The sequence below is a fragment of the Pezoporus occidentalis genome, unplaced genomic scaffold, assembly GCF_034315485.1.
Source record: "Pezoporus occidentalis ecotype Australia unplaced genomic scaffold, CSIRO_AGI_Poc_V1 ctg215, whole genome shotgun sequence".
NCBI lineage: Eukaryota > Metazoa > Chordata > Aves > Psittaciformes > Psittacidae > Pezoporus > Pezoporus occidentalis.
The window spans coordinates 362,102-506,280 of record NW_026914018.1 but is presented as its reverse complement, the minus strand read 5'-3'; the positions used below and the strand labels follow the sequence as shown (position 1 = coordinate 506,280).

The following is a 144,179-nucleotide window of genomic DNA, read 5'->3' as shown; positions in this document are numbered from 1 at the left end:
TTTGGCTTGGTCTCCTTCCTAAAGTAAATGATCTCAGTCTTTTCTGCTGCTTTTCGTATTACAGTTCTTCCACATCCTTGATCATTCCTGTCACCTTTCTCTTAACTGTCACTGGTGCCAGTTCTTCCTCCATACATACAGAAAAAAATCTGGTGCTGTTTCAGTAAATTGAAATTTAATACATTTTTCTCCCGTTGAGGTTCCTCCTGCAGGTTCTCTGTCTGTTTCTGCTGCCCCTGTGTCAAAACAGCCTTCATTGCTATCTGAGGGGACTCTGGTCCTGGCCACCCATCTCTTCCATGTCTCCTGGCCCTGTCCTGCCCTCATTTGCCTTCTGTGTTGGCTCAGGAACTTGCCTTAATATTCACAACTGCAGATGGGAGTGCAAAGGTGTTGCTTGACAAACAATTATTAATAGTGAAAGCCTTGCCATTAGCATTGTTCTTAACCTGCCCAGACCCTTTTCTCTCTAAGCAGATTTTGATGTGTAATCCCATTACTGCATGCAGAAAAATGCCCCTTTATCAGTGAGGAGGGCTGTTGTTTCAGTTTGTATTATCCTTTCATTGTCACTGGCTGTGAAAGCGCTCCCATGTACTGCTGGGCCCGGGGCCCCAAGATGTGTGCCCTTGAGCAGCCAGGGGTGTTTGAATGTGCTGTTGTGCACCCTAATAAGCCAGGACCATTTTTTTAACTTCTGAGCTGGGGAAAAGGGAGAAAAAAAAAAAAAAAGGAAAGAAAAAGAAAATGGTCACTTTGGTCACTTTTGAAAAACTGATTTCACAACTCATTTGTCAAGCCCTATAGCAAACCATTTATTTTAGCTCCTTTTTGCTCCATCAAGAGCTGTATGTTAAAAGGGAGAGGTGAATTTTGAGAGGCTGGGAACTGAAGGCAGGCTGCAGTGCCACCCACCCTCACTGGCACTTTCCCGGGAGGCCTCCAGCCACAGTTCAGGGGTAGGAGCTGTTATTTTCCCTGAATTGACTCTGCTTTCAAAATCAAATTATTTCTTTTGTCAAGTCCCATAAACATTGAACACCACAGACTTCGTTTCACTACAGATATGAATGAGTGGCTCTGTATAGTACTTTCCATTGACATGAAATATATATGTATGTATATGTATATGTAATGGGGAGTGTAATTATTGCTCTACTTAAAGGTGACATTCCATTTCAGTGTAACTTTCAAGTGCAGCTTTTAAGAGAAACCTTGACTTAAAGAGAAGCTGGAAGAGTTTAGAGGTATGTGTTTTAATAAGCTTTAATGAGGTTTAATAAGCTTGGAGTTAGGGCTGCAGGTTCTAAGACAAAAAGAACCCAAGGTGATTTTCCCATCACTTTCCCAGATCAGACCCTGTAAGAGTTTAACCTGGAAGTCACTGCTTGAGCACTGGTAGTTCTTAAGGGTATTTGGATGCTGCATGGTACTGTGTGTCTGTCCCCAGACACCAGTCTTTATTCAGTACATGTACTTGACCAGAAGGTGAAAGACACAACTTTGTCTTGCTCCAAGACCCTGATGGTCTTCTTTTTTCTTTTGATTTGTGCTAATTGAGTTTATTGGGTGATCCTAGTAGGGCACACTCCACCTGCCCAGCCTCAGAGCTTCCTTTCCAACAGCATACCTTCTTCTCATTTGTTTACTTGGGTATACTGGACCACTGTGAAGCAATTACACAAGCAATAACACGGGTGTTGCATTTTCCTGTCATTGCCTTTTGTAAGACATAACACACCACTGACATTGAAAAAGGGTACAAGACTCAGAAGCTGCATTACTGTTTTCTAGCAATATAACCAATGTACCGTGCTTCTACAGGGGACCTGTCCTCACTCCTCAAAGCAGCTGGCTGTCTTGGGCCCAATTTAATTCACAAGGCCAGATTATAAACAATGTTGGATCCCTTTACCAACACTCCATCAATCTTGCTTCCATCATTTTTTGTGCTTTTGCGTAGTTTCAAGCTAGAAGAAAGTTTAAAGAAATGTGCTAACACTCTCATATAGGGTGAGTAAATATCCCATTTATTTCACAAAAATTACAACAAAATGAGGGGACTTACTCTATCTTGTACAGAATTAATAAGTAGTTACTTTGGACATATTAAAAACTTATTAAGAACAGCCTGGAGTGAAGTTTCCACAGTCAAACTGTTCTCTGTTTTTCATTTAAAAATCAACAAATACTGACGTATGTTTTGCCACCTTCTGGTAGAAGTGACCTGAAACTGAACTGTGAATCCTCCTGAATAGGAGTTTTACTGAAGCAAATGGAAATGTTACCAGAATGTCCCATGTTAGATCACCCACTTCTGGGCAGAGAGGAAACGTAAGGTTGTGCACAAGAGAAACTCCTATTGTGAATGGTTTTAAAGTCCTTCAGATCTCCTATCTACTTCCAAATGTTGCGAATGGGAAGGATCAGAAGCCTTCCCATAAACCCTGTGCATTTTGTGTGTTGAAGTCCCTGGCTTGAATTCAGGTCTCCAGCTGCATGTAAATGTTAATATTCAAGTAGAACAAAAACATTAGAAGCAATTACAGCATGAACATCTCTTCTTGTTTATGTATAGTAGCTGATAGCAGAGTCTGTAATAATAATCTGTGTTTATACATGTGCTGTTCAATGTAACAGTTGGGTACAAAATACTTTTTAACTGTCACAAGAAAGTAACTGGATTGATGTCACTTTTTGCTTGTATGAATATAATTATTTGCTTTGCAGGGACCAGTTCCACTTTTGTCATGTTATTTATGATTTTTAAATACATTTGTGATAAATTAGGCTCTTTTCTAAGGTAAATAATACTGGAGCCAAGCAGCTCTCTGTCCATGTGCATGTTATCACAGCTGATATCAAATCCAAGTCAGACTCCTTGTCTTGCTTGGAGCTTTCCTTAACCTTTCTGGCTTATTCAGGGAAATGCAGACCAGTCTATTTTCTTATTTAAAATACAGCATTTTGAAAAGCTGAACTTATTTTTTAAATCCTTTCTTTTTACAATTACTGATTCAGAAAGACTGTAACAATTGTATTTTTCTAAACTGCCAATTGCTTGTGTTGGGAAATTATGTATAGATATATATTTTATTTACAGATTTCTGTGTAGTTTTGAAACTCTGTTTTCATATATATCCTCCTGTTTGCTGAATTTATCTCAAAAAGCTGTAAGCTTCTGTGTACTGATCTATGAAAATGTGTAAAAATGTAGCTGCATAAAAAGACTGACTTTTTTTTTTACTTAAATTGTTAGAGCTAAGTTATCCTTAGTGTTACACCATGCAAGATGTACTGGAAGAAATCAGGTCATTGTTTCAAAATGCTGGACAGTGTTACATGACACTTCCTAAAATGCCTGTGGACTGAAAGGTAGGAGAATTTACCCTAGAAATGGTGCCATTTCAGGGCGTGATTCTACAGTTTATTCACACTGTTTAGGCCCTTATTTCAAAATTACTTCCATGAAATTTCATGGGAAATATTAAAAAATAAGAGTCTATGATTTGTGAATAGCAGTGATAGAATAAAGGTCTTTTCTAATGAAGAATGGGTCCTTTTAACCAGTTAAAAGGCTGTATTTTGAGTACTTTAGGGCAACTTCTTGTGTTCTTTTCTGCACTGTGGACTCCTGCTGTGTATTCTGGATTTATTCCATAGCTGAAATGCTAGATTAAATCCATCTAAGCCTCATGCACAGATGAACTTAATGGAAAGCCGCAGTGAAATGTTGCAGAAAATGGCCTGATCTCATTCTTCAGAACAATAGTTAAAGTAACTCACAGCCTTGGCTTCTGTGCACCTGTGAAGCAGAGGCCCTTGCTTTGTACCTTGGCTGTGGTGTAACATGTAAGGATTTCTGCTCTCTGCCTGGGAAATACTGTCAATTCCTCAACCTTGTTAGAAGCGTAATATTTTCTCAAGTAAAAAAATCTGATTCTGTAAGACACATTGGGGAGTTAAAGGGCAGTTGGGACCTGCAATCAGGCTGCATTATTCCAAAATTTTATCCCTCAGTGGAAAAAGAATAAAAAATGATGTGGCTTTTCTGTTTGCAAGTAGGACAAAGAGACTGGAAATTCATTACCCCAAGCCCTAGCCTTGTGACTGTTCTGTGGTGCTCCACTGTTACCAATGAACTATGTTGAATCAGATTATAAAATCAGAGTATTTTATTGCATGTGTCCTTTTTTGTAATGAAATATAGTTGTATCTGATGTTGCAGTTATAATGCAGTAAATAAACACACATGTGTTTCTTTTTAAGGACTTTTAAATTATTCTGGGGGGGTGGTTTCACATTTTTGCTGTGCTTATTTCTTACTGTCTGAGTATTTGGGCTGACCTAGAAATACCCAGAACAAGTGAAGCAAGGATAAAATTTGCTGCTGCCTGTCTTGTCTGCCCATGTACTACTGAAAGAAGATTGTGCTGAATGGTACCTACTTCATTCTAGCCCTTTAATCGAAAATACCAGTTTTTCTATGAGACTGTGCAGTTGTTTGAATAGAATTGCCCCCACAAAATTAATTTGCTAACTCACATTGCAACTCAGTATGATTTCTTCTGGTGCTGGCCTCTGATGCTCTCTGTGGGGTTCCCCAAGATAAAGGGAAATTTTTTGAGAACCTCAGATTTAAAGTCAAAGCCAATCGCGTGTGGCGAGCAAGCAGTGTATGAGTTTAACCACTGTTGATTTGTCTGGAAAGTAATCACTGCAGCATGTATGTGGGGATGCACAACTCTCATTAGTATCCAGGTAATTGCTGGTTTCTTTCCTGAATCTTTATGAGTTAAAGTCTGCCAGGATCTCTGCCATCAAAGGGCTCCACAGGCAGTTACTTCTGGGGGAGTGGAAAACCACCACAAGTTTTGGTGAACCTGTAGCCTAGGTTCCCCGTTGCTTTTATGAATATGCTGAGCATTATCCAAGGCTTTGACTTCTCTCAGGTATTTGGACCATGTACTCCTGTGCCTTCCTGTAAGCTATCTTCTGCTAAGCCCCCAAATGTACTAATGCAAACACTTCCCCTGATTATAACTGAGTCAAGATCAGAGCAGCAGCTCGAATCCCTCCCAGAAGAGAGTAAAATTCCAGGGCTGTAGGAGCAACAGACTGTCATGGTGGGACAGTTACATTCCCATAAGGGATACAATGAGTGCACAAAAGAAATTTCTGTTGGATTTGCTTGGGGTTTTTTTGTTTTTCTCCTTTGCAATGCATTTTTTTCATCTTGCAGTTTGGTTTTTTTTTTTTTGGAGCCAGAAAGTAGGCTTCTTTGTGCATATCGGGCCTGCTCTTCTGGAACCAGCGAAGAAACCTGGGACTTGATTTTGTCCCAGACACAGTACATAGACCAGGAAAGACTGATGTCCAGTAGGGGCAAAAAGTGGCTAAGAATAGCTAAAACAGCTCATGCTTGTATAGTGAATGAATATTTGTTGCCCAGGTTCAGGCTGCAAGCAACTAGAGCTGATTGGTGGGAGTTGAGACCATCACGAGAATTATTGTAAACACTGTTAGAGGACAGTGCAATAGTCCAGGCAGTTATAAATCTCTTAAGTCATATATTACTGGAGAAACACCTGATTTAGATAGCAACCCTGCTGCTAGAGGATGGAAGTATCTGTTTAGGTTGTAGCAGCAAAAGGTGGCAAGTTCAATAAATAAAAGTAATAAGGTAAGACCCTCAAGTGGAGTAAATCAGTGTAGGTTCATTGGAGCTGTTGGAACTGAGTCAATTTGTGGCAGTAAGAATCTGGCTTGTAGTCAACGGGGAATTTACAGAATGCTTAAAACTTCTCCACTTAGTGAGTTCTCCTCTGCCTTATGCCTGTGCACTAAATTGCATCCACACAAAAGTCCTTGCCAGTATAATGAGGTCATTTCGGATGTGAGCATTCATTATACGCTTAGGTAAATTAAGGAGAAAAAAATATGTCATTAGCAAAGTCTTAAATAAAGGATGGAGCAAGGTTAGCGAGTGAGAACTATGTAAATAAAATCTATCTCAGTCCTGGAGAATTAAAGGGGAGTGGTTTTCCTTGGAAAAGGGCTGATGGTGTGTTGATGCTGCACGTAGAAGCTGAGCCCTACAGCCATAAGAGATTAGAAGGGGTGGTGAGGTTTTTTCTGCATTAATATTTCAAGCTTTCTAATTGCATTCTGTGACATACCATCGATGCAGCCTTGGTTTCCAACTGCAGCAAAAGATAAACACATATTGCTGGAGCAAATGAAACTGAAGGCTCATCCGGTTTTACTGTAGCAGTCGTGGTATTAAGAGGGATTGTAATATAATCCTCTTCAATGAATAACCCTAACAGATGTTATCAGGGTTGCTCTGTACGAGCGGTGGACCTCTTGCTAGAACTCCCTCTGTGGAAGTCTAGTTCATAAATTGTCCTAATGGGCTGCCTGCCTCGTCTCGCTGCTCCAGCAGCATGAAAAGGAGGTGGTTATCGGTGGCCTTGAAAGCTGGCATTATTCCCATCTGGTTTGCATTACAATACTGCTAAATATTTCATGCTTTTTGTTTTACAAACAAATAAGAGCAGAACTAATTTTTTTGCTTAGTGTTCTTTTTTGTTTAATGTTCTTTGATTGGCAGCTCAGCCAGGAAAAGAAGTTTGGGGTTTGTTTTGATTTTTTTTCCCCCTCTTCAGATCTTAGCGTGGCTCTGCAAAAGCTTTTAGTGGAAGATAGAGCAGATTTCTGTCGACTTTTCTGGTGGGCTTTTTATGGCACCATTGATACAGGAAAAGATACAGGCAAAATCCAGATGATGAATGTGCTGTTCAATCAGCTGGGATTTCTTTGCTTGAGAGGAGATAACTCGATGAAGTGCAAACGGAGACAGGGAGCAGACGCTGACTGCTTGTCAGCTATATACAGAACTATCTCTGGCTGGGGCTGCTGGAAAACACAGCAGCTATTAGTACCCCTTTGCCCTTTCACAGCGCCCTGTCAGAGGGTCCCCAAGCACTGCAGCAAGAGCCATCTATTAAACCACAGAGGAAAGAGTCTGTTTAATCACTGCTGCTTTACGAGGAGGGGAGCTGCAGCCCCAAGAGGATTCAGCCAGTATATTAACCTCCTGGTTCCCTGACCTCCTGCCATCCCAGGTGGATGAGCAAAGGCACTCCCACCAGCGCTGCATGTCCCTGGCAGTGGATGCCACCTCTTTCCCCATGGGATGTGGGTGACCCATATCCACACAGGGACTTTCATCCACAGGGCAGAGATTGCAGGGTATCAGGACTCTCCATGGGATGCACAGTCAGCCCTCAGGCATCCACCTGGGAAAATGCCTACTGAAGGCTTTGGGCAGTTTACTTCCAACCCAAAGAAAGCCCTGGCACAGAGCAGGGCCTCTCAGCCAGCATCTTCAGCAGGGTAACCATTAGCCTGCCTTAGCAGTGAGGGCCAATTGCTGGGTGGAATGAAAGGCATGAAATGTCACTCAGAGAGGGCTCAATATTGAGCAAAGATAAATATTCACTCAGCCTGTTGCAGCTTGGCCATGCACAGGGTGATGGTGTGTCAGTATGTATAATTAAATCACTGTACTACATTTGACCATTAGCAATATTTTTTTATGTCATTACATAAACAGAATCAAGTTTGTCCAATTCACTCTTGAGACAAATTCCCTGCACCTATTGCAGGATGACTTTTCCCCTGATGACATATCAGTCATCCCACCCCTTCCTCCCGCGATGGCTGCCCTGAATTTAGAGGCAAAAGTGAGTCTTGGGGACTAACCCTCATGCTTGCTTGCAAATAGGCTTTATGACTTACCCTGAGCAAGACACCCAAGCAGTAAAATGATATACTGCTTTCCATATTATGTTTCTTATTTTTCTAGCATTTCCTCCTGAGGAACTCAGGGCCTACTGCAAGGTTTAACTAATTCTCAACAGTCATCTGTGAATGAAGATCTTTTTGCTAATTACAGGTTGCAGCTCTTGAGCATCTCTCTTCAATAGCACATGATAGTTTCACTCAGGATTGTAAAAATAAATTGTAACTTGTAACTGCCACAGTTCCTTGCATTCAATCATTTTCATTGTGGATTTTGACTTTCCACTTAAAAAAAATTCAAATTCAGGAACAGTAAATGCCAAGTCATAAAAGCTTAGGAAATGGGTTGAATCCACAAAGCAAAGCAGCATTACAGTGTCTGATCTGCTGTCGCTGATAATACCCTCACAAGACAAGGGTCTCTCTTTTTTTTTTTCTTTTTTCATTCCTGAACAAATGAATTGCAGCGTGTATGAAATCTCCAGAGGCCATCTGTGACTGTTATTCATTTACCCACCATATTATGGAACAGATTTTCGACTGAGTTCAAAACTCAGGAAAAGGGGGAAGGGAATAGTACAATGCAAAGGATCTGTGATCCATATCTGCAAATAAAAATATTATTCAATTGTCATATTTGATGGATAAAGTGTCTAACACACCAGGCGAAGCCATAGCAACTAGATAAATATGTTTAAAGCATTTAATTTTGATATATTAAGAATGAGTTGGAGCAGGGGCTTATTGACACTGAAATTAAGCAGACATTTCTAAGTTCCTAAAAGCCTCTGATTTTGTTTAGCTTGGAAGAAATTTTGCTGTACATAACTTGGAAGTGTAAGGGGAAGTTGGACTTGGTGCACCAAGGAGCAGCTCTGACAGGTCAGGACTAGCAATTACCTTTCTTCATGTTCTTTTCCAAGCACCAGCAGCCCCTACCTGATTAGCGTTAGACCACACGAGGCCCCTCGGCAAACTTACTTACAGACCCTTGGCTTCTGCTTTCAGATTGAAATTACTATGTTCACTTATGACCCTAGCTGCTACAAAAATATTTTCATAGAATCATAGAACAGTTAGGGTTGGAAAGGACCTTAAGATCATCTAGTTCCAGCCCCCCTGCCATGGGCAGGGACACCTCATACTAAACCATATCACCCAAGGCCTTGTCCAACCTGGTCTTGAACACTGCCAGGGATGGAGCATTCACAACCTCCCTGGACAACCCATTCCAGTGCCTCACCACCCTTACAGTAAAGAACTTCTTCCTTATATCCAATCTAAACTTCCCCTGTTTAAGTTTTAACCCGTTACCCCTTGTCCTGTCACTACAGTCCCTAATGAAGAGTCCCTCCCCAGCATCCCTGTAGTTCCCCTTCAGATACTGAAAGGCTGCTGTGAGGTCTCCACGCAGCCTTCTCTTCTCCAGGCTGAACAGCCCCAACTTCCTCAGCCTGTCTTCATACGGGAGGTGCTCCAGTCCACTCATCATCCTCGTGGCCCTTCTCTGGACTTGTTCCAACAGTTTCATGTCCTTTTTATGTTGAGGACACCAGAACTGCACACAATACTCCAGGTGAGGTCTCATTTTGTATGTGTACATTTTTGTATGTAAGTTGCTCTCAATACTTCAGCACTACTGCTGTTAACATTCAATAATTGTAATTAGTGACACACCGTCATGAGCAGCCAATTGCTAATGTGGCTGTAAGCATTGTATTTCCTCACAGAGTAATTCCAAGGATGCACCAAAGGTATGTCAGGAATGAATCCAGACCACAGTGGCTGGCAGGGTTAGTGTTTATACTGTGTGTCATGTTGGTACCAGCTGAAGGGTTGTATGTTCTGCCAGGTCCTGTGTTTCTTCATCGAGTGATACCGTGCAGAAGAGGGAGACTGAAAACTTCTTTCTGTAGACATTTGCCCAAGAGTTATGGCTGAAGGAGGAGAATGTTCATTTCCATGCAGTAATTAAGGGGATGTGTCAGAGCAGAGAGGGGTGGAAAGAAGGCAAGAGAAGGAGCAACATCCAGGAAGAGCAATTTAGCTTGCTATCAGACTGAAAACAATGGCGTGCCCACAGCCCCTGGCACTTGCAAGCACCAGCATCAACTTTTTCCTCCTGCCACATCAGGCTTTGAAGTACCTTTTTATGCGCTGGTGCAGAACTGAAGAAGACGCACACAGCTGCTTGGTTTGTTCTCCTCCTCTTCACAGGACTGCTGAAGCACTCATCCCACCTGGCTGACATGGGTGCTGTGGGGCACAGGCTGAGAAGGGGCTCAGGTCCATCTGAGTGTTAACAGCCCAGCTTTCAGGCTCTGGAGAAGGACCCACACCTCTTCAGTTGTGCAAAGCAGGCCAAGCGGGCTTGCTTGGGGGGCTGAATGTAGCCTAACACTGCTAATACTGCTACATTACTGCTTTCAGCATGACCACCACAGCCCATTAAGGATGAAATAGCTGGAGATCGTATTTCTTTCTTGCTCACACCTTCACATGTATAGCAGATAAAATTCTTCACAGAATCAGTACTGCTGAGTGTGCCTTTTTGCCTGGAACATTACAATACTGGCAAAATAGTAAGTGAGAGGACATGGTTTACACCAGTAAAACTGTGTCTTTTTAACAACATTGCTTTTTTTTTTTTCCAGTGGAGAACTAAGACACATTGGCAGAAATATGCTTTTAGTGGTACAACTATGTCATGCAACAGGCTTTTTTTACATGCCTATATATCTATACCATGACACTCCTGATCAGCAATATTTGTAGTGTCAGGCTTGTCTTAGTGAATGCAGACACTAGGCAAGATATTGGTGAGTAAAAGCGGTTTAGGCTCCTCTGCGTCTCAGCTCTGCTTGTTCCTCTCAAATATGGGAAGATGATGAGAAATGTGGCCACTTTGGCATTACTGCTTAATTGACACAGGGTGGCATCTTGGTCCCAGAAAAGTAAAATCACATTCAAAGAAAACCAAAAATCATTCAACTCCCAAAATGTCCAAGGCAAAACCAAGGAAATAAAAATAAAGGAAAGATGCAACAGCAAGGTTTAAAAATATAAAAGAATAATAGCATTTATATACAGAAAATAAAAAGGGTAAATGACAAATGAAGTGACAGCTTTCTAACAAAGGGAAGAGGAAAGTGAGGTGAGCTGCAGAGGGAAATGCTGCACCTGGGAGAAGAGGAACAACCCAGCACAGAGTGGGCAGGAAGGAGAGGGCTACCCACGATGTCAAGTGCAGGGCTGGCCCAGTGGGAGGGTGACACAAAGGTGGCAGCTTAATGCCAGAGCGGGACTTCTGTGGAGGCACCGGATGGGGCTGAGATCTCTGCTCTGCCTCTGGCTGGGTCACAGGTGTCCTTTGGTCTCTGGGGAAACCGGGCTCAAATCCTGCTGCCTCCAGGGTATCATTGCCAAAACTGCCCTTGGGTTTCATTGGTGTTGCAGTGCAATGGTGATTTCACATTTTGGGAATCTGGCTCATATAAGTGAAGAGGAACTGGGGGTGGCTCAATGTTTTCCATGACCAGCTATGGGTACCTGACTTGCAGGAGACCCACAGGAGGGAGTACTCCGGGTTGGAGCAAAGGCACAGTCTTAGGGTTGGAGCGAAGGCATAGTCTCAGGCACAGTGATGTACCCTGGGTATGGGAGCCTCATTCTGCTGCTTCTAGGGGATGCCAGTGCCACCTCCCTTCCACCCTGGATAGCCAAGGTGCAGGGAGACCTCCAGGAGCCGATCTGGAAAAAAAGGGATAAACAGGGCTCCACAGTGCTTCCTATGGGTCTGATGAAATCCAGGTCCCTGATACATGCCCTGAAGCAGTGCTGGGTTTCCCAAGGGGGAGGAGGCAGCAGAGCAGCATCCTGGGCAGTCAGGCTCCAGCATGGGAATAGCCATCAGCCTGGAGAAGCACCGCCACACTGTGGATCAACCTGTTTCCTCAGAGATGAGCAGTAAAACAAATTGCCCTCTGCTAACAATCATGTCTAGGGGTACTTTTTAACAACATCTCCTGTCAGAAATCCCATCGCTTGTGGTGAGGAATTCCAAACTGATCTTCTTCCATGTTGTCACTGTCTTGCTGTGTCTGGCTCTCCAGTCTTCTTTTGGCAGCTAGCAGGGAAAGAGTGCTCCTGGCACAGGGGGATCCCCATCCTCTGTGGAAGAGCCAGAGGCTGCACAGCAGCTCCAGCCTGCCAGGCAGGGAACCTCGGGGCTGGTGTCCAGCAGATGTTTGGTAGAACTCACTCAGGATGTTATAACCAGCAGTGATTTAATGGCTCCAGTTTCCCTCCAAAACCAGATCGCCAGTGTTGTACTGCAAGTCTGAGGCCAACAGAAATCAGCTTCTGTCCATGCTTCTTGGCACACAGCACCCACATGCCGTGTCTGTGCCTCCTGGGCTATCTCCATCTGCCTTGGCCTTCTTTCAGCCCCTGCAGTGGGGTGCTGGTGGGGGGCAGCATGGCTGCATGCCAGCATCACAGTCCTCTCCAGAGGGCAGCCAGCAAATTCTGAGGAAAGCTAGAGGGGAAAGTGTGTTAGAGAGCAAGGTTAAATTCCTGCATGAGCGCAGTCAGCCCTTGCTAGTGCCAGCCTGCAGAATGGTGGCCAGTGAGTCTGGGTATTTCCTTTTGCTTCAGAGCAATACCAAAATATGAGCTTTCATCCCAGGATGAGCAAGCTTGGGCTCTCTTGCCTTCCTGGGATGGAAGTTTTGAGAAGAGCTCTTGTACACAGTGCCCTTTCTTGCAGTGATGAATGGTTTGTATTTGTCCTTGATAGAAGCCTGGCCTTGTCTGAGTAATTTTTACACTATTTATTTTAGGCACTAGCCATCCACCTTTGTTTTGCTGTGGGAAGAGCTAAATGCAGCAGTTAGATAGAAGTGGTAGGGAGCCACAATATTTCATGGTGTATTTTGTAGCCCTGTCCCCTACCCCTCCTGATGTGGTTGAGTGCATTACCCTGTGAGTTGGCAAGGGTCACACAGATGGGGATGGCCAATACATGCATTGCTGGGTGATTCCTCCAAGACAGCAAAAAGGTGTTCAATTTCTTATGACAGAAAACAGGTTCAAGAGAAGAAGACTTTTGTTAAGGAGGAGGAGAAATGTAAGCATATTCTTTGGTGCCACTTTCTTCCCAGCCTCTGAAAATGGAAGTCAACATCCTGGAGAGCTTTGTTGGACCAAGCTGGTAATCCAAGGTAGCAGATGCTACTGTGAGCATGGGTTTCATGCTGTCAGTACCTGAAGCTGGATGTCACACTGCTCTGGACATCTTTGCCTATACTTGGGGCAAAACTTGGGTTCAATAAAAACTGACACTAGTTGTATCAGGGCACAGGCAGTTCTTGCTTGCACTTGTGCAAATCTGTTGACGCTGGAGAGGGACAAAAGCCAGAAAATTTCTACTGGCACCTAACAAGTATCTAACAAAAAACACACCCACGTGTGCATGCCATGCTGCTCTCTCACTCTCTCCTCAGATGAGCAGTGGTAGAAGTGTCAGCAGCTGGCAGAAATAGGACCACTTCTATTGTTAAACCCATTCATGTTAGTTTCTTACCTGAATTGCCCAGTATCCAGGGTCTTCACAGAGAGGCATATTGCCATAGTGCTGGACATTCACTCAATAGAAAAGTGACACATGAGAGGGGCTGGGACAGGACTATGATCTGCAGAATGAGAAATATTCTGATTTTTCAGTGGTTTGTGGTTTTTTTTGGATTACATGGCTGATAGGACCCTTCTTGGAGAGCACATATGCTGACTTTGGAGCACTTACGTTCCCAGTTTATATCTCCAATTTGCACTGCTGCTATGAGAAGATTTTCTGAGGGCACATGAGCGTGCATGCACACATGAAGCTGTGCATGCTTCTCAAGGAAAGGTGGCAGGCTCCATTTCCTCTGCTTCTTTCATACCATGGCCTGAAACATTTGTGTTTAAATTCCGTCACATCATGTAAAACCTCTGTTTCAACTGGCCAAAGCCAGCTGCTATTTCTTCTTTTGTTGGAAACAGCAAAGCAAAACGGTGTTTACTTTAATTCTTGAGAGTGTCACAGATAATCTGTGGGATGGAGTCCTCATTTTCCATGCACTCTGAAACCACTGAGCATCACGCACAGCTGTCGGTAGTACATAAAATGAAATCAAGTTGCTCAGCTCAGACAAAAGCAGATTAAAGTTCTGTATGTGTTTTCCTACAATAAAAAGGGAGGAAGGGATGAGAAGAATCTTAATATAAAAGAAATGTGAGGATTTTAGACACTCACCAGAGGATAAAAGAATCTGAAATCTGCCAGTAAAGAGGGATCTGTTGCTTTCGTGAAGCTGGGGATCTAATTACTCTTCCCCTCCCTTCATTATAAAGCAACTATTGCAGAACATAAATGACCTTGTAGACTCACTAGATATTCCTGCCAAAAAGCTTATCCATTATCAAGTAATACATTTTCTGCTCGTGTAGTTCCAGTGTGCTCTTTTGAAAAGCAGCAAGTTCTCTTCTGACTCCCTTATCACATTTCAGGATGCCTTTAGTCATGGGACTCTGCTTATTCAGTAGTTCATGTCAAATTTACTTCTCTAAGCAAAACCTAGAGTTCTTTGAGAATTGCTTGCCTGCTCCCCAGTGAGGGAGGTGTTGGGCTTGCACCTTTTCTCACTAAAACATGTTTGAGGTTTGCTATTGATTTCATAGAGGACACAAAGGCACAAAACAATCCTTCTCAAGACCAAATCTCTCTGGAGCTATGCTAATTCACACCATCTGAAATGTCTTTTTGCAAGAAACCAGCAGCAAAAAGAAAACCAGCATTTGGGAGCAGCAGTTCAGAAAGTTAGTAAGTAATTTTAATTTACTGCAGAGTTCAAATCATCCTGGCTGGCTGTATGGCTACCCAACTTGCATATCATGAAACCTGGGTCTCTGGTAGGAAATAACTTTAGAATGACCATTCTGTGATTCTGTGTGGTCAGAGAACAGTAATCCTTGATAAACAGTAAAACCCCCAGTACTAGAAGCAATCTGAAATGGTGCAGCTGCACCTCAGTGCCTTCGGGTGACAGTCATGGCCAGCCCTCCCTCCTGAGCTGTTCTCAGCAGCAGCTCAGGACTGTGCTAGTTAGCATCAGCTGCAACCACATCACAGGCTATCCCAACAGATTAACCACACCATAGCTGACCAAAGAGTGGAAACGGTCAGTGTGAAAAGAAGTACTATAAATGTATTTTAGATTCCCATGTTGAGGTAAATATGTTGGCCTCTGATGCCAAAACCTCTATTTGAGTACTTTGCTTCATGAGACATTAAATGCCACAATAATTAGAGATTATGGCTTTGTTAAGTGAAAAAATATTCACTATTTTTGGCTTAGAGAGGAAGCATTTTGTTTGCTCAAAGCAGCTCCTAAATGGGATTTGTGCCCTTAAGAATATAGCTAATTGCTTTCATCTAAGAAAAATTAAAATTGTTATTTTTATTGTGTCCCACATTTTATTCAGCGATAATTGTACTTGGGTTTTTATTGTTATTGTAAAATATTCAGGCATTTGAGTCCCATGGGGGGATGAAACACCAACCGTCTGTGTGTGATGCATTGTCTATTTGCAGGTTTGCAACAAAAGAAGAGAAGAAAGAAGGGTTAGCAGCAAAAGCTTCCCAGAAATGCAGAAAAATGTTCTGATTTTTTTTTTGTTCCTTGTTAGGATCTGTCGGTTATGACAGCCTCCCCAGCTTGCTGAAATACTGAGTGTCCCACATTCACACCAGGGTCCTTAATGGCTGTCTCATGTGCTCTGTGCACCCAGAGGAAGGCATCGTATCTCTGTTGTTTTGTGGTTTCCCTGAATTTTGACACAGAGAAAGATGGACTTTCTCTGTTCTGCATTAGATATTTCAGGCTTTTATTGGCCTAAGAAGTCCAGTGTCACCACAAGGCTGAGATTCATAGCTCTTCCTGCTTCCAGTCTTGCCTCCCACCCATCCTCTTGACACATGGGAAAAGGGCAACATCCAAGCGTGCTTTAGTAGAAGTCCAAGACGTTGCTCAACAGGCTACATAAAAGAAGGTTGATGTGGATGAATAGTCCACTTCAGCAGCAAATACTTTGGTTTTGGCATTATTAAGGTTACTCTTTATTTCTCATTGCAGATGGGGCCAGAAAGTTCTTCTGCAGGATTTGGAATGACCAATACCTAGCCCATTATGTTGAGGAAATAATAACAAATACTTGAAAGAAGATCCCCTTCAAGATTAGTGCCATTGTCGCCACTTGCAGATGTACAGGGAGGGAACATAGTATGCCTTGCACAGGGTTTCCTGGCAGAACAAGGGCTTCAGGATGACAAGGCTGGTGTGACAGTCCTTCATAAGAAGTCCAGTTTTGGGGGTGGGGAGCTTTTCTTGAGCCGAGCATCCCTCTTGAGCCAATGTCACCCCAGTGGCTCTAGGGAGAGAGATGCCTGGGATGGCACCTAACTGCTCAATCTCCCCACATGCTGTGCTGTACCACAGTCTGCATGTGACCCAGCCATGGACAAAATGAACCTGGTTTATGGTTTGCTGGAAGGAAACAAGCAACAACCCCCATTGATTCTGCAGGAATGGGGCTTCTGGCAAAACGTTCAAGAACCACTCATATATTGGACCAAGCACTCCCTAACAGCTCGTCACAAAGTTCTCCATGTTGGTTTGAACAGAATGAATAAAAAGTAAGGATTTACAGCTTCTGTTTTAATTTCTATTGATCAGTTAATTTCTTTCTTCTTGTTTGCAAATTAGGCAGATAATATTTGGTTTTTAAACCAGCCTTTTCCCCACTGATAGTGTCCCAAAAAAACTATTGATATTTTTGAGACTACTAATAAAATAAATGACATAGAATAGCTTTATAACTAGCTCTAAGCTAACATCCACATTATCAGCATCAAAAGAAGCAGATCCTACTTTCAGGTGAATTTGCAACTTGTAGTGGATTTTTGGTTTTTAATCTGGGTCAGGCTAAAGCTGCAGCATGTGTTTGTGAGGGGAGAGAGGACTTTATGAGTGCCCTTAGTACCAGAAAAAGCTCAATCGGTATTACCTTTTATTACACACAGGATATGTTCTTCATCTGGGAAAGACAACTTAAATGATGGGTGGATTTTTATGTCTAATAAAGCATTAACTGTGATCTGAACTTTGCCTGCAGTTGAAGTATTTAGAATGTCTCTTTCCTGTGTGGGTTCTCTGATGTCTCTCTCCTCTACCTGGCTGCTTATTTAATATAGAAATTGCAGGAGCATCTTATATTTGTGTCTTCTTCTTCTTGGACACATCTGGTTGAAACTGGTCCATGAGTTCAAAAGTTATGGGAAGGGCAGACAGAGAAGCACAAGCACACACGCATGCAGAGTGTGATCACATTAAGCCCTTTTATCCAAGCTAAAAATAGAAAACCAATGAAATACCCCAAAATTACTTGAAAAGATGAAGCTTAGGCTGGAGACAGACCTTTTTTCATCTCCTGTATTAACCATCGGTGGTTTTCTGTCTGCCTATGAGGTGCAGGGCAATCCACTGGCCCTGCAGTGGTTTCTGTGGTGTGAACACTGGGCAATTGTACCTCAGCCTCATTACATGATGTTAGTACATGGGTGCAATTGTCACATTTGGGGAGGAAAAGCTGCTGGTCATACCCTGTACAGCTAGGCTGCCAGATCATCCCTTCTGCAGAAGCCTCTCCAGAGCATGACACAGTCCCCCAACTTACATATTTGGACATCACAAATAGCCATAGAAGAGGGATTAAGCCAAGACTCAGATGAGATTTTCTGTTGAAATCTGAATCAAAATCCTCACAGCATGACCCTGTGGGCACTGGGAGCATCCAGCATCAGTTTCTTGCTGATGTGCCTGTGATGGGTACACCACTCTTTTGTCGTAGGACCTTCCCCAGGACAACAAACCCACTAACCCAAAAGACACCAAGTCCATCTCTTTAAATGAAGATGAAGTACCCTGATGCACCCGAGTGGGGCGCGGCTTACCCAAGCAAAAGCCATTGGGTCAGTTTATCAAAGAGTAGCTTTTTACAGACATTCAACCTGCTTTGCTTTGTCTATCAAAAGCCCAGGATTTCTTGGTTTTGTAGAGAACTCTTTGCATTTCACCTGCTGCCAGCCACAAAGGTGTATTTGTGCTGCCATGCGAAACAGAGGTGGCTGCAGAAAAGCTCCCAGACCGCCCCCACAAAAGGCCCTAAATGTGAGGAAAACTTAAAAAAAAAAAACAAACAAAAACCAGGAGGTGTAGCTCAGCCAATACAAACATGTACAAAACTGCAAGGGTTCAGAAGAGAAACCAGACTGCTGCTGAAATAGCTGGTTAACATTTTTGTCTGGAAGCACAGCTTCAATAAAATAGGTAAGGAAACCAGCTAAGGACCCCCAATGGCAAACATATTTATTGAGAATCCAATAAAAGTCTCAGAACAAATAGCCTGAAGGACCTGTAGACACAGCCTCTGCTGTAATAAAAATGCAATACAAGGCATGAGGGAAATGGTAAGGGAAAAGGGCTCCTCCATGAGAAAACCAAACAAGAATCCCAGAGCACAAGGCCTGGAGACACAGGCTGGGATGTAATAAAATATCTGCCATTGGGGAAAAACAAAGGAAAACAAAACATCTAACAACAGCACAAAGAAGCCCCAGATACCCCAGCTAGTCTAGAAAATCACAAGTTGCCATAAAAACACATGGGAAAATAGGAAAAGAATAATGGCTGCAAAGTGATCAACTCCTGCAGGTACCTAAATGCAGCACGTAGGCAAAAGTCCACAGGAAGCCATGCCAGCTGCAGTAAACTCTGAGGGTGCCTAGGAGACAAAACTGTAAAAGGTGACAAAACAGTGGCCTCAGAGAGGCTAAATCTCTGCCGTGGAGTGAGCTTTACATTAAATGAAAATGCCTCCATTGCACAGAGCTGCAGCTCTTGTGTTGTTAATTTTGGCCAGCAAAACATTTCAGTAGGCACAAAAAGATGCTGGAGAATTTCTGTTATAAGTGCACAGGAAAAAATGTTTTTAGAGACATCTGTTGGCTCAAAGGGTTCAGTCTGTACCTGCTTATTATGACTTTTCATGTACCATAAAAGCAGCCAGAAAAATGGGCACTTATCGGCAAAGTCATTGCCATGCTAAGTGCTGTTAACAAAAATGGCATAAAATACAGGTTTGTAGGAATAAGCAAGATTTTTTATTAAGGCAAATGTGTAAATTGAGAAAGAGGGTGATTTTCATTTCCTGGCTTCAGTCGCACACTGCAGGTCATGGCCATAAACGTGCAGTGCCTGTTGCAAGGCAAGAACCAGCATTCTCAAGCTCTGCTGCTGCTGCCTGGACCCCTGCCCTGTGAATGGAAAGTGTGTGTGGACAACACAGGTCTAGGCTGGCATGTCAGCAGCACATCCACCTGCCTGATGGCAATTCAGCATGCCTCACTGCAGAGAGATGTTTCATTATAGGTAGGTCTGCCACAGATGTTCCTCATCACTGGCCCTTGTTTTATCATCAGTTCTGACTGGGTTTGGGTGAGGATGCCCTCAGGACAACCCAAGGTGCAGATGTCAGGTGATTTTCTCCAAATAAACGCCTTGGAGGAGCTGTGGCACACACTCATGCCATGGATAACACAGCTCTGCATCTGGGATTTTTGAGTCTCATGCCCAGAGATTTTGATTTTCTTTTTTTTTTGTTGTTAGATCCATATACTTCTCCTGGAACAACAGCAGAGTTAATTTGTTTAGAAATGCGCTAGAAGTTGGCAGTAACAAAGTATAGTTTTGTTTACAAGCCTCTGAACCAGGAAACCGAACACTGACAGTGCTAGGTTAGACCCATGAGTCCACTTGTCAGGTTCTACTTGCTGCCAAAGAAGTATGTGCTTTTCCAACAGTTGCTCTTTCACCTGTTTGTCAGCTCTGTTCCTTGCACCAATCCCTCTCAACAATTTATATTCCTGCAGTTGTACTTCCTGAACTGGACTTCCTGGGCTGCAGTGGCCCTAGGGCTTACTAGACACATGGTTTAATAGTATAGGATCGTACCTTTCAGATTTCTGAACAACTCTTCGGCTGAGCAGGCAGAGGGTGTTCCTCACAGCCTAGATCTCCCCAGCTCCCATTGACACCTTGGGGTAGGTTTTGCTCTCCTTGGGTTATTTCAGGTTACAGCCACTTCTTCCAGTTGTCAGCTCTCCTGACATGCATTTATCCATCATTACCCAAGTAGTTTCCTGCTACACCACAAATTGCCATGAGGACACAGCGGTGTCTGCAGTTCACAAAGCCATACGTGCAGAGGTGCTCTCATCACATGCAGGGCTGGAAGGAAGAAAACCCACAAACACCACTTACAGCAGAAAGGCTAAGCTGTTACGTCTGTGGTCCAAAAGAGTGGCGAGCTGAGCTCATTCCGCCAAGTCTCTTGCTACTCTGGTGCTCTCATGGGCGTGAAATATTATCAGCTGTTAGAGTTATTAACCAGTGTTAACCAGGTAGTGCGTGCACCAAGCTGTGTTTAAGGTTAACTGTGCCATTAAGGGCTTACAAACTCAATTAAAGATTTTTAGTGCTCAACAGTTAATAGTTAATTTCTGCAGATGTCCTGTTTTCAATTACTATCCATATATAATGTAAGCAGCATGGCATCACACTTCAACTCAGGCAGGCCAATTTGTTTTTAAATACATTTTATACCAGCAGAAGGTTTCATTTAATTGTGTAATACCCAATATTTAGTATTCCTGGAGTGTCTTTGAAATCCCTCTTAAACCCCAAGTATTTTCACCTTTCTTTTTCTATTACCATCACTGCTCCTCTCCTCATTTGTTCTTATCTGACCCCAAAGGCGGATGGAGGTGTTCTCTGTGTTGTGCCATGACCCTGCTCCTCGATGGAGAGGAAAGTGTGCTCAGAAATGGTCCTCCTGGTCCCCACATCCACAGAGAGAGAATTGGAGACTTTCTTTCTTCCCATCTCATTTGAAATGATGTGGAAGCTCACAGCCGCCAAAGTGACCTGAGGAGCTCAAATGCAGATTTAAAAACTTACATTTCAGCCCTCTGAGTCTGGAAAATTTTAAACAACAAAAACCCTCTCGTAAGGCTGACTCTGATAAGGGAATAATTGACTAAATCTGCAGATGGAGTTAACTGAGTCCTGGAGTTCTACCCAGGTGAAAAGAAACCTGTTACTGTCGGTAAAGAGAAAGAGTGACTAAATCAGCTTTCAACTAATGAGACAAATAAATTCATAACTTGAATCACCTTTTAGGAAAAATCAATTCCTTTCTATACACACAATTGTGATATTCCTCCTGAGAAATACTCTTATTTCAGGGAAGAACATGAATGCAAGGACCTAACTGCACATGCAAATAAATCTAAGCTTATAATTAAATTTAAGTTAAGACTATAATTAAATTGAAATTAAATATCAAATGACTTAAGAATTACTCATGAGCTTGACATTCAGCCATTTAAATGCAATGTTGAACTGAGGCCTCTGGGATGCAATGTTGAACTGAGGCCCCTGGGAGGAAAGGACCTGGGGAGATGCACACTGTGCTAGGCTTGCAAAACCCTATGGGACAGTTTCACAAGCATTTTCAGCCATCCAATGATTGCACTGCTATTAAAAAGGCATGTCCTGCCTCTTTTCCCTGCCATGCTTCCCCAGTACAGCAACCAATGGGGTGTTTGGACAACAGCCTCATCAAACTGATCTGGACAAAAAGCAATCCTGCAAAACCTTCAGCCATTTTCATATAGGTGTGTTCTCTGATTCATCTAATCGCATGGCCATGCCACTGCAGGTGCTGGGGATGGGGTGATCTCACCCTTTTGGGTGGCTGCAGAGTCTTCAGAAGGTCAGGTTGATAAGGAAACCTTTTGTGCTCTGAGGGCCTGTTACTGCTACAAAGTTCACATAACTTGGGAAGTCTCTGCAGCCACTTCTGATCTATTCTGTTGCTTGTGACATTGTGGCTCTTTGAGTCATTTGTCCAGGTACAGGAGCTTTTTGGAGGATATCTAAGGAGATGCTGTTCTTTTAGATTTACAAATATGCAGCTTCAGTGCCTCCTGTGCCTCTGTGGTCTCTGCAGAAAAGGTGTGAGCCACTCAATGGTATTTACTTTCTTCTAAAAGAAACATCAACAGGAGTCATTAACTCCAGTGGCATAATTGTGCTCAGCCATTGTAAACTGGGAAACACCCCTGGCAGTGTTCCAGGCCAGGCTGGACAGGGCCTTGAGTGACATGGTTTAGTGTGAGGTGTCCCTGTCCATGGCAGTTGGGTTGGAACTGGATGATCTTAATGTCCTTTCCAACCCTAACTATTCTATGATTCTATGATCTGAACATGAGGTTAACAGAAGAAAGGTACAACTTCAGCTATTAAATACTGTCCTGGGTTCAGCAGTAGCAGTCATTTTTCTCCTCCTTGGTAGCTAGTGCAGCGCTGTGTTTTGACTTTCAGCTCAGGAACAGAGCTGGTAACAATGATGTTTTGGTTTGGCCAAGGACTTTGTGAGCCTCATGCTCTGCCAGGGAGGAGGGGAAGCCAGGAGGAAGCAGAGACAGGACACCTGACCCAAACTGACCAAAGAGGTATTCCATACCACAGCACGTCATGCCCAGGATGTGACTGGGAGTTAGCTGGAAGGGCTGGGAGACTGCAGGGTTGGAGGAAGTATCAGTTGGTGCTTGGTCGGTAGTAGGGGGAGGGCAAGAAGAAGGGGGGCAGTGAGTGAGGGAGCTCTGCCTGGTTTTAAACCACGACAAATACAAAAGAGGCAATGCTAAGTTCCTGTGGTGGCTTATCTAAAAATTATCATATATGGAGACAAGACGGTTGGGGCTCAGAATTGCCTAGATGTCTCTGAAGTTCTGGGGGGAGACCCATCTTTATGAGATGTACACAGAAGTTTTACAGTGTGGGTAGAGCTGCCCTGGGCAGAAGTCTGCACTCCAGAAGCTGTGGCAGAAATCAAGCAGGATGGTAACACCCATCCTTATACTCAGTGTTCTTGCTCCAAATGTTAGAGGCACTTTTCAACCTTGGCATCTCCCACAGAAATACAGACTATTGGGCACCTCTGAATGTCTGATTTAGTTCCCAGATGGAAGAGACCAGCCCACACAAGCCTGTAAATGGAGAGCAGGTGAAGGGAAGAATGAAGCACATACTTCCAACCCTAACTTTTCTATGATTCTGTAATTCTATGACAGATATTCAGCACGTTCTTCAAGGCATCCCTGGATGAGGTTAACTTGGGCCATGTGAGTATAAGCAGTGCAGAACAGATACAAAACCATAGGATTTATCTATTAAAAGACAATATGTAGCTGACTTTTGACTTCATGTAAGCTAGTGAAAATGAAGGAACAGACAATCCTGCTTAAGGGCCTGTTTCCACTTAGTGAAGAGCACTTCGCTATGACATCTGTTTTTATCAGGCATTTATTTTACAATAGTGGTGGCACCTCTAACCAAGACCAGGCCACCAGAGCAGAGAATAACCCAGCTCCCTACAAAGAGACAAAATCAACTGGCAACTTGAAACGGTTTCTCAGGCCTCATAGGATTTTTCTTTGCTTTTTTTCTTTCTCAGTGGAGACTCAGAAAAACACTCAGGTGGATGGCAAAGTGTCTCACGAGTACGTTGTATAATCTGGCAACCACCATGTTCCACATCTAATTTCATTACAGCATGTTGAATGTTTTGGGTTTTTTTACAATGGTTTTTGCACCTTTAACAACATGTTGATTATTGCATTCTGAAATAACTCACTTCTTTAAGAACAGCTTAAGTGAAAATTTCATTTAGAATTGCAACACCTGGAGAAAATCAACATCATGTGACATGTAGGCACTTCTAAACAGGAAATACTCCATTTATTTTTTTAGCTGTGTTTGTGTAATAAAGTCTAGCATCCAAGTGTGAGCAACACATTTTCTTGTTTTATTAAACAGCATGAAAGGATTTATTGCTTCTCCACTGAATGCACTTCTGGCACCAAATGGAGCTGGACAATAATTGTCAGGCACTGAGTTTAACATTACAAGAAAACACCTTTGGTGGAGTTCAGAGTTTACAGTGTAATGAAAAATACACCTAGATGGTGAGGCTTCCTTTGAGAATTTGCTTGGTGAGTGTAATCACAGGTACTGCTGCTTAATAAATTGGATATTTTGAAACAGAAATTAAAGCATTGAAATAGTATCTAGGAAGGATATTTTTCTTTTCCTCCTCCACTGTGTGAAGTTCCTTGAGAAGGAAAATAAAAATAGAGGGAATGGAGAACATTCCTTTTACCACTCAGCAGGTTAGGGCTGTAAGATGCTCTTGAGAGTGTGTACCCTGCCTGGGACTTTTCTCCCCCTCTTCTCTGATCTTCCCTGACTGCAACTGCTGCTCCTGTTCTTGTGGTCCCATCCCTGGCTGGAGCCAGTCATAAAGGACTTTCCTCTCTAAGTTTTATTTCCTGAATTCCAAGAGAAAGGTGCCCCAGGCAGGGCAGGAGCCTTGAAGATGGGCTTGGTTGGAGAGAAGTCATCATGGGTGTCTTGCAGATGTGCAGCATTCTTGTACCCTCAGGAGTTCCCCGGAAATGAGAAAAGAGAGAGATGTGGTTAAAATCAAAGTCCTGTTCTTCAGAGGACGAGCAGAGGGGACTGATCCACAGTGCTCTGCTCACAAGTACCTTGCACCTTGTACAGGCAAAGGTGCCCATTCAAGGTTCTTGGAAACCATGGGCAGCAGAGCTTTATCCTCTCTTGACACTGTCACAAATGACTGCTCGGGGTTGAAGTAAGAAGATGACCCTATCTATGGACCTGGACTGACAAATCCTCCCCAGGGTCTTAATGGAGCGTTGCAACACTCAGTGCATTCCCCGCAAGACTGGGGAAAACAGTACATGTGTTGGGGGTTTTGGGTTAACTACAGGAATGGGAAAATGCTTTACACAATCCCCAAATTAGGGGTCCTAACAAATGAAAAAGCTCTCCCACTAACTGCTGCCCTGTTGGACAGCAGGATCCGGGGACCACAGCACATCCCACCCAGCTGCCCTGGTGGGGAAGGCAGGAAGATGGGGAGGGGAGCATAAGTGGGCCTGGTCCCCCTAATGCAGGGAAACACTGAAAAGCTTCTTTCTGAGAATTACCAGAATCTTTTAACACACAGCTCCTTTAGTGATCTGTAGATGAGTAAGTTGGGTTCTAACCAGGAAATCTCTTTTTTTTTTTCTGCATTGCACCTGATGTATCCCTATGGTGTACTTTTGTTGTGGTTTAAACCCAGACAGCAATTAAATATCATACAGCCACCCCTTCACTTCTCCCTTCCCCAGTGGGATGGGGAGCAGACTCAGAAAAAATGATGAAACTATGGGTTGAGATAAGAACAGTTTAATAATTAAAATAGGTCATAATCTAATACTAATACTGCAAACAAAAATAGCAAAGAGATATTTAAAACAAACAAACAAACAAACAGAACCAAAACCAAACAGCAGTGATGCACAGTACACAGTTGTTCACCACCCGCTGACAGATAGCCAGCCCAACTGGAGCAGTGATGGGTGGCTTCCAGCCAGTTTATATAGTGGGCATGATGTGCTGCGGTGTGGAATACCCTCTGGGTAGTTTGGGTCAGGTGTCCTGTCTCTGCTTCCTCCCGACTTCCCATGGCCCTCCTCAATGTCAGAGCATGAGAGAGTGAGAAGTCCTTGATCAGGGTAAGCACTACTTGGCAACAACTAAAACACTGGTGTGTTATCAGCATTGTTCTCAGATGAAAGCCAAAACACAGAGCTGCACCAGCTACTGGAAGAAAATTAACTCTATTCCAGCTGAAACCGGGACAGCTCTAACACCCGCAGCGCCAAGCGCCCCACGCCGCAGGCAGCAAGGGCCCCCCGAAGCAAGCCGAGATGCAGGCAGGCGCCAGCAGAGGGCAGCGGTGCCCGGGGCTGGCAGGTGGCGGCCGCTCCCCCGAGCTGCTGCCCCCGGAGCCTGCTCTCAGATCTGTCCATAGGTAAATAACACTAAAAAATGCATTCCTTAGCTCTAAACAAAGGAAATCAGAAGCAATGTTAAACATAGCGTGTCAGCTTTTATACCACTCTCTGTTTAAGGAACCAGGAAGGCTTCTAACACAGAACAGACCAATTCATGTCTGCTTAGTAAGAGCTTCTTGGCTTGCAGCTTTTGATTCTGCCCGTGCTAGTAACAATTCCAGAAGACAACGTAGGACAAAATGCCCCTCCTGACAGACCCCAGCTGACCAACCCTGTGATCCCATTTTCCATGCTAGGTATGTTTTCTTGCACTGGCAAACTGGTAACAACTGATGAGGAGAAGGCTGAGGTATTCAACAACTTCTTTGCTTCAGTCTTCACTGGTAATCTCTCGTCCCACACCTCTTGAGTGGACAGACCGCAAGAGACTGGAGAAGCAAAGTTCCTCATACTGTGAGAGAGGATCAGGTTTGTGACCATCTGAAGAGCTTAAACACAGATAAGTCTACAGGACCTGATGAGATTCCTTAGGGAAATGGGGGATGTGGTTGCCAAGCCACTCTCCATGGTATGTGATAACTCATGGCAGTCAGGTGAAGTCCCTGGTGGCTGGAATAAGGGAAACTTTGCACCCATTTGTTAAAAGGGTACAGTACCATGGGAATGACCAACCTTTCAGCCTCACCTCTGTGCCTGAGAAGATCATGGAACAGATCCCCCTAGGAGCTGTGCTAAGGCATGTGGATGAGAGGGGAGGTGATCTGAGGCAGCCAGTATGTCTTCACCAAGGGCATTCAAATGATCCTTTTCAGTTGGGTGTACTACAGATCTCATTGGCCATTCAAGAGAACCACAAGAGAAACAAACTGGAAACAAAAGAAAAACCTGCCTATTAATATCTGCTTCTTGTACTTACTGAAGGAAATACAGAAAATCACAGCTGCTAAATAAAGTTAAAAGATAAATGTCCAAAATTGCTTACACTTTTACACACTAATATCTTGATGCAGAAAACAGTTATGCATCTAATTAATTTTACTACCATGATAACCCCAGTATGGCACATTTGCTGTAGTATTTGCATTTTTATAGAAACAGAAGCCATGATAAAATCTTTCAGTTCTACCTCAGTTATTGTGGGATATTACATCCTTATGATCATGTGGGTAAGTGACATTTTGAGGAAAATTATGATAATTAATAGATCTTATAGAATCAAGACCTGATTATAAATAACAAGGTCATTGCTAAATTGGGGATATTTTCCTACCAGTTTTAAAATTTGTCTGGCAAAAAAAAAGTCAGGCCACCCTACATGGTATTTGCAATATGCTTCCAGGCAATTCTGAAATCAGTTTGGAGGAATATGTTTAAAACTTATATGAGATATATCATATAAATTACAACCTTGGGGAACTCAGATCATATTTGTGTGATTCCACTCTGATCATGAAATTGTTGTTTCAAAAATCAGAATAATACCTGAAACTAGGAAGTCAAATGTGAGAGAGAGGTAGTCAGAAAATGTCCTGAGAACAGTTTTTCTCCTATAGTATAGGTATGTATGGGAAATGAATAGCAAACTTCCCATGGAGTTCATAGGGCTATCCTCATTACCTTCATAACCCTGCCTCTTCACAGATCATAGATGTCTCCTTGTAATCAGACCCTGGAGTCACTTATCCAGGACATCAAGCCTTCCTTTGGCTGGAAAATTACTCCTTCTGAGTATTGAAGTTACATACACACAAAGGCACACACTGCATGAAGGCTTGTTCCTATGGAAAAATGCAGCTGGGATTCAAGCCGTTGCTTATATTTATACTTGCTCTGTTTTTTCATAAGAGGTCTATCCTGTGTGATACTGGTGATAATTCTTGGGTGACTAGACAGCTCTGTGCCTGGAGACCTTTTCCACAGGCAGAAAACACTAGCCTGATAACTCATATTGGTGACACTGAAGTCTGGTAGGAATAAAAATAATTACAAGTATTTTTAAAAATGTCTCTACTTCCAAGTTTCTACACAAAAATCTAGAGCTGGCAACACTTGTTATGTTTTAACAGACTGGACATTGCTGCTGTCTGACAGTTCAGCAAAGCAGCTAGCATGTCCTGAGATATGAATGACCGCAGGAATGGAGGGAGGGAGAAAAACATGATCAAAGGTAGCAGTTCTTCCTAGGTGGGCCTGGAGCCTGGACGTATCTTGGTCTGAAGAGGTGGTCATTAGAAAAGAGGTAATTACATCACTGTTAACCAGAAAATGTTACCTCTCAAAAGAAAGAATCAGGAAGATGCACATGGCATTGTCTAAATGTATAATGATCTAAATCCAAGCCAATAAATACATAGCCAGTCTCCAAGTCAAGTCCTCTCCAGGATCATCCCCACAAAACACAGGCACATGGCAATAATTCCATCATCTCAGTGTCTGGGACCTGTGCAGGAAGAGGTTAATTCCCTCTAAGCCTTTATGGCACAAAGTAAAAGCTTTTGTTATTTTTGTTTTGTTGGTTTGTTGGGTTTTTTTAAATTGTGTGGAGAAAAAGGCAGGCTTTAAATATTTGTGTAGGCTGCTTGGCAACAAATTGCATGTGATCTTCATAAAAACAAGAAGTTCTCATAGAATTTACATTGTGTTTGAACTGGGTGCTAGTGGCTCCTCACCAATGCTCAATGGCTGGTTTGTGGGAAGAAACAGCAAGAGACTGTTATATTGTGCATTGTGTGCTGCTACTCCAGCTCTGAGAAAGACAGAGCTGCCAGAAGTGGAGGACCAGGGTGGGAATAAAGCTGTGGCTTTTACAGTACATAAAATGCATTAGGTGTGACCAGACAGTGGTTGTGGTTGTGTACTTAAGGCCATGGCTGTAGGGGGTAATCTGCTCACATGACATGGTGCTCCCAAATATAACTGATGCCTGCAGGCCTGTCTCCATCCTCAACAAATTAGCTGCCTACCCCATATTTTTCCTTCAGAAATTGTATCTACTTGTCTGTGGTAAAGACACTCTTAAACAGATTGCAATCCTTCCCCTATCAACTGAGAACAGATTGAAACTGTTAGCCATGCAGGAAATGCAGAGCATAGCTGCACTTGCATTGCTCAAAGATCCTTGAAATCAGCTCAGAGTAGCTCAGAAGGGTAGAGGGGTTAATCATGTGCAGCACCAATTGGGGTTGTTCTGAAAGAGTATGTAAAAGGAGTTGAACATAGGTGTACGAGTACGAGTACTATGAACATAGTGTCACGAGGATGGAGCCAGGCTCTACTCAGTGGCAAACAATGATAGGACAAGGGGTAATGGGTACAAACTGGAACACAAGAGGTTCCACTTAAACTTGAGAAGAAACTTCTTCTCAGTGAGGGTGACGGAACACTGGAACAGGCTGCCCAGGGGGGGTTGTGGAGTCTCTTTCCCTGGACACATTCCTGTGTAACATTATCTAGGTGTTCCTGCTCCAGCAGGGGGATTGGACTAGATGATCTTTCGAGGTCCCTTCCAATCTCTAGCATACTGTGATACTGTGATACTGTGATACTGTGATACTGTATCTGAATCTCTACCTTAAAACGTGCATGTGTAAAAACTCTGTTCAGTGTTGCTTCATTTTACCAGTCAAAATACTGCCATTCCTTTATGATTACACATGTGATAATGAAACCACACAGCTTTCCTGAAAATTCCTCCATATGAAGTCATGCAACTGTAGTAGCTCACAAAAGCTGGGGGAAGTAGCGCATAAGCAAATAGCATCCAGTCCTGTAAATAAGATAATAAGAATCCAGAAAAGCTACTTACATATAATCATGTATGCCCTAAAGTAGACCCAAAGCCAAACTAATGTCTAGATTCTCCAAATTCAGGTGCTCTGAATTCAGTGAATGATGATGATAACTCCCTGTGGGTGTGTAGCTATTTATGTTTTAACTCTCAGAACATATTTCAACAAGGAAAAGGAGCTCTTCAAACTGTCACTCAGTAGCAGGACACCCACTGAGTATCTGAGCCTCTCTCTGCAGATACCATGTGAATGTTCTGAGTCTTTGTAAAGTATCATGAGAGGAGCATGAGGTTCCTTGTGCACAGATGTGTACGACTGGTAGGATGGTGCTGAATGAGAGCAAACATGTTCACATGTTCATATTTCACCAACAGCATTCTTCTATTTTCTCCCATATTCATTAATTCCATATATATGTGTGTGTATGTACGTGCATAGACAATTTTATACACACTGATGACAGAAAGGCCATACAGGCTACATACATATGCAGGCATGAACTGTGCTATAACAAACATCTAACATCGTGTAGTTTCCAATTTTGTGGCAATGGTTTTGTCTACAACTGCAGGATAACCTTACAAAAAATGGACTGTGTGTTTTAGTGACTGTGCTGCTGAACCGATAGCAGAGGATCAAATTATGACTATCAGTCAAACCATTCACCTTTGCCAATGGATGTAATTGCAACCTGTTTGATAGTAACAAAGAAAAAAAAGAAGAAAAGCCATCTGATGGCAGCTTTGTAGCTTTGTGAATGACTAAATTAGTTCTCACTGGCTAGGCACTAACAGAAAACTCTTACAAATTCCCTGTTGCTGTTACTACTTTTGCATTACTCAATAGCTCCATTTTCCAAGGTAGAAATCTGTAAGGAATGGAATTAACACTCTTTTGATCTAGTCTGTGTAAGAGCTGGGAAGTGAAAAAAAAACCCAACAAACAAAACAATACCTTTTTAAGGTAAACCTCACTCACAAAACTAAAGGCAAAGAGGTCCATTAAGACAGATCCTGTGATATGGCTTTTATGTTACAAGCCATTACACTTCGCACAATCAACCTACTTTTGAATAAACTGTACTGTGTTCGAGTATGCACATCTTCTAAAAAGGCATGCTCTGTCTCTGAGTTAGCAAATTGTCATTTTTCTAGATGACTGGCTCACTATTAGAATCTCATTCAGATTCATCTTGGCTTCAGCTTCTGGCCACTGGTTTTTGTCTTCCTTGTCCCCAGTGCATTTGAAAAACTGTTGATGCCTGTTTTCTTTGTAAGAAGAAAACTATCTGTGAAGAGCCCTGAACATTTTGCTTCCACATGAAATGCTTCAGTGGTATTTCACCAGTCATAAGGAAGAGCTCCTGGACAGATACTTTATTATTTTTAATTTTTTTTTAATCAGTTGTTCAATAAGATGCAACAAAATGTGTAAAAGCAGGTAAAAATTGCTGCAGATGAAAGACAGAACCCTCTAACATGATTACATGTGGTCACACTTTCACCTCATCCTAGAATCTCAAATAGTTCCCATAAAAGTTTGCTAAGATCAAATAGGATAAGCCATTGACTTGTATAAAAACATGTGAGATGAACAAAGAAAATCCTTGACTGTTCAAGCCCCTGGCATTTTGCTACTAAGTTGGTACACATAAACTTCACCTTGGTAGCAAGCAAATGAAACAAATCCAGCTGAACTTGCCCAAGTGAGAAGTCACCGTAACTCCTGGCATTATTCAGAGATGTGCGTGATGAAACTTATTTACAGCACATAGAGACCTTTTAGCAAGACCCATAGACTAGTTATTGCCATTGTGTGGCAACAGTTTCATGAATCAGTGTGGTTCATCAGTGTGTCTTATGTGGTGGACTTCTGGGCATCAAGGAAGGAGGAGACAGATACAACAGAGTAAAAGAAGAGAAGCTGGTCAGCATCCCAAGTTTGCATGTGTGCTCAGCAGTACACTGAGGTAGGGACAACTGTCACCACACCTCTTCCCCTGCTAGCATATGAAAGGGACTAAGGGGAGGACTGGTTTAGTGAGGTTTCTCCTGTTTCTAAGTTGGTTTCTATTTTATTGACTACTTCACTCTTATAAATTAAGTCATTGCTTATTATCAAACTTTGGTTGGAGAAGTAGAACACACATCTTAGTGTACCTTCCGTTGCCTTTAAAGAAGTCATGAAAATCTTATTTCATAGCTTATTTGAGGGTTTTTTGCACACGACCTCACTTTTTCCACTTAATCCTACTATTACAATCTCTCTCACTGCTTTTGCACCTTTTCCCGAGTGTCTCCTGTTTACTTGGTTGAATGAGACTGCCTTTTTCCTCCTGACTTTTCTGGTGCTTTGCTTTGAAAGTCTGTTTTACACAGTACCCCTCCCCTTGTTTACACGTGTGTGGGCAGACAAGCCAGACTGAGGGGTGGCTGCTGTCAGACAAGGTAACAGAAACAAAACCTTCACGTAGCTATTCATCTGGCACAGCTAATGAGTCCTTTCTCACGGCTGGCACTCCTTTGTGGTTCAGATACGGTCTAAACAAGGGAAATGAAGAGTTGATGAGACCTACGGTGGCATGATTATTGCCTTGAAATGAAGTCACCATTCAGGTCAGGCTGTATCTGTATCTGTAAAATATGAGTTAAATATGAACTTGGATCACTTTCCTGTGTTACAGACTTCAATTTTCCTCCCTTTCCTCATACAGTTATAGGGTAAGAAAGCCTTTGTTTTCAGTTGTCTTCCAGGAAGACTTGAGAAAATCTAAACCGATTAAAAATTGAGTGAGATTCACCTTCTTTGTAGCCCCTTCAATGAAGCACAAGAGCATGCAAAGACTCCAGGGCTATGCCAGTAGTGTAGGGGCAGGACCCAAATGCCCACCACCTAAATAGTGTTTACAGAAACACTGGTTTGGGTTGAAGATACACAATGTGCTCATATAGGCATACCTATTGCAAGACAGACAACATCTTTTTCTGCTTACCATTAGTCTGGAACTGCTTTAAACAAAGACAGAAAATAATCCACTCCTGGAATGACTGTTCATATGGGAAACTCTGCTTATAAAGCCAAAGCAATTTAGCCACAATGGCATAAATATATTCCTTAATTCCATTAATAGCTTCCTTTGTGTCAGACATCTTCCCTTGCCATTTTAAGCAGGAGCCACATGGTATTGTCCACCTGAACAGGCACAAAGTCTAGATATAGGAGTTGAGGGTTTTTTTGCTACTATCAGGCAATCTTTAAGTATACATTTTCTTCTCAAAATGAGAATTCAGCTCATTAAATCACAGGTAAGATATGCAACGGACGGTAAACTGAAAGCTTTTTAATATCTTTATCCTACGTACAATACAAAGGAAAGAGATGAAGGAGATGTAGAACAGTGGTAAGTTCCCCATGAACTTTCTACTAGACTCCCTCCTTCTCCTATGTGACCAAAATCTTTTCTTAATAAACCTGTTACTAGAGTTCAGAGCCTCTGCCAAGTGTTTACAGTGTTGCTCTAAGTAACAAGTCTGACTGAGCCGAGGGACTTAATTAAATGTAACCTGTTTTTTTTCAGTTACAGAACTGTCCTTAAACATGAAAAGGCAAGTGGACTTTAATAATAAAATCTGAAATCACTTTTTGCTTAAGGGAAGTTCTTTAGTCCTCACTGTATCAATCAGTTACTTCTTAGAAGGCATATAGTATTTTCACAGGTAGTTTCCCACAACCATTTACAGATTTTATGCCAAGTAACATAACCTTTGGATTTCTGGCTTTATGTGAGAATCTCAGATTTCATACTTTCTTCTTGAGCTGATTCATAGACCACATGGTTGCAGGGAAGAATGTAAAAACATAAAGAAAAATGTTTTATGAAGGATGCCCCTTTTGATCTTACAATTTTTCTAGTGTCCTTACAGTTTCAGAGTCTTAGCTTTTCATTTGGGAGCACTTAGTTCTGCATATATTGCAATTTTTTTATGATCAGCTCAGAGATCTGCTAAATGCAAAGTTGTTTTGGGGAAGGTGCTGAAGACCTATCTGGGAGTCTTGGATGGACAAATGCAGGTAATACGGCTGCTGCCTCCCTGGACAGAGCTGCGTATCTACTAAGTGAAACTAGACCAGAGTTTTCATTCACAGTAGCTCATGGACCAGTGTATTAAAGTAAGATGAGATCAGTGCAGCTTCTACTGATGTGTGGGGCAAAGAACTGGAGTGGCCAAACTTGCCAGGTAGGCCTGTACCCCTGACCAGGGCTGAGGTCTTGACTCCCTGGCACGAGAAGGGCAAGCTGCCCTGTTGCTCTGGCCTCCCATCTGTGCAGGAAGAGTGGGCAGTCCCAGTCTGTGCTGCCTGCTCGGCCACACTAGCCAGGGCCATTCTGCCTTCAGAGAATGAGGCTGCACAGAGCAGATGCTCTTCCAGGTAAGAAAGTTTTAATGCCTTTCTCCTCCCCCTAATCAGAAGTTTTAACTTCCCTGTGCCAACACTGTTAATAATTTACAACATCTTAAACCCAACCTGACTCTGAGACCCAGACTGTGCAGGTCAAATACAGCTATACCCTGCAGGCCTGGAGATGTCAGAGGCACACTCTGCCGCATGGCAGTGGAGCTGGGCAGCTCTCACACAGGGGCAGGGATAGGGTGAAGGCAGTAATTAGCCCCAGGAAAATATGAGAGAGCAGTGAATCACAGCTGTAATATCACACATCAGGTGGGGCTGGCAGCAGGGAGCTATTGGATTGCTTCCTCTGACCTTTGCTCCTTCTGCTGCGCCTCAGTGTCCACCTTCTCTATCAGCAATAGTGTGGCCAGCAGGACTAAGGAAGTGATCATCCCCCTGTACTCAGCACTGGTGTGGACGTACCTTGAATACTGTGTTTAGTTTTGGGCCCCTCACTACAAGAGAGACATTGAGATGCTGGAGCATTCAGAGAAGGGCAGTGAAGCTGGTGAAGGATCTGGAGCACAATTCTCATGAGGAATGGCTGAGGTAACTGGGGTTGTTTAGCCTGGAGAAAAGGAGGCTCAGAGGAGATCTTACTGCTCTCTCTAACTACCTGAAAGGAGGTTGCAGCAAGGTGAGTGTTGGTCTCTTCTCCTAAGCAACAAGTGATAGAAGGAGAGGAAACAGCTTCAAGTAGCATCAGGGGAGGTTTAGTTTGCATATTAGGAAGTTTCTTCACTGAAAGGGTTATTGAACGTTGGAACAGGCTGCCCAGGGAAGTGGTTGAGTCACCACCCCTGGAGGTATTTAAAATACGTGTAGATGTAGCACTTAGGGACATAAATTAGTGGTGGACTTGGCACTGTTGGGTTTACAGTTGGACTTGATGATCTTAAAGGTCTTTTCCAACCTAAACAGTTCTGTGACTCTGCTGCTGAAGTTTGCAGTCTGTTCCAATTCTCTTTGTTCATTCACTTTCATCTCATACCAACTCCCGTTCTCCAGCTGACATACAGGCCATAGTAAGCAGCCACTGGCAGGTCTCAGGAGCAGGAGCAGGACACTGCAGACTGGAACAGGCTATCTAGAGACCTCATGCACCCTGGGTGCTGGAGGATGCCCACGTATGTTGGGATAAAGCCTCAGCTGTCCCCATCCAGCCCTGGCAGCATCAGAGTGGACTAGGGACCTCCAGCCACCCCTTGTGGACGGTATTTCACTGATGCTGAGAAGTCTTTCATGTGTTTTTCCCACAGCCACACCCGCTCAGTTTCCACTTTCACCTCTAAACACAGTACTGATGCATTCATCCCACTTGGGTAACAGGTCCTCCCAGTGCAAAATAAAGTCAAAGCGCAGCACTGTGATTTGTGCCAACGCTGCCTGAGTTTAGATGTTTCTCTTCCTTACACAAGCTTCTGCTTCTGCTCTTTGCATTCAGGTTTATAAACTCTCCAGCATGGTATTCTTAGATTTATATGATGTCCTTACCTTTGTGCAAAACTTTTGAGCTTTGATATGTAAACAGCTTGAAGACACACCCGCCACCCCAGCTCTTGGTGATCAAATTTTAGGATAGTTGACTGGTGCTTGTTATAGTGCTGATATATTTGTTCACCTATGAGATGCTTTATGGATGACTCCATTTGATTCTAAGATGTAACAGAGATTCACCAATGTGGGCTGTGGGAAAGAGTTCCTGAGCTGGGTGAAACAACTGGTTGTGTGTTTACTTGGGATAACATAAACATTTCCAACTTGAAAGAGCCCCAGTTTCTAGATCCCAATTTGTTTATAGGTAACTTTGTAGATCTTGGCTTATGTGTTTTGCTAGTCTAACTAATGATGCCATACTAGTCTGACTGGATTGTGTCAAAATTTGCTGTTTACATTATACAGTCTTCATGGTTTGAAAAGAAAATAGGCACAAAAGTACAAATAGTGGTACACTGTAATGAAATGCCTTGCATGTAACGAAAATGCTTATGCTGTTCACCAAGTTTGTAGAGCATAGATATTAGTAATACTGAAGGGCCTTGATAACAACCACTGTCCAATTTTGATGACAAACTGTGTAAATGAAGGTATTCAATATGAAAATTCACCATAAAGGAAATGTGACAGCCTAAACCTACTAGCAAGAGCAGGCTAAGCGAATATGCAAACAGCACATTATCCCTTTTAATGAATAGTAGCGCTTATTTAATCTCCACGAGGAAAACCCCTTTGCCGTTCGTGCTTTCTTTTTCATTTCTGCCGTGGACTCATGACATTTATTCCGAGGATGACACTTCTCCCGTTACAGGCGCGGCAAGGGAAAGCGGGCAGGACCCGGGAACTGTTCGCAGTCCCCCTGCTGCTTCAGCAAGAAAAACATATTTATCCAGAGTGCCAACAGGCCGTGTCAGGGAGAGACGAGGCGAGAGGCCGGCAGTCGTGGGGGGCTACAGCAAGGACGGCCCCGGACACGCCTGCGCCCGGGTGGGGGGTCGGCCGGTGCGGAAGGCTCTGCTGGTGGAGGCGGCGCGGGAACCTCGCCAACGCTGGCTGGGAGGGCAAAGGGGTTTGTCGGCGCGCAGCTACCCATGGTGGGAGGTACGGCCAGACCCACACCGCCCCTCCCTCCGCTCCGCCCCGCCCCAGCTCTTCTCCGCCCCCGGCCGCACGGCCGGCGGGAGGAACTCGGGCAGGAGGGGAGTGCCTCGGGGCGGGGCGGGGCCGCCCCCCCCCCTCCCCGCCGTCGGTGCCGGTGCTGCTGGCTCCCGCCGCCCAGCTTCAGCCCGGCCTCGCGTCCCCATGGCCGGGCAGGAGTGGGACTGGTTCCAGCGCGAGGAGCTCATCGGGCACATCAGCGACATCCGAGTGCAGAACCTCCAAGGTAAACCGACAAACCCTCCTTCCGCCCCGCGCTCCTTCTTCTCCATCTCCCCGGCCTCCCTCCGCCGTCTCCCCCCGTGCCCTGCCGCGGACTCCCGGCCCCCCGGCGTGGGCGGTGCGGGGCTGGAGGAGGAGAACGGCGGGGCCAAAGTTTCCCCCGTGCGCGGCGCCGGGCCCGCACAGCCCGCGGAGACCCCCGCGGTGGGGCGAGCGGCACCGGGACCTGCCGGAGGGACGGGGCGCGGGGACTTCGCGGGCTCTGGGGATGCGGCGAGGTACAGCACGTGTCCCCGCCCCGGGGCCACCCACCGCCGCCTGCTGAGGGCTGTCGGGGGGTGTAGGCTGCCCTCACCTCGCTCCCTCTTGGGGAGACCGCGCTGTCTGAGGGGTGCGGAGCGAATCGAGCGGTGCGGGGGATCACCCTCCCTCTGCCCGTTCTTTCTCCTGAAGCCTGGCAAAGGCGCTCGGGAGCAGGGGCCAGAGCCCACTTCGCCCGGGAGATGTGGAGGCACTCGGCCGCAGTGAAGATGCGGGTCTTGGTCCGTATCGGCGCAGTCTGAAGGGAAGCCGACGGCTATCTGCGTACTTAATTTAATGTACCTCCCGTAAGCTACTGTTGAATAAACATGGGCAGAGTTTATGGATAAATCATCTATGAGATGCTTCCCTATTGTGCCATAGGCTGTGGTAGTGGAAAGGATGCAAATACCTAGCTTTGAACATAGTTCGGTATCAGTGTGGTAGTTCTTCCAAAGTTATGTTTGCCCCTCAGGAGCTGACCCTTCGTGATTGGCAAGACAGCAAGAATCGATGAAAGAAGAAACAGCAGCAGTTGTTTATGAGAGAATGATTGCTTTAATGTAACATACCAATCTCAATCAACAGTTCACACTATACTGCAATGTATCTTCGTGTTCCATAAAATAATAGAGTTGAATTACAGGTCATTATCTCTTCCTGTTTATGCATAATGATATTAAGGCACTGTCTACTGGCAGAGGCAGTGCAGTTGCTGGAAATTAGTTTTGGTTTGGCTTGATTATAGCAGATGTATAATTTATCAGAAAAGAGACTCCAATTAGCCATTCTGTCATCTCTGATGTTGTATCAATGCTGTAACTGCTGGTGTGTGCACTCCACAGTATTTTGACCTCTATCACCATAACCACTGAAATTCAGGTTTTGAGGGCTGCTGATTCCAGGTTGAACTCCCCTTAGGTTTTGTCAGTCTCTCATTATGGTGTAATTCTACATTTCTGACTGCTGGCTCTGTCTTTTTTGGTTCTCTGTGGTAGCATGGATGGTCTCTGTTTTCTTGGTGCTCCAAGCTGTACCAGTTAAACCTGGTTTAATCCTTAATTCATGGGCACTTTTTGAGAAGGAATAGAGAAAAAATCTGTTCTTAAAAAAAGTAGTATGGTTTTGGCTTTGACTCAGCCATTTGTGTAAGAAGGAGTTAAATTCGTTTCCCTTTCTGGAACTTAAAATGTATTTGTACAGATGCACACAGCCTTATCTAAAATTCTTATAGTTCTGTAGGAGAATGTCATCCCACAGGGCAAATTCCTTTGAATAACATGTTCATGAAAAAAATGCTCCTGTTCCCCTCTTACTATATGAGTTTAGTTGTCACCTTGCACTACTAAATAGCGTTTAAAGAGTTTTATGCCCCATGTGGGCTCTTATAAGGGAGAAAAGGTGTTCTGGGATGCTGCTCCAAAGCAAATGATAATATCTGTCACTTACAGTGTGCATGATTTGTAACACATTATCTTCTAGAGATGAAAAACATTTTACAGATGGTGAGTCTGATACTCGAAGAGTGTGATTTTTGTTACTCAGGAGCTCAGTGGCAAAGCACGGTGCTTCTTGTCAGGATACTTTCTTGCAAAATGGCAGCATATGCTCTATGCTCATACGTAGTAATTAAACTTCTCCTGCTTTATAATTCAAAATTCATTCTCTCAAAACAATGAGATCTGAATCACTGCTAGTATCATAGCCTATCAACTGTAGAGTGAATAACAGGTTTGATGTGCTAGAAAGTCATGATTCTAGGATGAAAAACTAGCTGAGGATCATGCAGAGGTTCCAGCAGCACTATTAGAGCTGTTGCAGGGCCCTGCTGCTCAGGGTCACACAAGACCTTGGGTAGGGACGGTCCCTGTCAGCTGCAGTGTCTCCTGCTCCTTCAGTGCTCTCTGTAAAGGCCAGCTGTGTTTAGGGTATGGTTTGTCTTATTCCAGAACACTCCCTTGCAATGGGACATTTTTCATATGTGAATGTGGTTCCTGGTCTCTGGGAACCCCATGATGCAAATATAGACCCAGGAGGGAGTATATTGTAAGGAGAGGACAGGAGGCAGCAGTTAAATATTTGTGGGTATGAGTAATGCATGGAAACACTGGCATGTATTTATGCAGAGATGGAGACTTCTGCTGATACTTGGAACCAGTCAAATATAAGGTCTTTCAGGTGTGGAAAGCAGAGTCATTACATTTATGCTGCATCTGAGCCATCCTGCCCAGCAGCTGATGGAAGAGCCCAGGGAGAAAAATCCAACTGGTAATGACCATAAGAAACTGTACCAGTAGCACCTGAGCAGCCTAGCTGGTATGAAAGTTTCTGCAGGCATCATACAGCCATCTGCTGCAGCAGTTTTCCATGCCCTTTCCGCCTTCTTTTTTAAAAGCTAAAATTATTCATTTCTCTTAAAAAATTCTTCATTATGCCTTAGCTAAGCTGTAAAGCACTGCTGGTGTAAAATACTATTTGAAGATGGCATATGCTCCTTCAGTCTGTTGCATATTCCCTCTCTCGTTTGGTAGTTCCACATCCAGGAAGGATCCAGGATTCCGGTTACTGGGAAGTATCTGCTCTCATGGGAATGTTTTTGCAGTGGTATGCTCCCACCAAATTGAGATGTTCTATATACATGTGCTTGGTGTAGAAGTAGCTTGAGGAACTGTATATTCTGTCATGTAAACAATGAGAGAAGTTGTGGCATGTGTGGGTTTTTCAGCTTTTTCACAGGGAGACTAGAACTGACAGCCAGGGGTGAAATTTGCCAAATGGACTAGACTTAGGGGGGAGAAAAAGGGATGGTTTAAAAAATGGAATTACATTTTGAAATTTAGGCATAGGCATATGATGATGGGGCTTTTATTTTCCCTTTTCACAAAGGTCTAAGATTTTTCCACTTTATTTTTCCAATGGAGGAAGTGAATAGTTCAGAGCTGTTGCAGGTAAGTGATGCTAAAAGCCAGGCACACTGCTTCAGTTCTTGACAGAGGTAGTTTCAGAGAGCAGAACAAAAAGTGACAATCTGATGGAGGAGAGGGGAGTGTAAAGAGGGAATAAACATCAACTATGGTCATGCACAGACAAAGTTGCTCATTCCAGGTCTGTTCGGTTTCTAAATGCATTTAATAAACTGATATTCTTGTGCTCTTTTCTTTTCCGCTTGTATATTCTCCATAGTGAATTTCTCCACATACTGAAAGAAAAAAATGGAAAGCCTCTGCCCAATGTAGGAGCACATCATCAAGCACTGGAATGCTCAATAATTAATTTCCTGTCAGGAGATGGGTTTTTTTCTTTCATTACAACACCAGTGGGAACATTTTGTTACAACGCAAAAATATTTTAAAACCTTCCCTACTGGAAGCTTGATTTAGGATCGTCAAAAATACACTCCCTTATGTGATGGATTGTGCTTACTAGGAAGAGGCAACATCCTCAGCAGGAGTCATTCTCTTTCAGATATTTTGGTCCTGTGCTTTGCAATAGTCTGAATGTATGTTTATAGTACATATCTTTCCTTGCTTTCCTGGGAAAGAAATATGTGGAGATGAATACTTGTGCAATCAGATGTTTTGTCCATCTCTGGCAAACAAGTGCTGTTACCACCATTTAAAAGTAATTATGGTTTGAATGTTCATTTTGTATATTACAGTAGAATATATGGGCTGGGTGTGTAGAACTCTACTAGTCTTCTGTCAGAGGACTAGACAAAGAGCCCAAAGTCCTGCTCCTTGTCATTTTGCTACTCAGAGTTTGATCCAGAAACCACAGAAATACATCGATGTTTATTCCTTGATTTCAGTAGGTTTAAATACTTTCCTGAGCCTCGGGTTTCCTCTGATGAGGGTTGCGTGGCCTTCAAGCATATTTGGAGGGCTGCATGGGAATATATTGTGTTGTTGGAAATAACTCCCAGAAAAAGTGACAGGCTGGAAGAAATAAATTGACCAGTACCAGCCCCACTGGTTCCCCATCCTTGCCTAAGTTTGTATGTTTGGATGAATCAGTTATAATCTCTCAGCACTCTCTGTTTTTGCCTGTCTTCTTGTTTGGATCATTAAGATCTAGATTTTATAAGCTTTGGACAGCAGTAACTATACTTGTCACCGATGCCTCAAAGGAAGCTGAGGTTTGTGTCAGGTCCCAAAGCCTTTGTCTTAAGAGGTAATACATATGCTTAACTCATGAAAGTTAACTCTGGCTGTGAAAGTATCTAGATATCTTTACTTTTGGGGGCTTAGGCATCTCTGATGGGCAACCAAACGCAGGTGCTATAGTCAGTCTCGTTTCTCTCTGTATTTTTGTTCATTTATGTATGAAGCATAATTCTTAAGACTTTTGTACTTAACTACAGAGTAGTATTTTTCTTTAAATTACAAGATCCACAGAATTCAGTTGTTTGCTATAGTCTGACATGACTTTCAAACACCTGGAAATTATACAAATAGAAGGACACCTTTGTTAATGTATCTGTTTCTTCTGACAAAAGTAAGGTGCTGTAACTGTTCATTACTTTAACTCCTCCATAACTTGTTGCCATATTCAGCAGGATTTCGTTCTGCCTGTAGATGTGTTCATTTCAGTGGAGCTCTTTGTAGATTAGGGTGATATTTGGAAAGATTAAATTGCCTGGAGAACCTTAGACAAACCCCTGTAGAACCACTGAGTGATCCTATTCAATATAAAAGCGGAGATAAATAGGCCTGAAAGTTGCAAATGCAATCCGCCAAATAAAGATTCAAATCTGCGTATAAAGAGCCAAACATATTGCTGGAAACCTAAATCTTGTGGTGGGGATGGTCTTTGTGAGTGCACTCTCATACCTGACAGTGTTTGTCAGGAATGGAAGGAAGACTCACCTGCTCCTAAAATAGGAAAACCTGGCAGTGAAATAAAGAAGTAGTGAGAGGTAAGGCAAAGTACAGATTGCATGCTTCAGCATGCAATTGTAATAAGGTCAATGGCTAATTTCTCTGACAAGTTAGAAGTCTGGGCTCTCTGTCCCATTGCATGGGTGATATTACACTAAATTCAAATCATCCCTGGTAGCGCTGCAGTCAAGTGAACTCTTACACCCATGTATTAACTCTTCGTCGTATGAGAGACTGTGTTTGGCATCCAAGCATGGACCTGGATTGAGGCATGGAGTTGGTCTACTGTCAGTTGCCAACATCACCTTCTCTGTCTTTCCTTGGTGAGCTGTTGCTCAAGCACTGACCAGCCTCAGTGTTTGGATAGCTGGTGGCATCTCAGACCATACTACTTGCCTGAGGTTGGATGGCATTAGTTTAAAAATGAATTTCAAAACGCTGTGCTAAAACTAGCACCGATTTAAAAATATGATATACTTATCATAGTTTCTTCTGCTTGCTTTTTGTTTTTTTTCCAGCTTGGACAGAAATTTAAACCATTTTATTTCTCCAAAAGACAATTTCAAGGTTATGTCACTTAAATCCTGAAGTATGCATAGCATTTACTTTGAAAATACTACAAAGGGATGACTTGATTTCCTTTCTCCACTTTAAAGACATTTCTGTTGGACTAGAAGAAGCAGCCTTGGATATTTTAGCTTGTCAGTGTTCATTTAAAAATTATTTGTTTATGTCCTGTGATGTTTAAACTCACTGTTGTTACAGGATAATTGTTCAGGTCATATGTCTAAAGGGAAAGAGTGAAATATTACCTGTCTTGCCATCTAGAAGGAAGATTCTTAAAATTATGTACTCAGGAGATGAAATTACCAGATAAGCAGTCATATTTGTGTCACTGCTGGGGTGGTGAAGGGCTTCACAGCACCTTTTAAGAAATAAGTGTATTTTTCTACATGTCTCTTTACCTGCTATTCTATTTTTATATCTGCACACTAGTTAAATATGGGGACTGTAGGTGGGGGATTGCAGGATGAATTTTAATTCATTATAATTGCGGCATATTTCTGTGCAAACATCTGAGCTGTGTTGTAGCTGTAGTTTGAGGCTTTATAGCCGTGAACACAAGCTTAAGTTGGCATCTTCTAAGAAGGCTCGTAGTAGCAACAGCCTGGATATCTAGAGAGAGAATGCCTGTGAATATGTTAAGTTCCAGAGAGGATTTTTTTTTCTTTTTTTTTTTTCTTTTTTTTTTACAAAATTAGAAATCCAACTTGATCTGAAAAGATGTTATCAAAACCACTTAAAAGACAAGTCAAATATCTATGCCCATTACTTAATTTGATGGCATCATTCAAGAAATATGTGTTGAAACAGTGTAATACTTTGAGGGATTCTATTAATTATTTTCCACTATTCCAGATGTGTATTAAAACATATTTTATGCTGAAAAGTTACTCTTACTGGTGGGTTTGTGGCTTTTTTGGACAACTGGACTTCTCAGTTTTCCTTTTCACTTTTGAGTTGGGTTAGAGACTTGTAGTTGGTTGTGAAATGAGTTTCAAGTGTCTAATTAACCACCATCACAGTGGTTGCCATGGCGCTCCTTTTCTTATACTGGCACCCCAGGGTGGGTGCTCCATGTTTTAGCCAGATTTACATGGAAGCTCACATTTAGGTGCTGCACCTGAGGAACAGCCCTCCCAGGTGGCTGTTCACTGGCTCAGCAGTTGCAGTCTCCAGGTTAACAAAGAGCCCTTAGAAGAAAATATTTTTATGTTGCACCAGGAAGAAGATAGGGGAGAAAATTAACTTCAGATAAACCTCAAATTGCCTACATGCATCTCCCACCACCACCGCCCAGTTTACAGTTGCTGTCAATGATAACGTGGCAGGTCTTACTGTTTTGGATCTGTTCCTTAGGATAATTCACTTGTTACCACTTCTGAAATCTGTGAAAGGCCTCAGATACGCTCTAATCATGCAATTGTCTCCTAGCTCTCCAGTGGTTATGGTAAGCTACATTTTTATTCTTCCAGCTGTTTTTCCTGTGTTTTCTTCAAGAAACCCAAATAACAGTTCAGTAACCACCTCAGTGGTCAGGCAGCCATGTGCTATTCATATGCTTTTGGAGTCATATCACAGCCTGAACTGTTTGTTTCACAGGACTCCAGCTGAAGCTCTGAATTACAACCAAAGCACCTGGGACTGGTTATGTGCATGGGTTGTCTTTCTGTTGTGTGCTGATGGTCAGACAGTACTTTGCCATTTTGGTTTAGTCTTTGCAAAGAACCCCCTAATGCATACCAGTAGGTGTTTTGCACATGCAGTCAGTGTAGTTCACATCTAAGAGGTGGTTATGCTTCTCGTGGCTCAGTGAAAAATGGGAAGGGCAAGAGAATCCTGGCATTAAGACAAATGAAAGCAATGCCAACGAAGATAACTTCATTAAAAACTGATCCTTTATATGACTCCATCTGGACACGTATGTGATTAAAACTGTCTGGTTCTTACTGATGAGCATGATAAACATGAACTGCAGTTATAACTTAATAAAGATATAGTATTTATAAATAACATAGTATGAAATGTCCACTTCAGACTTATTGTCTGTGATATGTGTAAGGAAAGAAACATAAATCTGTCTGGACTGTTTACTCAAGGAGAGCAACAAAGCAAACAGAAGTACTCAAATAGGGAAGAGAGAAAATCATCAGAAACCTAATGATGGTGCAGGAGGGACTGCGGCCAGACCTTCATCTGATACTTAAAATTGGTTAATCATAAAAAATCCTGCCCAGATTAGAAGACGAGCTTTCAAGCAAAATTCGAACTGATTTTCCCATTTTGACAAGGGACTCAGTAGTCCTATTTCTGGTACAAATCCTGATCAATTCCAGCAGTTACTGTTCAGAGTAGCTGGAAAGCATTTGGTCACTGTCCTTGTTCTAAGTTGCATGCCAGGTAGGGGACTTCCTGGCCTTGGTGATTAATGCACCTGAACAACATTTAGTTCCTGTTACTCTCAGGTTGTTTTTTTTTGTCTTTTTGTTTTCTTTTAAAGATCTTCCTGGGTACAGGGCAAGGAGTGGTTTGAAGTTACAGGAACTCTTGTGAGTTTTTTGTTTTTTTTTTTATAAACAAAAAAGTTGTTCAGGGACCCAATGTTGGTTAAAAAGGACTTATGCTCAAGCTTCTTACTGAAGTTAATATAATTATTGACCTTGACTGAAAGAAGACAGAATATGGATATTTGCTGTCAAAGTTGCATTTCTTCTTTTGAAGGTAGAGGGTCTTTTTGATGTATTGAATGCTGGCCTTTAAAAACTTTAAAACATTGTGTGTTTATCAGAAGGATCAAAGAAGATACTATATTTGTCTCAAAAAACTGTGTGTATAGAGAGGAAGTACCATATTTTCATTGTTTGTACAGCTAAGGGGCAGAGTAAAGTCCTTCATCTGTAATGTTGCAGCTGACAGTATTACTCATCATGAGTTTATTTTAATATAAGAACCTGGAGTCATACCAGTGTGACTACTCTGAAGTTGGGAAGTGGCTGTGACCCTGTTGATGGTAGCCTGTGTCTTCAGGAGAAGGACAGCAGATGCTTCCCGTCCCAGATATTACTGAGAGGAGCCATCCTCGGGTGCTGAGAGATCCAGATGTAGCTTGGGGGGGCCTGGAAAGCTGATGCCCATCTGTCTCCCAAGGCTGTTTGGAAACTAAATCAATGAAGCAAATTGTATTCAGATTTTGTTTCAACCAGTCAGATCTTGGGTACCTTTCAAGTCCTTGACTTCCTTTGATTTTGGAGAAGGTCTAAACATGGTTTTATTGCCCATTCCACACATAGCTCTACAGCTTTTTTTCTTTTTTTTTTAACGTAGGTTCACAATTTTTTCATGCGTATTCAGTTCTTCACTTTTAATTTGAGGCTGATTACAAAAGCCAGTTGTAGAGATGGTCTGATGCCTACAACAAGCTCAGATGAGACCCCTGTGTTGCGTCATTCAAGCCAATAGACAGCTTTGTCATTCAGGCACTTAATTATGAATTGAATGTTCACTTGAACTCTTATGTTCCCATTTCACTAATGAGCCAAAACTTAGGAAGAGCGACTGACCACAGAGATCCTGCAGTTTGGGCTCTTCAAGCCAGTTTCTGCTTGTTTCATTTGTCACACTAATGATCAGATTTGGAGGCTAAACACAGGAGGTGCATGGAAAACACAGCTTAATGTGCTAACGTGATGTCCACGTGACAAAGACTCACATGGGCTACCCACTTCATTTTGGCTTGCTGGTCCTGCTACACGTGTGTGTTCTCACATGTTGCATCCTCACAGAAGGATGGGGCTGTTATGGTTGTGGAAGTAGCATTTAATAGCTGTGGTTTTATACAGAGGGTCCAAGCTTGAGTTCTGGTACTTGGATAGTATTGATGCCCATATAATATGATGCCCACTGATAATATGGGCTTTCTTGCAACTGTTTTGCATTTGACTCAAATAAATTGAAATGTATTCTTACTACATTCTAGCAGGGGTTTACTTCTCTTTTTTTAGTGTCTCATGGTTTTGATGTGTTTCTCTAGATGACACCCTTGTGTTAGGGTTGGGGATCAAAAGCACATGAAAGCCAGAGGATTTTTTTCAAAGTTATCCAGGCAACCTAGTTACATATTTTTCTGTGCATGAACATGGAAAGTTTTGGTGGAGCAGGACTTGAACGTTACTATTCTCTTTTCAAGCTGACCATTGTAACTACCTGACCAAATTCTTCATAACTTATTTTTTTCTCCTTCACCATCTAGCATGCTCAGTAAAAGCTAACGTCATCCAACAATTCACATGAGCTGTAATATGTGTATGCTGCCCTCTCTATCGTAAACTTTTACAACTTGATGATTCGCATGAAGCTACAAACCCATCTTTTGTCTCAGCATGTGGTGTTCTCATGTTTGGTGGCAGGTGTTTCCTTATGGGTTTGCACATGCTTGTTGGTGTTCTCCCCAGTGCACACCAGTTGGTGTGAAGGCTGACTGAGTGCAATCAGATTTCATTTTGGCTTGGCTTAGGGGTGTTTTTTTTTAAATGCAAGAACAAAATGTTTGTGGGATGGAATCAACCTGCTTGCTTCTATTTCTCTCTATTTTGAAGATGTATTTTTTGAAGTCTCATGTTGATCATCTTTATGAGTTACCCTTTATTATCTTCAGGTAAAACCTTTTTTTCTCTCCAAGTGCTTTGGCATTACCTCAGTCAAGATGTAAATCAGCTGTGCATGCTCTGTCTCTTTTTACTATGTTTTCAGTTCACTGAGTTTGTTCCAGGAGTTTTGTTTGCTTTGGTTTTAGTATGTGTTGCTATAAATGAGATAAAGTGGAGCTGGGGAGGGAAGAAAACTTGCTGCTGTAAGCTGGAAGAGGTTAATTCATGATTAACATCTCCAGGAACTATAATTTGTTTTCTTTGAGGAATGTATACTAATAAAAGCTTTTCGTTTGCATTCATAACTGAATCTGATTAAATTTTATCCAAGCCTGAACTTGCTGTCAAATCAGGCTCTTCAGTTCTCAGAATCATCCAAATGTTATTTTAACAGAGAGCAGTGCTATATCCACTGTCCTGAAACCCTGTCTCCCTTGTGCAGGGGTCTGAAAGAGCTTGGTGGGGTAGGGAGGAAGACCCAAGGGAGATCTTGATTAGGCCATGGATGAGACATATTTATTTTGCATCTACCTAAAGATGGCTGCCTGGGTGATTATATGTTCTGCAAGAGGAGGAAGTCAGAAAGTTAACAGAAACAAATTAGAAATAGGAGAGCAATTAGATTCTGTTTTTCTGTTCTGCAAAGGTCATAGAGGAATGAGGCAGTTAATTGCCTCACCTTGAAATGTGGTTTATAAATGGAAGCTCTGTGATACCTGAGTGTGTAAGCTGCCTTGACTTGAAGCCAGTTGAAGCCGGTGTTTTGTGGAGTTACAGCTTGATAAATAAGCCATTCTGACCTGTTCCTGGGAAGCTCCTTTCCTTCTTTGTTTTCTTTTCCCAGTTTCTCAAGCTCTTTGGTATTTGCCTGCTGATCTCCATCTAGGCTTGGCTTCATGGCATGAGCAGAGGGAAGTATGCTATTTAGTCTCATAATTCTTAGAGATGAGTTACTAATATGTAAAAGAATGAATAGATGACAGGTGCTTTGCTGAGCCCTTTCCCCCCACTTTCTCAGTCTTTCCTCCCACCGGAGCATGGGAAATGCTGAGACCTGGTAACGTCTCAAGTAGCCTTGAGTCTTCCCTTAGCAGGGCCTTCCCAGTGCACACGGGCGCTATCTTGCCATCAGCATGTGCGTAGGAGCTGATCCATTGCTCAAGGCTTCTTTGGGAACCCCAAAGAACAATAATATCCTATTGACGGGGATTTTGCTATTTATATCCATTGGCTGAGCAGCCTCCTCCTCTGCCTGCTCCCTAGTTGCCAATCTGGACCATGTTGTCAGTTGTGTGGTTGACAATATAGTTTTTAATTTTAAGACAAATTTGCTTGAGAAACTTAGAAGGGCAAATGCATTGATGAAGAAAGGTATTTTTCATGCTTTGTTAACCTGATAGGTTTTTGGACATAAGGCAAAGAGACTGGGAGGAAGCTAACCTAAAAATACAGGCTATCATTAGAAAACAGTACAAACCTATAGCAATGCAAAGAGGAAAACAGATAGATCACTTACAGGTATGTCTGTGGAAAAGTGCTGATATATACCTGTCAGATTAAAGACTGAATCCTGACACCCATATACTCTCACAGAAATGTATTCCTTCCTTTCTTCTTTCTTACCCCCTGCCATATTTTTCTGAAGCAGATTTTCAGTCTATTGGAGTGGAAAAGGTGTCATCTTCTTCCAGAAAAATGCTTCCCTGGCTTTGAAACATAGGGAAAAACACGTCAAATTTAGCCTGGCATTTTCTAGGCTGCTTTTTTAAAAGTAAGCCTTTTAAGAGAGCCTGCGCAATTTCCTTCTAAGAGAAAAAATACAGTCAAACCTGTGGGAGTCTGCTCGGATGAAGTGAAAATACAGAATAGAAAGCAATTATTTGACTGTGGGCTTTTATGAAGAGTTTTAAGGCCCCTATCAGCAATGAAAGTGTGTTAATAATAGAACTTGGTTATAAAGGCCCATTGCTTTGGCTCCTCTCCCCATTACAGGGAGAGGGGGTTAAACCTGGTCAGAATCAGAAGAAGCCACTGCTCTCCAACTTGGAGCTTTTTTTCACATATATGAACACAGATCATGTAGTTCTTTGGTGTTGCTTCAGTGCCATTCTGCGTGACCAGAGACCATTTTCTTTTTTGAAGACCTTGCTAATGTATCCACCAGGGAAGAACTGTATAGCTCTTGGCTTACCAGTTCCTTCTCTGCACTTTGGGAATGTGGTTCTGCACAGCTACCCTCTCCTGTGCTATCGCTCCCCAGCTCTGCCTTTTGAGGTTTGCTAATGCATATATACATCCTCCTTGTTAAAGCACTGCGAACAAGATATAGGGCATGCTCAGCAGTTTAACATGAACTAGGAGTACTCAGACAAACAAGTATTTTTTCTGAAACCATTTTTTTATTATAGTGAAAGCTTTGCCCTTATAGAAAGTTTGGAATACCATCTGGATACCTAAGTTTGGACAGCAAATCTCTTCTGCCATAATGATGACAGTGTATAATACTGTGTTCTTCTAACCCGTGTCTCATTAATGTGGAAACACGTGGATTTTCCTGCAAAATGTTGATTCACCATCTGTGCTAGTATTCTTTGTATGAAGTGAAAGACTGTCCTTTGTGTTGCAATTGCAATAGATCCATTCTGCTTTTATTAACTTTTGCCAGTCACAGAAAAAATGAAACTACACCAAGCAGTACTTCCTGCTAATGTTTATTTACCTTACTTCCAATGTGAAAGCTATCAAAATTTATTAAAGGTGGACCTCACAAGATTAAGTGACGTTTTGTTGTTCTCACTTTGCCTTTCCCATGCTTTGGCTTCAGTTTGTTTGTTTGGGTTGTAAACCCCTGGTCTTCGGGGAAACTGTGAATTCCTTGTGTGTTCCTTGTAGATATCAAAACCTAAATTGGAGACTGTATAAAGGATAATAACATTTCTAGAGTTTTAATGGTATAGGTAGATTTAAAATAGTATAGGTGAGAGTTGCCTGTAATGGTTTGCAGCTTGGTTTGAGTTGTGTTTCACCTCAATTATAAAGTGGCATAGAGGTTATTTACTTTCAGAGTTGGGCACTGGTGTTTTGAGTCTGGTCTAAGTCTGCGGATCTTCAGCTTCATTGTACTTCTCCACTGACATTTCAACTGCTCTTTAAATTCTTCTGCCTTCATTGTGTGGGCTTTTAGATTTAAAGATTTATAGTTGCGATTCTTACATAGAAGGTGTTGCAGGGCAATCTTATCTCTTCACTGTCATGTGATTTGGAGTATCACCAAAAAGATATTTCACTTGCTCAGAAACTTTATTCCATTATCATATAATTGTAGCTTCATTCATGCTCAGAAGTACTGATGGTTTCCCATCAAACCCAGTGATCTTTAATCATCTTATTTTGTCTTCATCTCTTGCAGATTATTCTGCTTTTTCATATTCTTGATGCTGAGAAACAGACTGGACGTCTTTAAGTCAGTAAATAAGCATATGAGCAATAAAACTGTAATCTGTTTCAGTAAATCCATCAATGTAGTATGACTTTGCACAGTATGATTAAGGGACAGACTGTTTTCTTGCACTTTCAGTAGTTTTACTTCGACAACCTTCTGCTTTATGGAAGATACTGATTTGCATTTTATTAAAGAGTTTCTAAGATAATTTTGATGCATCAGTAAATAATATCAAAGGGGGAGGAAAGGGCTTAAAAAGAGATTCTTTCTGATGTGTTGTGAAAGGGATGCGGGGTTAGATTTCTCTAAGGATACTGCAGTGGAAGACAGTTACAACAAGATAACCAGAAGACGACTGCTCTGGAGGGGCTGGAGTCAGACAAGCTGGCAGAGCAGAAAGACAGTTGATCCCCATGCTTTAGAGGCAAGTCCCATCTCTCTTCAGATGCAGTGAATGACTTGTAACTGGATTCAGTAACAAATTAGGAACAGCAATAGTGAGGCCTTTCTTAGGTCCTTGAGGCTAACTTCTGGTCCTGTCTAATAGAGAGTAGAAGCAGCAGTGGCTGGCGGCAGTCAGCAGGACATGATCAGAGAATTGGCTGGAATAGCATTTTCTGAAATGGGAGAGCGTGCATAGGAGATTTGAACATGTAGGTAGATGAAAGCCTATGATTTTGCCTGCTGGGATGAGAAGATCCAAGGATGTTCACTGAGGACATGGAGGAGGAGGTGGTTATGGCATAGGAAGCAAAAGGTATTTTTATGCTTTGTTCATGACTTAGATCCACCGAATTTTGCACATGTGCAAACCTCTGTAACTATAAGCTGTTACACTTGAATACTTGTCATACCTATATCTTTGACTGCAACTAGGATCTGATTTTGCACCCACTGAATTTTTTGCTATTGAGCTCAGTGGGGCTAAATCTGGCTGCTGCAGCGGAGGAGCTGCTCAGCTCTGCCTGTCTCACGTTCACAATTCTGCATGCTAAGGCTCTGAGTACACAGTGAGGGTCCTCCAAGGGCTACAGCATGTATATTTATATAAATATATTGCCTGCAGCCTAAAAACCTGAATATGTAGAAATACATACCAGAATTAGATACAGATCCTTGGATCAGCCTGATATCCCATGCACTTGTCCTTGGTTGGCATGTTGTCAGATGGGCCAGCAGCGCATCTGTGCAAGAGGGGCGATGTGTAAGCCCCTAGGTGGATGTTACAACAGCTTTATGTGTGTATTTTCCTGGGTGTAGGAGTCATTACTGTGGCTTCTGCTTACTCCTCAGCAAAGCAATTAGCGAGTCCAAAAGGTCTTGCCTCAAGGCTCTCACAAGCCATGAATTATGCATTAAATTCTATATCCTGCCTTCCATTTCTCTAACAGGATCTTTCGGAAGATTGTGTAATGTCTTATTTTCCCCTCACATAAAAATGTGACGGCTTAGTGCCCAGATGAGGGGCACAGGAAAGTCTTCTCTTCTTTCTCTTCTTTTATTTTTTTTTTCAGATGGTATTTATGAAAGGAAATGCTTGTTGGCAGACAATAATATCTTCAGGCTATTCAGTACCTTCCCATATGAGTCCTGAGAGCAAGAGCAATCTGCTGGGCATTCAGCAGCAACAGCTGCTGCCTGCCTGATACCACTGAAACACAGATTTAGTGTTTATTTACAGTACCAGAGAGCAATGAATCTAGCCACTGCTACTCTGATATGGAGCAGCTAAGAAATAATGTAGAGTGCGTCGACATGAATACACTCAAAAGTTAATCCAAATTAACTTCCTCAAAAGTTGATTGTTTAAGCCACTTTGGATGATGGTATGATGGTTTCTCTGCAGGTAACTCTACCTCAGGTGGTTATAGTTAAATGTAAACTGAACTAGGGATGCTTTTTTCCTCTGCTAGCAGTTTACTGGAGACAAGCTGTTAGCAGCACAAGTCTATTGCTTTCTGTTTGAAGTTGATTGAACTCCTGGCAGTGGAGCTGGGTGCAGAGCAGTCAGGAGGGTTGCAGAAGAGAGGACCCTGACCTCTGAGTTCAGACTGTCAGGCCAAGCATGTGCTTTGTACCAGGATCAATACATGCGGAGTTGTGATCAGGCACAGCTGCTGGCACTGGAGGCTGTGCTGGGAGAGGCAGCTAGAGAAGCAGTTTAGCTGGAAAGGCTGAACACAAAGCCCTGTACGCATTTCTTGTTGCCTTGAGGCAGTGAGGAGGAGCTGTGTGGCTAATCTAAACAAAAATAGGCTAGGAAAGAAGTTTGTGTCTCACCAAGAAGCTCACTGAGGATGCCTGAGCTCGTCTTAATTACAAGGATGCTGAAAAAGGGACACGTCTGTGTGTGTGTGTGTCTATGCTTACTGGACAGCTGACAAGGCAGGGCTATATACCTTAATGTGCTTGGTTCCTGGAAACACTTCATTAATCCTCTCCCTTCTTTAGGATGCTACAGGGAAAATTCTGCTTCCCTAAACTCTCCTGGGTAGCCCTACACTACCCAATACTTATACATTACCTGTTCATCTGCTGGTCCAGGGCATACAGTTATTCCTCCAGCCTCACAGAAAATGCTCTCTTAATTCAGTGCTGTGACAGTGAATATGGAATGAAAAATGGCTGTCAGCCACTTCAGGAGCTTGCTGTTACTTCTCGGGAGTCCCTGAGGAATCCTGAATGGCTGCGAGCAAGCCAGCTCGTTCCTCACATCAGTTATTTGGGATACAGTCCCACCCATGTCAGTGATGGTAATTCCAGGCAGTGTCAGATGGGAGGTAATCTGGTCCCAAGGCCCATCGTTTGCTGCTGTGGATACTCTGTGGATGCTAGGATTGCAGCATGTGGGGGTGGAGGAACTCACAGATTCAATGCTTGTGCTGGTAAAATTGCGCAAGCTTTCTTTCCAGTACCGGTGTTCCCATCCCTTCGTTGCCTTTCTGTGCTGAAAATCTTGTTTAGCCACAAAAATCAGTTATAAACCAAGGCAGCTCTTGGACTTCTACTAAATGTAAAATTTAATGGTTAGGATGAGAAGTATTTGGGCAGTGAAGTTGCTGCCATGACATAAGCAAGGCAAGGTTTGTAGGGAGAGGTAATGTCTTTTATTAGGCTGGCTAATAAGTTGCTTTGTTGTTTTTCCAACTCCTGTTTGGCCTAATAAAAGCTCCTGCCTCACCTCAGACATTTTTTCAGTGACATGCTTATCTGAGTAATAGAAATCACTGAAGTCAGCCTAGTGCAAGTGGTCATTTTTCCAGACTGCAAACTATGCAACAAACAAGTTTAATGTTAATTTATATAAATCCAGCTTATTTATTGCCTTGTTTATATTGCTTTTGTTGTCTAATTTGTGACCTTTGAGAAGTTCTTTCATTTATACAGAGTACTCCCTTGAAAATATGTCATTGCTTCAATAACATGACTACAAATAAGTAAGATTACAGCACTGATGGACTGAGAATGACAACCACAAAGCACAGCCAGGGCTTAGCCTGACTGCAGTTGCAAAATTTGAAATTTTGGCCTTGATAAGTAGCAAATGGGTGGATTAAACTAAAATTGTAAATAGAATATTATTTAGCCAAGCTGCCATACCATGAGTTCTCTGAAGTCTGCCTAGTCCCTGAACAAAGTCACAGAGCAATGTTCCATGGTAAAAAGCAATGCATAAAGTGAACCTATGCAGTTTCCAGGCTTGTTAGTAATTCCAGCATGTATAATGTATCAAAACAAGAATTTCCTTGCTCGAAATGTAAATATTACAAATCATACATACATTTTCCCTAGCTTATTTGACTGTGTAGGGTGAGGTCTATTTGAAGTTCATCCTATCTTTGTTGATTTATGCATGGGAAGTACTTGAGTAGTACTCCAGCGAGAGGGCATGAGGGAAGGCTGGGAGATGCCTGGGTGTTTCCCAACCCCTTACCAGGCTGTTGACGTTGTTCCAGGATCATACGCTCTCAGGAGCAGCGTTAGCATTGAATTCACCTTTTCTGTTCTTGTGATGGCTAGCAGAACAAAGTGGAAATGTACTTTAATTTACTGAAGCAAGATTGAATTTACTAATGAAAAAAATACATTTGGGAGAGCTTCAGTCTAAACAGTAGAGAGGTTGTTCAGACTGCTCACTCCAAAACTATTTTGGCAAATTTTTCCATGATGAAAATACAGTCTACTCGTATCTGCATTCACTGTAACTGCCAGTATTACATACCTGAAAGGTCCCTTGTGTTGACTTAGCCTTCATTAAAGCTGTGTGTTTCTCGCAGCTGCGGCTTAATGGCAAACACCTTGAGCCACGGCACTTTGCAGTGGCTGGATGTGATTCCTGAACTGAGTTGCCCTGTCTCCTAAGACCCCTGACACTTTCTTTACGATTTTGGCTTAATGGGTGGCATTTCTCTCTCTTAAGCCCTAGCTGTCTGGAAGTTGGACTTCCTCAGCTGGTCATGTAGACTTCCTCCGGAGCTGTTATTTTACCCTGATTTTGATGGTTGTTTGCAGTATGTGGGAATATGGAATGGTAAATGTTGGGCTTGGAAAGGACTTTAATTTGCTGTGAGAGAATTAGGCTCTGTTTCTTGCCTCTGCTGTAACACCACAGACACAGAAAAAGATCTGGGGCCAGCGATGTAAACACAGCAAATTGCAGTGTAAACCCTGCTGCTACCAGGATGGCAGGAGCGGCAGGAGAGAGGCAGAAGTCCCCGATTTCCTTTTGACAGAGTCAGAAAACACTAATCCTTCTCTGCCAAAGGGAAGTTACCCTACTTGCTCACAGGGATCCCCTGGTCACGTCAGCCTGTGTTTAGGCACCACACACGGTAGGAGAAAAAAGAGCAGAGTGTTCTCAGCTGACACCTCCCCCCACATCATACTCTGCCTTGTTTAGGCAGCTTGGCTGGTCATTTTGATTATATTTTGCTGGCATAAGCTCCTTTCCTTTTTCTGTTTATACAAGAGTGTGATCCATCTATTAATTGTATGTAGCTCTTGCTCGCTGTGTCTGCCTTAGGAACCTCCAGGTTTGCACATGTGCACCATCCATAATGTTACGAATGAGTCGATTTCCCCTTGCCCCTATGTATTCCAAATTCAGTCTTACCTGCTTACCCATGTTCCTTGTTTTCTTTCCTAATGCAGTGTAAATATCAAGTGCTTATGGACATGTAAAACTGTGTTTGTTAGAATTGAGTTAATTGGGTTAATACTGAATTAATGGGGCAACTAAGTGAAAAAGAAAACTCGGTATGTTTGGGATGTTCATCTCTGGAGAAAGGCAGAGTTACTGACTTACTTTTTCATGTTTCCAGTAGGCCCAAAGAGCATTTCACTGTGGAAAAAAAAAAAGTAACTAAATTCTGAGTTTCTGTTACTTGAAGAAAACCCTTGCCATGTGATTTAAGTTTTTGGCCTTTTTTCCATGTTGATACTTTGTTCACTTGGCCTCTTCTTTCCCATCCCACCAGCCTGTAATCATAAAGTATCATTAAATAACTTCTAACAAAGTCAGAGCTCTGGTAGTTGCAAACCTATCCTTGCAGACCTCATTGCTTTTCACAGCAAAGCATGTAAGCGTGGAGCAGAAGGCAATTCTAGTCCTTCCTCCCACGTTGAAGAGAATTTTTGTGTATAGAACTTGAATAATACTCATAATGATGCTGTTTTTAAACAACCACTGAAGTGGAATTGCCAAAAAAAACAGTGGAAAGCACCCACAGTACCTGCTCACCTAGGTGCTGTTTTCAAGAGCCACCTAGCTATAGTCTCCCTGTCACCTTAGCATAGTGTGTCACCTTGTACATGGCTAAACTATGTTCAGCTTGTCTGGAAAGAGACCGAAAGTGCTTCAGGGTAGTGGCTCAGTGTGTGTGTGTGTATAGCTATGCAGCCTGGATCAAACTCTCCTTGATTTTAAGCTCTGCTAATAATTAACCTTCAGCTTGTAGTAACTATCCACCATAATGATAACCACACTGCTGGCTTTTGTCCAGAAGGTTATTAGGTATGTGCTACACAGCATATCCCTCCCACTCTGTGACTGAGAGCTGACATCTCTGAATGTGAATGAATGTAAGTCTAAATTAAGGACACTTCCTAGCATCTTTTTCCAAATTCTGCTACTTTACAGGCAGATGTCAGTTCACTGGTCCTTTGACCTGTTACATCAGGCTTGAGGATCATTTTTCTTGCAGAGACTTCCTGAAAGCTCTTGAGCACACATTGTGGGCTGTGCTCCTGTGTTTGCATTAGTGATGGTGCTTTTTCATGTCAAACTGGTTTGACTGTAAACTGCGTGAGCTTAAGTCCACATCTGTTTTATCTAGATCATTTTTTCCTTCCTCCATGTTATATGAGGGTGGTTAAGCAAAACAGTAGCTGGGTTTCTCTGTTTCTAATCACACTTTTTCTCCAACTCCTTGAGGTATGGAAGATGCAAACAGGCAGTAAGTGTGTTTATTGCTGCCAGTCACTGATGTTTTGGCAGCTCACGTAGAAAACATTACTAAGAGGCACAGAAATTAATGTAATTTTGCTTAAAATATCATCTGCTTTAAATATCAGCGGCTCTTGCTGGTCGGATGTTTTATTTCCTTTGCCCTAGCTGCATTCCCTCAACTGATTGTCATCAGAGCTGAAATCCTGGCACAGTCGATTTGTGATTGACATTGACCCACGTTCTGGCAGCTGAAACTCAGCAAGGACAAACTTTTCATTGCAAACCAGAGAGAGCTAACACAGCCTAGAAGGGGAGCAGAATACTTGTCTTCCTGCTGTGCCTGCTGCCTGACCCAGTGTGGCGACCCCACATCTTGCTCCGCATCGTGAGTCCCCTAAGCAGCCAATTTATGGCCTCTCCTTCAGTGCATGGGTGAAGTAAGGAGAAAACTGAGCTGTAGTTAATCTCATGTTTCTAAGCAACCAGGTAATTCTCTGCAGCTGATCCCTAAAGGGAAATTCCTGTTTTCCTGCACCCCTGCTCAGCTGCGGTGGAGGACATCTTCCTCTCTGCCTTCTCCAGCTCCTGGGACACAGGGACCTGGGGCAGTGGTGTCTGAGGATGGTTACGTCTTCTCAGGATTTCTCCAAATGTCATGGGGGAGGGAAGGGAAGCAAAAAAAGGGAGCTTTGTCAATGGTCTGTAACAGGTAAGGGTGTTTTCACTGCAAAATCAGTAGACTAGAGGGAGTAAAAAAGGTTTAATGTTTTACCCAGAGCTGAACTGAAAGTTATAGTCACAAGTGGGGGCTTCCTCTGCATCACAATGTCTGAATAATGTATTGCAAATCCTGTTTACAGTGAAACCTCTGTTTGCTGTGGAGTTTTGTTGATAAAATGACTGAATTCTGTTCTGAGCCCCTTGGAATGACTTGTAAGGGATTAGCCTTATAGCAATAAAAGATTTCTGAACTTGATACTGTAGAAATAGGAGTTAGAGGAAATACAGATCAAATGAGATCTCTGAGCTTGCCCGCTGTCTGAAGAATATGGATGCCTGGTTGAGGCTTCAGAGTAGTAATTATTAGACCTTTTTTTAAGGAAGCCACATGAACTGTACAAAGCAGTTATACTGCAGGGACCTAAGTCTGCTCAGCTCAGCTAGTGAAGGTGACATGTAGTGAGCCCAGAGGTGTGCAGGAATGGTGAAGGAAAATGGGCAATTAACCTGAGTCCCAGCCCCAGTGGGGAACCTCAGCGCCTGTTCAGTGAAGCAGGGCTGGGGAACTTCAGAAATACTGCTGTGGGTCCAGGGATGTAGGCTGCCTCCTGAAGGCTGCCCATTTGACAAAACATAAATGCTGGTTAGACCGAGTGGAAAAACCAAGGCATACTATAGTAGTCAACAGGAGGGAATATAGTTAAGAGAAATGGGCGTGCCTTGGCCACGTTGGACAGATGCATCATTGCCTTGAGGTTTGGGCTTTTTGACTTGCCTGGTGTTTGGTAATCTGAAACTCAACTGAGGACCAGTCCCTGTTGTCTTGTGTCCTGTATGTTGATAAATATATGCTATTGGCTACTGCTGCAGATGAGACTCTGGGTCAGATTGGTATTTAGGTCTGATCCAGCCTTATTGCTGTCCAGAAAATATATGGTAAACCACCCTGCATGAGGGCTTTACAGCTTGGTTAAACAGATGCTGGGAGCACATTTATTTAGAATAAGTTTACAAGCTTGATGCATTCAAGCCTGTAACAGGCATGCATTTTTACAGGGTGCAGTATTGGAGTACGTAAACTTTTGACAATATTGCCTCAAAGGGTATTGGATTGTGAGTTGTAATGGGAAAGGTACTCATGAGATGAACTTACCTTGGCTATGTGCCTCTTCACTGACCCCAGGAGGACCATTAGAGCCACACTTCTGTAATGGTCAAGTAGCTTCTTCCCCAGCATTGGCCTGGCACTTAACTGGTTTGCCTACTTGTAACACAGATAGATACAGCTAGACAGGAGTGGCTGTCCTGCCCATCATGCAGCCTGCACACAGGCTTGCCTCACGTGACTATGCATGGAGGAACACAACCAGAGGGGTACCAGAGGGGTACAGTTTTTATTTCAAGGCAGGAAGTGCTGTCAGGGCAGATTACATGACATGGCCAGGAAATCTTCCAGTGAACTCATTTTAATCTTGGGTCTGGATATGTTTTATCTCTTTTCATGTAGCCATAGAAGAACACGTATCACAGGGCTGTGTGGTTCACAGGCTTCCACTCCAGTTTCAGTTGTGCAGCTAACATCAGCATGGCAGTTCCTGTGCCATTACGTGAGGCTATGGGTAGATAACCAAGGAGTAGTGTCTGGCTGATAATCTGGCAGCATGTGCAGAGCAGTAGGAAGCACAATGAGTTTCTTCCTCTTTGTAGCTTTGCTGACCATGGGCAAAGGCAAAGATTAATGGGCAGGAAGTGCCTGAGAAGAAAAGAGAGATTAAAGCTGTTGTAATTTTGGTTTAGAAACATGGCAGAAGCATTCTAGCATTCTAACTACTGGAGCTGCATTTGAGATAGCTGTTTTCTGTCAGGTGTGTCTCCTCTCAGCACCAGCATGGGCTTTCATCTGTCCTTTAATTAGTGATAATTAGAAGTTATTATTTATTTTTTACACAGCAAAATGCAGCTGAAAGCAATTACCCCTAATTGCTAATTTGTGTATGTACACCCAAAATTGGAATCTCTTCATCTCAACTCCCAGTTCTTGCTGGAGTCAGTTGATGTATTGTTGCTACTGTTTTTTACTTCAGTTTTGGATGGCATGATACTTAGTCTTTTTAGTGGTTTCTCTGAAAGCTACAAAACACCTTCTTACAAGTGCTATGATCTTCTTGAAAGCATGATTTCATTAACTGTTAGGCGTCAGTAAAGAGAAGATGTTCTTTGGTTTTGGAAATAAAGCTTAAATTGCAGTCATTGACATTGGGAATTACTCAATTCCTGCAATTTGTGACTAAAATCAACTTGAATTTCTATTTGATCTCAATTTCATCTGTGAACATCATCATCCTTTTTCAGCACGCTAAAGGCCATGCAGGCTGCTGTTCTTGTGCAGATGAATTCATGGTATAGTTCATCACTGACCTCTGCTATCTGAAGTCTCAGATTGTTTTGAAGTTTAAAAGTTTAATTCAGAGATACCATGGCTTCTCCTTCCATCTGCATAATTTTATCCTTAACAGTGTAGGAAAGACTCAAAGCTGCCGCATTCTGCCAGTGGGAAATGGCCTTTCTGATACTGCAGGCACAGTCTTGTTGAACAGATTGTTAGGCGGGTTGAAAACTGATGGGACCACCTTTGGCTGGACTCCAGGGGATCAAAGGGCTTTCATCCAACTGGCACCAAGTAGTGAACAGAGTACCCAGGGCTCAGTGCTAGAGTCCACATTGCTTGACATTTTCATCAGCAGACTGGTGAAGACAGAGTGTGCCTTCCCCAAATGTCAGCACATCAATGTGGCACTAAATTAGGGGGAGAAACATGGCAAATGGGAAAACCTAAATCCAGAGGGATGAACCTGGGGACTGGGCCAACATGAAGCTCATGGAGTTCAGTAAGAAAAAGTGAAGCAGTCTGTACCTTGGGCAGAACAATTGCTTGCACTGGTAAAGGCTGGGAGGTGACTATGGCTTGTACCCCATCTGATATGGAAGTGGGTATTGCCATGGATGCCCGAAGATGCCAGTAGGTATGAAAGTTGTGAGCTATTTCCCTTCTTCCAGGTGAAGTTCCTGACGACTGGAAAAAGGGAAATATAACCCCCAGTTTCGAGAAGGGGAAAATGGGTGACCTGGGGAATTACAGACCAGTCAGTCTCACCTCTGTGCCTGGTAAAATCTTGGAGCAGATTCTCCTGGAAGGCATGCTAAGGCACATGAAAATCAACAAGGTGCTTGGTGAAGCATGGCTTCACTAAGGGGAAATCCTGCCTGACCAATTTGGTGGCCTTCTATGATGGGGCTATGGAACTGATGGACAGGGGTAGAGCAGTTGATGTCATCTACCTGGACCTGTGTAAAGCGTCCAACACTGTCCCACACGACATCCTTGTCTCTAAATTGGAGATACATCAATTTGATAGGTGGACCACTCGGTGGATAAAGAACTAGGTGGATGGCCGCACACAAAGAATTGTGGTCAATGGCTCAATGTCCAGCTGGAGACCAGTAACAAGTGGTGTCCCTCAGGGATCGGTGCTGGGACCGGTCTTGTTCAACATCTTTGTCACTGACATGGACAGTGGGATTGAGTGCGCCCTCAGCAAGTTTGCCGATGACACCAAGCTGTGTGGTTCGGTTGATACGCTGGAGGGAAGCAATGCCATCCAGAGGGACCCTGACACACTTGTGAGGTGGGCTGATGCCAGCCTCATGAAGTTTAACCATGACAAGTGCAAGGTCTGACACCTGGGTCGGAGCCATCCCAGGCACAGCTACACGTTGGGCAGAGAAGAGATTCACAGCAGCCCTGAGAAGGACTTGGGGGTGCTGGTTGATGAGAAAATGAACATGAGCTGTCAGTGTGCGCTTGCAGCCCAGAAAGCCAACCATATCCTGGGCTGAATCAAAAGGAGCGTGACCAGCAGGTCAAAGGAGGTGATCCTGCCCCTCTACTCTGCTCTTGTGAGACCTCACCTGGAGTATTGTGTGCAGTTCTGGTGTCCTCAATATAAAAAGGACATGGAACTGTTGGAACAAGTCCAGAGGAGGGCCACGAGGATGATCAAGGGACTGCAGCACCTCCCATATGAAGACAGGCTGAGGAAGTCGGGGCTGTTCAGCTTGGAGAAGAGAAGGCTGCGTGGAGACCTCATAGCAGCCTTCCAGTATCTGAAGGGGGCCTATAGGGATGCTGGGGAGGGACTCTTCATTAGGGACTGTAGTGACAGGACAAGGGGTAATGGGTTACAACTTAAACAGGGGAAGTTTAGACTGGATATAAGGAAGAAATTCTTTCCTGTTAGGGTGGTGAGGCACTGGAATGGCTTGTCCAGGGAAGTTGTGAATGCTCCATCCCTGGCAGTGTTCAAGACAAGGTTGGACGAAGCCTTGGGTGATATGTTTTAGTGTGAGGTGTCCCTGCCCATGGCAGGGGGGGTTGGAACTAGATGATCTTAAGGTCCTTTCCAACCCTATTCTATGATCCAACAGTCCACCCTGACTGTGAATAAGGCAAACCCTCTACTAGACTACATTGAGAAGGTCACTGCCACCAGACTATGGGAAGTTATCATGAGCTTCTGCTTGGTTACTGAGAGGCCACAGTTGGAGTGCTGTTTCCAGCTTTATCCCCCACCCCAGGTCAAGGGGGCTGTGGAGAGGGTCCAGTGGGGTCTACGAAGATCATAAGATGACTAGAGCATGTCCTGGGAAAATATATTGCAGGCTGGGCAGAGAGTAGATTGAGAGCAGTGCTGAGGAGAAGGACGTGGGGGTGCTGGTCAATGAGGAACTTAACATGAGCCAGCATTGTGCGCTCGCAGCCCAGAAACCAACTGTATCCTGGGCTGCATCGAAAGGAGCGTGACCAGCAGGTCAAGGGAGGGGATTTTCCCCCTCTACTCTGCTCTGGTGAGACCCCACCTGCAGTACTGTGTTCAGCTCTGGAACCCCCAGCACAAAGAAGGATGTGGACCTGTTGGAGTGAGTCCAGAGGAGGGACATGAAGATGATCAGGGAGCTGGAGCACCTCTCCTATGAAGACAGGCTGAGACAGCTGAGCTTGTTCAGCCTGGAGAAGAGAAGGCTCCAGGGAGACGTTAGAACAGCTTTCCGGTACCTACAAGAAATCTGGAGAGGGACTTTTTACAAGAGCCTGTAGTGATAGGACAAGGGGTAATAACTTTAAACTGAAAGGAGGTAGATTTAGGTTATATATTAGGAGGAAATTCTTCACGATGATGGCAGTGAGACACTGGCAATGGTTGCCCAGTGAATTTATGGCTGTCCCATCCCTGGCAGTGTTCAAGACAAGGCTGGATGGGGTTTTGGGCAACCTAGTTTAGTACAAGGTGGCGCAGGGGGTTGGAACTAGATGATCTTTAAGGTCCACTCCAACCAAAACCATTCTGTGATTCTATGATAGAGGCTTCCAGAGGTCACTTCCATCGAGCATGCCTGTGACTGCATGAAGAGTGACCCGATGTGCATTTGCACAGTCTGTATTTTCATGCTGTTCTTGAACTTTGCCTGTTGGCAATTCTAGAGGAGACTTGAAAAAATATTAATATGCTAAGGCACCCCAAAAGCCAATGGGTAATTACCAATCATTAAAACAATTGCTTTTCTCTGTCTGAAAATAGCCCAGCTTAAAAAACAAAAACAAACCAAAAAAAAAAAAAAAAAAAAAAAAAAAAACCAAAACCAAACACCTGAAGGAGGTAATCCAAGTGTTTTTTATGCCACCTAGTTTTAGCAATGTTACAGAACCACCTGCCCAGAACCAAATGCAGTGTTACAAGTGCCTAGGCATGTCTTTCCAGAGATCCAGAGAACAAGACCTGCACCTGAGCCCAGTGCCCACTCTGCACTCTGCCTTCAGGCTTCTGTTCCCACAGTCAGCAAATGCCAACTGCAGTGTGATTGCTCCTCAGAGAATATTGGTTGTGACTGATGCTGCAACATTTCATCCTGTAGTAGTGAGGACTCACTCTTAAGTGGAGGTGAGCATCAGACTCTTCCATGATCTGTTTTCCAGTGTTTTCCCCCAGTTTAGTAAGTTGCGTATTTGGAGGAACTTTGTCTTCAAAAGCTCTTCTAAGATTACTTTCCTTGTTTTCACATCCTTGCCTCAAATGATAGATCCACCTTTTAGCCTGAAGGTATATCCATAGTACTTTTTCCTCCCACTAATGAGGATAAGAGCACTTCTGGCTATGCCAACGGCACTTAAAAGCTGCCAGGCTGGCGTGGAGGAAAGTGCACTGCCAGCTCTGCTGCAGACCTTGCACGTGTCTGTGGGCGGGACAGCCAGCCTTCTCTGCCGCGCTGTGACACAGAGATTTCTGGAGTAGAGAAGCATTTGTTCTACCTCTTGCCCTGCCTGGGTGGGTGTGCACCATGCTGTGTGTGCCCAGCCAATCTCAGGGAGAGAGCCCCACTGGAGCTGCACCACGGAGTCCCCTTGGAGGGGCTGCCAAAGTCAGCAGCAGGCTTTGCAGCTTCAGTGAGAGCAGGGAGTGAGTAGGCTTCACCTATGGAAAGTAATTTTGCAGGCATGGTCTATATTTAGCTGGCTTCTGTTTGTGCAGCATGAAGTCATTGGAACAAGATAAGTTTATTGTTTTATTTGCACCAGTGTGGAATCTTGCAGCTAATGCAAGTCAAATCCCACCCTCTGAGCACAGCTCTTGTTTAACTAGGTGGCACGTTTGATCCTGAAGCAGCTTGTAAAGTTGAACTGAAAAAAGAGGGAACCTTCATCTGCCTGTAACGTGCCACCAGCATGGGGAAAACAGGACAGTTGTGTGAGTCCTGTGCAAGGCAGGGATATGCCTGTGCTGTGAACACGTCACCCAGTGAGAGCCACAGTGATTCAGGACCAGTGGGTGTGCGCTTCGCATGTCAGCCTGCTCTGTGTCTGAGTGATTGATCTTTGACTCTTCTAAGCTTTTCTTACTTACAAAAGTCTTGATCTGCTAGATGTTGTACTGCTTCTAACTAAAGAATTAGTTTCTACAGAATACCTACTGCCTTTTAATTATTCATTCCTTCAGACATGAAATAACCAATATAGAGGATCCTTTTATGGTTAGCTCTGTTTAAAAGGTAGCAGCCCCTTGTGATTTTGATATTTAATGCATGAGCAGGGACTGAATTCTTCTATTGAGCCTCCTTAGATGGTGCATCAGCTGCTGCCTTTGGGCAGCCTAATGTATAGATGCCCCAGGGGCATTTTGTTCATTTTATCCTGACCTGAAATGTTATAGCTGGAGTGACTAACCTCTTCTAACCACAGCTGTCTTGGAGCAGGATCAGAAACGGGTTATGCATTGTTCTAGTTGTCTGGTAAGGAGGGGAACTACCTCTGTAGATCTGTGCCACTTTATCTGCTATGAGACTGAAAGAACAAACAGAAGGGAAGAGGAACAGATAACTGTGTACCAAGATTACAGACAAGATCAAAGACTTATGGGAAAATCACCAGCAAAACAGGGGGGTAGGAATGAGAAATGCAAAGAAGGAAAGGAGGTAGGTAGTTCTCAGTACTTACGTCTTCAGTCACTTGTGCAAAACAAGTTCCTCTGTACATCTTTGGGAATATGATTGGGATGAGCAGCTAATAAATGTGTAAATTAACTGTTCTAGATCAACAATATGCATACTTTATTCTGTGGCTTATCAAAAGGTAAGTAGAGGTAAGGACAGAAGGGAGAGAGAAAGTGAATGAATTAAGATAAGGACTTCTCTTGTAGTACAGGCATGCTCTCTTGGAGCAGCCCTGCAGATACACAGGAAAGAATGGACAGCCACCCTGTTAACATACATTACCCTTACTCAGTTTATATCACAGCTCTATGTTACGTTTTTAAATGCTTTTAAAAATCTTAAGTTGTTGTCATGTTTGTTTGTTGTTTGTTTTTTTTTTCATAGACACACAATCAAAAGATGAGCTCTCATCCCGAGACCTTACAAAGTGCTTGTGAAAGGTAGTGACACTGGGGCACAGACAGATTCATTTGTTTGCTTCTCTCATGTTGGTGGCATATCTTGGCCATCCTCTGTTCTAAATACCAGATTGCGAATATTTCTGAAAATACAGCTATTACATACAGCCGTTGGATCACTGAATGTTTGATTAGACATATCATAATTTCCCATCCCCTTTGAGGACTCATGCTTTGTTTATGAAGTGTCTCCCGTCTGGACAGCAGCTGTGTGATGTGTGTGTGACTCAGGAGACTAAACAAAATGGCTTAAGGGCTGTTAAGGCATACTTTTACATACAGTTTAAATAGAAATAAGCCAGTGCTGCTGCCAAGACAGGCAGAGCTATAACACACCCTTTCCCCCTTGGCTCATACAGGCACAAGTGTTTGTGTGACTGGGTGGTGAATTGGATCGAGTGACCAAGTTAAAATAAACCCTTTTGTCCACCAGGTTAACTTTAGCTGGCATCAAATCCTGCATCTGGTTTGCCATAGAATCACAGAAGGATCTAGACTGCTCTTTCCTACCTCCCACTTTGCCCAGACCATTTGTGTTTGGGAATTGCTGGAGAACAGTAAGCAATTCTTTGCACAAGGGTGCCCTCGTTGGGTGTGTAAGCTGTGAATCTGTGATAAAGGTAGGGAAAAACATACATCATTAAGCACTGGGTTTAGTTATGTAGCAGTTAGAGAGGTAGTTTAATGTTTTAGTTACAACCACTGTTTCCAAGACCAGGTAATAATGAATGACATGATTGAGTTATAAACCTATTCAAATATGATACTCATATTAAAGTAGTAGATAACACTTGTTTGCTTTTAAAGATGTCTCTCACTACCTTCTGTGAGAATATCCCTTCCCTTGTGATTAAGCTCTGATCCAGGCTTTTGCCAGCCAGTATACTTGCAGATACAAGTGCTTTAGGTTGCTTCTAGACGTTCACTGGCAAGGAGCTGAAGTGGGACAAACAAAATTTGCTCTTCTTGCTCTGTATTCAGATACCGTCAGTTGGTATAAAAGGAAGTCTGAGGCTGGCCTTTGTTTGGATTGCAACTGGCTGGGCTAAAATCTGAGATGAACCAAGAACAGACTTGATGTTAAATTTTCCCCTCCTTCTGTTTGATACTAGGACGTGGTGCACAGGCCAATGGGTGACAGCCTAACTCATGAGGGAAGTATTTCCTAATGCCCTAGCTTATTAAAACCAGGGGTTATTTTAACACTGCCTAGCCCATTAGCTGTTAATATTGAATGTATGTTGTTATTGTATGATAAAACAACACAGAAGTGATCTTCTCCTCACTCCTTCCATCTTCCACTGATGATGTGGGAAGGAATGGGAAGATTCAGTTCATGAACAATTGGCTTAGAGACTGGTGCTACAGGCAGGGCTTTGGATTCTTTGATAACAGCTGGTTTTATAGGGCACCAGTCTGGACAATGACAAGTGAGAAAGGTTTGTCTCACAGAGGCAAAAGGATGCTGGGGCACGAATTAGCAGGGCTCATTTGGAGAGCTTTAAACTAGATTCGAAGGGGGATGGGGCTGTTGCTGGGCTTGCCCCAGTGGGGCTGCGCTCCAGAATTAATGAAGACTGGGAGGCCTCCTATAATCCTAGGGTGAAATCGGTGTGCTCAGCTCGCTCCCTGGAATGTCTGTACACCAATGCGCGCAGCATGGGAAATAAGCAGGAGGAGTTGGAAACCTGTGTTAAGTCAGGAGACTATGATCTGGTGGCAATTACAGAGACGTGGTGGGACAGCTCACATGACTGGAATATAGTCATGGAGGGCTATGTCCTTTTCAGGAAAGACAGGCCAGCCAGGAGGGGTGGTGGGGTCGCTCTTTATGTACGGGAGCAACTACAATGCACCGAGTTCTGTCCAGGGACAGATGACGAGCGAGTTGAGTCTGTGGGTGAGAATTAAGGGGCAGGCTGGCAGGGGGGATACTGTTGTGGGTGCCTGTTACAGACCCCCAGATCAGGGTGAGGAAGTTGACGAGGCCTTCTACAGGCAGCTGAGAGCGGCCTCACAGTCACAGGCCGTGGTCATCGTGGGGGATTTTAACTTCCCTGATGTTTGCTGGAAGGACCACTCGGCAACCCAGCCGCAGGCCAGGAGGTTCCTCCAGTGTGCGGATGATAACTTCCTCCTGCAAATGGTGGATGAGCCAACCAGGAGAGGAGCACTGCTGGATCTCATCCTCACTAACAAGGAGGATCTGGTTGAAGCAGTAAGGGTTGAGGGCTGCCTTGGTTGCAGCGACCACGAGATGGTGAAGTTCAGGATCTTGTGTGGTAGGACTAGTAGAATACCAAGTAGAATTGCAACCCTGGACTTTAGCAGGGCAAACTTTGGCCTTTTCAAGCAATTGCTAGGGGAAATCCCATGGGCAAGGCTGCTTGAAGGAAAAGGGGCCCAAGATAGTTGGTTGATATTCAAGGACTGCTTTTTCCATGCTCAAGATCGGAGCATCCCGACACGTAGGAAGTCAAGGAAGAGGGCCAGGAGACCTGCGTGGCTAAATAGGGAATTGCTGGGTATGCTCAAGTGGAAGAGGAGAGTTTACAGGTCACGGAAGGAGGGGCTGGCCACTTGGGAGGAATATAAGGCTGCTGCTAGGGGATGTAGGAAGGCAGCTAGGAGGACTAAGGCATCCTTAGAATGAAACCTGGCAAGAAGGGTCAAGGACAGCAAAAAGAGCTTTTTCAAGTACATGGCAGACAAAACTAACGCCAGAGGCAGTGTAGGCCCACTGATGAACGGGATGGGTGCCCTGGTGACAGAAGATGCAGAGATGGCAGAGTTACTGAATGCCTTCTTTGTCTCTGTCTACTCTGCTGCAGGCAGTCCTGAAGAGCCCTGTACCCTGGAGACCTTAGATGAAGTCAGGTCGACGGAACGGTTTGCCTTAGTCGATGAGGAATGGGTTAGAGATCAGCTGAGCAATCTGGACATCCATAAATCCATGGGTCCAGATGGGATGCACCCGCGGGTGCTGAGGGAACTGGCGGAAGTCATTGCTAGACCACTCTCCATCATCTTTACCAAGTCTTGGGAGATGGGAGAGGTGCCTGAGGACTGGAGGAAGGCAAATGTCACTCCAGTCTTCAAAAAGGGCAAGAAGGAGGACCCGGGTAACTATAGACCGGTCAGCCTCACCTCCATCCCTGGGAAAGTGGTGGAACACCTTGTCCTTGGTGCCATCTTAAGGCATATCAAGGATAAGAGGGTTATGAGGGGCAGTCAACATGGCTTCACCAGGGGGAAATCATGTTTGACCAATCTCTTAGCCTTTTATGAGGAAATAACACGGTGGATGAATGATGGCAGAGCGGTGGATGTGGTCTACCTTGACTTCAGCAAAGCATTTGACATAGTCTCCCACAGCATCCTCACGGCTAAATTGAGGAAGTGTGGACTGGATGATCAGGTAGTGAGGTGGACTGCGAACTGGCTGAAGGAGAGAAGCCAGAGAGTTGTAGTCTATGGGGCGGAGTCTAGTTGGAGGCCTGTAACTAGTGGAGTTCCTCAAGGGTCAGTACTGGGACCAATATTATTTAATATATTCATCAACGATTTAGATGAGGGAATCGAGTGTACTATCAGCAAGTTTGCTGATGACACTAAGCTGGGAGGAGTGGCTGACACGCCAGAAGGCTGTGCTGCCATCCAGCGAGACCTGGACAGGCTGGAGAGTTGGGCAGGGAATAACTTGATGAACTATAACAAGGGAAAGTGTAGAGTCCTGCATCTGGGCAGGAACAACCCCAGGTTCCAGTATAGGTTGGGAAACGACCTGTTAGAGAGCAGTGTAAAGGAGACGGACCTGGGGGGTCCTAGTGGACGACAGGATGACCATGAGCCAACACTGTGCCCTTATGGCTAAGAAGGCCAATGGCATCCTGGGGTGTATTAGAAGGGGGGTGGTTAGTAGGTCGAGAGAGGTCCTCCTTCCCCTCTACTCTGCCCTGGTGAGACCCCATCTGGAATATTGTGTCCAGTTCTGGGCCCCTCGGTTCAAGAAGGACAGGGAGCTGCTGGAGAGAGTCCAGCGCAGGGCAACAAAGATGATTAAGGGAGTGGAGCATCTCCCTTATGAGGAAAGACTGAGGGAGCTGGGTCTCTATAGTTTGGAGAAGAGGAGACTGAGGGGTGACCTTATTAGTGTATATAAATATATAAAGGGGGAATGTCACGAGGATGGAGCCAGGCTCTACTCAGTGGCAAACAATGATAGGACAAGGGGTAATGGGTACAAACTGGAACACAAGAGGTTCCACTTAAACTTGAGGAGAAACTTCTTCTCAGTGAGGGTGACGGAACACTGGAACAGGCTGCCCAGGGAGGTTATGGAGTCTCCTTCCCTGGAGACATTCAAAGCCCGCCTGGACACATTCCTGTGTAACATTATCTAGGTGTTCCTGCTCCGGCAGGGGGATTGGACTAGATGATCTTTTGAGGTCCCTTCCAATCTCTAGCATACTGTGATACTGTGATACTGAGATCACACATGGGCTCACAGTTACTTCCCTGCTGAAGTCACCAGAAGGTGCAACAAAGAGTTTGGCAGCTCTACAGGAGGCCAGCTGCAGGAGACCAGATACTAATTGATGTGGTTTAAAACTTGTTAAGGCAAAGTTAACTTGCAGCTTCTTTTAAATAATAAAGCTGCTAGGTTAAGTTTATGTTAGTTCAGCATTTTGTATGATGTGGGTTTTAATCTGGTTCTACAAGCTTTAGGATGGATTTACTGTACTGTTGAACAAGCAGCAAGTTTCCTTTGCTGTTTATGCTATTAAGTTATTGTGTTTATCTCTGAAGATAATGAAATTAATTCAAAATTGACTTTACCTCACAAAGCTTTTAGGAGGCAAATTCTTGGCTAGGGAAACCAGCTTCGACCCAGCATTAAAAGTATCTTTTTGAATGATTCTGGAAAAATTACTAAAACCTACATTTGGGACCCAAATTACCATACAAAATGAGGAAATTGAATGTGTATGGGGAAAAATGTCTCTTAATTGTTTTTCTTGTCATGTGTCTTGGAATATCAATAAATGTTAAAAAAAAAAAAAGACATTTTTGTAAGGGTGAGGGTGCATTTTTCTGAACGCATTAAGCAAATACTTCAGTCGTTTCAGAATGCAGCATAAAAACTAAGCTGGCAAGGGAATAAAAGATGATGAAAGTAATCCAGTTAAAAAAAAAAACCACCAAATGTGTCCAGAAAACACTGGCAAGTTACTAAAGAAATACCCAGTGAGTCATTTCAACAGTTTGTTAAACAACAGGTACATTGTTTGGGCTCTTAACATGTAAGTGACCTGAGATCTCCAAATAATACTTCAAGCTCTGGAGCTGCACCAGGATACCTGTTCTTTCTCATGAACACGACCAGTCTTCCTGTGGCACCTTCTTAGCTCATTCTTTTCCTGCTTTTGTGCCAACAGAGTAGTCTAAGGAATCTCTCTGGAAACGTGGCTGCAGGGCTTATGGCCTACTCACAGTTTGAACTCACATTTTTCAACTAGCAGGATTACATTTGGGGTTTTGTAATTAAAAACTTCTTTCTGAGAGGAACTTTTTATTCCTTATGATTGAATATAACTCAGTACACCTTGCATTTAAAAAAACCCCAAACTATCGTCAACACAAGATAGCATTAACCAAAACTTACAAAATTAATGCTTCAGTAAATTGCAGTTGTATTGGATAATCCTTCTTTGGAGCTACAGAAAATCTGAGATGCTAACACTGCTGTGAAGACAAAATCTAGAGACTGATATATACTTAATAATGTGCATGAATACTTTCTTTTCTCTCTTTCTTCCTTTCAGCAAGAATCCTTTTTGTATGCAAAGTGTTATTTTCCATCATTTTGCAATTACATGGCTCTTTTTGATGCATCACACTTGCACACTTTCCACAAGCTCTGAGCTGCTGATTAATCTTACTAAGGATTTGTTCTCAAATTATACAACAGGAGTCAGTGGTTCTTTTGGAAATCTTAACAAATAGCATTTAGTCAGCTGAAGAATCATGTACTTGCTGGCGAGAATGATGCTTTTAAAAAGAAGTGTCAGGCATAGCTGTTTCCTAATTGTTGAAAACACTTAAACTGAAAACAGTGATGCTTCTGTGGATGCTGCTTTACAGAACCTTTCATGCCCCTGAATTATTTACAGTGCTGGTTTGCTGTTTTGCTTTTCTATCTACTTTTTGTATGTATGCAGAAAAAATGAAACATAAAATGCTTGTGATTTTTTCCCTTCCCACATTTTCTCCTTGCCCTTGAATAAAAGAAGACAGTTTTGTGTCACAGTAGTGTAAAGGGACATTCCTACTGGACATCAAATTATCAAACCTGGAGAAAGAGCCAGAGAAATAGTGAACAAGGAACCACAAGAACTGCTAAAAAGCAAGATGGAGCAATTTGCTTTCAACGTCAAGAAATAAACACAGATAACAGAACGCAGGAATTTGCAGAGCACCAACAAGCCTGTGTGCGCCTAGTGAGATACAGTCGATCCTTGCAGTGTTTCCACAAGCTGGTCTTGGGAGTGTCCTAAGTATTTCTGAAACCAGCCTCTTCTGATCTCTTCTGAAACATTATGTTTTCTGGTACTTGGTATATGTAATAGAGTTGAACTTGTCAGTTTAGCAAATAAAGAATAGAAAGAGAAAGCAAAATAACACTAATTGGAAAGACTATACATCCAGCAGAAACTACCTTTAAAAAGGGGGCTTCTTGGCAGAAAATGCTTGTGTGCATGTGGAAGCAAGAGTGAGTGGAATGTGTGCATGTGGAAGCAAGAGTGAGGGGAATGTGTGCACGTGGAAGCCTGAGTCAAGAGAGGACCATAGGGAGAAAAAGAAACAACAAAACACCTTGATCTTGTTCTCTGGTGGTAGAATGGTGGTGAATTTTGGCTGTTCAAAGTATATATTACATCAGTTTTTAATGGGGTAGAATTTTTTTTTGGGGGGGGGGGGGGGGGGAGAGAGAAGTGTGCATGTTGTTTTCTCTTTTCTGACTTGATTCAGGAAGCAGAAGAGGGATGGATGGTGGGACAACTTGTGGAACATGTGACTCTATATCCCAGAAACCACTGAAATTCAACCCTAGAGAAATGCCTGTAAATAGCAGAGACAGCTGAACTCTTCAGGGAAGGGATAAAATAATACCAGCCACTAGAGTGGAAAAAGCTTCCAGGCTGCAATTAAAGGAGCTCAAAGAGATTAACAAAGATAGAGAAAGTAGCATCTCATCCACTGTGTGTGCTTTAGACAGTAGCGATGTATGAAGTAAAACTCCTCGTTGCAGGCTGGGGCAAGGGAGAGAGGAAGGACAGCACCATGCGTGTCCCAGGATGGCAGAAATCTCTGCAGGGCAGTACTGGGTGTCTGCGGGGTCTGGGGAAACCTGGATATGGGCAGGCACAGTGCTCCAGCCATTGCATTGCTACTCCTGGGGTCTGCCCTGCTGTGTGCTGGGACCTCCTCTCGTGGCTCAGGTGGTTTAGCAAATGGTGATCGTTTTGACAGAACTGGGTTAGCTGTGAGTTTCTCTGCAGTTTTGAGAAGAATTGGCAGGAGGGTACAAATCTGGGACAGTGATCTGGGACACTGACAGTACTGATGTGGAACACAAGGTCATGCATCTACAAACTGGCACCCAGAGGACATGTGGGTTGTTGTATTAGGCCTCATTTGGTCTGTAGCTTCATAACAAGGAAAAAAACTTCTGTCTCTGTCTAAAGCAACAGAGTATAGGCCAGAAATCATCCATTTCCAAGGAATGACTCATATGCCTGGTACTGCCCACACTACCAGCTCCAGGCAAGGCAAAGGGTTTCACTGTTTTAAACTAGGAATGAGTATACCGGTTTGCAGAGCTAGCTGAAACACCTGCTATCACAAACTTGTAAGTACAGACAACTGCAGACGTTAACTTTGTTGATGAATGTTCAGGTGCAATTTGAAGCAAGAAGTAGAAGGGCATCTGAGGGAAAAACATGAGTTGGTGCTTCCAAACTGAAAGTGGAAATTCAGGTGTGCTATACTGGCCACTGACCCCTCATTGATCCATGTTACAACCTGAGAAACTGTAAGCTGTTAAAAAAAAGTCTTCTCCAAAATATGCGGATTGCTGACAGCATTCCTCAGTGTGAAATAATTCCACCCTCTCACCCCCATGTCTGATGCAGATACGGAGTCTCAAAGCCATAAGAAACTGCTGATGAGAGTGTCCAGACACTGGACACAGTGCAGATCATTTAAGGTTTCAGGACTACAGAGTGAGAAGTTCCTGCTCAGAAACTGCATATGATGGCAGATCCTCTGAAGGGGACATGTCCTTGGGAGTACAGAACAAGTGGCTTTGTGGAAAAAGCGCACCTTATGTGTATGTCATGAGACAGGTAGTTGCAGTGCTTGGGGACTGAATTGCTTCCCTAGTAAGAACATGGAGTCCATTCTGACAACTGGGGGGCTCTTCTCTTTTGCTCCAGATGCAATTCCTGAAAAAATACCAGTTAAGAAATACTTTCCCCTCTCCCCGCCCCTCCTCAGAGAATAGAGGAAGCAATGAATTGCTTTGAATTGAAAGAGCATTCTCATGTAGCACCATGCTGGCAGAGTTTACTAGGGTGAAATTCTTAGCTTGGTAGTTGACTGATAATTTCTCTGCCCAGAGCTTATTCCAAAGTTCCAGGATGCTCTTACAGGTTGATGGCAAGTACATTGGTCAGTAGGTGCCAGCACTCCTGGTAGCTGCAATTTTCTTTAAAAAACCCTCAGTTGATATTGTAACGTTTCCTTTTTGAAGCAAGCAAATACCATGGTGACTTCATCTGTGAAGCAACTACATTATTAGGAAAACCTTTAATAGCAGCATTTTCCATATCCCTAGCTGTTTAGCAAACCTACACTTTAAGCACAAGGATCCCTCCTGATGAAGGAAGGGAAAAGAACGGTGTTCATACAGCCTAGTTGGCCCAAGGCAAAGTAGCATTTTCTGATCTCTGAGATGCAATTAGGGGGCAGGCTGAACTAATCAGACTTGCAAAGGAATGGAGAAATAAATCTCAGGAGGATGCTGGCATCAGTGGAATAGTGCTCACAATGAGGGTAAGAGAAAGTAAATGCTTTTTGCATTCTAGTCCACATCAAGCAGGCTGTTTCTGTTCTAAAAATATTATCTGTGGTGACCTGCCTGGGAATAATTTTGTAGCACTTTCCGGACTTTATTTCTGGTATTTGATTTCCCATAGAGATCTGGAGTCTGATGGATTAGACCTGTTTCTGGGAGTACTTGTGGCAGTCCTGTCTTGGCCAGGAAGGGCCCCATATCTGGAATGTGCTTTCCTTGGCAAGCTCTGCGTAGTGCCAACCTTCAGAGTGTGATAGGAGACCTATTTATTTACTTTGGTTCTTATGCTTGCTATAGGGGTTTTTCTGTGTTTGTTCAACTTTGGATGCCAGTACCTCTTTCCCACCCATGGGCCTAGTGATAGCTATACCCTGTAAGACATACACTGCAGAAATTTTTCATGGCTGTTTTATTAACCTACAGCTGGTTTAACAAGGCCAGCTGTTTTATAAATAGGAAATACATTTTGAATTAATAAAGTCATTTGTTAAAGCAGTTGACTATACCAAGTAAAAGTGAGTGAAAACCTCTTGGAGCAGGAAACCAAAAGGGTTGTCTTACCTAGGTTCTTCCACATCAGTGATTTTTGTTTTAATGTTTCTGTCTAAGGCTGGGACCATCCAAGATCACTCAAAAAAAAAGACCGTAAATTGATGTCTGTCTGGAATTGATGTTAAATTTCATATTTAAGTCATATTCTTACCTGCAGTGGTGGAAGCCCTACTGTAGAGTGGACAGCGTGGGCAATAGTAAAAAAGAAAACCATATGCAGACCTCTTGCCTTCCCATGAGCACACAGATTGCTATACAAGCATAAAACTACAAAGGTTTCTCACTTCATCCCTAACTCACAGGACCTTTTATCCAAAATGATCCTTTGCTTCAGCCTATGGCTATGACAGAGTGCCTTCAGCCCAGGTACTCTCTGTTCTGTCCCACAGCTGAGACTCATCTGCTGTAAACCTGGTAGAAGAACATACTGGAGGCCATGCAGTCACACCAAAGATCTGTCTAGCCAAGTGTCTCTTATCTTACAGTAGCCAAAAGCAGGTGCCTAATATAAATAGTTTTTACAATTTCCTCATCTACTCTGCCACCACTTGCAAACCAGGCACTCCCAGAGCTAGAAGGGAGTTCACTGTAGTTAGTAAACATGGGTCGATTTCCCTTCTGTGAATGTGCCTCCACTTAAGCCCTCATTAAATGTGTTGAATCCACAGCATTTGGCAGTGTGCCCTACCAGAGTGCACTTATGTTGTGTGTGAAGAAACAATTCCCTTAATTTTGTTTTTAAACCCGTGGCCTGGTGTTTTCATTTGACATTCCCTGGTTCTTTTGCTGGGAGAGACACAACAAATTAGTCTCCCTCAGTGCCACTCATAAGAGACCTCACACAGAGAGAAAAAATCCTGTAAAGTCTTCCTTTCTCCAGATCAAATAATCTTACTCATGACACCTTCCTTGTATCACAAGGTAAGAGCCTTGTTTGTCACTGAAAAAAATCTGTCTGCCAAGCAGGTAGTCACAAGAGATCAGCGTGATGTCTTACAGCACCTCTGTTCTGGTAAAGCATTGTCCTGGGTTCCGCAGTAGCAGTCATGTTTTTCCTTTGTGTTAACTGGTGCAGTGCTGTGTTTTGACTTCCAGCCTGAGAACAGTGTTGGTGAAGCCGATGTTTTCGGTTGTTGCTAAGTGATGTTTACCCTGACCAAGGACTCTGTGAGGCTCATGCTCTGCCAGGGAGGAGGGGAAGCTGTGAGGAAGCAGAGATGGGGCGCCTGACCCAGGCTAGCCGGGGAGGTATTCCATACCACAGCACGTCATGCCCGGGGTGAGGGGTAACTGGGAGTTACCCGGAAGGACAGGGGCTTCCGGGTGGAACTCATTTCTTGGCCGGTGGTATCGTATTCTCTTCCCTTGTTATTTTCCCTTATCATTGTTGTAGCTGATAGTAGCGGTGGTGATTTGTTGCTGGACTGTTTTTGTCTCAACCCGTAGGAGTTGCACTCTCTCGATCCTCCTCCCCGTTCCTCCGGGAGCGGGGAAGGGGAGAGCCCCGGTGCGGGGAGGCGGGGGGGGAGACGGACACGGACCTCGATTGTTGTCAGCTCGGCACCACTCACTGGGAGTGAGTGAACAAGCTACCTGACTGGGTTTAAACCACGACAAGCATAAAGAAGGCAGGGCAAAGGCTGGTATTACCCACCCACTTTTTTTCAGAGCCAGCTCTTTGTAGGCAGAGACACAAAACAGCAAGCACTCTGGCAAACCTACTGCAACTTGGAGATCTTGTTAGGAAACATGCCAGGACCAGCACTGCCTCCTAGTTGTAGGTGGATATTGTCAAGAAGTTCAATGTAGGGTAACCAGAAGAGATGCTGGAAATATGCAACTCCTTCTTCATCTTGCACTCTTAACAGTGAAGTATTCATCACCACTTATGCTTTATGCTTGAAGAAACTAAGACTAATGCATACATTAGTGCCTGGGCAGGGAGAAAACTCATCTCCTGAAACCAAGCATGATGGTGACTTCACAGATTTCCTCCACTGGCTCCCAGCAGCAACTCAGAAATGTGTGTTTCATCATAGCTTAGCTGGGGACGCTCCAGATCCTTCTTTTACAAGTGATTGTTGCTCCAGCGCACCAGGCATGGTACAAAGTCAGGGTACAGTCCCTGTTCTGGAATGCCTGTAGTGCCAGCTCAAGTGCCAGCTGTGTCAGATTTGAAGAACATTTAGCGGTAGTGCATCTCTATTTTTAAGCCAGAGGTCAAAAATGCATGAGGACTTGCATCCATTGACTTCTGTAAGTAACTTGGACCACAGGTTACTGTTGTTGCACTCTCAATTGTTAAAAATAGATGGATCCTGAGAAATTACAAGATTTGACTAGAACAGGCAAGTTTCAAGGATACTGACTCAGCACTGATTAGCCCACCTCTGTACTTGAAGAACAAACTGTTAGTACAGAGTGGAGCAACTGTATTTAGACACATGTTTCCAAGGAAACATTAGTTTCTGTGGAAGACAGCCCTGAAATTTTATGTGACTCTTGGGACAAATGTAAGTTTGAAGACAATTTTTTCTTTTTTTTTTTTTTCTTCCCCTCTCCACTTTTTATAGTGAGTACATTCTGCTCCAGATTTATTTGCTTCAGATCTGTATGGTAAAATCTATTTTAACTGCGGAATCCAGTATCTTGGTGACTTTCATTAGGAAAAGGGCCCACACAAGCTGCAGTTTAAAGATCCATTGCTTGCATAGCAACTGAAATCAGCACTTACTAAGCATATCCTTGCACACCATGCAATGTGTGACTTAAAGAGCAAGGCTCAATATTTAACTTGGCTTCTTGTATGACAATAGACAAGTCAAGTAACTGTAACTTGTTTGTAGAATTGGTATAGTGATAATTTCTTTGTCCCTAAAATTGCAAAGATGAATTTATTGAGCTTCTAGAAATCCAGAGAAAAAGGGCCAGTTTATACTGGCCCAGAGTTTTCCCTTTAAGTAGCTTGTCCTCCTGGAACCAGACAGAGTTTCATTTCTTAACTCCTTGGCAGCTTCCTTGCTGGGCAAGTTCTCTAGAAGACTGTTGGCTCTCGCTTAGTGCGCAAAGTTTATGTTCTTTATACCAAGGAGACTTCTGTTGAAATTGCAAAACTCAAAGCTTTTTCTTGCCAGCGTGTTGTTGGTGACAAAAATTTGCCATTATTACTATGTAATAATACTTCTGTACCTGATTGTATCTTTTGTAATATATATATATATATATGTTTTTTAATGGAAACAGTGGTCTGGAAGTATGTAAGGGGAAGGAATTACATAATTAAGCTTTAAAATCATGTTTATGTGGACACAGAAGTAAATCAATTGGGTAATACTTTGCCAACAGAGACATATGAGCCACTACTGGCATTTGTAAGTCAGCATTTATCTCCATTTTTAGGCCAAGGTAGGAGAGGGCAGATAAAGTTTGTCTTGGGAGTTTGAAAAGCCCATGGTCCTTGCTTCCCATCTGTTAATGTCAAAAAGCCTTTGTTTGCTTACATGTGTGAGGTTTAATGTGACTGTCTGTGAAACAACTATAAAATTAAACCTTTTCAGTGTTGTAAGAACAGAGTCGCTATTACTTATGTCATAATAAAGTGAACTACACATTAAATCTGTTTGTTTCAGCAGACAAATAAAAGCTAAATCGTGATGCCTATCTTTAGCTGTGGGTGCTGTCAAGGAAGAGCCTCTGTGGGACACAGCTGCGCCCAGAGTGCTGCAGGATATGAGATGAGTGGGGGATGGAGGCTCTCCAGACCTTGAAGAGGTATGCAGCTTGTTGTGGTGTCATAGCATCAAATCCTGATCAAGTTATGTGCTTAGGGATTTCTGACAAGCTCTTCCTACTTAATTGCTGCCCACATATTTCATTTGGGATAGAATTGTAAGTAATTATATTGCTGACTTTGGTCCATACTTGCTTTCTTTGTGTTTATTACCTGCTGATCTCCAGAAAAGCAGGAAAAGACCTCTTCTAATGACATGTCTCCACTCAGATGGTCCCCAACTACTCTGCACACACCACAGAACATGAAAATGAAGTGTGTGCATGTTATCGGTATTGCTATTGTTGACCATTTGAAAACAAACGAGAAGTGAAATAACTGGTCTGGTGGCCAGACGCAGCTGTAGTCAGTCATGTGAGCTGACTGCAGTAAAGCAGCATGGAATAAAGTTATTTTTCAATCAAGTTCGGCTTTACCATACTAATCCACTGAAACTGCAAAGGCTGTTTTCAGTAAACTCATCACTTTATTAAATGGGAGCCAAAGCCAAAGGAAATCCACTTAAGAAAGAAAAGTTAAACAATGTAATTCTGCAGCTGTAGAAATAAATTGAAATGAAGAAGGTATATTTTCAAAGCCATTCTTACAGCTAAATTGCAGTCATTATTATTAATGGAGAAATAAACTAAAAGATAATAATAACGAAAAGTTTCACTCTCTTCTTCCAAGTGAAGTTACACGAAACAAAATTCCCACCGTGACTTTCCTGATGACTTGCTTATGAAGGTAATGTTGGTGAGCAAGGGAAGAATCACAGTATCACAGTATGCTAGAGATTGGAAGGGACCTCAAAAGATCATCTAGTCCAATCCCCCTGCCAGAGCAGGAACACCTAGATAATGTTACACAGGAATGTGTCCAGGCGGGTTTTGAATGTCTCCAGGGAAGGAGACTCCACAACCTCCCTGGGCAGCTTGTTCCAGTGTTCTGTCACCCTCACTGAGAAGAAGTTTCTTCTCAAGTTTAAGTGGAACCTCTTGTGTTCCAGTTTGTACCCATTACCCCTTGTCCTGTCATTGTTTGCCACTGAGTAGAGCCTGGCTCCATCCTCGTGACACTCCCCCTTTATATATTTATATACACTAATAAGGTCACCCCTCAGTCTCCTCTTCTCCAAACTATAGAGACCAAGCTCCCTCAGTCTTTCCTCATAAGGGAGATGCTCCACTCCCTTAATCATCTTCGTTGCCCTGCGCTGGACTCTCTCCAGCAGCTCCCTGTCCTTCTTGAACTGAGGGGCCCAGAACTGGACACAATATTCCAGATGGGGTCTGACCAGGGCAGAGTAGAGGGGAAGGAGGACCTCTCTCGACCTACTAACCACCCCCCTTCTAATACACCCCAGGATGCCATTGGCCTTCTTGGCCACAAGGGCACAGTGTTGGCTCATGGTCATCCTGTCATCCACTAGGACCCCCAGGTCCCTCTCCCCTACACTGCTCTCTAACAGGTCGTTTCCCAACCTATACTGGAACCTGGGGTTGTTCCTGCCCAGATGCAGGACTCTACACTTTCCCTTGTTATAGTTCATCAAGTTATTCCCTGCCCAACTCTCCAGCCTGTCCAGGTCTCGCTGGATGGCAGCACAGCCTTCTGGTGTGTCAGCCACTCCTCCCAGCTTAGTGTCATCAGCAAACTTGCTGATAGTACACTCAATTCCCTCATCTAAATCATTGATGAATATATTAAATAATATTGGTCCCAGTACTGACCCTTGAGGCACTCCACTAGTTACAGGCCTCCAACTAGACTCAGCCTCATAGACTACAACTCTCTGGCTTCTCTCCTTCAGCCAGTTCGCAGTCCACCTCACTACCTGATCATCCAGACCACACTTCCTCAATTTAGCTGTGAGGATGCTGTGGGAGACTGTGTCAAATGCTTTGCTGAAGTCAAGGTAGACCACTTCCACCGCTCTGCCATCATCCATCCACCGTGTTATTTCCTCATAAAAGGCTAAGAGATTGGTCAAACATGATTTCCCCCTGGTGAAGCCATGTTGACTGCCCCTCATAACCCTCTTATCCTTGATATGCCTTAAGATGGCACCAAGGATAAGGTGTTCCACCACTTTCCCAGGGATGGAGGTGAGGCTGACCGGTCTATAGTTACCCGGGTCCTCCTTCTTGCCCTTTTTGAAGACTGGAGTGACATTTGCTTTCCTCCAGTCCTCAGGCACCTCTCCAGTTTCCCAAGACTTGGTAAAGATGATGGAGAGTGGTCTAGCAATGACTTCCGCCAGTTCCCTCAGCACCCGCGGGTGCATCCCACCTGGACCCATGGATTTATGGATGTCCAGATAGCTCAACTGGTTTCTAACCCATTCCTCATCGACTAAGGCAAACCGCTCCGTCGACCTGACTTCATCTAAGGTCTCCAGGGTACAGGGCTCTTCAGGACTGCCTGCAGCAGAGTAGACAGAGACAAAGAAGGCATTCAGTAACTCTGCCATCTCTGCATCTTCTGTCACCAGGGCACCCATCCCGTTCATCAGTGAGCCTACACTGCCTCTGGTGTTAGTTTTATCTGCCATGTATTTGAAAAAGCTCTTTTTGCTGTCCTTGACCCTTCTCGCCAGGTTTAATTCTAAGGATGCCTTAGTCCTCCTAGCTGCCTTCCTACATCCTCTAGGAGCAGCCTTATATTCCTCCCAAGTGGCCAGCCCCTCCTTCCATGACCTGTAAACTCTCCTCTTCCACTTGAGCATACCCAGCAATTCCCTATTTAGCCACGCAGGTCTCCTGGCCCTCTTCCTTGACTTCCTACGTGTCGGGATGCTCTGATCTTGAGCTCAGAAAAAGCAATCCTTGAATGGTCTGCTGATGAAGTTCACTTGTAACTTTTTCTCCTTGGTCACTTTTAGCATGGTAGGGTTAGTAGGTAAAAGGTGCTTCTGTCTTTGCAACTTTACTGCCCTGGGGTTGAGCTTAATACAAGTGCAAACAAAACTAGCATAAGGGTGGCACACTGTTGTGTGGCATTCTTATTGGCATTCCTTTTTTTCACTGTGTAGAGCACCTCCCATATAAAGACAGGCTGATAAAGTTGGGGCTGTTCAGCCTGGAGAAGAGAAGGCTGCGTGGAGACCTCATAGCAGCCTTCCAGTATCTGTAGGGGGCCTATAGGGATGCTGGAGAGGGACTCTTCATTAGGGACTGTAGTGATAGGACAAGGGGCAATGAGTTTAAACTTAAACAGGGGAAGTTCAGGTTCAATATAAGGAAGAAGTTCTTCACTGTGAGGGTGGTGAGGCAGTGGAATGGACTGCGCAAAGATGTGATAAGTGCTCCATCCCTGGCAGTGTTCAAGGCCAGGTTGTACAGAGCCTTGGTGACATAGTCCAGGGTAAGGCATCCCTTCCCATGGCAGGGGGGCTGGAACTAGATGATCTTAAGGTCTTTTCCAGCCCTAACCATTCTGTGATTCTATGATTCTATGTTGTTCATCAGGAGTTGTGATATTGTTAGATGAATCACGAAAATCATGTCATGAATTGCTTATTTTCTAAACATTTGGGCCTGACTGTGTAGTTGTCACCAAAGTATCTGCCTTTGCAGTCAGTATTTGTAGGTTTAATTTCAAGATCCTTTCAAAGCGTGAATGATTCCACTCTTAAAGATGAGAAGCACAGAGATCGTGGAAATTTGCCTAAGGTATGAAAGGGATTCCTTTAGACATCTAAGACTTGGAGCCGTCTCCTCACCATCTTCTACAAAGTACTTTTTTAATAGAGGTCATACACTGGTATCCATGACCTTCCTAACAATATGTTGTAGCCAGGTCTAAATGCCGTTTGGCTTTGAGAGTCCTTTTACGTTTTTTTTATTGATAGCTTAGTTTCGAAGTAGCATCTTTTACTTAAAGACTTATTGTTTCCCTGCTACCATGCAAGAGGCTACAATCAGGTAATTGCATTCCTTTTTTTGTTCTCTCTCTATGAAGAATTCATTGTGTTTCTAATCCTGAGGGGAACTGACCATGTGATCATGTTTTAGTCATGATTACTCAATTCTTTGGTCTGACTTTGCTTGTACCCAGTGTGCTGTGAGTGCTGTGATGAGGTTCATTGCCATGTACACTTCAGACATTGCCAGAGTCCTTGGAATACTTAATAATGTCTTTCCATAACCCCAAAATGACAGACTTTGGGTATCCATGGACTCATGCTCTCAAAACATATGAGTCAGTCAGGTCTCATGTTCTTGAAGAGTTTGATTTGCCTTAGGTAATTTCATACACCTGTAAAGAGTAGAAACTGTTCACAAGAGTTAAACTTCTCACCTTAAAACCAGGCTCTCTAAGCAGTTGCTGAATGGTGTGAGCAAGGCACTGATTGCTGCACAGGACCTTGACCATCCGCAAAAGCTTCTCAGCTTAAAGCACCATGAGAAGATGGAATGGCTCTGACATGGCTGTAATACAGCTCTGTGTTTTAATGGGGTTTTAATAAGACTCTTATGCGCATTTTATCCAAATAGTACTAAACCAGCTTTGTGTAGGTCTAAGCATAGACATGGCATTAGTAAAGAGAACATCTCATCATCCTCTGTCTCCCAAATTCAATATCCATGCTTGTCCTGGCTCAGGTGATCTCAGTGTTGTTAAGGTGTTGCTGACATCAGAGGGTGTGTTGCATGCGGCTTTCCTGGTGCTTTCAGTGTCTTTTCCTATTTTACTGGATTGTTAGCTGAGTTGCTGTAGGGAATTGGAATGTGTAGTCCCAAAGCAGCGGTGTCCTCACTGTCCTGTTCCATTGCTCATCCATCTCACATCATACAGATGAAGAAAAATGGAGGTCAAATAGTGATTTTTTTTTTTTTTTGTTAGAGAGCATGCACATTCCAGCTCCATAAGTACCTGCAGGCCTAAAGAATGTTGTTATATCACCTATTAACCATATCCAGCACATAGCAGCAGTCCTCTGTGCTGAAACTGGCAGGTGTGCCTGTCAGAGGGAGAAAAAGAGACAGAACAGGAGCTGACTGATTAGGCCTCTTCTGACTCCTACGGCAGTAGGAATGCTGTCAGTCCTCATGTTCTGCATTATTCCCATTGCATAACATTCATGATTTGATGTGGGAAATGGAAAAAAAAATGCAAGGAACACACACTAATCAGAATCCTGTCATTCAGGCTTGAGGTGAGAGATGCAAGGCAATGCAAGAGCAATGCAGGGGGGAGAGTGAGCTAATGTGATGGTGTTTACACTTACAAGTGCTCTCAGGCCAAGGGCTGATGCACACTGTTGGCCAGCTCCGCTGCCAAAGCGCTGTTTGGTGCCTTCTCTTGTGCTGACAAACTGTTTGCTAAGGTTCTTAGTGGCAATGTGAAGCTGTACTGGGTTAAAGGGTATGTGAAAGCATGCTTCTGCGTGGTGCAGCTTTGAAGTACCACCAAGCAGGCTGCAGTGGCTGAACGGTTCCTTGTCTTCATCTCCCTAATAGTCTTGGGGAGTGGCCAAAAGCACCAGGAAGCTTGGAAAAAATCATTTTAATTGGCATTAAAAAAAAATAAAAGTAGGGAACTGTTTCAAAGGGCTGTAGAAAGCAGAACCTCTGACAAAAGGTCCTTCTCTTTCCAAAGTGCTTTTATTCCTTTTGTGCTATGGACTATGACATTTGAAGGTCCACCTTTCCTGCAATGTCTGATTACTGTTCTTCTGAATACAAGCTAACATTGCAAATAAAATGGCTTACGTCCCAGTTTGAAGTATATCACTTAAATCCATCTCAGGAGGGATCGTTATGCATGTTGAGCACAGTTCAAAGCAACAAAATGCCTGTTCTTTCCATAAGGGTTTTGTTTTTTTAAGGAAACCCTTGTCTTTTGGAAAGATGCAATGCCATGTGAACACCATTGAGTGTATTAAAAGAAGGGCTTGTTTGCATTATGATTAGTCGTTGAAGTTCTTGGTGCTCCTATTTTTTCCTTTGTAACAGGAGACAGTGCTATGTCTTGTTCCCAAGGATGTGAAAGTCTGATCATAAGGATCACAGAGCTCATCGGGTTGAAGGTACAGTGCAAACACAGGATATAGCTATGTAGTAATGGATTTTTGAGTGAAAGAAGTTTGTTGTGAGTAATGTACATGAGGAATGCCTCTGCTAACTTTTGTTTTTGGAAATGTCCATAAATAACACAAATACTTGCTTTGCACTTTAGTCCAAATTCTTTCATGTTTGCTTTTTCTTCTGGGTGGATATTCAATGTGGGCCATGAAGGATAAAGGGTGAGTTTTCATGGTTCCTGTCATGTTCTTGTTTGAATTTTGGAAGAGAGTTGCAAAAAAATAGAGAAGCAGAAAGGTGGTGGTTGTGCTGGAGGTTACAGGTGAACTATTTAAGGCCACATTGAAGAGGCATGAGAATGTCAGTGTTGAAGATGCATACGGTGTTTACAGCTTATGGTGCTCTGTTCTTTTCATGGCATTGGTTTAATGCCATAAAATGTTCTGAAATGTCTGTGAACGAGATAACCTGTCTACATGTTTCCTTGGGTTTTCATGCTGGCAGATTAGCTGAAATATGCCTTCAGGCATACAGATAAAAATGTGGAGCTGCATCAAGACCTTCAGTCAGTCACTTTGAGGGCTGCATTGCCGCATTCTAGGAGCTTCTTAGAAAGAACTGGGATCCTGAGTCTTACAGCAGGCCTCAGTCCAAGCCTGGTCCAAGACTTATGGTTTCCTGTACTACCTAAAGCAGTGCTCACCAACATGCAGAGGGGACCAGGCTTTCTGCTGTGCTGCCCACGAAGACTGTGTTAGGGTTACTGGGGAGCAGAGTTAGGGTCAGAGTCTCATGGGGGAGGCTACCTGAGTGACTTAGCTGAGCACTCAGAAGCTTGCCATCCTTGATCTGCCTGTACTATCTGCCTGTACTATTCTGTGGCAGCTACCCTTTTCTTAGAAATGTAGGTGTGACTCTCTTGAAGCATACCTACTAGAAGGTCATTTAAGACAAATGACAACTCCTCAAGGATATCTACTGGTCACTGCTAGGTTCTTGCATCTTAAAAAGGACTGTAGTTTCCACTTTTTAGCCATTTTAATCTAATTTAGGCAGCTTACACTCTGCCTTCATCTGTTTTTAAATGGCAATTGCCTTGCTCTGTGGCACAGCACCTTACAGTGTAGCTCCAGTGTCTTAGGTTGTGGGTTTGGTTTTATATTCCTCTCCATCCCTCCAAGAACGGTCTCATGCTCTCTACCTCAGATCACGTGTCTGGCTCACAAGAGACAAAGCTTATTCCTCCAAAGCCACAGGATTTGTGCTAGTTAATGTTAATCTCAAAAAATCTCTCCAGTTTTTTGCTCTTAGAGTTGTACGTATTTCTGTATGTTTCTAATGTTCATCTTGACTACCATGCTCCTCACTCCATTTCATCTGTGCTGCTTAATGCCTTTTATAAGAGACATCAAAGGGATGGATAAGTGGGAGAGAGACAGAACACTGTGATTTTTCACTAGGGAGAGCCATCTGAGGTGACTCCCTTTCTTGAGCAAACCAGAAGGTTTTGGTGGTCCATGCAGTGGGTTACTGTTTTTGGGTTTTAATTCTGTTTTTGAAGTACTGCACATATATAATTAATTTTTACTTCTTAACATCTTCTAGTGCTGGCTTGTGGTGTTCAGAAGCATTTCTTGGTTTGGATAATGTACTGACTAGGTAGTGTCCCCAAGTTGTTTGGGGATAATAGGGGAAGTAGAAGGGAGAAATGCAGAAGCCACAGACACCCCAACAGGCAATTCTTTGTGATTTCATGGCTTCTGCAAGGTAATTCTGTGTTACACATTTGTGATTGCCTTTCCTTACTTGATTGTAGAAAACAAAACTACTGTCTTACAAGTACAAGTTTCCCACAGGTAAAGAAAACTATATGTCTCTGGCAGTTGTCTCCTCAGCCCTTCTGTACCACCCAGTAGTTCTTTGAAGGTCCTGGCTACTAATTGCGAGAGTTCAAATTTTGTGTTAAAGACTGACTCCCGTAAAGATGCTCATGAAGTTGCCCATGACTTCTGTTGGAAGTGAATGTGTTGCTGCTCTCCTGCACCTGTGTTTTCTTCCTTCTACTCACAGATTCAGTTGCAATGGTTTCACATGCATAAAAGTGCAGTTAACCACCAACCTATTAACTGCTGAATATAGCAAGCAGTGGGACTCTGTGCACATGCTAGTTCTCATCTGACTCTGCATGTCAAGAAATAATCCTGACACATAGTGTGGGTTTTGTTGGGCTTCTTTGCTCATCTCAAATTATTCAGGCTTTAGCACTGTTGTCAGAACTGATGTAAAGCAGAATATCCTACTGAATTTCAGCTTTTGATGTCTTAGCAAAATTAACCAGCTAAAAGGACTTTTTTTTTTTTGCTCTTTGGCAGGAAAAAGCCACAAACAATAAGGAATTTTTCACAGTCTAGGCCTTCTAGGTTTGCCACAACAAATAAGGGTAAATGCCGAGTAGTGGAGATGAAACAGACTGGACTTTGTCACTTGCCTTTACTTGGTTGAGGTAGGATGGCTTCTGGAAGATGTTGTTCTATTCTTATTTGAGCACTGAGATCTTCAGTTAGGAGTGATATGTAGACTCTGGTGCAGATATTGGTATAGATAGGGTGCATTCTCCATTTGGGAAGGAAAGGGTTGTGCTAATGCTAGTATAACCATGCTGATGTGAACTTGATTCAAGAGCCATTCTTCTAACTAACAAGAAGATGGGGCCAGTTGGTACTTGTTGAAATGCAGTGGCTATAAATTTGTTAGGTTTAGAAGGGCACTCCTAATTTTATTTTTAAGCAAGTGAAAAGAGTAAAGTCACGTTGATAGAAAAGGTGCAAGGAGAGGCTGAAGTTAAACTTAAGCATTTGAAGCAGAGTCCAGCAATGGCAAGGGTTGGATGTTTTGCCCAGTGCAGAACTGGGGGCCTAAATGCCCCCAAGAAACATCAGCAGTCCCAGGAGGTGAACCATCTGTAGGAGCAGCAAACAGCACTGGAACACATTGAACCCTGGGCTAGGAGCAACAAAAAACTAAGACATTGTAAATATGCATTGCTCCTAGTGGCCATTGCTGGTAATAGGAAATCCTGTTTATTTTCACGTATGGAAGGAGGTATTTTCCTTGCACAGCATGGAATATACCACAAGAGGTAGTGTGCACAGTCTGAAAACCCCTTTCTGGGTCAACACTGAAATCACTTGTTAGATGAATTCCAAACCCATTTAATTTACCCTAATTACTGCTTTGCTGGATCCAGTAACCTTTCCAGTAGACACTGGATGTTTGTTTCATTCAAAGTATTCAGAACAAAATTGTATTTCTTTTTTTTAACATTATCAAATTTAGTTTCATAAGAACATTCCTGGTATGTAAATGAGAAATTTTGTTAATCTGTTCAATAACATTTTCCATGTGTATAAAAAGTAATGAGAACAAATATGTTTGCTTTGTGATTGAAGGGTACAGGAGGGAAATCTACCATCTGCCACTACCAAATTAGTTTTCAAGGGGGAAAAATAAATCCCTCTCATTGGAAGCTATTTTGATCATCTCTAATAGTAATATTTTATGTAGGATTTCTCTTCCAGAGCTCTGTAGAATTTACAAGTAAATTCATCTTTCTGATACATTGGTAAGAGGAACATCTGTCTCAGACATTGTGAGGATTAAAGCATGAAGAGTTTTTCAGAAACCTCATGTTCATCCTGCAATATTTGTTTGGTGTATATAATCCTAATATACCGATTACAGCAGTAAATATTTTGCTATAACCAGACCCTGAATTCCAAAGGAAACCTGTTTAGCTGCAGCTAAATGGAAATGTAATGCTCCTGATCCTGCAATGTTTGTGTTCTGCAGCACCAACTTGAATTTTAAAGAACTTTGAGCCAGTAAGATTCAGCCTCTGCAACTTTGATAGAATGAAAAAGCTTCAAGCTTTCAACACCTGCCATAGGAATTTAATAATGACCCTAATAAATGGGTCAGTTTCAACAAACAATTCACTTAACAACTTCATCTGGAAGGCTTAGAGGCCCCATTTCATGGGAGGTAACTTGAGAGCAGTCTCATGTTATATAGTGTAGTTAATGTTTCCTTTAGAAAACCAGGGTTTTTAAGTTTTAATATTTCATGTGCTCCAAATTACATAAAATTGGCATATGGTACACAACAAAGCCTTCAACCCCTGTATAGCTGAAAAAGAAAATGTGTATTAATCTTCTAAGCTGTTTTGAGGGAAAATACACAATTCCCATATGTATTCCCAAATGTATTTTATGGGCAATCTGGAAAAAATTATTCCCTACACTTTGATTATGCCTTTAAAATTCACACTCCTACAAATATGGAGATTTTCTTGTAAGTACTGAGTTACTGACTGAGCAGTGTAACTGGACTGCACCATATACACAGTATCACACAGTATGCTAGAGATTGGAAGGGACCTCAAAAGATCATCTAGTCCAATCCCCCTGCTGGAGCAGGAACACCTAGATAATGTTACACAGGAATGTGTCCAGGCGGGTTTTGAATGTCTTCAGGGAAGGAGACTCCATAACCTCCCTGGGCAGCCTGTTCCAGTGCTCCGTCACCCTCACTGAGAAGAAGTTTCTTCTCAAGTTTAAGTGGAACCTCTTGTGTTCCAGTTTGTACCCATTACCCCTTGTCCTATCATTGTTTGCCACTGAGTAGAGCCTGGCTCCATCCTCGTGACACTCCCCCTTTATATATTTATATACACTAATAAGGTCACCCCTCAGTCTCCTCTTCTCCAAACTATAGAGACCCAGCTTCCTCAGTCTTTCCTCATAAGGGAGATGCTCCACTCCCTTAATCATCTTAGTTGCCCTGCGCTGGACTCTCTCCAGCAGCTCCCTGTCCTTCTTGAACTGAGGGGCCCAGAACTGGACACAATATTCCAGATGGGGTCTGACCAGGGCAGAGTAGAGGGGAAGGAGGACCTCTCTCGACCTACTAAGCACCTGCCTTCTAATACACTTGAGAGGAAGTCTTTTCCTACATGTTACCTTATGTTGTGAGCTATCTTTTCAGCCTCTTGTGAAACTACATAATAGAAATTAAGTTTCTGAGGGTTCATAGTTCAATTTATTTAATGTAAGTCTGTGTTGAGATGAAACACTACCCTACTTTGCACATTTAATCTTAAACTCTCCGTTTATTTTGCTGTCAGTTACTACCCCAACCCCAGTCTCCCTTTCTTACCACCCCTATTTTTTTTTGCTCATCTCTAATCACCCTTCCCATGTCAGATGTGTTGCTTACATGTGCCCTGTCTTTTGTCTTTGCATCTGAACTTTGTCCCATGTGTTGTGTTTGAACAGTGAAAGGTCTTGTAGACAAGGATCTGTGCTTCCTTACAGCTGTCAGTATTCTGTGCCTACTATCACCCTCCTGTACCTAATGCCTGACTGTTGTAAGTAATGGCATGGCTTGTTGCATATACAATTACTTGCATCTATATGCGCAAAAAAACAAGGTAGAAGGTGCTAGGATTCATGTGTCTCAGCTGTACTATATACAGAAGCTCAGTGAGGCAGATAGTAGTCCAATACCAGCCTCTTTTTTGACACTTGGCTTAGCTTGGCTACTCAAGGCCATAGGTCTGAGTCTATGTAAAAATGCATTAATAAAAAAAAAAATATAAAAAATAATAAACGTTCTCTTTATCTAATGGTATTGCTGGGAGAGCCTTGTCATGATCTGTAAAAACAGCATGTCTGGAAACATACTCTTCAGTGTTTGAGACACAGTAGCACAAGCTTGGAGCAAATGAGCAATTTCAGGTAAAACCATTTTCAAAGCTGTCACTCCGGCTTCCTTCATGAACATAAAGTTTGCAGAGAAAACACTATTCAGACTTGATAGTATGATGAGTAGCAATCAGAAATACTTGGGCTGAGTCACATTGTAGGAACAGCATGAAGCCCAGTTTAAAATCCAGTTCTCGTTTTATTTAGTAGCCTGAGTTTGAGTTGTTCACAAGTAGACTGTTCAATGTGTATTCTTTGAAGACTGATCCGTTGCTTGGCTGTGTGCACCACAGTTTTGGGGTGAGGAAGGTGAAAGGAGAGGGATTTGCATTTCCCAAGACAAATGTCTGAACCATGTTTCATTTTGGAGTTAGGTTCTAGTATTTAAATATCGTACAGTTTCCCATATATATTTTTTTATGTAATAAGAAGTGCCATTTTCTTCTGATCTATGACTTTGGCAGATGCTTGGATACCTCTGGAGCCATACACATTATAAGCTGGTCTTATGGTAGCCTTTGGTTACTGATGAAGTGGATATATGATGATTCTCCTGGCAAGTTTCTGCCTCTGAAGCCAAGGGCAGTCAAAACATCCTATTTCACAGTTAGGTTGCCAACACCACCATTCCTGTCTTTAAAACTTGCTCAATGTTAATGACAGGTGTATCTTGCATCTATAGAGGTTATAACTTGCAGGAGAAACAAGCTGGCTTTTGTGTGTGTTATAAAACCAGTAGTTAGTAAGATGTCTTCAAGGTAAGTTGCAAGTGGGTCTAAAAGCCAGCTTGGCCTGTTGTGAAGGTTTTAATGGCATCTGATGATGATATCCTGGATGAAATGCTAAGAGCTTTGGAAATGAATTCAAGTGAACTTCTGTAATATACATACATGGAAATCAAGCAGTTTTCTGAAGCTACGTAATTACACGCTGACAAGTATTCCACTCACATCAGCTTCTACATTTAATAGTTACTTGATGTGCCCAGCCTCATGGTGATGTGTCTCAGAGGAGTATTCATAACTGGTTCTGCAACAACAGAATAAATAGTATGTAAAAGTAAATCAATATTTGCTATCTCTAATTTGCTGTTGAATGTAAATGCTGTTAGGGGATTGGCTTCTTCTAGGTATTGCAACAGTAGTGACCTTACAGGAGATCTGAAGAAGGAGGAAATGGTATTATCAGTAAATGCCTGAGGAATTTCTAGGCTGGTGGGGAAGGAAATAGTGCCACTGAGGAAAGCACCAGAGCTCTGTTGTCCATTAATGACTTAACCTTGAATTTACCCAAGTGGTTTTTGAACTAGCTTAGTTTTACTCTATAACAAATGAGTCGCCTTTGCCATAAAATTTGACAAACCAGAATATATATCTTTGTAAATATTTCTTTGCAAACTGACTAGGCTGTAGATACTGTGGCTGAGCCAAATTCTGCCAAATTCTGCTTTTAGGTCACAGTTGTGGGCAGAGAACTGTGTGGGTTATACAATAAGCTCATCATCCTACCAGTACACCTTTTGCTTCTCTAGGGGTTCCTTCCCTTCTAAATTAATGCAGCAAATGCCTGTCAGTGCCTTACCTGTGTACTTCGATATAAAGCTGTTCCTTTACAACATCTAAGACCCTACTGTAAAAGCGTGTTGCAGCTGAGCTTATTGCAAGAGTATGGAAGACCCAGCTTCTGTGTGGTGGTCAGAATTTCTCTTCGTAATTTTTCTCTTTTGTCAAGGTCTGAGTTGAGCTCAACCAAAATGGCAGTTCCTAACTGTTTTCTACCTTCCAGGATTACATCTTTGAATCCAACCCTCACAGCAGACATCCTTCTTTTCCAGCATACGATTTGTGTGCAGGCCAGCCATATGGTGTGTGTAATTATTATTTTATAATGGTGTTATTGCTCTCTAGCTGCCCAGTAAACACAGTGCAGTTTCAGTAAACTATATACATAGGCATAGGAACTTTAGACTTGAACGATTTTCTTCATTTTTATACAATAGTATAAAAATGCGAAGGAGAAAAAAAGATTACATTTAATTTATAAGAACTGCATAAAGTTCATATAGTCTCTACAATCGTCTCAAATGAAAAGGTTGTGGAGAAGAGGGGCTGTACTGAAACTGGGAGGTCCACAAAACTGAAGAAGAATAAGTTAAAGGCTGAACCCAGGACAGGCATGTCAGTAAATACCTGTGCTGAACTTTTCCCATTAACTCTACCATTGAGCATATGGCCTGCATTAGGTGTTTGTCTGCTTTAGGGATTTTATAAACACATTTCCTTCTCTTTCCTTTTGCCCATCCAGTTACTATTGCTTTGGATTATTACAGAATCAAATAGTGTCTGTTCTGGAGTCATCATTCTTACTTGAAAGAGGCTGCTTGCTGTAGGAAGGATCACTGGTTGGTGTCAGAAACCTGTGTATATGTGCAAGTTCTTTCCTGAATGAGCCTTTTAGGGATTTTTTTTATTTTCTTTTTTTTTTTTTGGTGTTTGAGCTTCCTGAAGCAGTAATACCAGTTTGGCTCACCCATCTTTTGAGGCATATGTGGAGCTCTAATTTGCATCCATGATAGAATTTCTGCAGCAGAATTAGGAGCCAGTGTGTGCTCAGTTTCATGGATGATCTGTAAATAAACACAGCTCTCTTTTTTATCCTTATTTACCGTGAAAATGAAGGTTGCCGAAGTGACTGGTGAAAAATTTGACTGAAAACCAAAAAGCCAAGGTGCTGATGAAATCAGAAAACATTCATTTTGCTTCAGTGTACCTTCTGTGTTTCCTCTTTGATTCTGGTCAACACTGGGATTCTGTATATCCAGCCCATTTGATAAGGTCCCCCATCCTCCCTGAAGCATGGTGCTGCCCACCTGAGAATTCCTGAGTATTTTCAGACATGCTTAAGAGGTGTCCCTCTTGCCTGCCACTGCTACGCCTGTTCTGTCTTCCCCTTTTCACCAAAACATGCATCTGAACAAAAAGAAGTATATCTGGGAACAGATTTGGCTTAACATTAACCTCCACCCACCCTCAAAAGTTAATTTTAACAGATCAGTTGTGGAAGTTACACCCTAGGTGACACATAGCTGTGGACGTGTGAGTGCTTGGAAAGCCAATTCTGGGGTCAAGGTGTTGAAGGAAGGGAAGCCCAGGAAAGATACGACACATCTCTTAAGTTTATTGTACTTTGAGATTTGTAGGTGGTAAATGCTGTGGGGTTTTTAGAGATATTCTGGAACTCTAATATAACTTACAGTTTCATTTGTAGAGAGCTGTTTCAAATCTGTGCACATTTTTCTAAGATATCTTAAAAGCCAGCAGCAATAATTAGTTTGGCATTTTCCATGTTTTCGAAAGCATTTAAATGGTAATGACTTTTTTTAACCATTCTCACATAAAATTAGGTTTTACAGGAGTAAGAGGACTTAAAAGGCCTGAACAGCCATCAGTGACAGATGTGATTCATGCTGAAAGCTGTCTTCCAAGGCATCAAAATAAGGAAAGCAATTATACATATGATTAGAGACTGCTGACCCTTAAGTTAAAATGATCAAAAGGAACAATATGAAAATGTGATTTACATAAGCTACTACTTAATCTATAATTAGTCTGACCAATAAAAACAAACCAGACTTTTACAGAAAGTGATTTCCCAGTAGATAGGTTAGCTATTTTTGTAGGGCTGAAGAAACACAAAATGATTCTAAAATGTATTTGATACGCTCTTTGAGTAAATTGAAATACAGCATATAACTAGTTTTAGTAGTTTTTGTTCAGAAATTGTCAGATTTCCTTAATTCAAGTGAAATTTGAGAACCACTTGAGAATAATTGTCTCCACAATGAAATATTACTTTGTCAGTTTACTTCATTTATATTAGATATATGGTTTACTTTTTTATATTAGAAGGTAAATGAATGTTGGTCAGTAATATGATTCCCCTTACACTTTTGCTGTAGTTCACTATGGAAATGGATTCAGGAAATCGCAGATGTGATTAAAAACTCTTCAAGAGCTGTTTGTACAGCACCTAGCCTGTAGCACTTCTGGCAAGGAGCAAGCACTCCTCCTCTTACTGCAATATAAGTAAAATGATCCTTCAATGTAGGGACTTGGAATTTTGATTTTAAATGCACTAGTTAGGTGTCCTGGGTTCAGCAGTAGCAGTCATTTTTCTCCTTCTTAGTAGCTGGTGCAGCACTGTGTTTTGACTTTCAGCCTGGGAACAGAGCTGATAACATTGATGTTTTAGTCTGGCCAAGGACTTTGTGAGCCTCATGCTCTGCCAGGGAGGAGGGAAAGCCGGGAGGAAGCAGAGACAGGACACCTGCCCCAACCAGCCAAAGAGGTATTCCATACCACAGCACATCATGCCCAGGATGTAACTGAGAGTTACCTGGAAGGACTAGTTCACTGCTGGGTAGGACTAGGTATCAGTCGGTGCTTGGTTGGGCTGGGGGGGGCGAGTTATTGGTTGGCTGGTGGTGAGATGTCGTATTCTCTTCCCTTGTTATTTCCTTTATCATTATTATCATTGGTGGTAGCAGTAGTGATTTGTGTTATACCTTAGTTACTAAACTGTTCTTATCTCAACCCGTGGGAGTTGCATTCTTTTTGATTCTCCTCTCCGTCCCTCCGGGAGTAGGGGGAGGGCAAGAAGGGGGTGAGTGAGTGAATGAGCTGCCTGACTGGTTTTAAACCACCACATTAGGAGACTGTGAAGATGAGATTTGATGAGGTTTTTCCATTCATAAGAATGAAGACAAAATTGTTGTGTGGCTAATGTGGTCCTGTTCCTTGTGCATACAAGTAAGTACACTGGAATCCATGGCAGCCTGATTGGCATGAGGCATCAAAGCAATAATCCTATAAATGGACATAGAAGGGTCAAGCTGCCTGCTCAGAGGCTAACATCACTGGGGAGCTGTGCACGACATGTAAATATTCACCTCCCAAAAGCTGCAGTGAAGATTGTGAAACTGAAGAGAGATTTCTTCCTACATCCTTTAGAATGCATCTACAAGTGCACAGCTCCTGTCTGGGCAAAGAAATTTTATAAAACACCATAGCTCAACCTTATATTTCCTGATTTGGAATATATTTATTTTATTCACAGGGCTCTCATGAATTCTGACTTCTTTGTGCATCAGTTTTTGAAATTTCCTACAAGGTTTTCCTCTTCAGGAAAATAAAGTGCTGGTTTTTTTTTTTTTTGTTTCTGGTATTTCTAGTGGAACGGGAAAATGTACAGAAGAGGACCTTTACCAGATGGATAAACCTACATTTGGGAAAGGTAAGACTGACAAACAGCCTTGATATTGGGATACAAGGACCAAACCATAGATGTATTGCAGGCCATGTCTTTTAAAGTAGTTTAAATTTGGAAACAAATTTGACTTCTGTGCATATGGGGATGTTTGGAGGAGAATGACGGGAAGCATATTTCTGGTTAAAAAAAAATTGCTTTTGAGGTACAACAAATGCTTGGCTGGCTTTAGTTCACCTCAGGTGCATTTAAGCCCGAGTTTAATGTTGTCATGAGGCTAGAATTTTCCCACAGAACATACTCACATAAAGTCAAATGTGGCTGAGTTTGCTCTGAGGTGATTGTGTTCTTCCATGGACTGGAAGTTCAAACATTGGAGTCATCATGGCCTATGTTTTTCAGAACCTGGCTTCATCCCAGAGCTGCAGATGGGAGCCATTCATTACTTGTCAGTCATGAGGGGAGGAGGGCTGTATGATGGGATCTTTATGTATCCACTTCCACTAGAGAGCTAATTTTTGGACATCATATTTTTAAGATGTGATTGTTTCTTAATCACACCCTCATATGGCTATTAAACCTAATTTACTTTTCTTATTGATAGTAGTGATAACTCTCCTGAGTAGTCTGCCACTTGGAGAACGATTTTCCTGCTGTTGAGGATGGAAAGAGATAAGAAAACATATGTAATATTCCTGAGAGAGAAGTAATGCTTAGTGCAGGATCAAGGAATCAGACCAGCTTCCTAATCTAGAAGAAGTCTTAACTTGAACTGGAGTTTGAAATTCACAGTGCTTCTAGTATCTGTGTCTGAATTCCATAAAGTACAGACTGGGAACGAGTTTGGGCTACAAGCTGACTCTCAGTTTAGCTCCTGTAGTTCTTGGGAAGTGATTGCATTTCAGACATAGTAAAGTAAACGAGTTCTAGAAGAAAGCCATCACATACATAGCTGCTTAAGTTCTCTGTTCTGCAACTGAGTCTTGCTGAAGAAGTAAAGGGATCCTCACTGGAAAGTCGGAATAAGACTAGTAGGAAATGTTTTGACTAGCAGGTGCTCCCAGAGGTCTCTCAGAACAAAGGCGGTGTTACATGATGCCTTTTTGAATCAGGATCTAGGGCTTTATACTAACAGTAATTTTGGAAGTTGTCAGAAAAGGTTGTCAAATATGTGACTGTGGAAAAGGTCTTTGATTTACAGAAGGAATCAGATCCTTAAAAGGCTATAGGGTGCTGTTAATTCTGCCTTGCCAAACATGTGAAGTCTTAGAATCTGAGTGGGCAGGTGAACTGTTTTCTCTGGATTCAACCAAGAAAAGTGCTTCTCTGAAGAAAAAGCAAAAGTCTGCCCCTATATTAAATGTTTTTCCTGGAAGTGGCATAGTAAACATACCCGTGTAAATAACCAAAGCTTTGCTAAAGCTCTCTCTAATTACAGATGATTCTCTGAGGACACCCACTGAGGAAGGTGACCTTTATCCTCAAAGGAGCACTTCTTTCAGAGTGGCTTGTTTATTTTAAAAACAGCAGTGAAGTCTTCTTCTTCTTGTACTTTTTCAGGAAACTTATGGTGTGCTGTGTCCTCTTTTGGAGTAGACAGTCCCATTTGGGTCATCCTTTGATGGCTCTGCTGGTCATGGGATAATTAGGAGTAGACTGCATCTTCTGAGTTCTGGTTGCTCTTAAGTACTGAAAGGATAAAAAAGGTTTGGGTTTGAGGCTTTCAGATAGGTTATTTGATTTTTAAATGAAGGATACTTTGCTTTCTTTCAGTATGGATCATTACTTAGTACTCTTGGCTAGATTAAAGGCTAGTAACAAAAACGTATTGTCCAGTTTTCCAGAAGCAGTGCTTAATTGAACAGTAGTGCATTGCCCAACCAGAGATGAAAAGATTGTGCTCTTTAGGGATATGTAAGTGAGTGACACCTGAAAAGAGCATAATTGCTGCAGTTGGGACTGCTCCTAAGGGCTGAGCTGACTTGGCTGTGTGCCTCATAGCACACACATCATCAGACACCTCAGTGAAGTGAGGAGATAGTTCCCTTCGGAGGAGTCTGCTGAGAAGAGAGAGGCGCAATAGAAGAAGCTGCTATTTAAAGTAGGAAAAGAAATGGGCAGCAACGGAAATGAAAATAGTAGGAAACAGAATGACACCACCAGAAACCTTACAGAGGAGACATTGTGGATTGCAGGCTTATTTCAACATAAAGTGGGATTTGCTTCTTCTGGACTTGTTGTAGTTTGAGGGATCAGCACCCAACCCTTGGGTGGTCACTTCCTAGGCAGACTATTTAGGGTGAGACTCTGTTATGGGAAATCTGGAATAAGTCTTCGTCTTATCTCAATTACATGAATACTGTACCTCAGTTCTAACTCTGACATTCCTAGGCCAGAATTGCCACTGATACGAAGAACAGAGCACCTCCCATATGAAGACAGGCTGATAAAGTTGGGGCTGTTCAGCCTGGAGAAGAGAAGGCTGCGTGGAGACCTCATAGCAGCCTTCCAGTATCTGAAGGGGGGCTATAGGGGCTCCGGAGAGGGATTCTTCATCAGGGCTTGTAGTGACAGGACAAGGGATAATGGGTTTAAACTTAAACAGGAGAAGTTTAGGTTCGATATAAGGAAGAAGTTCTTCACTGTGAGGGTGGTGAGGCACTGGAACAGATTGCACGGTGAAGGTTCCATCCCTGGCAGTGTTCAAGGCTAGGTTGGACGGAGCTTTGGGCAACATGGTATAGTGTGAGGTGTCCCTGCCCATGGCCTAGGGGTTGGAAGTAGATGATCTTACAGTCCTTTCCAACCTTAACCATTCTGTGGTTCTGTAGTCAGCCCTTTCTTCCTGCAGGCTAAGTTTTACTCCTAGTATCTCAGTCTTGTAAAATTTTCCTTCTTACTCTCTGAAATCATAGTGACTTATCAAGCAATACTGCTTTAAAGGCTACCTGTTTGTTGTTTTTTTTTTATTTTCTACACAGTGCAAGCCTCCTCTGAAGGTGAAAGACTTGTTTGTTGATATACAAGATGGCAAAATCTTGATGGCACTACTGGAAGTCCTGTCAGGACAAAAGCTGGTATGTATACGTTAATGCTCACATATTCCATTTGGAGATCACCCAAGTCATGTTACCAAGAAAGGATATATTTGGTGTATTGTTTTTTTTAATGAATTCTGTTTCTGTGTTGCCTGATATGCGCTTAATAGGTCTGCTGATGCTCGATGTAGTTGTGCGTTTAGTTCTGGTGTCCTGGCTAAGACTTCATTAGTCTTACTGATAGGGTATATATCAGAAGAGCAAAGCTTCACTTACCAGAATCTTTTTCCCTCCTCCTTTCTTTGCAAGAGCTGTAGAAAGTTGTACATAGCAGAAGTGGAAACACCCAGTACAAATATAAATGACCAGCTAGACTTAACATAATGTTTTCTTTCTCCATCAGTCCTGTCAGCAAGTACTCTCTTCTGTGTCGGTATCACACTTGGATAAGAGGAAACCTGTTCTGCAGCTGTCTCACCACTGCAGATGCACTCAGACGATGATGATCTACAGTGACTGAGCCATCTGCATACTGCAGCATGAATGGCCTCTGCGGTCACACATTCACAACTGCTTGTTTTGTAATACACTTGCAGTTTTGGGGAGCAGTAGTAGAAGCTTCACTGTCTTTGTGTGCATTCACAGAGGTTGCATTGAAAGCCAGGCTGGAAAGGAATTGAAGGGGGTGACACCTCATGGTAAACCTGAGGCTGTGCCCAGCAGGTCAGGGAGGAGGGCAAGGCAGGAGGTAAGGTCAGCTGGCTGGACTTGTTGCACTGGCAGTTAGGTGTTCCTGCACACATGTGATGGAAACTGTGCTAAAGTGGAACTGCAGGGAGACAGGCATGCAACAAATCTGTTTCATTTCTGCCAAAGTGAAGGTATCTGCCTCCCACCTGCCTGTGCCTGCAGTGAAAGCTGCTCACGCTTCCTAATTAGGATCATGCAATTCAGTTCAATTTAAGAAAAAAAGATAAATCCATTATTATGTATTTTCAGGTAAATTTGATCCTGTGACTGAACATAGTTGGGGCATGATTACATAAATAATCAATGTGGCAGGTTGAAGAGAGGGATAACATCTGGAAAGCAGGAAAGCTGGTTGCTAACCCTGTTTTGCTACAGGAAGGGCAGATCATGTAGTTGAAGCACTTTACTGATCAGCAAAGATGACAGTAATTTTACAGAGGTAGGTTACCTTAGTCTTATTTTGGCTCTGTGTCAATAGTTTCTAAGCTTCATATGACATGGTGAATAATTCTACTGTTTTTACAAACAGTGTGCCTTTTATTTTTTCTAGATGCATGAATACAAATCTTCAAGCCATCGCATTTTTCGTTTGAACAACATAGCCAAAGCACTGAAGTTCTTGGAGGATAGTAATGTGAGTATATCCAAAGGTCTTAATATTTTCTCTCCATGTATGTTGCAAATTATATTGAAATTGTAATTAATCTGATGTGCCGCATGTATGTAAGAGGAATGTACCACTTAAAGGCACTATGACTTACCTTAGCAGCAAGGCTGAAAAGCACATAAAAATGCACAGCGAGAACACCTACAGAGTCTAAAACAAGGATTATTTCTTCATTTTATAATGTAAATGTTCAACAGGATTAAAGGATCAGGAATCCGATATTAAAAGGAATTAAAAAGAAATGCAAGTAATTCTTATGAACTGGGTCTTAGTGGCATTGCTTCAGTTCCGCTGAAGGTAGATGACTTGGTCAGTAATATTTACAGTATTACAAATCATGTATTTATCTGGCAAACTCCTGCAGCAGCTGATCATGAGTCAAAGGCAGGAAAAAAATAAATCTGAGAACATGACATAAAAGTATAATTCCAGGAATCAAAACCTTATAAGGATACAACTTCCTTTGTAGTCAGTGTGGTATTATTGCAACATCACTTTCTATTGTAAGTGACCAAGCAAGATGAGAGCCTGTAGCTTGAAATTATTCATACTTTTTTATTTGTTTATTTCTTTCTTTATTATTTCTCCCATTAGGGCTTTATTCCAAAGCCCTGTGGATGTGGCTCGTATTTTGAAAAATTCCTGCTCTTGAAAAATGTGAGAAGCAATGGAGGCAAGAGAAATCCTAGCCATGTAACAACTCATATATATGGTATACCTAGGTCTTTCAGAAGGAGAAAACAATTATTAGACTACGTCCTATAAAGGACTGCAGTAGGGTTTGAACTTTATGGGTGAGGAAAAATCCAGTGTGTGCTTATGGGCAAAACCCTGCCTTGCGTGAAATGCCACGACAGCAACTGATGTAACTTTGCTGCTTCCCTGCAATGAGCTTAGCTCTTGCTCCAGAGATTGTGGCGCCAAGCTAGTCATGCAGGACAGTCACTGAGAACCCTCTGTGGGAATGAGCATGATGTGAGGTTCTTAGTGGATCTCTTACAACCTCATGGATGTGGGAGGTTTAACCTCCTTTGCCTTTTTCCCCAGGCGATGATGTGAAAGGTTAAGAAGTTGTCCAGTAACTTGCAGGTATTCCAGTCTCCTTTTTGAAACTCCATCAGTAGGGGCTGATCTGGCCCCTCAATGTGTATGTCTATGTGTCCTGCTATAGAACTGCTGAGAAATATTTCACATTTTCACATATTTCTTAACAGTTTCCCAGTTGATGCTTTCTACCCAAATGCAGCTCAGTCCCACTGGCAGATGGCATATTTTTCTCTTGGTTGATATCAGCACATTACAGAGCTGCAGCTGGAGCATGTCTGGTTGTCAGGACCTCACTACAGGACAACCTAGAACCAAAATGAGCAAGGCCAGGCCTTGCTCCAGGAGAAGCCTTAGACACAGGCAGCCTTTTAATTAGTAGTGCTAAAACACCTACTTTTCTATGGATTTCTTGTTTCCTTAAGGGCAGGCATCCAGTATCTTGTAGCCAGGTATCTCTACTGAGCTGGGTGACAAACGTAAGCAGCAGTGAGAGGACAGAGCTGACACTGAGAGCAGTCTAATGATAAGTACCACTCACTCACCATTTTGAAGAAACTGCTATTCAGACGTACTAGGTCTTAAAGGTTTTCCCATGCCAAATACCTTGGAGCTAGCAAGAAATCTGAGCCTTGAAACATGACAGCTAGAGGTGTCTTCTTGCTAAGATTGAAAACTGTTGTGCAAACCATGAGATAAAAGTTATTTTGCTTTCCTGTTTTCAGTTTAACCAAGCCAATTAGTGAAAGTGTTGCCAAAATGCCTTGGTTGCCAAGAGCTTCAGGGTTAGATATTAAACCATAGTGGGTGGAACTCATCAGCGGACGCTTCTGTAGAACCAGGGCAGCAGGGTAAAGCAATGCTAAGTGATTCTTCATGCACAGGATTTCTCAGTGATAAATGAGCTGTATGCTGGGCTTTAACTCTGTCTGGGTGCCATGTGTAGTATGGACGGCTTCCTTGCTTCCTCCTTCCTCCATGACCTTTGCCAAAACCAAGTCTGTGTTGTCAAAGAGAATAACATCCTGGTGTTATCAGGTGAAAGAAACCACAGTGTGGGAAAGTCTAGAGTTTGCTTGGATTAGGCAACTCTATCCTTTGCTAACTGATTTAATCAGAACTCTGTGACAAGCTATGTGAGGTGAGATAAGCAAGGAGAAGGGGGATGCATAGCAAAACAGAAGTAAGCAGATCTTATTACGACTTTATTTCTGTATGAGAAGTGACTCTACTTTTTAAGAATAGGATCCCCTGGAGGCGGCACCATCTTGTTCAATTTTTATAAGAAGGAAATGCATTTGTGGTTCTCAGGGTGCAGAATTGGGCTCATTTTTGTTCTGCAGACTCTGCTGGGGGCTTGAGATAGGAGTTCCATGAGCAGGGCGTTTGTGATCAGGGCAAATTACCACTAACGTAAGATTTCAGAATTGGTTTTTGGCTGGTCAGTCAGTGGCAGAAGTGTTCTGGACATGCCCAGAAGTCTGGGTGCACTTTTTGCATTTACCTTGCTTCTTTGAATTTGGCTCTGAATTTATGATCTCTTCTACAGGTAAAGCTTGTTAGTATTGATGCAGCAGAAATAGCAGATGGAAATTCCTCTCTGGTTCTTGGACTAATATGGAATATAATCTTGTTTTTTCAGGTAATGCAACTTGAATACTCTAATCATGCGTCAACAATCTTCCTAATATCAATCTATTCCAGCTGAACACTGCTTTTCAAATTTATTTTTCATCCTAAAGAACATAATTAAACATGTCAAACCTGAGCTTTTGCCTCCTAATTTTATACCTGCAGCTGTTTCATTTTACTTCATTTGAACTATTTTGGTGTAAATAGGAAACAATTTAAGCCTTTGTTTCACTTGGACCAGAATTAGAGCTTCAGATTACCACTTTCCCTTCTCTCCTGCGCTTTGTCAGGGTTCTGTTCCAGATTCCCTGGATCTGAACCAATGTCTTGGGTTTGGTTCCAGGTCACAGTTTATTTTCAATAACCTTTTCTAGATTTGGTACAATGTGGTGGGAAATTCCGTGTAGAATCACTGATCTCTGGAGGCTTACTCAACATGGCAAAAATTTGAAACTGATGTATGATACGGAGAAAACTCCAGGAACAAACTTGCCAACAAAGTTTTCAAGCTGACAAGCAGGTATTCTTTATTGCAGCGCCGGGAGACATGGGGGATAGCTCCTCCTAATGTGTGTCTCCCCACTGCCACACAAGCCATCCGCTGGGCATACATACATATTCATGAGGCTACGTATGGATTACATAATTTTCCAGAAAGTTCCCCGCATGCGTACAGAATTGTGGTGGTGGTCTCTGAGGGTCGTTTACTTCTTCCAACAATCTTCATCACTTCTGGCAGCCTTTGAAGCATGTGCAGTAGATGCTCATACCAGTTTAATTGGTTCCTTAGCGCCAGAGACATAATAATCCTCCTATCCTCCTACTTATCAGTTAGTTTAACTGTAGCCCATCCTGGACACCTGCGTTTCCCAGAAACTCCTTATCCCTGTGTCCTGTTCTTCTAGACTGTTTTTCTTAAACTATGTCACAACTATAATGATTTATCTTGCGAGAATTCTCAGTATGTTCTCTAGCTGTACTCTATTTTTTTCTCTATGTATCATGCACCTCAGTAATTTTCCATTGCTACTGTTACAAAGCCATCAAACTTAACATTACTTAAATCTAATTCTAAAGGTTTCTATATTCCATTTTGTGATTTTGTGCCCCCTTGTTTCATGTCGAAGACCAAATGAAAGATCTTGAAGGGCCTGGAATTGATAAAACTGATTTGAGCTTGAAAATTGATTTAGCCCCAGGCTTAGATTAAAACTGGTCTATAATCTACATGTATTTTGAAAATTACCTTCTAGATAATACTAAATTGTAATGAACAGAGAGAGATGGTGGAAGGGTTCTGCAACTCTTGTAAGGCAGTGAGGCTTTTCATTCTCTTTCATTTAAAAAATGGCAATAGTTTAAAAATTTATCTCAAAGTTGCACTGGGGTTTCTCTCCCTAGCTGAGCTCCTCAGGCTGAACAGTGCTGCACAGCACCAGTTTGGCCAGACGGAGTCACAGGCAGGGATGCTGTGATCAGAATCTGCTGTGTCAGCAGCAGAGGGCACGAGGGACCTAAGAGCAGCAGAGTTGATAATTTGGAATCAAATGTCAATGCTGACCAAGGACAGGAGTGCTGCTGCAGGTCACCATTTCCTAACTAAAAATATTTCAATCAAGCAAGACCTGTGGAGAGAACAATTTCAGTTAAATATTTTTGTCAAGGACATTGTCTCTGTGCTTTTTAATGCAAGTTCGCTCAGTTCAGCCTGCACTGGTACTTTGCCCTTTCTGTTTCCTGGGGTGGGCAGCTGGGCTGCTGCTGGCTGTCACGCCTGTGCGATGCAAGTTGGGCAGGTCTATAACTACCTCTTAAAATTCAGTTATGTCACTGTCATCTTTAAAGTTTTCATGAGAACAAGCACCGAGTTCTCTATGCAGCCACTGTTAAACAAGAACAATGTGTGTTTTGCCTTTTATTGCAGATTAAGGAGCTGACAGGCAACCTCAACAGGAACTCCTCCTCCTCCAGCCTGTCCTCTGGGCCCAGTGGTCCAGAGTCAGACACATCCCACCCCAGCACTCCTAGCGTGGAGAGAAACATGTTCATTACAGTGAAGGATCAGCGGAAAGCCATCAGAGCCCTTTTAATCTGGGTACAGAGGAAAACCAGAAAGTAAGCTAACAAACCCATGTGCAAAATCCTGTTTTGCCACCTGCCGTCTTGAAGCTGAATCTTTCTTCTCTTTCCTTTCTCTTCCTTCTCTCTTTTCCCCGTGTGTGTGTTACTGTGCACGGTGGCTTCTTCTGCTTTCTAAGTTTGGAGGTGCAGGGTCTCTGCAGGGGGGTATTACTGCTATTACCATCTGACAGCAGCCATCTGACCCTGAAGCTGTGTGCGCTGCTGGCTTAATGATTTGAGCGTTAAATGTTAACTTGCACGACTCTGCTTGGCACTGTTTAAAACAGGATCGTTCCCTCCTCCTCCTGCTCCCTGGCTTTCCTGCAGTCTTTTTGATATCTTTCACTAAGTAAAGGGTAGGCACAAACAAGGGGTGAACTGAAAAAACAAGTATATTGAAAGGTTTCAGCAACAGCCTTTTAAATTAAGTGGCAGACCCAAGGCAGCCTCTTGTGTGCTGCAGAGTGCCTTGAAGGACAGAGTCGCTATTAAAGTCGCTCTTTCCTCAGAATTAGAGAGGGGAAGGGGGTGAATCTTGAGTCGCTTCTCATGAACATGTAATATTTGGATCCATTTCCATCGCTCAACCTATCTCTCTATAATAAAAAGGCAGTTCTTTCACCAAAGCATTTTGTATAGTAATACTTTAACCTGGCAGCATTAGATTAAAAAACATTAATGTAAGATGTCTAGCACACGTGTAAATGCCTAGAATGTATTTTATATGTATTGTTATTGGGGGCGACGACTGCCAGAAAGTATTAGAGAGGGCATGGGTCAAACTTACTTGTAAGTTGGATAGCTGAACATTTGGCATTTTTGTCTGTTCATGGATTTTTACGTCCAAATCTGTCTATGAACACAAATGTTCTGTGTCTAGTATTGAAAATACAAATCTACATTTTAAATACTTGGTCCTGCAGGTCACATAATCCCTTGGTTATCTTCAGTGAAGCTAAGGGTGCTTGTTGTGCAAATAAATCTGTCCCATCAAGATCCGTAGTTCACTGCTGCCAGTGCAGACCATAAAGAAACCACAGGTTTAGTCCCAAAATAATGCTGATACTGTCATTAACAAGGAGGTGGTACAAGGAGAGTGAGGACGAAATAAGTAAAGGCCATAGGCTTTTCAGTTCAGACAAAGAGTACAAATTGAAAACATAGGAGAAAATTGTTCTTGCAACTTCACTATTAAAAGGTCTGCATAAGTTGAAAAACTCTTCTGGAGGCTACTTGTAGTTCCAGACAAACCAAGTTCACCATCATTATAATCCTGCTATGCAGTGATCTGTGCAGAAGTTTCTGTTCTGCGGCTGTACTTCATTGCAAGTTTGACAGTTGTTTTTTCCTCCAAAACTTTGAGCATCTAACACACTCGTGGTTTCTACATATACTGACACCATTTGCATTTGGCAAAGCAGAGTTTGCTGCTGTAGAAGGCCAAGTACACAAGAATGTGAATCATTCATGCTTATGTTTTTAAGTATTTAAGTATTGGCAGTCTTCCCAAGCTATGGTATTAAAATGCTGGAGAGCAACAGAAACAGGAATCACATAGACATTTGGTTTTGTGAAAGTTAAATGTGGTTGCTGAGTTCTTGAGGGCTTTGTATTTACTAGCTGTTTCCTACAGGCAGGTTGATGTCAGCTGTTGGCCACGTTGATCCAGTTTGTGAATCCGTGTGTTTTATGATGGTATTTTGTGTGTTTCAAAATCCAAAAAGATCTCAGATGTGACTAGTGCAACTTCAGCAACCTTAATTCTAACCTTCAGGAGGCTTTGAAAATGATGATGCCTTTTCTTTGGATTTCGTAACACAACCATCCATGTGAACCGTGTGTAATTCTGTTTAGGTATGGTGTTGCAGTTCAGGACTTTACAAGCAGTTGGAGGAGTGGTCTTGCTTTCTTAGCTGTCATAAAAGCAATAGACTGTACTTTGGTAGACATGAAGCAAGCACTGGAGAAATCAGCTCGAGAAAACCTGGAGGATGCTTTCATCATAGCACAAAACAAGCTGGGTGTTCCTCGGCTCCTAGAACCAGAAGGTAAAATGCCTACATCAACCTTGTTGGGTAACATTCAAGCTATAATGAATTCATGAATATTGTGTTGTGATACCTACCAAAAACCTCCCAGTGATTAGGCTGTTGACATGATCAGTGTGTTAGGCTGATTGATAAGAAAAATAAAAAAGAATTGGTACTGGCTTGTAGTTGCATGCTTCCAGTCATGTTTGTAAACTACTTGGGAGCAGAGATCTTGCTACAGTTTTAGTTGGGTATGGTGGTCTTGGTTAATGTTTAGATGCTATGTGACATCTGCATTACTAGTGGACATTAATCCCCACCCTGTTGTGCTGAGAGGTGTCTCAATACATGAGCACTGTTTTGTAAGACCTACAGTCTGCAGACATTAAACGTCACTCCAGGATGAAGGGTATCAGTCTGCCATACCAGGAAAATGGGTAGATACCTATTCAGATGTGTTTTCATCTCCTGATTTTTCCTTTACAATGCATACACACACACACATATATATATGTAAATATATGTGTGCGTATATGTATATAAATGAAGCTTCTTGCAGTGTTTTTTACTGAACTGTACTAGACAGGTATTAGGCCTTGCTTTTATGACTGAAAGCAAAGATTGGTTATGTGTGCTTTCATGGGTCACCTGTAAGGCGACTGGGCCATCCTGCTAAAAATAAACCTCTGTGCTGTCACTCAACAAGATCACTGTCTAGTGACAACAACATAAATGACAGTATGAAGATGGATGAAAAGGGACCCTGATCAGGGTTTGGTACGTGTTTGGAAGCAGGAAAAAATTGGTAAGAGTAAGACATTGAGAACTCTTTCGAGTACCATCAACAGTGAAAAGTACTTCTTTTATCTGTCAGAAAAGTGTTTGTAACTGTTTCTTTCATCATGAAGGCAGGATAAATGTCTGATGATCTCTTCCTCTGCAAGAATGTTTTAGAGCCATGTGTGCTTAAGCACCTTGTGTCTGTCTCCATAGATATTATGGTGGAATCACCCGATGAACAGTCAGTTGTGACGTATGTGGCGCAGTTTCTGGAACACCTCCCGGAGCTGGAAGCGGTATGTGTTTATTCCTACATCATGCCATTTTTTTTAATTTGCTTTGGTGTACTTAATAAAGTCAGATATTGCTGTATTTATCTTCTAGGTTTCTATTTAAAATAAACCACAAACTCAGGTTTAATTTTTCACAATTTTGTTAAATCCAGTCAAATGGCCTTTCATTGGTGATTGCTAAAATGCTTTATGTCGAATTGTGCTTTTAAACATTTACATGCAATTATAACTTTCAGAAGTTAAACCTGGTTACATAGGGTTCTGCTATTTTGCTGTATTAGTCTTAAATAAGGCTGAATTTTATCCCTTCATCTATGATGATTCATTGGACTTTGAATTTCATTTAGACTTCTAGCTTCTCAAGTTTGAGGACCACAATCAATCTGAATTTATCCAATATCAGAGACAAGATACCAGAGGCTGGATCTTGTCAGTGCAGCAGTCAAAGCCCTCACTGTTAGCATGAAATACATTGCAGCTTAAAGGGCCAGGACTTCAATGCAGACTTTATCAGAAACAAAGAACTGAGTAGTAAGTAGGGGCTGACAGTGTCAGGGATTGACAAAGGTCTTTTGGAGAAACAGAGGGTAAATTTACAAAAGAATTAAGGGATAGGAGACAGATAATGCAAATTAAAATGGGAAGTCCCAGGAACTGGGGAAAAGGTCTGCATAAGTTGAAAAACTCTTCTGGAGGCTACTTGTAGTTCCAGACAAACCAAGTTCAACATAGTCTTTTTGGTTTGAAAGGATCCCTAAGGGACTCAATGTCCTTCTACTATCTGGGTAAGTTTGTTGCTAGAGTATATGCACATAAATGATTGCTCCTGCATGAAAGGCATTTCCTCTCCTTTCTTGACTGAAGGTTCCAGTTGGTATGAATTTTGTAGTTTATAAAATTGGTGGGCATTACTAAAGTCACTGGAATTAAAATTATTACAATAATCTAATTACTATTTTTAGATTAGATGAGCAGTAAGATTTGTTGGCATGAAGTCTTGTGGGCATATTAATGGACAAAGAAAAAGACTACATTTTTAAAATACAGTATATTGGAATGGAATTAACTACTCTATTAATATATTTCACAGTGAATTTAGTGGGCTTGTTAGATTTATTTTATTCCCAGGGTTTGGGATTGTTTCAAAAGGCCATGTCAGTTGTCACTACAGGTGCAGCAGGGAGAGATGAATACATTAAGAACTGAGGAGTAGCCTTGTCTGCATTCTTATCTTCCTGTACAAGTGGCTTCTTGACGCTCAGCTTTGTTCAAGCCTCTTGACTTGCCAAATTGGTTTCTCTACTTTCACAATAAGTGAGTCATGAATTGGCCATTCACAAGGTAATGGGATGATGGGCTAAGCAGTTTTTCTTCCTGTAGTGTTTGGGAAAAGTAAAATGGTATCTGAGGTATGATTTGTCTTTTAATGGTGTATCATCACTTGTAGGAGGACTTTACAGATCCTGACAAGGAGCTTCCAATTGAGTCCACATATGTTCACATCAAAGACACACTATCAGAAAAAGAAAGTAAAATCTTGATTTTAAGTGAAAGTGAAGAAAACATGTATACTGTTAATCACGAAAGGAGTCATCCTGCTCCTCCAAAGGTTCATATTCATGATACCTCTGAGAGAATCCTGTCAGAAACTGTTTCTGAAAAATGCAATGGGAAATTGAATCACATGTCAGGTGATTCCCAGGAAACGTTTGAAGAGGAGCCTCAGAGGCCTACCTCACTGAAAATTGCAGGATCTGTCAGTTTAGAATCCAGTTCCTCTTGGGAGGTTCTAAGTGACAAATTCACACCAGGTGAAGGAGGCATGTCTGATGATCCACTGAAACAGAATGATGACCTTTCTCCAGCTGTTCTGACAGATCAGAAAACTTCTGTTGACTCTTTCGAAGACTACTCTGAAGAATTAACTGAAGAAACCTCTACTGAATATGACAATGAAACTAAGAGCCTTTCAGCCAATACTTCTTTAAGTCCATTATCTTCGACTTCAGGTATACTTACAGATGAATCTATAAATAAGATAGAAGAAAGCAAACCCCAGACTTCTGTTCTTTTACCAAAAGATACCTCAAAACAAGAAGATACACGTAAGTATGTTCTTCATCTTCTAAATGAGGAAATACTGAATATTCCACAAAATGAGCATACAGAGCAATCACCTACCTTTGAGACGATAGAAACTAACCATTGTTCACTGAATGGTTCTGACCTCAAAAGCCAAGAATTATCTACACAGCATGAAACATCTGATGACTCTCTCTCAGATGTACCTAAAAGTCCAGAGGATCTGGACAGCTGTGATGAAGTTGAGTCTTCAGCTGAAGTGCTGCCAAGTTCTTCGAAAGTATCTGTAATACCCCATGATCTCTTTTATTATCCACATTACAATGTTCCCATATCAGCAGTTTTGAACGCTTACCTTGAGCCCTGTATTGAAGATTATGATGCTGGAAATGATAAAGCTTCTTCTGAAACAGTAAGAGATGTTTTACACAAGAAGGTCTTACCAGAAGAGGACCACAAGGAAGATGCTCCAGAGACAGACTTAGGGAATAAGCCAGATGTCCCTTCATCCGAAACAGAAAGTGAGAATGGCAAGGAGGAAACAACAGATATTAACAGTCACGTGAATTCTTCCAGTGAAAAGGGAGTGCCATTACTAGTAGAAGAGTTAGAAACTGAAGAAGATGGCAAAAAGGTCACCAACCATCGAGATTCCACTATTCTACAGCATCCTGAGGTTTTTTATTTTTTGTTATTACCAGTGTTTCTTTGTGTGTATATGGGGGATTCACATCTGACTTTAGTGGTTTTCATTTGTTTTAATTTTGCCACGTTTTGTAGAAATATGTAACATATACTTGGTTTCCTGTCCCGTAACTCTGTTTGCCACAGCCCTCTACTGGAATGAGTGGAATTGCACATCCCTGGGAAGTTCTGATATTGAAAGATAGAGTAATTCCTAATATTAAGAGTACTGCAAAAAATGTGAATTTTAATTATAATTAAAGTAGTTTGAGGCTCCTGTATAATACTTACGCACAAAGATTACCACAAAGGTATTTTAATAACTTGTAATGAGATGAACAGAAAGTAACATTGCTGATGTAGAATATAGGCAAAGGTAGTTTTGGGCTGAATCCAAATAAATTTCCCTACAAAAACTTAAACTAATTTGAGTAGGATAAATTACATGGGTAAAATGAAGGCTTTTCTATACTGAAGGAGGAGGATGGGAGATTTTTGGTAACTATTCAGTATATTGGATTTAGGCAGCTGTTCTTGCAGACATTTACTGTGAATTGTCTTACATGTTTTCCAGTGTAGTAATTTTAGATAGTGTTGTTTAGGAATGAGTGTCTATTTGATGTTACTCTATGTGTTGCGTAGACGTGCTGGGCATGTTCTGGTCCTGACACTTACTAGAGTAATGAAGTCAGTCAATTTGCAGTTAGCTTCAAAGATTCAGGATAGAGTTAAAAGTTTTAGCAGATTACTTCAAAGAGCCATGTCATGTCATGATTCCTTACATAAAAAAGAACTTACAACTAATTGTATGTATGTTGAACTGATGATGCTTTATAGCTGCATATATCCAAAATGACTTTCAAGAAATGAATTGCTTTTTGTTTTCTTTCAATCTTGTACTACATGCAATTTAGCATCTGAGTAGGCTGCACCACTAAAATACTTGGAAAAGTGGGGAATCAGTGTTGTTGTCTAATGCAAAATGTTTCTTAATTCCAACAGGACATAGTAGAATATGTAGAGGATTTATCAATAGACATAAAGAGATCAGAAGAAAGGAGTAATGGGGAGGAAGAAGAGGAAGACATGATAGAAGAAGAAGACTTGCAAATCTCAGAAGCTTCCACAACTATTCTGTCACAAGATAAACTGGAAGAAATTGCTGTTTGTCAGGAATTGACCAGGTATTTCACATTAACTTTGTCTTAAATGCACCTAACTGGTATGAATGCCTGGTCTTTTGGAGTGTTCCCTGTCCGCTGGATGTTTCTTGTAGGCTTCTCTTAGGAGCAGTGTACTGGGACTCATTGGCTTCTTCCTCTGTTTCTCTTAAACATGTTGAATGATTTATTGCCAATGGGACTTGATTTGAGTTTTCTATGCAAACTTTGTTACACAAAACCCAACTGGAACCCCATGCATTTTGAACATGGCAGTGTTACAACTGTTTTTCCAACAGAAAGAGTTTTTTGTAACATAGATGAAATAATCTATGTGTATTATGACACTATGAAGAAGCGTAACACTGCTTCACTCCAACAGATATTTGTTAGAATTTTTTTCTGTCTGTGAACAAGTGAACAGCCTTGTGGTAGACTGACCTTGGCTGGCCACCAGGTGTGCACCAGCCCACTCTCTCTCCCCACCCCCATCAGGATAGGAGGAGAAAATAAGGCGAAAAACTGATGGGTTGAGGTAAAAGCAGTCTGCCTCATTACCTGATGAAAAAAGCAAAGGCCACATGTGGAAGCAAAGCGGAAGGAGACAAGAAAAAAAAAATTATCTACTTCCAGTCAGCAGGCAGTGTCCAGCTACTTCCTGGGAAGTAGAGCCTTGACAGTCACAGTGGTTGCTTCAGAGGACAAACGGCCTTAATAACGTGTGTGTGTCCCTCTGCCAGCTTACTCTTTTCTCTTAGTTTCAGTTGCTAAGCACAGCATCATATGGTACGGAATATCCCTTTGGTCAGTCATGGTCAGCTGTCCCTGTCGTGTCCCCTCCCAGCCTCTTGCCCAGACTAAGCCTACTGGCCATTGAGGCAGGGGGTTAGAGAGACAGCCGAGGTGCTGTTCAAGCAGTGCTCAGCAATAGCTGAAACATTGGTGTGTTATCAGCACAGTTCTAGCTATAAATACAAGCGCTACACAGGGGCTGCTATACTGAAAGTTAACTGCACCCCAGCCAGGCCCAGTAAAGTTAATTTTACTCCATTCTTCTGTTCCCTCTTACATTTTAATTTAGTTCTTAGGTAATGTATTCGAGTGGGACATGAACTGTAATTTGTTGATGCGTATCACTGTGGCAGTCTAATGAATTTGAGAGAATTAGAAAAACCCACTGTCTCCTTCAAGCTCTCTGTTCCCTACAAAGTCTGTCAGTTCTTTATTTATAGACATCCATAAAACCTGGGGTATATTCTCACTTAGATGTCAATGATGTCAAAGATGGAAGAACCATATCAGATACCATTTTTCAGAAAAGATTGCAATTTGAGCATATGGATTTTTTATTGTGGGTTAGATTTCCTAAAGCCATTTTTTATATTACTGATAAATTCAAGTCCATATTCTAATACATGCTACAGTGCATGTTTGTGGTTTTGCATAGTTTGAAACTAGCATGTGCAATTGCAGTGGCTGTCTTTGAACTACAAACAAAACTTAGCTTTATGAATTTAAAAACTTTGCTTTTACATACATTTCAGAACCAGTGATGGTGATTCCAACATTTATCTCCGAAAAAGATCTCCGAATACTTCTGAGGAGGTAAGTGTGTGAAATCTGCCTATCGCTGTTTCTATATTTCTCTTAAACTCAAAAAAATTCACATACTGGAAAAGAGTCTACTCTATATAGAAAGCTCTGTAATAATACAAAGCCGTGTGACTTCTAATAATTTTAGTGCCAAAACCAGGCATAGCTGGAAAGCTTTACTGAACTCTCCTAAATATATGGAACTGAACCTTATTGAACCTTGAACAAACCCACAAAGAAACAGCTAATACTACAATTAAGTGTATTGTAACTTTGAGGCTTAATTTGTCCTAACCACTTTGCTTCTTTGAAGCTGCCTTGATTTGCTGCTCGAATTTTGTTTTGTTTGTACATTCTTTGCATGTTCGACAGTGTGCTGGTCACAGCCCTGCAAAAATGCTGAGTGTCTTTTGAGGTGTACTTTTTAATGAAAGATTGGGCTCTTTCCCTTTCCTTCACAGTAGCGCTGTATTATCTCAATAGGAGCTGCTAACCCTAGAAGAATTTTGCTTGTAATGTGAAACTGCATCCTCAATGGCAGATGTAATTCATACTGGTTTCTTGAGAACACACTATACAACTGAGCTCTGGAGTTTCTATTTTCTAAATCAGAAGGGAGGGACAGCATCAGTAATCCAGATATGCTCAGCATGGATAGGAATATGGCTCTTTTTGGCACAAAATAAAACTCTGAGCATCCCAATGTTCAATGAAATGGAGATTTCACATAGATGCTTTAGTTTTGCAGTGCTGTCAGAGCTACTGACATATATATGAATGAGGAAACCTTTTCAGATGAATGAAAGCACTTGAAAGGAAAAAAACAATCTTATTTCACATTTTTTTCCAGTTCTGTGTGTGACCCAGACTGCAGTGGTAGATGTCCTGGCAGGGAATAAATTTATAAGCACACTTTTAATTTATTTGAGCAGAAGTTAGACTTACTGTGCATAAAACACACACACACAGTTACCATCTTTGTGAGATGCTGATTTATTTATTTTTTTATATAATCTATTCCTGTTTTGTTTAAGGAAACCTATGGTGTAAACGAGCAGAAGATGACAGGTATTAGTGAAGATCCATTGATCATCAGGTGAGTGGTTCTTATTCAGAGAAGCCTTTTGCATGGAATCCATAACTACTAGGTACTTCTAACAATGCTACAAAAGGATATTACCTGTAATGGTAGAGATTGACTTCATGTCTTGTGTAATGGCTCAGAGCCCATATTTCCCATAGGTATAAGGTACAAAACTTCTTTACTGCTTGATCTCCCCCTTGGCTAAAATGCTTTATCTTGACTTGAGAGGAAAGCTTCAGCTGTCTAAGCAAGATTGTCAGCACTTTCCCCACATGGTGGATATTTCAGACAAAGAAAAGTGGGATGATTTCAAATGTGAGGTCTTCAGACAGTGATGACTCTTTCCTGGTTTGGAAGACTGTCTAGACAGTGTTTAGTGTGGTCAGTGCTAAGGAAATACAATACTTCAGTGGAGTTCTGGCCTCTGTTAGAGCACACATGAGTTTTTATAATTTGTATGTGTGTTTAGTTTAGATTTAGGGTGATGGATCCTGCATGCAGAATGTCTGTCCCTTTGGTATTAGGACTTACATATCTATAAGAAAAAAGGATTGCTTTAGATTTCCCCTCTCAGCTGATACTGGTTAGTACCTCCCAGAACTTCTAGTTAAAATAATGGTTGCATTAAATGCAGAAAACACAGAAAATATTATTGGGATCCAGCATCCTGGTCTCACTTATGCTTCTGTTAAAAAAAAACAAGCATGAATATGTGTCACAGTTATGCCTGTTTGCAGACTGCTGATATCGAGCAAGTGTTTTGCAATACTCAGGTATATATCCAGTATAACAGCTGAGCAAGTAGGATGCCCCAAGCCAGAAAAAAGGACTCATTAAAACATGCAAAAACCAGTTTTCTCCAAAAGTAGATTTACAAAAAGTCTACCAGAGGGTGATCCCTATAGTATTACAAAATCATAAAATGAGTGTACCATCTTGTGCCTTTTTAAGTCAGTCCTTTTCTTGCCTTTGTGAGAGCTCAGTGGGCTGACAGAGTCCATCAAGCTTTGCCCTTATGAAACGCACCTGGAATTTTGGAAAGCTGGAATTCTGGAGTTGTCCTGCAAAACCCCAACTGCTAGTTGGTTTCTGGAAGCCTTAGTTTTACTTTTTTTTAATGTTCTGGTGTCTGACATGGGTACCTCTGAAAGTAGATGGCTTCAGGAAAAGGTATCAAGTCAGATATAGTGTATGAGTATTGTGAAAGTGTGGTATGTGTTGCCCACAGCTATCTTTACTGTTCTGGATATAAAAGGCATCTTTTTAACTGATGGAAATCACCTTAGATCAAACAACTGTACTGTAACAGCATGTATTTAAAATACCTGAGAATTTGTCTGGGATTCTCAGAGGATTAATGGCTATGTACATTGGCTCCTAAGAGAGCACACTGCTGAAGCCCGTTATGCACTTTCTAGTCTAGCTTGGACACCAACTGACTATACTGAAATGGTTCATTAAAGGGATGTCTTTTACTCGGCCTTTGATCTTTACACTAAATATTAACAGTGAGAGGAGTTTTCTTCTTTTCCCTGCATTTTACCAAATTCTCTCCTGTTTTCAGGAAGAAAAAGGACTTGGAAGCAAGTGAGACTCCAGCACCAACTCATGAAATTACAATTGTTGAGCAGCCAGAGCTATTCTACTTCATCATTTTCTTCTGGGTGCTGGCCTACTGCCTTTTACTCCTTCCACAGCTTCTTAGCAACAAAGTTTGAGCTCTATGATGTGTGAAAAAGTAATAGATGGTGTCTGGATTGCTTTGTGTATCTGCATATGAATATGTTCCTTCGGGTGAAGCACAAACAGAAATGTAGGACCTGGTATTTGTGTTTATTATCAGGCTGTCCTCAACTCCTCTACTGTTGTGCTATGACAGTGTCTTGGCACATTTTATATTATGATAATTGTGTAAATATATATAAAAATTACCTGATTTAGTAGATGCAATTTTGTACATTTGTGCCTTGCTTTATAAGATGCTAAATAAAACCAGATATTTATCAGTAGAAATATAAACAGTTCAGAGCTCTAGTCTTCAAAAATTGTTCTTCTGGCTTCATTTGCTTATGTAGGGCCTGACAGCTGTGGAAGAGGGGTAGTGTTGACTTGCCCATGAATCAGGCCACCTGAATAGAAATGTTTTATCATGTTTTCCGTGAAATTCTTTGAGAGACCTAGAGGCAGAGCGGAGCTGCAGGTGGTGGAACACACCCCGAGAATTGATTACAATTCCAGTGGCAATCCAGTGGAGCAACAAAATCAGGTTAAGGGTTTTATTTGGGTAGGGGAGTTTGGGTTTTTAGGACTTAAATTGATTTTTATTCTGCACCTTCTGTTATGTTTAATTTGCAGGAATAAGTTGGGTGTAGAGAAGTGTGAAGAACATACATGCTACCTGCTTCTTAGGGAGGGATCATATGGGAAATCTTAGCCCAGAAACTTCTGTAGAGAACACCTGAAGAAATAGATGTTTTATATGTTACTGATGGCCATCTTTGGGAAGATGTTCAAGAAGCTTAATAATATATCAGGAACAGATACCATGGGTTTTAGGGTTGTTTGTTTTTTTTTTTTGTTGTTGTTTTGGGGTTTTTGGTTTGGGTTCTTTTTTATTTAAGCACCTCACTGCTTCTGGGGCTGCTTCTGCTTCCTTTTCTCTGCTGCTTTTATTTACCAGATATGTGAAGACTTCTCTTTCTTGATGATACAAAAAATAATAGGTAACCTAATTTGCTGAGGCTACTGTTAAGTCGCAAGTGCATGGTAAAAGGATCAGAAATATCCCTTGAGTGCTAAAGTCAATAGAGAAAAAAAAATACATATGTAAAACAAAATATGGAGAAATGTTGACAGCCGGTATTGACTTTCTAGTGCAATTGAATAGACTGCTATGGCTTGTCCATGGACACTGTTGAGCCACTTCTGCGTCTTGTAATTTTTTCCACATAATGATCACTTTAGGATAATTTGATTTAGGATTTTTACCAGAGAAGGTGTACCCATGCATTACAGGATAAAAGAGAAGTTTTCAAATTCAGTTTAATAGCAGTAACTTTTCTCTGTGTGACTTACAGTGAAGTCATAGTTTTGCATCAGCACATTTTTAGTTTCATAGTATGCTTTATGAGACCACATCGTGTTGCTGCTTCCCCCTGAAAATTCATTAGGTTAGTTGGACTGTGCTTCATAAAATGAGAGGCTTCATAATTTACACTGTGAGAAATTTAGAACATATGCGTAGAAGTTTTACATATTTTGGTTTAGCATAAGGTGCATCTCTGCCCTGGCTTAGTTTTCAGCTAAAGTACCTGGGACTGGGACACATCAGATATATAGCAATTTATTTGCAGGTATTTAAAACCTGTTTGTAGTTATGTTACCTGCTGGGGTAATCCTAACTGTCCATCACACTTCATTGTTCTTTATAAGCTTTTTGTTTCCCTGGGATTTTTCTTCCAAGTTAGAATTCAGTAGCAGCAATGCATGGCAGGGGATCTTGAACACTGAAGATAAAATTCTGATCCTCTTTCAGTCAATATAAAACTGGGATCTTTCCTATTTTGCCCTGTCACTGTTGACTAGAGATTAAAAATCAGATCTTTTGTGCTTGTTAAGGAAGAGAGCCAAACTTCCCAACTTAATTCAGTGTAAATCAACATAAGTAAAAAAAAAAGTTTTTCATTTTGCTGATGAAAATTTTCACTATTTTGAGTAATCTGATTTTGTGATGCATGAACCTGTTTGTGCTTGTTGAAGACGACAGTGCTACTTTCTTCCAAAAGAAAACCTTACTAGAATTTTTCAAGATGCTTTCTTGAAGTAGGCTAAAATATAACATTTGAAGGGCCAGTACTTTTTCTCTGAAAGAATAAAACTTAATACAAGAAACTTTATATCCTTAATCTGAAAACCAGTGAACACCAGGCTGAGGTACAGCAGCTATTTAATAGCAGCAAGTAGCAATGTATGTTAGTTCAGAGCAAAAGCATTGACAGCTCTTCATTATTTGCCACTCTTCAAAGGCTCATTTCATTTATGACAAATTTTTCTGAGCCTTTTTCTTCTTTCTGAGCCTCTCTGGTTCTTCCATGTTTCTTAATCTTCAGCAGAGATTATCTGGGGTTAGATTACAGACTCTTCGTGGAACTTTACAGCTATCAAAGTTAATCAAGTAAGATCCCTTCTGTCTTCTTCTTGCTATGAAAATGAATCAGAATGAAGAGGTCTTTGGCTGTCTCATCTGAACAACTGTCATCCGTAAAGAATGAAAAAGCGAATGGGAATGCACTGATGCTGGCAATTTCATTACACCGTATTTTCTTCCAAGAGGGAGAAACAACAAGGTTTTCTTTCTTACCTCCCACTGATGAACAGTGACTGAAACAGCAAAATGAGCAGTTTAAATGTCAAACAGCATCCAGCAATTGTCTTGATCATCATCTCCCAATATTTAAACTCATGTACGCTTTCCAGCCTATCCCATTAAGAAATGGAGATTGTTTCTTCCATACAAAATAGATCAAAAAAGTACTAAATTGGTCCACAATTTGGACTGAAAGTTGCTTTCCATATTTGGGGTTGTTTGTGGTTTTGCTATAACAGAGGCAGTGGACCTCACTCAGCTCTCCCATAGGTAAGGATATCCAGGGTAAAGAGTTAAGATTGATTATACTGGTATGCTCAACTGTGCATAAGAAGAGACTGTACTCTTCATGAGTTTTGCCATTACTTTGCACTGCAAAAATGGCATCTGCGTAAACAGCAGCTTCCCCCACTTACATTGACTTGTAAGCCTGCATTTCTTCCACAGTGCAAGATCCAGGCCCTGTGTAAGTGCCCTATTCTGAAAACATTTCTTGTTGTCAAACTTTGTGTCCTATTCTGAGCTAACAGTCTAAAAGCCTGATTGTTAAGCATTCACTACGGCAAAGCCTATTTTAACTTGCTGGCTAGAGGACTGGCTTGAAGTAGTGCAGGTTTTAAAGACTGGTGGATGAACCATCATCAATCCATTTTCCATAACATACATTTGAATAAGGAAGTTTTTCCTGTATTTTTGTCTGGGTTTTTGGAAAATGCTGAACTTGAACTGACTGCATTTGGTATTTTGATTTAGCATCAAATTCAGATACACAAGGGTACTGATCTGTTACAACTGTTTCTAAAATCCATTGTTGTTGAAGAAATGTGTGGGTAGCAGAGTATTGTGAAGTGTGTCAGGAAGTGCTTGAGGATCACTGGATAAAGAATTGTGTTCACAGAAGTGCCATTAAAGACTGAGACAACTATGCTGGATGGTTCAATGTTATTGTAGTCATGTAACTTAACTGCAAAATGTCTCATTGTGATTTTATTGGAAGTGCAAGGAAAATATGCTATTGAAGACAGAACCCTGCTAAAAATTATGGGACAGATGTCTTAGAGTTCAAGAAATAATTTAAACAGTCACATAATCTACAAAAAATTGAACACAGCCTTTGCCAAATTTTAGGAAATGATCAGTGCAAAGATAGGGCAAGCACAGATTACAGTAAAAAATGACAATCACTTTTCCATGCCATGAATATTTTTGATGGTTGAGCTCTAAAATGTATTTTTATTGAGTTTCTAGATTGTAATGAATGTGTCTACAGAATTTTATGCAAAGCTTGGGAGTTCAGCTGTTTAAAAATGATTTTTTATATGACTGATTATTTTATCTATATATTTAATAGTAATGTAAAACCATTTTAAGAGTAACTATAAAATTCTGTGTATGTGATATGATTATTTATTAATTACAACTTGTGAGAATGAACATTAAGCTATGCATCGATTGTGTCATCCATTTGAAAACTGGAACTGCAAATAGTAGAAGAGTTTCTAATGAACAGTAACTTGAAAAATGTGGGAAATGATTGAATATGATTGTGTGATTCTTAAAGCTGCATAGCAATATGTTATTTTGTGATACTAAGCTTTCAGCTACAGTTGCAAAGTATACTGAGTGATTAAGCTACTTTCTTCCATTAAAACTTCCTGAGGCTGAAATTTGTACCTGTTGGTATTTGGTGTCTAAATACACTTAAATCTTCTACATCTTCTGGAGACTCTCGGTTTACTCCAGCCCACTAGACTGGCTGTAACTTCTTTATGCAAGTAGTGTTCCACTGAATTTACAGGGGTACCATGCAATACCCAGTGATTCTGGTTTTTAGGGTTTTCTGCATCAATCCCCACAGAATCAGAGCTTTAGAAGATTAATTTGACCAATGTATTTGGGATCATACTCAGCTGTCTAACAAGATAATAGTTATAATAGTGCATTATCACTTATGCTGGCTTTAAGTACTTAAGAGTTCCTTCTTGCCAAGCGCAAACTTGAACGCATTTAGTGATGTGTTCAGCTCGTCTACTTCTGTGGAAGTCAGTGCAACACATCTGTGTGCTAAGCAGACACTACAGGATCTTTCCTCAAGGGAACTTAAACTGGGGTTGATAACACAGGCCAGGAAGTAGCTGTAGCCTCTGCATTGCCCTTAGTGCAGGATCCCCTCAAATCCAATGTACACACACAGTGCCAACGACTTCAGTTAACCCCAGTATACAAATAGCATTTGTTTGCCTAAATTCTGCAGGATCAACCCTCTCTTTCTTTTAGGAAGTTAACAGCTACTTCCGGTTTCTATTAAGAGAAGAGCAGCAGGGAACAAATGGCTGGAAGATTATGGTGAGGTTATAGGCTGGGATGTGGCCATTAAAGTTCCCAAACCTGTACAGCTGAAAGCTCTTACCTTGATAATAGTTTGCTTGCTGTTTTCCATTGAACTCATAGGTAGTGGACCTCAATAGAAGTAAAAAACCCTTAAGTTTTGTTATTTCCACACTGCAGGTTTTTTTTGTCAGGTAAATAACATCAAATTCTTCCCCTTGACATATCAGTGATAACACTAATTTACAGCTGCCCAACTTAGGATTGTTCACGTTCCAGGTCTGTATCTAAACAGGAGTTGCAGTATGGCTTGTTCCCACCCATGCCACCCCAAGATCACGAAGCTATTCATGCAGAGAATGAGGGGCAGATGTATGATTTGGAAATGATTTGGAAAAGTCACAGTCTGAATGTGATGGCTTGCTTATTCTGTCCATTGCTTGACATGACTCCAGAGCTAACAAAGGGTGAAAAATTAACCCTTTTATTTTCAAGTGCCATGTCCATTTCAGGGTTAACTAAAATTGTGGAACATCAAAATATTTCTTCTCTCCTCTAAATGTTATACATGGGAAACTTACTTCCACCTCAGTGCCACTTTTGATGACTCCTTTCCAGGCAGCTGCTTCTGCTGATATTGGAAAATGAGACCTGTAGTATTTTCTAACCATGAGGGGAATGTCTCTGAACATAAAATGGGCCCTCAAGTGATCAATATACTTCTTTTGTCATGAAAAGGTTAGAAGGAACAATACAAATAATTTTACTTCAGTGAGAAATACTAAAACCTACCATTCCAGAAAAGGATCGATCCTGCCCTCACTGCTGTATTAGTTCAGGTAATGTTTTATTCCCCAAGTAGTTTTATTACTTTCACTGGGCCTTCCTGGAATCTCCTTGATTCATGGAATAGATCTGCTCTGTGTCTGGGGACCAATTTGTACAGGGAGATCCTGATTAATGGCCATTATTAAGACTGTAAGAGAAAATCACTGCTGTTTACTTAGAAATTACCAGTTTGATTTAAATCAAGTCACTTTCAAATTCTATGCTGCTCATTTTCTTTGAGAGAAATAATGCAGTCACCTTTTTATGTCAAATAACACAGGTCAAATAAGTATATTTTTATTGTCATAAAAATTAGACTTCTTTTGTTTTAAATAAAACATTTTAGTAGGCATACCACTGTGCTATTGTATTCTGCTGTATAAAAAGCTGAATAAACTTTTTTACCCTTCTTGTTAAAGTTCTCCAGTTTAAAGTGTACTCTGGAATGCTAGTTTGCTAAAGAGCTAATGAGGGACTTCTTATCCTGGAGAAATAATTCATAAGGAATGTGGTATTTAAAATAAATGTTTCTCTTTGGCAAGTGGTGAAGAAGGATAGTTATTTAAATGAGAACAAATGCTTGGAGGATTTGAGTGGTACTAAAAGATATACTGAAGGAGATGCATTTTAATGTACTTTCAAATACATTTCTTCTGAATGCTTTCAGTCGGTATGTATTGAGTGTTTGCACTTTGTTGCTCAAAGCTAATTTTTGTGAGAAAGAAATATATTCTTCTGTATAGTTGGTACACTACAAAAAAAAATGTTTTTAGACACCATTATGACATAATAAGAATAGTATTTACTATTGAATAGTTCCAATTTATTTTATAAAATCTCCAATTTTGAAATAAATGGACAGACTTCCTGTATACGATCTGTTATCTGTGCTTTTGTCCTTTTCCTCATGAGAAAACATCTTCAAACAGTTCAGAAGAGATCACCATTTAGTTCTTATTTAAAAAATAAAAATTATTATTAATAATGTAATAATAAATTACATTTTTTGTATTATGTATAGTACATACTTCATATATTATATTGGGTTTTATTCATTTTCATGCCCAGAAATATTTCTCACTTTTTAGCTGAGAAGATCTTAGTAAGTAAACACAGCAAATTCATAAAGTGCATTGGTTTTCCACTTACCCAGAAAGTGACTTTTAATATTGGGAAGAATCTAAACTTTTATTCCAGACAACAAACAGAATTAATTTTTAATTTTTATAAAGGTGAAGATTTATTAATTTACCAATGCCTAGAAATTGGCATTATAAAGGCAAGCCATAGGAAAGATTACAAAACCAGTTATGCTTAATTACTGACTGTTCTTACAATGCAGTTTATCTGGTGTGTTTCTATATAAATGCTTAGACATATGGATTAGCAGATTACTAGGTGCAGTACTGATTCATATTTACTATGTCCTTCCCCCTACACCTTAATTCACTTTACAGTATATGAGAAAATGAAAATAAAGTACAACAGAGATGCAATACAGTTCAGAAGGAGCCCCATGATGATGAAAAATATATTTAAACTGGATAGAGTATATATAGTATATGGGGAAGGGAGGAGGAGTCCTGCTTCTCTAAAAGTTTGGTGGTCATCACGCTTTAGGAATTGTAAATATTCTTCTGTTCCTTCTACAAAATCAACCACCTCAAATGCTTTGAGTGCATTTCTCACAACAGCTGGAGCAGCTGGTGCCTGCCTGTTGGATCATCCTCTCCCGCACCTAATCCTTGTAAGTGGTAAGAGAATATTCATAATGCTGTTGAGAATTTGGGGTATTTGGGTCCAGTCCTGTTAGCAGTGCTGACATACTGAGTCATAGAATCATGGAATGGTTTGGGTTGGAAGGGACCACACCAAAGGTAATCTTGTGACCGTCCGTTTCCACACCCCCACCCCCACCCCCAACCCCCCCACACCCCCCCGGCAGTAGGCAGGGACACCTTCCATTAGATGAGGTTGCTTCATAGCCCTGTCCAACCTGACCTTGAATGTTTCCAGGGTCGGGACATCTACCATTTCTTCAGTCCTGTATCTTTGAAGTTTCTAGATACAATTTCAGACCAGTTACTTAGTTACTTTTACTGGTGTCACAAGTATCACTTGTGTCACTTCAGTATCACTTAAGCGGATACTGAAGTAGAGAATAAAATGGTTGTGATGTTGGGTTTTTGGGGGGGTTTTGGTTGGTTGGTTGGTTGTGTTTTGGTTTTTTTTTTTAATTTCAGTTATTTTTTTGCAGCTGACACTGTGGTTAGGAATTTTCACATGGACTGTGGGGAGTGAAGTTCAAGTATGTAAAATGGTTCAGTTCAGAGCAGGGGAGTAGAGTAAGCTTTTACAAGCATACGGGATCCAAACTTCAGTTCAAATTCAAACACAGTAAGATAGGAATTGTTGGACTTGATTTAACAGCACTGGGATAAAAGTCATTCTGATAGTAACTGCAAAAATAATCTCCCTTACTCTTGCTGTGTAAACAGAAGTTTTGTAGCTTAGACAAGATGCAGCGTAGGAAACATACCCAGCTGGATCATGGCAGCAGTAAAAATAAGCATGGTGTTTATTTCAGATAAAGAACTATACGCCAGTGTGTGTACCCAGTATGCACACTTTGGTTGTGTAGGAGCCCAGACCGTCCAAGTATGACCCATGAACATCTCATATATATTCTGGTTGGTAGCGTGTACTGAAACCGTTGTTCTCTCTTCAGGGCTTATTTTACGTGATCGATAAACAAAAGCCAGCAGGGACAAGAATTCCTTCAAATCACTGGGCAGATACAATGAAGCCTTAGACTTGAGCAGTGACTTCTATTAAGATACCAATATACAGCAATAATCTTAAGATGCTGTTTCTATTGATGTTACAACAATTATTTCCAGAAGTTAATTACAATACATTTATGAATTGCCTTCTAGTGCCTAACTCCACTTCTTGGTTAGATGGCACCCCAGGCAGTTCTCTATCCTTGCCAAACCATATGCCTTACCTTGGAGTATCATGTAACATATGATCAAAGCAAAATATATAGCTCCATCTGCTGTAAATACTTTGAATTGATTATTTTTGCATTACTTTTTTATGGATGATCTGTACTCTGGGAAACTGATTTATGACTTTGCTTGTAGTATTTTCTGTATGTTAGCAAGAATAAGGATAAATACAGCAGCTAAGTATATCTAGACATTGGACATTGCAAAGTGGTATTTCTTAGTTCTCAGGCAAAAAGGAGCTTAAAAAAATATTTCAAGGATATTAGGAACTTTTGTTAATTATTGTATGATAGATCTGTTGCACTGTGTCATTGCAGATGCTTGTGAAATGCAGAAGTTACATGACTTGCTTAAGTCAGTGGTGGATGGAAAGACATTCACAGTTGTGCTTCTGCAGAGCAATGGCTTTCCAACTTCAGGCACAGCAACACTTTTTTTTAGGCATTTGTCACCAATGCCTTGTCTCTGCATAGGAAGAGTGAATGAGTTGATATCCCATTTTTTATACTGATTTTAAAATGTAGACCCACAGTTTAAAAAGGACAACAGCACCCTCCATCTACCCCATCCTCCTACCCTCCCCCGCCAACACTAAAGCAGTTAAAAATACTGAAGTTTCTCTTGCACCAGGGAAAACACCCTTAATCGGAGTTATAAAGTCTGGGTCATTGAACTTTGAAAGCACACCCAAAACCCCTTTAAAATAGGTGAGGGTAAAAACATGTTTGTGCAATCTAACACCTGTTTAAAATCTAAGCTCCAGTTTTAGGAATGGAATCTTTGCAAAATAGGCTTTTTCTTTCCTTCTTCCAACTTCCTCCTCTAAAATCATACTGGCAGCTTTTTCTCATAATACATTGCAGGTGTTATTATTAGCACTGTGGTTTCAAATGTTTGCAACTGCTCTTTTCTGCAGTGATTCACAGCTATGAACTGAAGATCTGGTAGCCAGACAAGGGACTGTCTGAGAGGAGTCTTAAGTTAAACTTTGTCAAGTGGAGTGCAGGACAGACACATCCTTTCTTGGCCAGAAACTTGAACACAACACTCTGGCCCGTATTTTTCTGGTAACTGTCAGCTCATTTCCAAGTGCATTATTGAAATAGTGTGTGATGCAGTAACAAAGTAGCATCATGGCTGGTACCAACAGGACAGAACAAGAGAGGTCACCATCATCTCATGGGAAGGAATCTCTTCAGAGTCCATTTTAGAACCTGGTGAGACGTGTAGAGCCAAAAAAGCACACAGCCTGGTCTCCACTGGCATGATTACACAGTTCTATAGCATGAACAAAGAAAAGTACTTGTAACATAGTGATTTATTTTCTTTTAGTTGTAATTTTCCTCATTTCTAACCCAAAGGGATTTTTTTTCCTTCACTCTTCCCCAACAGGAAAAAAAAAAACAAACAAAAACCAGAACACATACAGACACACACATCCATCTATTACTGATAGGATTTTTATTTTTTTTTAAAGGGGAGATAAATGTCTCTGTTTTCTTGTTGCTTTATCACAGTTATCCCCTAAAAATCAGTATTTCCAGTACTAAAGATATGGAGAAAGTTGTAATTTGTTACATTATTACTTCTCCTGCTCTGGATTTTAATTAGTTCGGCTATTCTATTCTTTTCATCCAAAGGCCTGTTTGTGGTTTTTACCAAACACTGAATGCCAAGCAGTGTGAAATATGTGCATTTTTTGGTATATCATATTGATGACTTCATCTTACTTTAAAAATCTTTGTCAGAAATTTGTGAAATCAACATAAATGTCATTTTTTTTCCTTTGGGCTTAAACTCTGAAAGTTAGCTGTCACTACACAAGCATAGGACACATCTCTTTCATATAATGGAGAGAGGATAGTGGTGATAGAATAATAAGGAAGAGCACAAATTTTATCCTAACGTGCTTTTAAATAAAAAACTCCTCCCAGCAGGCAGGCTCAGGGAGGAAGTAACTGTGGAGAAAGATACCCTTTTCTTATGTATCAAAATAACTTCCAGAATTCTCCTGGCATTCATGTGTTTTGTTTTCTGTGTTTTAAGTATTCTGCTTGCCTTCTCTTTGAACCTACTTGAATTGGATAAAATTCACTATTTAATCATGGCCTGCAGAGGATTAGGGAGGGTTTCTCTCTGCTCTATTTTATGCTAGAAAAATCAAGAATGCCAATTTCCTTCAATACTTCAGCAAAAATTGGAAAAATAGACTCATATGTTCTGACAGCTCCCACTGGATAAGACTGAACAGCTGCTCCTCTTCCTAAGCTTTTGTCACAGTATATAATTATTCTTCCATCCATAAAAACCAGAAGGATGCTCCTTCAATGCTATAAAAATACCTAATGCTGTAATATTTAACAACATGGGCATTACAGAAGACATGCTCTAAATAGCAACAGAAGTTTGAGCCAAGAAAAAAATTTGATAATACCATGGGCCTCTATATCACTTTTAATCTGAAATAATTTTACTAAGGTTGGTTTAAATGAACCTCAGAGTGCTCCACTTAGCTTTATCTCATACTGATTTTGTAGGCACAGTTATATGAAGGAAGACACTAAGTCCCTGACAGAGTACAGAGGAATGAGGGAGGCAAGAACTACAGTGGCAGATCTTCTGTTGCATACACACTGCCTTCAGCACAGCTTGAAAGGAGAGTGGCTGGCCAGAAATGGCCTTGTATTGCATTTATGGTCGTAGTCTTCCTCTTTAGTGGGCAGCAAGGATGATCTCCAGTCCCTGTGCAAGTTTATGTAACCTCTCCACACAGAGAGGATAATCTGAAGATCCAAACACTGACACTGACAAACATTCACTGACATTGCAAAAAGATGAGTGCAATTCATTGAAGAACAGCGTGATTTCAATCAGAGGCAGTTTTTCATGGTCAGTTCCAAATACAGCTCTTCAGGATGAAGATGCAATTTTGTGCTCCATTACTATTGTAACCGACAGGTAGATATTCAGGTTAATGATTCCCCCACTCTGGTTCCATAAACTACCATTTATTTGGGGATGTGATTACTGCCTTCATCTCTCTGATGACTGATCAAGACTTACATTACGCCAAAGAACTTTATCATAGAGTAATAGAATCATAGAATGGTTTGATCTGGAAGGGACCTTAAAGATTATGAAGTTCCAACCCTCATGCCATGGGCAAGGACACCTCCCATGAGGTCAGAATGCTAAAAGCCCTGTCCAACCTGGCCTTGAACACCTCCAAAGAGGGAACATCCACAACTTCTCCAGGCAACCTGTTTCAGTGCCTCATCACCCTCATAGTAAAGATTTTCTTCCTAATATGTAAATCTTCCCTCTGTTAGCTTAAAGCCATTCCCCTTGTCCTACCACTACATGCCTTTGTAAGAAATCCCTCCCCAGATTTCTTATAGGCCCCCTTCAGGTACTGGAAGGCTGTTCTAAGGTCTCCACACAGCCCTCTCTTCTCCAGGCTGAACAAGCTCAGCTCTCTCTGCCTGTCTTCATAAGAGAGGTGCTCCAGCCCTCCGATTTGTGGACTCCTCTGGACTTGCTCCAACAGGTCCACAACCTTCTTATGCTGGGGGGCCAGAGCTGGATGCAGCATTGAAAGTGGGGTCTCACAAGAGCAGAGTAGAGGGGCAGGATTGCCTCCTTCAACCTGCTGGTCACGCTCCTTTTGATGCAGCCCAGGATACGGTTAGCTTTCTGGGCTGCAAGCACACACTGCCGACTCATGTTCAGTTTCTTATTGACCAACACCCCCAAGTTCTTCTCCACATGACTGTTCTGAATCTCTTCCCTGCCCAACCTGTAGCTGTGCCTGGGATTGTCCCAGCCCAGGTTTAGGACCTTGCACTTGGCCCTGTTGAACTCCATGAGGTTGGCACTGGCCCACCTCTCAAGCCTGTCAAGGTCTTTCTGAATGGCATCCCTTCTCTCCAGCATGTTGACCACACCACATGGTTTGATGCCATCTGCAAACTTGCTGAAGACACAGTCAATCCCACTGCCCATGTTGCTGACAAAGGGCCAGTCCCAGTATGGACCTTGACACTGCCTGTCACTGGTCTCACTTGGGCATCAAGTCATTGTCCACAATTCTCTAGATGTGACCATCAAGCCAATTCCTTATCCACCGAGTGGTCTATTCATCAATTCCATGCCTCTCCAGTTTAGAGACAAGAATGTTGTGCAGGACATTGTCTTACACAAGTCCAGGTAATGTCTCACCTTTTGTATGTGATTTCAAACTCCACATTTTCAAGAATTACCCGTTTCATTGCTTGCCCACAGCATCTATCTGGTCCAGGCTGCAGCTATGGATCCAAGTCATGCAGTAAGCAAGCCTGCAGGTTTGGTTATTAACTACATCTCTGCGAGGAGGGTTCAGTCTTCTCACCAGTCACAAAGAGAATGATGCTGGTAGGTGATGCTATGGGAGACGGGAATGATGGAATTAGAATTAACTGAGATTGGAATTAAAAAAAATCCGTAAGGTACCTCCACATGTGCTAGTTCTTGTAAACTAATTCACTCCAGCCCTATGTCCTACCTTAGTGATCAGTTATTCACACTTACACCTGAACCTTCTACATCAAGTGTTCCATGGCAGTCTTTAAGAGCCTTCTCATTGTCTTACATTTCCCCAGTTTCCTAAAGACGCAGCTTTCAGACTTTTATGTCAGTTGTAATGAAAATAAAAGCTGGAAAATGGCAACAGTAGAGACTAAGAGAATTATGTTGCCCTGTTTTGGCATCACGTTTCCCTTTGGTTCTTCACCTGTGGCTGAAGGGATTGATAGCAGAAAAGAGTTAGCCTACATCAGCTGTTTAATCTGGGCACTTAAAAAAGTGGTTTAAGTGTTTAGCTGTTTAAAGGGCACTTAAAAAAAATAAATAGCAGCCAGGAATGTCACTCAAACAAGTGAGTGTTGACAAGAAACTGGAGCAAGACTCCTCACTGGAGTGAGGTCCAGCTAGTAAAAAACCTGCCCTAAACAATGGCAAAAGCAGATGCTGCTTGGGGAGTACACAAACTCAACCACCCCCAGTGGTCCTTTCTTCATAGAATAGTTAGGGTTGGAAAGCACCTTAAGATCATCTAGTTCCAACCCCCTTGGCATGGGCAGGGACACCTCACACTAAACCATGTCACCCAAGGCTCTGTCCAACCTGGCCTTGAACACCACCAGGGATGGAGCGTTCAGAACTTCCCTGGGCAACCCATTCCAGTGCCTCACCACCCTTAAAGAACTTCTTCCTTATATCCAATCTAAACTTCCCCTGTTTAAGTTTGAACCCCTTGCCCCTTGTCCTATCACTACAGTCCCTAATGAAGAGTCCCTCCCCGGCATCCTTATAGGCTCCCTTCAGATACTGGAAGGCTGCTATGAGGTCTCCATGCAGCCTTCTCTTCCACCTTCTGGGCTTAGCACCAACAACAGCTGAGCGAGCCAGCTCCCTGGTGGAGAAGCAGCCCTTTGCCTTTGGCAGGAAGAACATTCCTGATGGAAATGACCGCCTGCAAGTATGGAAAGGTGGGATCTTGTTACACAGCGATGACCCAGCACGGTTCTGCTCAGACGCTGCCAAAAGGATCGCCTTTCTCCTAGGGCTTTCTGAAGCCCCACGGTAGGCCAGCTCTGCTCGCTCCTGTCTCCGTGGGAAGAGCGCTACCCTGCAGGAGGCCTCGGCAGCTCTTAACCGCGCCTCCCCTCCCCCCAAGATGGCGGGTACAGTCGCCACCGCCCCAGCGCTGCCGCCCGCCGCTCCCGCGCTAGCGAGACCCGTCTCAGCGCCTGCGCGGGGATAGCGCCGGGGACCGAGAGCCTGGCAATCCACCGGTGGGGGGAAGGGAGTGCGCACGCACGTGAGCCTCTAGACCACCCGGCGGCTCTCCTGTCGTGGCTGTATCCCGCTATCCCATTGGCTGCCTTATGAACCTTTCACCTTTTACCCGGCTTTCGCCACCAATTGTCTGGTTTCTTTCATAGAGTCGGGATGCGGAGCGTGTGAGCGGCGCAGGGTGGAATTCTCGGAACTGGCTTGCGTTGCGGGCGCTAGGCGGCCTCTGTTGGTATGAGTGGGAGAGGTGGGGGAGGTGCTCCGTTTGCGTAGAGCCGGCAGCGCAGGGGGAAGGGAGGGGGAGGAGGAGGAGGCTGTCCCGGGCCCAGGTGAATGGAGGAGCCTGACAGTTGGGGGGAGTGAGGCGGCGGCGGGGAAATGGCGGCGGCGGCGACAGCAGCAGCAGCACAATGAGACGCGGCCTGTAGTGCAGGGAAGCGCCGGGCTGGGTCCCGTCCGAGCAGGTAGGAGATGGCGGCCCGGTCTCGCCTGCCCTTCGCCCTGGGAGCTGCATGGCTGCCAAGCGCGGGTGTCGGCGCTCCCGCAGCCCCGGCGCCCTTGCCGACCGGGCTGGGATGGCAGCAGTAGCTCCCTCCTCGTCCTCTCTTCGTCAGAGCCTGGTTAGGTCTGCCCTGCCTCTGTCCCTGTCCCAGCGGGTCCCGGGGCTGCTAGCACCGGCCTCCGGGCTCGGCCTTGGCAACTGCCCGCGGGCCCCGGCGCCGGCAGGGCCCGGGCCTCGCGTGTGGGGCGGTGGCGGGGGATGCGCTCTGGCCCCTCTCGGCTTTGTCTCCTCTGGCTCTGCGCCCTCGGGCAACCGCGCCGGAGCCGCGCCGAGGCGGGCGCTCTGGGGGCTGGCACCTGGCCTTCTGGGGGGCTTTGGAGCCCTTCTGCCATGTCGTGGTAGGTTCGCGAAAGCCGTGCAGAGTAGTAAAATAGTTTCCACTCTGCTGTGCTCACGTTAAAGGCCGTGTAGGAAACTCGTAGCTCTTCTCTTTGCTTCCTTTCCGTCCTCTTCCAGTTTAAATGAAAGCAGTACATGGAGTGAAAAAAACATAGTGGCGGCGTGATTAATGCAGAGCTTTCGTTGTGTGGCCTTACCTTGAAAAATAAAAGGTTACAAAGATGAAGGATTTTGCACTGGAGTTTGTTGCTCTATTAGGTAATCTAAAAAAACACGAATGAATACAAAATGGTTTGTAATACATCTGGAAAAAAAAATTGTGTATTGTCATTAACCAGATATTGTTTTAAAAAAGTGAGACTTCTAGTATTTCCGTTAACTTTGTTAAAAGTCTGGAGGATGATTGGCACTTCAGATGAGCAGTTTTGACTATTTTTGATGAAGAACTTTGAGTTACGTGGTGGGCTCTAGGGGTAAAAGTGCGTAGGCTGGGTGATGATAATCACATTTAGAGAAACAAAACAAAATGAAAAAATCGAAACAGTTTTACAGACACTTAGTTTACACTGTTTTACACTTTTAATAGGATTTTGGATGCTCTGATGAAGTGCAAACTGCATGTGTATGTTCAGTAGGTTAGGTAGTGCCTAAATGTGAACAGGTTGATATAGATACAAATGGAAACTGACTTTTATTATGCCATAATTATTCTCCTAAACTCTTCCCTTAAGAGGGTCTTTCCCATTGTCTGTCTCTACAAGATACATTGTGGTTAAATAAGCTTTGAAGATGTTACTAGGCTGGAAAATGCATGTATAATCATTGGTTTGTTATTAATCCCCAGGATTAACAAAATACATGTTTATTCCGAAGTGCTGAATTTGGAATTAGCTACTGTAGTTCATGAAAGCACCTTGGTGATACAGTTCTGTGAAAGCAGCAGCTCAGTACTCGGCAGTCAAAAATTAAATAATGCTACAGTTAATGATTGCATGAGAAGAAAGTGGCATCAGTATGTCACAGTATAAATCCATTCTGGGGCCGTATGATTAATACTAAGTATAGTTTGGATATTTTCCCTTTACCTCTTTTCTACCTCAAAAAAAAAGTTGTACTAGCCTAAAAGAATAAGAGATCAAAAATTGACTAGTGCTTTTCACCCAGGGAAAAAGGTACTAGTGGAGGGATAACAGACATTAAAAACAAAGGAGATGCTCCTTTATACCATGTGTAACTAAAACACCAGGTGTTGCAGGAGAAGTTTACAAGGAAGTTGAAACAATTAATTTGTTGGAAAAATCATCAGCCTGTCAAAACACAGGAGGATCTTCTCGGACTCCACAAACACCATGGTGAGTGACTAGTTAGTGGAAGGTATTCCTGCTTGCTCTGCTATTATACTCCTTCATATATGTCATCCATTGGTTACTGTCAGAGGGAAGCCAAAAAGATGTTTCTAATTCCGCACTTCAGGAATATCTAAAGTACTTTTTCCTGTTTTTCGGAAAAGTTAATGGATTGCACAAAGTTGCTTTAGCACAGATGGTAGTATCTCCACTTCATGTTCACTTTCAGTATGAACAGATTAAATGTACACTGATCTGTAACTGCAAATTACTAGCAAAACCAAATACAAAAATGTGTATCCCTCTTCAAAAAGTAAGGACCTATTTAATAAAATGAATGTAGAGAACTTGCAGTTGAAACACTTGATTTCTCTTTGGATAAGCTGTAGAATTTAAGTGAGAGCAAGAGTTCAGGAAGATTTTTGAAAATAATTGTATGCTTTAGGGATGACAAGCATTATAGGAAGTGCTAAGACTACAGACAGGAATTTTACTTCAGGGTATAATCTGATTGGTCAGGCAGCAGATAGAAGGTCAGACACTTTGTGATGGGTTGTTCCATCATTCCCTAATTCTCTGTAAGAAAACCTAAGGTTTATTTTTTTTTTTTTGTGGTGGTGGTGGTGTTTGTTTGTTTTTTGTGTTTTGTTTGTTGGTTTGGTTTGGTTTTTTTCCCTCTGATGTAGGTGGTACTAACTAGGGAGTATACTGAGCTTGATAGGTTGTTGGCAGAACAGTGAGATAGTTCTTATATCCTAATGCCTGGCAGTGTAACCACTGATCATCTGTATCCCATCACCGTCATATGTTCAACAGCAATTTCTTCTGACTGATAGCACAGAAATTTCAATTTATTTTTTTCCCCCGAGGAAGTGGCTCCCTTTAAAGCAATTATAATTATAGTATTGTATGGAATAGGAGCTTCTCTATAATTCTGTGCAGTATGCTTTTAGAACACTCTACCCTGAAGGCTAAGAATGATTAGAGTAGAGAAGGCATGATTTTTCTTTATGCCTCCCAGGTGTCTTCATCCTCTAGCCTTTCATGACTTTCATGACTTCCATATGTATTGCAGTAAACCAGAAGAGCAAAAATCCTGATTTGCAGAAAAAACTAAAAGTTTATTTTTTAGCCGAAGTTACTGCAGTCTTTGGTAGGGATACAAGGTTTGATGTTCAGATTGTGTTGATGATTTGGGGGGATGCAGTGAATATAGAGATGTAATGAAAATAATCACTCTAAAAGACATAATGCACAGGACAAGGCAGTGCCCACTTTAATGTATGCTATGATACTGTATTGGCTGAACTCTTGGTTTTAGTAGTTCTTGCATGTACATCTCAAATTCCCATGTTGTTTTTGCTCTATATTGCAGATTGCATTAGTTAAGTGACATTTGTCACCTTCAAATTCCTGCAGCTTTTGGAGTCATGAAGCAGAGTACTGAAACTACTGTCTAGGAATTTACTTGCATTGTTGGACAGCTGAAGGTGTTGAAATGTCCTTAGGTGGGAAAAGAAGGAAGAGCAATATTCTCCAACTTCTTGCATAAATACATCTGAATCTAAGAGACTTCAGTACTGTTTGACATGACTTTTACTGAAACGCAACCCATTAACGAATCTTGTTTCTGTTGGCACAGATGTTACTTTTCAGTCCTGGAAAAAGAACCGAAAGTGTTCTCTCTTGATGCTTGCTAATGCGTCATAGTATTGTAGAAAAGCTTGGTTTCCTCTGCTCTTTTGCTCAGTACTTGTGGCATTTAAGTTGGCATGATCAGTTTGTACCCATGTTTTGCATGTTCTGTTGCTCTTCATAAAGGATCAGTTCCTTTAGGTTCACTGAGTAAGTGTGCAGCAGAGTGGCTGCTGGCTTTAGGATTGGTTGAAAAAAGTGATGGTCAGGTTGGGACTATTTTAGCAGGCATTGGGATTTTTTTTTTTTTTATTTTAAATTGCTCATCAGTATCATCTTGGTTTTTCATTTGTAAAGAAAACAAAACCGCTTACTGTTATTAAAACCCGGTTTCCAGTGCCAGTCTCCTCTTTTGGAATCTGATTCCTCATAAGTTGTCAAGCCATGTAGCAGCCTTTTTCTCAGCAGAGATGCTAATAGGTAGGTAATGGTTAAAAAAAATCAGTCTCCTTAAACTTAAGGGTCTAGGGTTTCTTTTAATTAATTTTCTTAATATTCTGTTTATAGTTTGTAGTTTTAGACCTGCCCACTTATTGGTAGCATAAATTTCCTCCCCTTAGGAAGTGAGGGAAATGGAGCTTGCTTTTTAAAGTTAATTTGTTTGACTCCATTGAGATGATCTGGCTATGCAAACATGTTTGGGCTTGCTAACTTTGAAATTCATGTTTTGTTCTTTTGTTTGCAAAGTCTGCTTTGTTTCTGATGTAGATCAAGTTGCTTACACCTTTCTTGAAACTGTTACTGGCTTTTTTATGGTGACTTTGGCTCTGTATTTTCTTGGTCAAGAAGAACTGAACAAAGCTTATGTACCTAAAGATGAAGTTGCTAAGAGGTAATCTAGTGGTTAGAACATTGTCTAAGATTCAGAGGACCTGACTTCTGTCGCTGATCTTTGGCAAGTTAATTCAGGGATCTCTGTTTTCACCACCTCCTTTAATTCTCATGTTCTTAAATCAGAGACTCTTTTTAGATGCTTATACCCTGTCTCTGTGCATTAAGACATTGAGTTGTATTTATACTGGCTTATTAATTATGGCTTTATGAATCCATAATGTTCATTGATTGTATTTGATCATCTTTGATCAGGATATTGGTGCCTGTGATCCATTTCAAGTAAAGACTTCCAGTTTCTCACTTAAGCTTTGTATTTCTGAGCAGACAGTCCTGTCTGCCTTGCTACGTTCATGGTCAATGGCTAGCAGGCTTTTGTTTTTGAAAGAGGACATAAAATGAAAAAGTGCTTAGAAATATGACTAAAAGCTTTGGCCTCTATTTTTGTCAGTGATCCACAAGCTTTTGCTGTTTCTGCTAAAGCTAAATGCATATATTGTCAACTTTTCTATGTAAAGTTATTAAGAAGTGATATGAGGTCTGTAAAAATCCCGGGGGGGGGGGGGGGGGGGGGGGGGAGGGAGGGGGAAGGAGGGAAGACATGATCTTTTCCCTTTCCAGTTACTGAAGATCATCTTTCATTATCGTCTGACATAGGTTTGAACCTGTCCTGTATGCTCTATGAGTCCTCAGGAAGATGGGTGTGTATTCTTCTTGCTACTTACACTTTCCTGTTTCTGTGAGGTAAAATAAGAGGCAAAAATGGCCCTAGGAAATGAGTGTTTTCTACCAGTTCAGTGAATAGTCAGCATGAATGGCAGAGACTGCAAGAGGAAAGTGACAGAAGCATATTACTAAGAGCCATGGGATTATCCTTCTCTTTCACATTATTTTTATAGTTCCTGTAAGCAAGGTCTGCATTTTCTGTTAGCTTATGAAGATTAAACAAATTCCTATGGACTGCCTTGTGTTTTTTTTACTACTTGTAAAAAGGGGTAGAGGAGTGTTCCATTTTTCATTGTTTCCAAAGGATATTGAACACTGTCAGCAGTAGCTTCCTAATTTGACTTTTTTGGCACTAAAGCAGCATAGCAAGCTGTGATAGGACAAGAAGCAACATCCTCTTTGTATACTTTAAACGTTATAAATAAAAAGAAAATATACCCAGGTGTTCAAGTCTGTAGGTTTATGTGCTGAATAGGTTGGTTGATTTGTTTACTGTGTAATCAGAAAGACCATGACTTAGTGAAATCTTCCTCTGAAGAATAGTGGCTATACAGTCTACTCAAGGATTTTGAAGGATTTGAGAGGGAAGAGCTTGAGCTGTGACAGGTGACAAAGCTCTGGAGAAGGTGTAGGTTTGATGAAGTTAATGGGCAATGTAGGCCTGCATTTTTATTTTGAAGTAGTTTATTGAAAAAAGACTGGATGAATGCCAAATACTTTCATTAGCTCCTTCAGTTTTAGAAACACATGATCAACTTCCAGGAGAGGAATAGTTTTTGCTATGGTAATCTTTGCGTAGTTAGTGCTCTGCTGTGTAGAAGTTGACGGGTGAAATCTGACTTGATTAATACTAAATTGTCTGGAAAATGGAGGTCTAAAAACTATGTTGCTTGAACTGAGTAGAAGGTGAGTTTTCAGTGACAAAATTTGTGACTTAAAGCTGTTTACTGTCTGGTTATTATCTCAGTGGATGAGGATCTACAAGGAATTACTGGATGATTTTAAGGCATGTAGTGACTGGCATAATGATGAAGCAGGTGCTGATTTCTGGCAAGCATTTTGAGTAGCATGCCAGTAATGCTACTAATGTTAACAGTTGTTAAAATCTTTTATCCATCTATTGTGATACTGCTATCTGCTGCCACTAGGTGTTTACTTTTGCGGCTTTCAAATAGTTTTGGACTAGACAGCAAGAAGATTTGGTATTTTCAGGTTTATTGTCATTAGTGTAACAGAGTTCAGCAACAGTTGGCAATAGAGAAGAGAAACTGGTCTCTGGTTTTGAGTGACAGTCAAAATCCCTTTGAATCCAATTTGCTTGTTTTCTGTAATGTAGGCAGTCTAGTGGCTGTCAAAATGGATGACAGCCATCTTTTTATGCCAGCTCTAATGCTCATCTGATCGCCATCAACTGTTCAATTCAGCTTGCAGAAAACTTACCTAGGTCAAGAAAAAAAAAATCCCAAACACTTGTTAGTGTGCTGAACTATTTTTCTCCCAAAGACTCAGACAACTGTCAAAACTGTTTAGAGGGGAGGAGCAGTGAGAGCGAGGTTACTTTATCTAGCATTAGGTTGCCATGGGATTGGACCTGCAGTCTCATAAAATGTGATCCCAAAATCCTACTTTCCACTTGATTGTCTTCCTTTATGAATATTGGTTTCTCTTCTCACCTATGAATTTAAACAGTTGTTTCATATTTTTCTTAACCTTCTACTTTTTTACTTACGGTTAATACCTGCTGTTATAAAAAGGTGTACTATTACAGTAATCTTTTGTTTTTGTATATGAAAATCAGCTGTAGTAAATCCAGGATATGAACCAAAGCAAGGGAGGGAGAGGAGGAGAAGCTTATGGTTTGTTATGAAAATGGAATAAAAATGGAATTGAATATAACTATGTTTCTTTACTATTCTGAGCTTTTAACAGCTTTTTAACGAAGGTAACAACCATCAGAGTGCAATAATCAAGATGGAACACTTAGACTCTAGCTCTTAGCTTGGGAAATTCAGTTCTGGAGTTATGCCTAGTTTAAAATCTCTAATTTTTATCTAGCAGTAGTTTGTAGTTGTGACTCCATAATTAGGGAGCTGTGCAAGAAACTGCCTAAAATAAAAGTTTTCCTCTATCCGGCTTCCTATTCTTTTGAAAGTGATGGAGTGTTTTATTCCTGTTTGTTTGGGGTTTTTTTTGATTTGTTTTTTTTTTTTTTTTGTTTGTAGTCAGGTATTCAAGGTCTCAGGCATGCCTTTATTAGCTTTAAAAGCTATTGAAAGCAGTGCTTAGGCTTCAGTTGGGGAAGGGCAAATCACTGTCCTGATTTTTAAAAAACAAAAACCAAAACCAAAAAAAGAAACCAAAAAAACCCCCAAAACAAGCCACCAAAAAAACCCAAACCAACACACCACATGCCCCAAACAAAATCTAAAATAAACTACAGAGTTCTTTGTTTTTATTTACCACCAGTATGGTAGAGATCTGTAATCCTTAATTTGAAATCAAAGATTCAAAGCTTAAGGACCCCACACTTCCACAACAGATGTCTTTAGATAATTATGTGGGAAGTTCAGAAGTAACAAGTTGGACTAGTTGAGAGGCAAGACTATGAAAACTTTATAATTTTTTTTTTTCCCCAACTTCAACAAGATCCTGTTTCTTCCCACACAATAAATGTGCATTCAGACTAGAACTGGGGATGAGGTTAAGGTTATGTGAATTTTCCATACTATGTGTTTTTTCCAATAAGTGAAACTTGGTTTTATGGTGATAATTGACTTTGATTTTTTTGTGAAAACATGTCATTGAAAGGTGGTAGTACAGTTAAGATATGCGAAATCTTTGATCAAGAATATCCAAAGGTAAACAATGTATCTTTCAGTGTAATGAGTTCAGCACTTAAAAGTGTGGGCTAAGCTTTTGTATCCCATGGGATTTATGGGATAAACACTATTTATGATTTTCAATTTATGGGAATACTTCTAGGAATATTAGTTGACAGATGTGTAATTTTCATATGAAATAATAGCCAATACTTAATGCAGGAGTATTTGCACTTGATATTATGATACTGTCTAGAGGATTAATTAGAAATGTAGAAAAGTTTAATGTAAAGTACTTGTGTTCTATTTAGGACAGATAGAGTCATGGAGATACAACTCCAAATAGTAAATCCTTCTTAGGCATTTGAGGTGCACAAGCTCTATCTTGGTGGTAGTTTGACATGCATTTTAGATGGCATTTCTGCCTAAAAGAGAAGACCTGTGTATCCCCAAGCATTTGTTGTTAAGCTTTATTGGTGCAAGCATTTCTGAAATTATGTGGTAAAGTGGATTAAGGAAACTAATTAATCTTAGAAACAATTTTATTCTGTGTGATTTCCTTATTCTGTTATGGTCTGTCTCTAGATGTCACAAATTACCTGGAAACAGTTGTGTCAGCGTAAGACAGGGCTTGAGGCAGCATGCAGGTTGAAGGGTGAAGAAGAGTGTGTATAGCAATGCCATATTAAATGCATGTTAAGCTGTGATCTGGGAGTCTTTGTCATACAGCATTTTGTCTCACTGCTGAGTGAAAGTGAAAGAAAAGTGGTAAAATACCAAGTGACTTTTCTGTATTCTGTCTATACCAGAGATCATATTCTTCTGTGATTATTTTGGAACCAAGTTTGTACAGCCAGACACAGATTTTGATGAGCATACTTGAGAGTGCTAAAATGAAATGCCAATTTGGTGAAATTATGGCATGTTAAAATTCTGCATATGCTCTGTGTTTAATCCTCTCTTGGAGAGGATGTAAGGTCAGTCTTTCAGCGACAGCTTGCCCATCAGGGTTTAACGCACTTGTACTTTTTGAATGAACTTCGTTGCCTTAGTTGGTTAGTCTCAGTTTCTCTGTGCAGCCAAGTCAAACTTTAATTACTTCAATATACCTTTTAAAGTTTATTTCAAAACTATTTTTATATTGCAGGTTTTAAAGGCCTAGACTTAATAGCCTGGGATTTGTTTTAGTTTAAGTTGTTGGTTTTTTTTGCTTCCCACCATTTAGTTTTAGTATGTGTTTGAAAGATGCTGAAGTACCTTGAATTGTAAATTATGAAAATGGTCAATTTTGAATGAACTACATCTAGTTATGAAGAAAAGGAAAGGGTTTTTTGAGTGTTGGAATTACATCTGTCTTTCAGTAAGTATGTCTGTTCAGCCTTTAAAAAGGCAAAGGGTAGCTATGCAGTTTTCCTAGAAATACTACTTTTGATTTTTATTGTGCAAGAAAGGTATTGTTCATCTGTTAACTAAAGAGAAATGAGAGATTCCTTTATACAGCTGAGAAAGAAGTGCTAAGGAAGAAATGGGAAATCATTCAGATCTCTGAAAGTTAGGTAGGCATGTACTCTGCTTAAATCATTCTGAGCATCATACTAATCGATTACTGCCTCTTTAGGCATCTTGGTACATCTGTTTATGCCTACTCAAATAAGGCAGCTCATTAGCTGATAGAAGCAAATGATTAGTCAATGAAATTGAAAGCCAGTTGTATTTAAATATTTATTTTGCCTAATTTAAAGTTTTAATTATTATTATAACTTTAAAATATATTTGCATTAATTGAGTTGTAAATTCTTTCCAAAGGCACCGTAATAGGCATAATAAGCACGGGGAAAAATTATACTACATAATAGAATATACCAGTTAATAAGTTAAATGGTATAATTACTTGAATATTAATAATGGCTGTGACATTACCTTCCTCATTAATCAGATGCCTGTATTTGATAGTTGCAAATCAAGGTAAATAATGTCAATGTAGCAGCACTTGTTTGCCAAGAAAACTGCAAACCAAAATGTTTCTGATAGAAAGGCTAGCCATGTAAGAAACATTATATGTAAGGTTTCCCAGTATAAATCAGATTAAATTATGGAGTGTTAATACTTTTGATTTAATCAGGCTTGCTGTATTGGGGTGTTAATGGTAATTTCCCTTAAAATGCTTGGTCATTCCCTACTTTAAAACTCAAATTATTTGGTCTCAAGATTTTCAGTAATTTTTTTGTTTTCCTTTTATACGCAGAATTATCTCAAATTTTCCAAGATTTTTATTGCGTTCATGTTTTTCTGGTTTACTTCCAGAAGCTTGCTCCTTTTCTTTGATTGCCTCATAACTAGATTGAGTTCTTTGAAATTTAAATGCTGGCAGTGTTTCTTCTGATTCTGCCTAACAGGCTACCTATTCATTAGAGCTGCTCTGCTCCCTCTCCTTCTGTGCTGCTTTATGGATCTCTTCAGAGAGTCTGGGTTTGATTGACCTCTGGATAGCTACATAGTCAGTCTGATTTGCTGGAATTGGTCATTTGCAAGGTAATGCAAGAATAAATGAGGGAAAGAAAGTACTCCTAATTCAGTTCTCATCGTTAAGTGAAATTATTGAAAGTGTCTGCAGAGCTGCCCAGATTGAAAGAAGGATACGGTCATAACTGTATCAGATTGTGTGTGAATCTTATTTTTCTTTTCCCAAATTCAAAATGGTGGAGACGTGTTCTTCTGCTTATCTGATTCTCCTGTCATTTCCCAGCTCTTCTGTTTGTTCACTTGTTTCTGGGTTTGGTCAATCACCAGGATTTCTGCAGCAAATGGACCTGCCAGGCTGTCACTTATTTTTTTGTAGGACTTAATGTACCCAGAGCACAAGCTTAGGACACCAGCAGAAAGCAGAGATGGTTCAGGCTCTGCTGTTGCAGCTGTCAGGAAGACCTCACAGAATTTGGCTGCTTTTTTTATTTTTATTTTTATTTTTTCCTGAAAACTCTGAACTAATGAAACAGTAAAACACCTCATTTTTTTGTTGATGGTTGCTTGATGTTGACTGTTTAATGTTGTTGCAATCAAGCAACCTGTAAAATGACTGCTATTATCCTTCTGGTAATTAGATTATATTAGTCATTGACAACTTCTGTGGAAACTCCAACTGGTGTGGTAAGAACAGGACAGAATTCTTTTGCTTCATATTTTTTGTTGATACTATTGTTAATTAATAACCAGTGCTGTGGAGATGGTAATTCTGGGTAAAGCAAAATCTATGGTGATACTTTTAGACAAGAAATTAAAACTAGTATATTTGTGTTCTGCCCTGAAAATGCAGTTCAGGACAGTTAGAATTACAGTGTTAGAGAATTTTAGCGTTACAGAATAAAGGAGTTTACTTCAGCTGATGGCTATGGACCAGAATCCTGTAGGTATGTCTGACTTTCAGTGCAATACTGTGCCACTGAAATGGAAAGAACCATAGGAAATTGAGTTGTGCTCAGCAGAAGAATTAATTGACAGGTGCAGTACTGTATTAATTGCTTCCAGAACCCAAGCTAATGTCAGAAACCCTCAACTGCATTATATACAGTGAATTAACTCATTTAAAACATAATTTCTCAACCCTGAGTGGTTTTAGAGAATAATATAGAAAATGTGGATTTTTTTCAGCAGTATTTCATTACCTTTCCTTCTAACCTGCTTCAGTAATAATTGAGTAATGCCATATTCAAGAAACCATGCTTTGATGTCTGGAACAATCCTTTCATTTGCATAACTGGAGAATGCTTTTGCCTATATGCTGTGATAGCTTTCATTCAATTCTGAGAAAATAGGGCTAAAAAATAAGCTTATCTTTGCCCCTCAGGTTTTGAAGCTTTTACACCGTTCAAAAAGGAGTAGCAGCTTAGTTTCTTTTTTATTAGCCACATAGTATAATATCCATTCCTATATATATAATGTGCAGAGCTAAGGTGAAAAATTTTATTGAATTGGTCTGCACTGGACTGAAGAGATTCTTAATTGTAATATAGAGTT

At 41.8% G+C, this 144,179-nt stretch overlaps 1 protein-coding gene across 2 annotated transcripts; it reads left to right on the top strand.

The window, feature by feature from the left end:
- The first annotated feature begins 36,884 nt into the window (after positions 1-36,884).
- On the top strand, positions 36,885-121,521 carry CLMN (calmin). Of its 2 annotated transcripts, none has more exons than XM_062619884.1 (13): positions 36,885-37,018; positions 96,490-96,551; positions 99,506-99,601; positions 100,863-100,946; positions 103,573-103,665; positions 105,580-105,770; positions 107,631-107,824; positions 108,800-108,882; positions 110,327-111,637; positions 112,648-112,829; positions 114,350-114,410; positions 115,433-115,494; positions 117,047-121,521. In XM_062619884.1, the coding sequence occupies exons 1-13, from the start codon at positions 36,937-36,939 to the stop codon at positions 117,198-117,200; spliced, it is 2,655 nt and encodes an 884-aa protein (XP_062475868.1). In that variant the 5' UTR covers positions 36,885-36,936; the 3' UTR covers positions 117,201-121,521. The 2 variants fall into 2 exon arrangements, with proteins under 2 accessions (XP_062475868.1, XP_062475867.1); XM_062619883.1 differs by lacking the exon at positions 36,885-37,018 and adding an exon at positions 57,822-57,997.
- The last annotated feature ends 22,658 nt before the right edge of the window (positions 121,522-144,179 follow it).

What these genes read in the sequence shown, in the direction of transcription:
- CLMN (XM_062619883.1), top strand. Translation starts at nt 57,910, where the DNA reads ATGGTTACGTCTTCTCAGGATTTCTCCAAATGTCATGGGGGAGGGAAG. An exon ending in TAAACCTACATTTGGGAAAG is followed by an intron (nt 96,552 to 99,505) that starts GTAAGACTGACA and finishes TTTTCTACACAG; the next exon opens with TGCAAGCCTCCTCTGAAGGT. An exon ending in CTATTCTACAGCATCCTGAG is followed by an intron (nt 111,638 to 112,647) that starts GTTTTTTATTTT and finishes TAATTCCAACAG; the next exon opens with GACATAGTAGAATATGTAGA.